The 127,977-nt window shown below is 47.5% G+C and overlaps 1 protein-coding gene across 3 annotated transcripts; it reads right to left on the bottom strand.

The window, feature by feature from the left end:
* Positions 1–8,587: 8,587 nt before the first annotated feature.
* LOC144161927 (uncharacterized) lies at positions 8,588–61,799 on the bottom strand. Of its 3 annotated transcripts, none has more exons than XM_077692485.1 (6): positions 61,643–61,799; positions 42,932–43,072; positions 36,848–37,021; positions 29,099–29,328; positions 21,112–21,253; positions 8,588–8,891 (listed from the first exon to the last, which is right to left on the bottom strand). In XM_077692485.1, the coding sequence occupies exons 2-6, from the start codon at positions 43,013–43,015 to the stop codon at positions 8,817–8,819; spliced, it is 705 nt and encodes a 234-aa protein (XP_077548611.1). In that variant the 5' UTR covers positions 43,016–43,072; positions 61,643–61,799; the 3' UTR covers positions 8,588–8,816. The 3 variants fall into 3 exon arrangements, with proteins under 3 accessions (XP_077548611.1, XP_077548612.1, XP_077548613.1); XM_077692486.1 differs by lacking the exon at positions 61,643–61,799 and adding an exon at positions 44,613–44,667; XM_077692487.1 differs by lacking the exon at positions 36,848–37,021.
* Positions 61,800–127,977: the final 66,178 nt, after the last annotated feature.

Raw genomic sequence — 127,977 nt, 5'->3', positions numbered from 1 at the left:
AGGCAGTTACAAAGATTCCTCCCTACGTGTATGGTCGTCCATTCCGTGTAGTCACAGATCATCATTCACTGTACTGGCTTGCCAACCTCAGAGACCCATCCAGACGACTCGCTCGTTGGTGACTAGGCCTTCAAGAATTTGAATTTTCCATCATTTACAAGTCGGGCCGCAAACACAGTGATGCAGACTGCCTGTCTCGTGCCCCCGTGGACAGCGCACTGCCGGACGTCGATGATGACGACGCCTTTCTGGGAATACTACACGGCTCTGATATGGCAGCACGGCAACGACAGGACCCTGTGCTTCAAAAACTTACGGCATACCTTCAAGGCCAAAAGTTGACGTTACCAAAGTTTTCTCCCGTAACGTTTCCTCGTTCTGTCTTCGACAGGGCGTCCTCTACAAAAAGAGCTTTGACTCAAACGGCAGGCCGTGGCTTCTCGTTGTGCCAGACAGCCTCAGCGACGAAGTCATCGAAGCTTCGCATGACCACCCCATCGCCGGACATCTTGGATATAGCCGCACACTAGCCCGGATACGAGAAAAATACTAGTGGCCTCGTCTTCCGAAATCCGTTCGTCACTACGCGCAAACATGCCGAGAATGCCAGAGGCGGAAGAAACCGCCAACAAAGCCGGCCGAATTTTTACGCCCTATCCAGCCCCCGCTAACTGCTTTCGAACAAATTGGCATGGATCTTCTCGGCCGATTCCCCGTGTCCAACTCAGGCAATCGGTGGATTGTGATAGCGACGAATGATTTAACCCACTACGCAGAGTCTAAGGCGCTGCCGCTCGGAACAAGCGCTGAAATAGCGAAATTTTTTATTGAGTCAATTGTTTTGCGGCATGGAGCTCCCAAAGTGTTACTCACTGACCGCGGCTCGGCGTTCGCGTCTAAACTGACGGAGGACATACTCCGCTTGAGTAACACCAACCACCGTCGAACAACGCCGTACCATGCCCGAACAAATGTACTTACAGAGCGCCTCAATAAGACTACGACAGATATGATAGCCATATACGCAAACGTCGAGCACCGAACTTGGGACGAAGTGCTCCCATTCGTGACATTTGCGTACAACGCCTCGATTCAAGAAACGACGGGATTTTCTCCATTCTATTTGGCGCACGGCCGGCACGTAAACACCATGCTCGACACAATGCTGCCCCACTTGCCCAGCGACCATACACGCGAAGACGCGGACGTAGTCGCAAAGCGCGCTGAGGAAGCACGACAACTCGCAAGGATGAGACTTCAAAATCAACAATCCGTCGACGCTAACCGCTCCAACCTTCGACTGTACAACCTAACCGCTACAACCTTCGTCGACGCTAACCGCTACAACCCTGGTGACCGAGTTTGGGTTTCAACACCCGTACAGCGCCGTGGTCGGAGCGAGAAGCTTATGAAGCGGTACTTCGGCCCCTATAAAATACTCCGCCGCATTGGTGACCTCAATTATGAAGTCAAACCTGACACAGCGCGCACAGCCTCCTGTCGAAGGCCAAGATCCGAAGCGGTACACGCCGTGCGACTCAAGCCTTACTACGAACGTTGAGGCATGGACTACGCACCCACGTATCGAACAGGAAGTGTTCCTTCTTGCAGATGGTGATCCGCGTTGAAAATGTCATTTCGCTGTCCGCAGCATCGAGTCGATGCCCTCTCAGAAGGGGGGGGGGGAAGTAATGCCGCCACTATCATCACTAACCAGTCAGGGAAGTCCGCGGCTATCACCATCAGCGAGGGAGAAAAGAAGACGAGAACGCTTGGGAAAGCGCTTGTCCTCACGGGCCCTGGGTTGCAGCTTTGAGTATGGACGCATTAAATATTCTTGATAGCCTGGATCATTACAAGTACCGAGTGTCATTCGTGACAATACTATCCCCAATCTCTTTCATCTAATGTGGTCTTTTTCAGCATTCTCAACTGGCTGACAGCAACTCCTAGAGTCCCAGGCGGCCCCCCAATCACTAACTGAGCAGTTGCAGCTTATTAGAGGCAAACCACGCACCCTTGAAAGGGTAGCAAACTTTGCTGTACATAGTGGTCTGCACAGAATTGTATAGTGGCTGACTTAGTCCCACGCTTTTTTCAAGTGTTCGTGCACGCGACTGTACTCGTGTAAACCTTCCTGACAGTGCTCCACATACCAACGACCAGTGCCTACGTGAACACTCAAACCGTGCCTGCAGCTAAGCGGAAGACGAACTCTAAACGATTACGTCATGTGATCTATACTTGTAATACGGGTCTTCCCTATTCCGTTGACCCAAACCGTTGACCCAAACCGAAGAGGCCTGAGGCCCCCCAGGGCCTCAGGCCTCTTCCTAAATGAAGGTCATTCATTAATTAATTAACTGTCTGCACGTGCGCTGCTTGGCGCGTGCTCTTGCCCTCACTATACTATGCCTTCTCGACATCGCTGTGTCCGCGCTACTACAGTTCGTTCCATAAAAGCTTAGACAAAGACTTGTATCAGCTTCTGAAGTTGGTCCAGTTTGTTCATTGCCAATCTCGTGTCGCCATGATCGCTTTTCCATTTAATGACCCGAAGAGGACCGCCCTCTTTATGAGTATTCGCCGAAAATAAGGCCCCCAAGTAGAGCTTATTTGCAGAGGACGGCCTTCGCCAGTCTGCCCATGCCCACATCTTCGTATAGGTTGATTGCATTCTTTGTTACCTTCTCCGGGTTTCCATCCTCATGCTTTCGGAAATTTGCGTACATAGGTTCGGTGTTTCTGCAGTTGTACTTTTGAAACGGCATGGCAGCAAGTCATCTTTTCTGTATGACCACAGTAGCCCCCATCCTCCTCGAGTTCCAAAGGAAGAAAAAACGTGTAATAATAACTATGCCACACGTTTAGTTACCCTAGTGCGATAAGGCAATTCTGTAGGACATTCCACATCGTTGGGGTCGCTTGTGTATTGCGCAAACCTGAAGATACGTGAACAACCGGCTGAGTGAGCACACGAACGTACTAAAAGCATTTGCGGGAAGAGACGTCGAGGTTCATTGCGCATCGTGCGGTTGCTTGCCTCGTCTAGAGATTTCCTTCATCATGAAGAAGTATAGGGATGCCGTGACACGCCAACTATTCGAAGCATTAAAAATGGATGTAAGGGATGACAAGTGCATCGTAAACAGTGAGAGGCTATTTGAAAGGGTTGAGGGATATAAGGGACATCCTCGGGGACATTGCCAGACAGAACTCTGGGGTAGGCCACCGCGCTAGCTCCCGGCGTGTTAACCACGTGGGCTCCCGAGCCAACGGCAGCCCAGCGAGGTTCGCCGTTACGAGAACACAGTGGACAGTAGTGCCGAAGCACAGCCGTTTATTTGGGGAATCCCGAAGCATGCGAGCACAAGGATCGATGGCGTTCACGAATCTCGCCGTCCGTGTCGTGACCGCGAACGGGAGGCAGGCACTCATGGCGCGCGACCAAGTTCCCACCTGATATACATGCATCCACAACGCCGCGATGTTGAGCCGCTCGTGCCCCGACCGGGACTCCGGCGAGACTCTTCGTCTCCACTCTCCCGCGCTCCTATCCCCGCACGGCAGGTGGCGCCGTGCATGGGACACCGACGAACCAGTGGAGCGCCGGCCCGGTTTCAGCAGAACACGTATGTCCCCGAAGCGTGTACCGGCTCGGGATCACGGGATGCGGTTCTCCACGATTCCCACAGGGTGAACATGTAAAAATTTAAATGGCTCGATGTCATTGCGTCTATCGTATGGTTGTGTAGCCCCTGTTTTTTCTTGTGTGTGTGTGTGTGTGTGTGTGTGTGTGTGTGTGTGTGTGTGTGTGTGTGTGTGTGTGCGTGCGTGCGTGTGTGTGTGTGCGTGCGTGTGCGTGCGCGTGTGCGTGTGCGTGCGCGTGCGCGTGCGTGCGCGTGTGCGTGTGCCTGTGCGTGTGCGTGTGCGTGTGCGTGTGCGTGTGTGTGTGTGTGCGTGTGTGTGCGTGTGCGTGTGCGTGTGCGTGTGTGTGTGCGTGTGCGTGTGCGTGCGTGCGTGCGTGCGTGCGCGTGTGTGTGCGCGCGTGTGTGCGCGCGCGCGTGCGTGTGCGCGTGTGCGTGCGTGCGTGCGTGCGCGCGCGCGCGCGCCAAGCGTATTTATTTGCAAGTCATAATAAATATGCTCAGCTGCTTGTTCAGCACACGCCTGTGCTTTTCTTCTCTCTCAGTAATTCGATGTTAATATTAAATATTCGCTGCTAGAATGAACTAGAATATAGAGGGTTAAGGCGGGCGAAGGGTGAGCTGCGCGCCCGGCGTCTTTTGTCGCTTTGCAACGATCACCCTCGTACTTTGCTCCATGTGCGCGGCGCCGTGCACTTGTCTGATAGGAAGCGGAAATGTGAAGCGTACCAATAATTTATCAAGAGTGTAGCGTATATTTTATAAGAATTACGAAGAGTGCCACGATTACCCCGCCGGGCCCATTACAGGAAAGAGCCGCAGTACGTACCTTGCCGAAGCGTGCGAGAATCTCCTCGTGCAGTTGTTTTATGTAGTTGCCCGTTTCTACCACCACCGCTACGTAGTTACTCCTCTTGTTCAAGCCCGGCATTATCGTTCGGAGACAGGCCGAGCCTTCCTTCTCGAGTTCCCTGCACGGCACCAGAGTGGGCGAATCAGTGATGATGACCTGAAGCAGGATAGAGCGCCATGTTAAACATGTCAACGTGGACAAGTGCGGGGCTGATTGAGGGTTCAAGGTGGAGAAGGTGTCAGTGTAACGCCGACGATTAACGCTGTACCAGAATTTTTTTAGAGAATATACTATCTGTTATCAACGATAACGCCACCCCCGTCTTATAATACACGCTTACAGCTAGCCCTGTTTTCATATTGCTTCTACACGCACCAGCTTGTGTTGGAATACCAAACCACCCACCGCCCCCTTCCGTTAGCGAGAGTTGACAGTACAGTATGGGCAGGCCGTCGCCTGAAGGTCTACAATCGACCCAATAGGCCCGAACATGCAGCGACAGGTCGCGTCATTCTGGTCTTCGACATTCAGTCTTTTACGTGCAAGGCACTTTAGGCGCTCGACTTGTCCTAGCTCGCGCGCTGGACCCAAGTATAAAATTAAAGCCGTTCTACCCAAAGTGGAATCTGTCGGAAGTGCAATGCAGTGATTCGCCATAATGGGCTGCACCGCCGTTATCTGCTTACTGCTACAACCCCATGCAATTCAATTTCCCACCTTTGCAGTGTTTGCACGCCCCCTGACTGAAACTGCGCCACTGGGAGTTCTGTTCTGTTTGTGCTTTTCTCCCCACACGGGCCAGGCGTTGCATTACCACAGTTTACTCAACGGGCATCCTTAACTAAAGGAGCGCGGGTGCTGCTGGTTAATTATGTATATTTTACCTCAAATGTATGTATAGTTTTCTTTGAAGCTAAACAACGGGAAGATGTATGACAAGCACAAGCATTTCCCTAGTTTCGAACACTTATGACTATCTAAACCACTTGGCTTTCGAAGCCTCTGGGGTACGCCGCGAACAACAGCGTTAGCCCGTGACGCCGCCTTGGTGCTCTATACTCTTGCGTCGAGCGAGCGAGCCAGAACGATAAGGCGAGCGCTTAAAGTGGTCTGCACCTAATAGAGCACCAAGGCGGCGTTCTGCAGTGGCCGTTGATTGATTTGATTGATTGTAGGGTTTAACGCGCCGACGCAACGAAGGCGATGAGGCGCGCCGTAGTGGAGGGCTCCGCATTATTTTGACCACCTGGGGATCTTTAACGTGCGCCGAAATCTCGTACACACGGGCGTTTTTGCTTTTCGCCTCCATCAGAAAAGTGGCGGCTGCGGCCGGGAATCGAACCCGCGACCTCGTGCTCCGCAGCGCACCGCCTTAGCCACTGAGCCACCGCGGTGGGTCGGCCGTGGCTGTTGGTGTTAACAGAAAACTCCTGCGAGCAAATAAAAGAAGTTACCACCACCTCCAGGAATCGAACCAGGAACGTACAGCGAAACAGAGCGAGAACCAGCTGTCTCACCGATATAGCTACAAAGCCTGGCAGAGGCGGCGGAAGCAGACGAAGCACTCACCGAACCTCTCGCGCCGCGGTGTGCTCCGCCATGTGCGCAGCATGTGCGCACCTTGCGCATGCGCTGCGATGTATCATATTTAAAGGAAGCTTACATCACCGCATGACATCTTACTTCTCCGTCTCAGCCACTGTACCCGTCGGTGAAGGAGAGACTGAGAAGTGCGATCGTCTAACACCGGCTTTGAGCTTTCTCTAATTTTATGAGGAGTTTCCTCTGATGTGCTTCACCAACACGACTCAACGATCCAATGTTCATGAATCATGCATTGAGTTTTCCTTAGCAAAGATTATCTCTTTGAGGTAATAGAGGTTTGGATAAGTATTTCACTCGTCTCTGATTTCACTCTTTGTAGGGCCACGTGTGCGAATTCAAGTGATGTAGCACGCGTGATCGTCGTACGTGTCCTTTACAGCTTCGCTTTCCAACAACCTTCACATGGTGGATGGGCGCGAGTTTTTTTTTGTCGTGCCGTCCACAGTGAGCGTGCCGCCTCGGTGCGTACCACAAGTGTCACCATCCTAAAGGCATGGAGCTCTAGTTGTGTGCTCGTAGTGTAGTTGTATTTGTAGGCCTAATGCCCTTTGTATGACCCAAATGGTGTGACCACTGCAAGGGTGGCCTCCCGCGTCTCCTCATGATACGACCACAGCCCGAGCCTTTAATGTGCTTCGCCCCTAAAACGTGGTAAAATATATTGTGCTTGGAACGTCGGGGTGACCACTCCTCTCTCGGTCGTTTCTGTTCGTAGGAAACTTTCCACCCACTAGTGATACGAGTGGCGCTGCGAGGGGTCACGATCTGTATTTGACATATAGTCAGCAGGTACTCCCTCCCGGCTTAGGCAGTGTATCTACCCTTGAGTAGGATTTGTGTGATACGATGATGAGATCTCAAATTCTCCGCGGTGTTGCGGTACACATCTGGTAGGACTAAGAAGGAATAGTCCTGGGAATCAGTCCATGCGCCCTGTTACCGTTACGAGTTGAGAAGGGTGGGCCATTTAGCAGTGTAAGGTGTGCATGTCTCCAGGACCTGAAGTACACATTTAAATTTGCTGCGGATGTGCGTGTATGCGCCGATTTGGTGGGCCATAGTAAGGTCATCCAGCACCACTAGGCGGAGATTCAATCTAGATGGAGAGCCACTGGTAGGTTTTCTTTGCCGAACAAACTAAATAACAACGAGAAGAACGAAGAAAAATGAACCCCGAGCAAGTCTAACAATTTGTACTTCTTTGAGCAAGGCAGTAAAAAGGGAAAACGTAAAACGTACGGCACTCGGCATCACGGCACGGAAAGCAAAAAAGTGTTTAAAGAAACAAGGATATACGCCCTCGAACCAATGAAACACCAGCCCTTCGGAAAAGCTACGTAGTCTATCGTCCGTCAGCATATTCGCAAAAAGGGTCACACGTCTTTTGGTCTCCGAACCTACTGTGTTCATTACAATAATTGGGAAACCAAGTGCATTGTTGCGAAACCAACCGATTACAGTGCTTTGTGTCACAACAGCTGCTTTCTATAGAAAATGAATCGGCATTCAGCCACGTTTTTTTATTGCGATGAAACCAAAACACGGCCAAAGTTGATCAGGAGTTCAGGCACTGCTAAGAATTCTCTTGCTTTATCCGTAATTTTGATTGGAGAAATTTATTTATTTATTTATTATAATAATTTATTTTTGTACATACTGCCAATCTAATGAGGAATATCGCAGAACGGCAACAGTGAAATACATACATCAGTTTGTCAAACAAAAGAAACTGCATTGAGCATTGTTAAAGAGCACACTTGAGTCGTTTAAACCAGGGTATGCAGAATACGAACAGTTGGCGAAGATTAACACATTTCCTATGAGGTAGCTTTGTTAAACAACAAAGTTTTCATAAACACGTGTATAAACGTGTCAAATACGTAAAAAGTATAAAAACTTCACTACAGTAACTCAGGAAGCAGTTCAAAACAGACGCATCTAACTTGTTTACGTTTGGTTGAAGCGTATTTCTACTAATTACAAAAATTGATGTAGTGGTGAACTGCTAGTGATCAATGCATCAAGGCTGTTCTACTCCCTTATGGCACGAGGAAACAATGAGTATTTCAAGCAGTCGGCGCAAAATAGGGTTTCAGGTAGAGTGATTAAGTGCTTCTGATGTGTATCTGATTTTTTAAAGGGAGAAATATTTGGAAGTGACGATATTTAGCTGGTTTTGGATAAACGGGTGCACAAGTTTTAGTATAGCGGATAGCACTTGGTTTTAAAGAGTGGGTATGCCTGCTTTCTCTTGTAGTTCCGAGGGAAAGTCGGTTCTCTTATATTTATCAAGATGAACCTAATTGCTTTTCTTTGAACACGTTCTTTTTAGTTTGAAGTTGGTTGGTCTACAGAAACCAGATGGCGCTCGTGTATTCAAGGACCGATCGGACAAATGTTTTATATGCTAACAACTTGATATGTGATGAGGCGGAACCTAGGCGTCTTTTGAGGGAGATGAGCCGCCCGTAGGCAGAGGACGTGACGTGCTTTATTTATTTGTACATACTGCCAATCCAATGAGGATTTCCGCAGAAGATTTAGAGGGCGAACGAGTACAAGTTGCGGGTGCATAAGTGAAGACGCCAATTCAAACACCAAACAATATTGTGCGAGAGCAGAAGAGAAGTAAGCGAAAGAAGTGCAAGACGGGAGAAGCCACAGCGTATGATTAGTTTCTCGCTGGTCCTCAGGCCGTCCACTGGGTTCAGTCAGATGTCCTCGCCCGATTCCCGAAGCTCCGATACCTTACGAGCAAAATCCTGTTGCATTTTTTCGTACTTCTCCTGTTGAGGAAAAAGAACAAAAACGTGGACACATCAAAAGGAGCCAAAACCAGCAACAACCCAAAATACACGCCCATTCGTGAATACAGTTACTGCACTCAAGGCCATTTAATCCTAGCATGAAAGGGAGGAGTCTCACGCGGAACACGTCGTGCACTGCCCTTCTGTGCTTCCTTTGAAATACACCTTTCGGTGCCATTAAAGCTGACAAGTGGAAACAGAGGCTGGAAGCAATGCGCATGAAAATTACGCCCAACTTCCCGCGAGGGAACCCTGATGTGATGCGCCGCATCGGGGGGTTCAATTCGTCGTAACGTTGCCTTAAGCGTTTGCGCTGACGCTGGTATTGGATTGTGTCAGCCCACTCGCTGAAGGGACCGCCGCTTCCCCACGGAATCATCGGAAGAATCAAGTCAAGCACGGAGTCGTCAAGCAAAGGCACGCGGCGTCGAACGAGAGCGAGCGCTGGCTGAACCGCCGCAGCGCGCTACCCGCTTTATATTCACAGCGCCTGAAGGAGAGGACACACCGGAGGAGAGTCGCGCATGCGCGCACTTGCGCGCCGGAGCAGGCACGAGCGGAGCGAAGCACGCAGCTGTTTATGATAGGGACAGATTGTGAGATGGAGAAGAGACTCCAGACCCGCACCACAAAAGTATCGCAGGTATAAAGAAAGAATATAGAGTAGATAAAGAGAAGAAAATTAAGGAATGATATAGTGGGTAAAAAGTTGGGATGAAATAAGAGAAACGAAATTAAGAAAAGTGATGTTCACCATCAGCGACCACAGCCAAATAACGGGCAAAATCAGCGGGCTTTTATTTATTATTTTCTCAAAACGAAAAATGTCAGAATAACAAACATACAAAGCATTACTTGATGCTCTAAAATAACAATGAAAGTTTTCATTAACTATAAAACTTGAATCGACTTCGATCTTCACTCTTGGATGTTGCTGCTTTTCTTGTTCTTGGTCATGTACAAATCTGGAGTTCTTGGTTGAATGTGTTTTGCTTATATTCTTCATTTCACTTTCATATGCTTCAGCTAATGCTAACACTTATTACCTAAATGACCCATATATGTGATGTATTTATATAAAAAGTTGTTATGGTGTAAGGAAGGAGATGGCATTAAATGCAGGCAGAGGAATCCTACCCTCCAAATTGGACTTTTGCCCCATCGCCTGCCATCCCTCCTTGTTTTGTTGTTCTTCTATCTAAGTCCTATTATTATTATAACTTAATTCTACTTATGGTCGTTGTACTATGAAGTCGTTTATTTTAATTACATGTCCGCAAAAAATACCTCGTTTCTTCATCTTAATTATTTCTGGCATCCTTTTAATGAGACGGAGCGAGAGTGTTGCGCAAAGCTGTCGGAGAGAAGAGCGGAGGAGAGGCGCGCGTGTTCAGGTGGCGTGGGAACGCCGCCGACGCAGGAGGAACATGTCTCAGAGCAAGAGATGCGTCGCATCTAAAAAGTTGCTGTGGAGTACATTAAGGCAGGGAGCGCGGATGCCGTGGAGGAACACCCTGCATCGGTGCGTTCTGGTTGCTGAGAGGCTGACTGTACTTGGCCGCACTCATCACTGAGAGCTGTCCCGTGTACTTTTTTTAAACGTTGAACGGTTTCATGATACGCTGGAAGTAACGAACGAAAGTGCATTAGAACAGCGATCTTGTAAAATGTCTCGCTCTTCCTTGCGTACGAAATAGTGAACGACGATAGAAGAAAATGCCACGGGGAAAACCACGACGTGCGGGCCTTCGGTGTCTCCTAGCTGACGTGAAGCCTCCGGTTTTCGAAAATTGTTCACGATGACGAAATTTTCACCCCGCTCCCGCAAATGCTCTGACGGTTCTCACAAATACGGCAAATGTCATGTTGACTCTCATAAGAAAGCAGTTTTCACTGTATCAACTGCCGAATAAAGATTTTCTATGGCGTGCGAGCTCTTTTCTAAGGCGTACAAAACCAATAATAACATCATACAATAACAGGCTCAAGTGCAATAAGGAAGTTAAGCTAGTATTGCTGTAGAAAGATTCACAATCTACGTCATTACTACAAAATGGAGCACATACTCATTTACAATTTCGTCTCCCATTATTCCTCAATTACCTTCTTCTTTTGAAGTGAATTTGTCGATGGCTTACGCGCACGCTCGCTTTAACCCTCCGACATCCGGTACTGCCACAGGGTGGACTCTCCGTACGCCAAAATAATTTTCTCCTAGACAATCACGGTAATTTCAAAGCCAGAATAAATTCTGCCGCGACGTCGGGTGGTGTGAAATGAAATCAAACAGTCGTAAGATTCTCCGCAGGAAAAAGGGCAGGGAGGAAGGTGCAGGGAAAGAGATCATTTTGTTCTTGGCTGCCCTGTTGAATCTACTGGCTCTATAGATGAAGGCTGAGCCCATCCTGCCGTTTCTGAAGAGAGGGCACGTCAAACAGGTGCGTAGACATTGTGCATCGGCTGCGCATGCTGTATGAATCGCCACTACTTCTGCGCAATTGTTTCATGTGCACCTTCTCTGGGTGCTGCACCCCGCTGCCCCGCTCACACTCATTTATCGATTGTGGGGTATAACGCGCGGACGCAACGCAGGCGATGAGGCGCGTCGTAGTGGAGGGGTCCGGGTTAATTTTGACCACCTGGGGATCGTTAGCGTGCGCAGAAATCTTGTAAACAAGGACGTTTCTGCTTTTCCTGCCCCGCCTACGTGTTGCAAGCACACTGGTGCTGCTACGACCTAAGTGAGTGCTTTTATGTGCTTGCAACGGCCAACAAATGCTTTGTCCCTTTTAAAATCCAACTGCACGAAACCTTTGCCATTGTCAAAATATTTTCAACGTCTTATGTACACACCTGGAATCCCCTGTCACCTAAAGTAAATTTCACACACGCGCTGTAGTTTTAAAACCGTTTGAAAGCATTCCGCTCCCGCCACCGCAACACCTGGTCGAGTGGCGTGAAGTGGAATGATTGAATCCAGTGCGCCGGAAGCCTCATGGCATGCATAGGAGATTCGTGTAAAGGAAACCTTTGGTCACATTAACGGTTCCTGCCTAGCCGTTCCTTTCATGGCAGCGGGAATGAGATGTCCCAAGTTTGAACCCACATTGTCTGGAATCTTCAGCAAGCCCTCTCATGTTCCTATGAAAACAGCACGCCATTGCCCGTAATACCCATTTCCATGTCTTTGCTTCGGCAAAACTGACCGACTGAGAGTTCATAGTGAATTCCAAGCCAGTCAGGCGTACGAGATTTACCCACTGAGGATTAACTTTACCGTAGTAGGTCCTGTTTAGCAACCACGCCCCTGTATACAGGAAAGAGTTCATTTCAACTCTCTTCGAAGGCTTCTACGAAAACTCCGCTGGCTCCGCAGGCACCATCCGATTGGAGAAGATTCCGTAGGAATAGGATTATTTATGCCAGTGTGAATAGAAAGCCACCAGACCAAATACTTTGCTCTAGCGCAGCACTTGGCGATTCCCGGTAGACATGTCTAGTGCGCACAGTAGTTGACTCCAGCACTTTGTGGGGTACGACCATTCAAAACCCGTGTAACACGACGTAGTAGACCGCATTGATGCTGTCCTTCACCAGGCAGCATTCATTGCGGTTTATTTGTCGGTCTTGACGAATTCCCCAATTAGTCGCTACCACCGAATTGGCAATCATGATGAATTGCTGTTAATACTCTTACTATCTGCTATTACATTTCCTGTGTCATTAATGTTGCTTGCCGGTGATGTAGAGCGTATGTGAAACGTATTAGCAAAATGCAAACAGCCCTGCACTGCTCGATGGATATCGTGATAGAGTCGCAAAAGCCATTAAAAAGTTTGCACTACAATTTTTTACACCCTCTTCGACCGAAAAAGGTGTAGAACTATTGTGCCGGGTCGCACCGTTGGGCGTTTTGGCTAAAAAGGGTGTGAGGATAAGAAAAGGGTGTGCTAATGAACTCCCTAAAATCAGGGTATAGATAGCCGAGACAGCCAAAAATTAGGGTGTGGGCAGCGCAGATACGCTTGGCAATGTGGGCCCGCTGAGAGCGCAGCATTACATAAAAGCAGATTCAGCACGCACATGCCACATTTCGACCACAAACGAATTGATCAGGAAAACCAATGGGATGTATGGGGAGAGCGAGTACGTACTTAGAAAAAGTTCTACTCTTTTTGATTTTATAGTCTGCAGAGGAATGTCCTCTGACGGAGTCGGGAGACTTGTCGTAAAAAAATATATTTTAGCGCAAAATTTGAAATTATGGTTTTTAATGGGATCATATACAAGCCATCATGCGAATCCTAGGGTAGTTATGCTCAATAAGTCAGAATTTCATTAAATTCCAAACGCCTATTCCACACCATTTCAACACCCGTCAAAGAGGGTGTTCACTATTTCAACAGCCTTTCTACCATAATGGTGTAGAGCTACAAATTAGGGTGTGAGAAACTAAGAAAAAAGGTGTGAAAGACCGCCAACTAAGAAAAAAGGTGTAGAAGATCTCCCGTTTTGGAGGTATTTTATACACTTTTACCTGGGTAGACTGAACGATATCTACCAGCGGAGGGATGCATTGTACCTCATGATGTTGAAAGCAACATGAATTTTGCATACTTTATAACCATCGGAGCCCTCTCCGCTTGGGCTAGGTTCTGTGGCGTAAGAAAAAAATACACAAAAAAACTGCGCCGCCTGTAAAAGGTGCACCACCTCAGGTAGGGTAATAAAAGAGTGAAGCCGGCTTTGCATCCTGTTCGAGTGTTAGCACGAGGGGCGCATGCGTATGTGCACCTGCTACTATGCCAATTTTAAAGGGAAGCTGAAGCGCTTTCCAAAAAAATTGAGTTAGATTAACAGTTATATAGTTTCTTGCGCGCTGATTCCGAATATCACATTGAAATTTATCGTACATGAGTCCAAGCGGCATTTATCTTGCAAAAAGCGCGGCTCCGTCTGAAAGACGCGCGCTTTTCGTCTTTTGACGTCCCTGATTGGTTGCGCCCGTCATGACGTCAAAGGAGGACACCCTTCGGCCGCGCGGGTTGTCGGAAGCATTGCGAGCGATCGCACGGTTGCCTTTGCGGCAATTTAGCTTGCAGTTTAATTTTCGCACATGACTGGAAGTTTGTTTTATAATTTCCCGTGCTGTTGGTTTAATTATCTTGGAGCTAAAATTTCTTTTACACGACAGAGAACCCCAAAGCAGTAACTGTGACGTCGACTAGTGGGTTCCATCAAAATATTTTTGAATTAGGCAACCAGCATAAGGGGATTTTATACCCTATGTTAATATTAGGTACTGCCTTAACTGTTTCTTATTATACACAAAACCATTTATGCCGAAGATTAATGGGCGTTTTATAAACAATCTACTGGTAGCGAAAAGCACGTGCACTGCGCGAAAAAATAGCGTTCATGCGCTGTAAACGTATATGCGAGACACATCTTGCCGGTACACGCATAAACCGACAAGCAGACTCTGCTTCCGCATTTCCTTTGTTCGTTGTCGTCCACCCCAGCCCCGTTACTCACCCCCGTACACAGACCTACACGCGCGCGCCATTTCGGCAGCGGCGCTACGGCGCATCCGCGATTGCTAGCTGCACTTCGATGAGTGGCGTCTTACTGCTTCACATGCATTTATTCTGAAAACACTGCAGCATACTAGTTCCTGCTCAGCATTATTGGCTGTAGTAGGGCTTGATTTTCGCTTGTGCGTTGCGCATTCTGCTACAATATTACGGCCACCTCGTTATGATTAACAGACCAGTCGGACAATGATTCTGATTGTGGGGTTTTACGCGCCGACGCAACGCAGGCGATGAGGCGCGCCGTAGTGGAGGGCTCCGGATTAATTTTGACCACCTGGGGATCTTTAACGTGCGCCGAAATCTCGTACACACGGGTGTTTTTGCTTTTCGCCTCCATCAGAAAAGCGGCCGCCGCGGCCGGGAATCGAACACCAGTCGGACAAGGCAGTTACGTTGTAGTTACGTTATTTTAGGTAACAATCACCAACATTTTGTGATAATGAATCGTTGGCCTGTTTCAGCATTTCTAGATTTAAGCATTTACCGCGCTAGTCGGACAGAGGCCGTATATTTACTCTTAACTCCTAATTTTTTTAGTATCATCATTATATATATACCGACTATCACAGGAGCACACTTGAGGTTCAGTGACAAGTGTCACTGAACCTCAAGTGTGCTTGCTAGTGCTTGCCAGGTTATAATATGCAGCCACACGGAATCTTGGGCAAAAAATTATGCCCCCGCAGTCAACACAAATTATGGCACGGTGGTGGTTCGGAGTGGTGTTTTTTTTTTTTAATTCCAGACAAACATCACCTTATCGTGACATGTATACTTGCAAAATAAGTAATCTTTTTGTCTTGGTTCTTTTACTTTGTAGGAATACTGTTTACCTCTTAGCCGGGAGAGAACTTCTATCAGGATTGGCCCCTTGTTTTAGTTTCGCCAAAAAACTTTTTTTGAACACTGTCCTGAGCCCATAGGGAAAGAAAACCGACGCGTTTAACGAAACAAGTATTTCCTGAAGAAATGTGACTTGGTTTCTGGAATGGAACTAAACATCCCCGGCCAAAGTACAGCAGTATTCCCCATCCTTCCTAAATCTAGAATCTAATGTGAACATTCACGTCCGTCGCATAAAAAAAAAAACGCATTGGAGCGGTTTACAAAGTATTTAACGTAGTGTGGTATATTCTCTGCCATCAAGCACAGCCACCTCGGCTCTCGCTTCCGCATGTTATCAAGCATCCCGGCGTGGCATTATTCTGCTTAGGAATACGGCATGATAACGTATGCCTCGTTTGGCGTTCGTGCACACTTTTTGAACACGAAAATTGTACAAATGAGTGCTATCAACCACAACAACAACAAGTATCATTCGCAAGGAAACACGGCTAAAAGAGCATGGCCGAGGCGGCCGATCCGGCCGGAAGTCCAGGTATGACGTTTTTCAGCCGGTTTTCGCCTGCGCTCTTCGGTCTTCCGGCATCGCGCGGCGAGATGGGGGCGGGGCATCGGGCCACTTTTGTTTGCTCATTGCGCCGCTTCTATTGCATGTATTGCGAAAATATTTCGTACACATGAACTATTCAATGTGTACTTGCTGCTAATCAACTTTTCTTTTAATTCTAAAACCGCTTCACCTTCCCTTTAAGGCATTAGTCTTTTCGTACATAATAAACTCAGAAATCTTCGTGCAGCTTGCACCTGTGGTGCAAGGCTGTTGAAACATCAGTGCTAGGGTTCTGCTTAGCTAGTTCCATGTTGTATCCGCTGTCAGTGTAGCGGACACACTGTAAAGGGCTTTTAAAGTCCTACTAAACTAGGCATCACCCCTCAGAACTTAGCCTAGCCAAGCAAGACGATCGCAAGGCTTACCAAAGTTTATCAAACTTGGCAAAGCCTAGCAAAACCTCGGAAAACTTTTGAACACCGCAAGAGGCTAGGTCGACCGCCCGGCTCCGCTGTTTTTTTTTTCTTCAACTGATTACGTTTTCCCCGCCCTTTCAACATCATTTCACAAAAACTAAGGCTCTTGAAGCCGGTCAACACCCCTTTTTCTGCACAAACGAGGTGAACTCATACCAATATGGGTGTTGAGATTCAAGAAAAAGGGTGTAACGGCCTCCCAAAATGCTTTTTTCACTTGAGCTACACGCCCCTTTTTTGGCAAAACGGGAGTGAAAAGTTTAGTGTGTACGGTGAATTATAAATTCCCCAAAATAAATGATACGTTAGAAACCATAGCTCTCCATACGGAGGAGATACCTGAATAGAAATCGAAGTATTATCCCTAAAGAAGGTAATCGCGGCACAGAAAAAAAACAAAAAAACTGGGCGACTTAGAAGACAGGAGCCGACGCCACGATATAGTTATTTTTATTTATATTTATATTTATATTTATAAGATATTTATCTCTATATCTATATTCATGTAGGTATTTATACATATAGGTCCAAGTGAGCCTGTTTCGAACCGTGTGTTCGGTGCCAAACTGGCCGTGGCAACAAAATCAGTTGAAAGGGTACACCGGAGCGGTAAAAACAGTACGGGCGAGTCGAGACCTGTTAAGTTGTATTTCTCTGACGACAACAAAAAACTGCTGATTATGTGCAAGAACAGTGCAAATATCACGTAGGTATTGATGTCGTGCCTGCAATATGCCTAATGTTTACTTTTTGCTCAATCATACTGACATGTATAACACTGCCACCAGATAAAATACTTGAGAAAAGCTTCGCCTATATGACCATCTGGATGAAACGTTATTTAAACTTTCTGCAAAAACGCAAGAACATTTTTTTTACTTCCCCTAGATTTGTTGAGCGTTCGCCATCAATGCTAAGAAACTCAGTTTTGTTTGGGGAAAGATTCAATTTGAAGTTCAAAAGGGCCGTTTCAAGGCTGAAGACTGCATCTAGTAGTTCGGTTTGCATAAGGTCTTTGTCGTCATAATCCGCCGCTTCAGTCCGTACGACCATATCGTCGGCAAAGAATACAAAGCGAGCGGCTGAGTCCTCTTCCACTTTGCGGGCGATACTACTCATAGCTAAGTTGAAGAGGAGTGCACCAAGAATAGACCCCGCCGGAACTCCTCTGTCAAGATAGTACATCGTGGGTGATTCATCTGGAGGAATTAGTCTGATTGCTCGATGCTCAAGAAAATTGGTGATCCATACTTGAGACTTCTTACTTGGGAAGCCATGGCGAAATTTACCAGACAAGTATCGACTCCAAGAATGACACCATTAGACTGCTGCGCCTACAAGTGAGCAGTTGTGATAGCCCTAATGCGTGGATACGACGTCTACGTACCTTATGGAGCTCCAGTATTCATCTAATATCAAGAATGTCTAACAAGTATGGCGGTTCTAAGCACAACTCTTGCCTCATGTGAGCCAAAGAACTCGGCATTCTGAAGCGGACACTAATCAGGACGGTCACTGGACTTCCAAGGCATACAAGAACGGAACTCCTTGAGCAAGCTATCTCTCTACCACCTGTTATTAAGTTGGTCGAAGAAACACAGCTACGATTTCAAAACCACTTTAAGCATACTCATCAAGAACGTGCCATACAAAGGTGTGATCTTCTAAAAACAGAATTTGACCCTAGAAATGTCCAGAAAACGCTTCCACTATTGCAAAGACCCTTTCTTGGCATCATTCATCGGCGCCCCATTTCTCGGCGACACCCGGAGGCCATGGAAGGATATGTGCAAAAACTGTCCAACGACAATGAAGAAGGGAATGTTGATCTTTTTACCGATGCTGCCGTTACTGACACTGCTGCAGCCATCGCATGGAAGTGCCCAGAACGTCCTCAGCTGGATGGGTCTCACACTATTACCAACACGTGTGGACTGACCGACGAAGCGGGAATCTTTGGAATATTAGGCGCTCTACAAAGAATTCAGAATCACTCAGGAAAACTACAAACAAGGAAATTCTGAGTTGTAACAGACTCTTTCGTGGCTCTCAGGGAGCTTAACAAAGCCTTCACGCAAAATGTTACAGCCAATTTCATACTAAAAACCGTACAAGAACTAAATTTTAAAGGAATCAAAGTCTGCGTGGCTTGGACACCCGTACATACACCAGGAGCGCGGGGTAACGAACTGGCACAAAATCCTCCCTTGGTCCCCCCCGTCATCACTGAGTGTTCTGCGTCCGCCTAAAGAGACGTACCCACTACCAACTGGCAAAAAGAGTACCGGTGATTCAAGCTACTCAGCAGACAACGATTGGCTGAAGCTTCCCCACCTGGTTTTTGACACCTTTAAAGACGCTATCGAGACGAGAAGTATCCGCCAAGAAGGTGTATGCGAATGCGGCTTACACACCGGACGTCATTTATAAATGGACAATAAATCAGGCTTCGGCATCTAAATGTACCTTCTGTGCTGCGCACACTATCCCCAATCTCTTTCATTTAATTTGGTGTTGTTCAGCATTGTCAAGTGGCTGAGAGAAACTCCTAGAGTCCCAGGCGGCCTTCCAATCACTAACTGAGCCCTTGCAGCTTATTACAGGCAATGCACACACACTTGAAAGGGTAGAAAACTTAGCTGTACAAAGTGGTCTGTACAGAATTGTATAGTGGCTGACTGACTCCCACGTTTTTTTCAAGTGTTCGTGCATGCGACTGTACTCGTGTGAACCTTCCTGACAGTGCTCCCCATACCAATGACCAGTCCCTATGTGAATACTCAAACCGTGCCTGCAGCTAACCGGAAGAGGAACTCTAAACGAGTACATCATGTGATCGATATTTCTAACACGGGTCTTCCCGTTTCCTTTCCACCTAACCCCCACCGGGGCCTCAGGCCTCTTCCTAAATAAAGGTAATTCATTCATTCATTAACTTTCTGCACGTGCGCTGCATGGCGCGTGCTCTCGTTCTCGCCTTCCCGACATCGCTGCGACTGCGCTACTACATTGCGTTCCATTAAAGCTTCGACAAAGACTTAATAATCTCCTGAAGTTGGGCCAGTTGGTTCATTGCCAATCTCGTGTCGCCATTATCTGTTTTCCTGTTAATGACCCGAAGAGGACCGCCCTCTTTATGAGTATTTGCCGAAAATAAGGCCCCCAAGTAGAGCTTATTTGCAGACGACGGACTTCGCCAGTCTGCCCAGACCCACTTCTTCGCATAGGCTGATCGAATCCTTTGTTACCTTCTCCTGGTTTCCATCCTCCTGCTTTCAGACATTTGCGTCCATAGCTTCGCTGTTTCTGCAGCTGTACTTTTGAAACGGCATGGCAGCAAGTCCTCTTTCCTTGTATGACCACAGTAGCCCCAATTCTCCTCGAGTTCCAAAGGGAGAAAAAACGTGTACCAATAACTATACCACACGTTTAGTTACCCTAGTGCAATAAGGCAATTCTGTAGGACATCACACATCGTTGCGGTCGCTTGTGTATTGCGCAAACCTGAAGATACGTGCACAACCGGCTGAGTGAGCACACGAACGTACTAAAAGCATTTGCGGGAAGAGGCTTCGCGGTTCATTGCGCATCGTGCGGTTGCTTGCCTCGTCTAGAGATTTCCTCCATCATGAAGAAGTACAGGGATGCCGTCACACGCCAAATATACGAAGCATTTAAAATGGATGTTAAGGATGACAAGTGCACCGTTAACAGTGAGATACCATTTGAAAGGGTTTTGGTTATATAAGGGGTTCCTCGGGGACATTGCCAGAACTCTGAGGTAGGCCACCGTGCTAGCTCCCGGCGTGTCAACCACGCGGGCTCCCGAGCCGATGGCAGGCCAGCGAGGTTCGCCGATACGAGAACACAGTGGACCGTAGGGTGGAAGCACAGCCGTTTATTTATGAAATCCCGAAGCATGCGAGCACAAGGCTCGACGGCGTTCACGAATCACGCCGTCCGTGTCGTGACCGCGAAAGGGAGGCAGACACTCATGGCGCGCGACAAAGTTCCCACCTGAGATACATGTACGCGCACCGCCGCGGTGTTCAGCCGCTCCTAAACCGACCGGGCCTCCGGCGAGACTCTCTTCGTCTCCCCTCTTCCGCGCGCACAAGTTCGCGTCGCCCGCGCGCCTATCAGCCGCACGGCCGGTGTGCCATCTCTCGGGGGACGCGGACGAACCAGCGGAGCGCGGCCCGGTTTCAGCAGAACACGTCTGCCCCCGAAGCGCGCGCCGGCTCGGGATCACGGGACGTGGTTGTCCACGATTCCTACAGGGTGAACAGGGTGATTCCTACAGGGTGTGTGCGCGCGTGCGTGCGTGCGTGCGTGCGTGCGTGCGAGTGCGTGTGCTTGTGTGCGCGCGCGCCAGACGTATTCATTTGCAAGCCGCAACAAATACGCTCAGCTGCTTGTTCAGCGCCCGCCTGTGCTTTTCTTCACTCTCAGTAATTCGATGTTAAAATTAAACAATCGCTGCTAAAATGAACTAGAATATACAGGGTACATGCGGACGAAGGGTAAGCTAACGTCCCCGCGTCTTTTGCCGCATTGGAACGATCACCCTCGTACTTTGCTCCATGTGCGTCGCACCATAAACTTGTCTGATAGGAAGCGGAAATGTGAAACGTACCAACGACTTATTAAGAGTGCAGCGTATATTTTATAACAATTACGAAGAGTGCCGCGACTACCACGACGAACCCATAACAGGAAAGAGCCGCAGTACGTACCTTGCCGAAGCGTGCGAGAATCTCCTCGTGCAGTTGTTTTATGTAATTGCCCGTTTCTTGCACCACCGCTACGCAGCTACTCCTCTTGTTCAAGCCCGGCACTATCGTCCGCAGACACGCAAAGCCTTCCTTCTCGAGTTCCCTGCACGGCACCAGAGTGAGCGAATCAGTGATGTCGACCTGAAGCGGGATAGAGTGCCATATTAAACATGTCAATGTGGACAAGTGCTGGGCTGATTGAGGGATCAAGGTGAAGAAGGTGTCAGTGTAACGCCGACGATTAACGCTCAACCAGAATTGTTTCAGAGAATATAATATCAACGATACCGCCACCCCCGTCTAATAATACACTCTTACAGCTACTCCTGTTTTCAGATTGCTTCTACACACATCAGCTCGTGTAGGAATACCAAACCACCCACTGCCCTCTTCCGTCCACGAGAGTTGACAGTGCAGTATGGCCGGGCCGTCGCGTGAAGGTATACAATCGATCCTATAGGCCCAAACATGTAGTGACAGGACGCGACTTTCTGGTCTTCAACATTCATCTTTTAAGTCCAGGGCACTTTAGCGCTCGCCATGTCGCCCTGGCTCGCTCGCTGGACCGAAGTATAAAATAAAGCCGTGCCACTCAATGTGGAATCAGTGGGAAGTGCAGTGCAGTAATTCGCCATAATGGGCTGCACTGCCGTTATCTGATTACTGCTCCACCCCATGCAATTCAATTTTCCACCTTCGCAGTGCTTGCGCGCCCCCTGCTTGAAACTGCGCCACTTGGAGATCTGTTCTGTTTGTGCTTTTCTCCCCGCACGTGCCGGCGTTGGACTGCCACATTTTACTCAACGGGCATAATTAAGTAAAGGAGCGCGGGTGCTGCCGGTAATTACGTATATTTTTCCTCAAATGCACGTATAGTTTTCTTTCGCTAAACAACGGGAAGATGTATGACAAGCGCCAGCGTTTGCATAGTTTTGAATGATTATTACCATATAAACCGCTTGGCTTTCGAAGCCTCTGGGGTACGCCGCGATCAACAGCGTTGGGGAAGGCGCTGCGGTCGCTGGAGCGAGCGGACGCACTTCGCATCGGCTCCGTCGATCATGTAAATTGTGCCGTTAAATCTGCGTTTCTGGCTAATGTGAGTTCATGAGGCATCTCAGTTCGGCGAGATGAACACGTTCATACCAAAATTTTGGTGAGCGGACCCCCTCTTTCGCCAATTCACGGACACTGCAAGTTCGCACAACGTGCATCACCCGTTAAGCCTAACAAGGCTTGCCTCGGGTACGGACCGGCCAGCCCCGGCCGCCGCCGCCGCCGCCGCCCGAAGCATGGCGCCCGACGAACCAGCTGCGGCCGCCGCCGTCGACATGGACACGTCGCCCGCCTCCGATGCGGCCCCCATTTTGGGCACGCAAGGAGGGGGAACATCGATCACCGTGCACGGCACCGAAGAAGAAACAGAACAAGACAACAACATACAACCGACCCGGCAATCTGGCTCCACGTCAGACGCAGCCGCGACCGTCGAACACGCACCACCGAGGAAGACACTAGGCCTAACCGAACGGACTCAACAGCCACCGGAGACACCGTCGCCAGAAGTAAGTCCACCAACTCTCTAACCAGAGCACAATTTGTTAAGAAGATAAACGCTACAATGAAAAAGGCAGCCCGCATGCCCAGAGACATGGCTAGGGAAGAAGCCAAAGTGATCGTCAGACCACGTGGTGGACTGGCAGTTGATAGCGTTAAGCCTACCACGCTCATGCGAGCCATCTCGAACGCCGCTGGCATCGACCCCCAAATAGCAGCGGAAGATACGCTATACCCAAACACAGCACAGAATATTGTCGTAATAAGCACTCCCGATGACGAAAGAGCCAGGAAATACGCCCGTATACAATGCATTGTCGTCGACACCAAAGCGTACGAGGTATTTGCATACGGATCCCTTCCGGACTACATGGTCAAAGGTGTAATACATAACATATCACAAGACGATACACAGGAAGACATCCTAAAGCATCTCAGCAACTCCTATAACACCACCTTTAGAGCGGCCCGCCGTATAGGGTCATCGGAAGCGGTGGTCATAGCTTTCGAAGCAGACAGAATACCGGCACACGTCAAGTACGCCGGCGTAATGCTCAAATGCACGGCATACAGACAACACAGGGAGGTATGCAAGACCTGCGGCCAAATAGGACACAGTAGGGACGTCTGCCCCACCCCCGAAGTCAACACGTGTTTCGCGTGTGGGCTGCGAAACCCAGACCCAGAACATGGCAGCAGCTGTAAGCCAAGCTGCAAGCTTTGCAACGGCGACCACCCCACCAGCGATCCGCGATGCAAGAACCGCTTCAAAACATCATACCAGGCAAGGAGACGAATATGGGAAGCAAGGAAGCCAGCTGAGACTACCACATCTGCAACTAAAGTCAGACTCTCACGCAAGGACGAATTCCCGAAACTCGAGGGAGCAGCTAAGCTACATCACTCGCCGTCAGCAAGGGGCGCAAATCGCCAAAGATCAAATAGTGCAGCACGGAGCGCTTTGAAAAGCGAGACTCAGAACGCAACAGCATGGGCCAAAGTAGCGGCCGCCGCAACGGCCAACGCAGGAAATGCAGCAGAGCAAACGAAACACATGCTGCGACAGCGATCAGTCAGTCGCAAACGTGACGATAGAGACGACAGGATTGCCATGCTCGAGAGAATGGTAAAGACTCAAAACGAAACCATCGCAACGCTTACCAAACAAATAGAAACACTCACACTCAGAGAAGCAAGCAAAACAACAACCCCACCTCAACCAGAAGGCAACCACGACACACACAACATGACCGCAGAAAGGATGGAGGAGGAAGCGGAAAACACTACAGCGCGACAAACACAACAACAGGCAGACGAAGAGAAAGCTGACGAAGAGGCTAATGAGAGGACTGAATCCCCCAGAATTACACCACAGGCAGAAAAGTCACACAAGACCACAATAGGAATAATTGTAAAGAAGACCACCAAGACCACTGAACACAACAGAGCAATGAAAGGCCTAGAAGGATCTAATCAAGCGTCAAGAGGAGATCGAAACAAGAATTGGAATACACATGGACAGTTTAGAAGCCCGCATGGACGCCCACATGAAAGGAGTGGAGCAAGCCCTGCTCGAAGTACAAAGAATGCTCAGTTTACTGAGCAAACAACCTGCCGGCACAACCGAACAACCGACACAGCAGCATGGGTAAAGAAGCACATGGCAGCATCAAAATATGGCACTGGAATGCGAATGGCCTACAGTGCCGGAAAGCAGCCCTGCAGCAATACATTCAAAGTCTTGATTCCCCTCCGGATATCGTGATGGTGCAGGAAACGCACAGTGAACGATCGCCAACAATCCCTGGTTATCGAACACAGGCTACCCCCCCCAAGCGCGGGCACTGGCTCCAGAGGTACGGCGCAAGGGGTGTGCACCTTCATCCGCAAGGGAATCATACACATACCACACGACGACCTCCTTGGAAGGGACACGGCCCTCGAACTGTGCGGACCGAGGTGGTCGTCGGAAAGAACAGAAAGGAAACCCTATATGTCATCAATACCTACAGCAACCCGAAGCACAGAAGCCAACGCTTGGGAACGTTATTTCAGAGAACACTTAGGAAAGTTGCCGGTGCACCCACCATCATCGCGGGCGATTTAAATGCACATCACAGGGTAACCGGTTACAACAACACCACAGCAAAGGGCAGGAACCTGTTAGATGAAGCAGCCACAGCACAATTCGAACTTCTCACCGATCCCACACAGCCCTCGCGCATCGGTACATCCGTCGCACGTGGCTCTAATCCAGACCTCGCCTTCGCCTACCTACCCGACGGCAGAACTCCCAAGTGGAAGAACACCGGGGTGAGTCTGGGCAGCGATCATTTCATTATTGAGGTGGAGATCCCACTGCGGGCCACGAAAACCCCCGGCATGAACGAAAAGAGTCACAAAGTTACAGACTGGAACATCTTCCGACAACAAGCAACCGCATCCACTGTAGGTGACATTGATCAGTGGACCAGTGACCTACTTAAAGCTGCCGATGAAGCCACCACGACAGTGGTCACCGACAATACCATCCGAAGCGTCGATTCAAAGCTCGTCCACATGATGGAAGCCCGCCAATCCCTCCAGCGAAGATGGAGGAAACACCGGCACCTCCGCTCCTTGCGGAAAAGGATTGCGCAGCTCGGTAAAGCGATTGAGTTGCACAGTCGACAACTCAGCGCACAACAATGGCATGCCCTATGTAACGAAATGAATAGACAATTACACACCAGTAAAGCCTGGAGGTGGCTTAGGCATTTAAAGGACGAAGCGCAAAGCAAAGGCCACCAGCAGCACAGGCTCAACCAAATTATACACACAGCAACCAAAACGCTTGGCGATCAAGAGCTACGAAGACGACTGAATAATCAATACCTGCCAGTCACCCCGATCGTCACCCACCCTGACTACCAAGGTCCGCGGAATTCTGAATTGGATGCAGAGATCCAAGAATGGGAAGTTCGCAATGCGGCACAAACGCTAAACTGCCAGTCAGCAGCAGGACCGGATCGAATACATAACAAGATGTTACGCAACCTCAACAACACGGCCATAACGGCACTAACGGCATACTACAATAAGTGCTGGCGTACCGGGGTACTACCCAAGCAATGGAAAACCGCCAAGACAGTCCTAATACCAAAACCAAACAAGCCTCCAAGCATCGACAACCTCAGACCTATCTCCCTTACATCGTGCGTCGGCAAAGTCCTGGAGCATATCCTTAACAACAGGTGGCAACGCTACCTAGAGGACCATGACATGTACCCGACGACCATGCTGGGCTTTAGAGCCAAACTCAGTACGCAGGACGCAATACTACAACTATGGCATGACGTCATCGAGACGCCGAGCAAGGTGGACTGCAGGGCCATCCTGGGCCTCGACCTTAAAAGCGCCTTCGATAATGTCCAACACTCCGCCATCCTCAAGCAAGTTAGCAAGCTGGGACTGGGTAAGAGAACATACAAATATATCCGGGCCTTTCTCACGGATAGAACCGCAAATATACAAATTGGCAATACAAAACTAGAAGAGCGCAAGAGAGGGAGCACTGGCACCCCACAGGGATCTGTCATCTCCCCGTTCCTCTTCAATCTAGTCCTCATCCCAGTGGCAGAACGCCTAATCCAAATTCCAGCAGTCAGACATTCAATATACGCGGACGATATCACCATATGGATGACCGGAGTTACCAATGGACACATCGAAGAATCGCTACAACGAGCGATAAATGAGGTCGAGGCCGGACTGGCCGACACTGGAGTCAAGTGCTCACCGCAAAAGTCCGAGCTCCTAATACTAACACCGCCGGGCTCGCGCAGAAGAGAAGCCGCTGAGAGCGCCTCTTGCATCGATCTCCACGCGCAGGACGGAACACAAATCCCACACGTCAAAAGTATAAGAGTGCTCGGATACCACATCGATGAGGGCCGGAATACCAACCGCACGGCCCTAAACAAGCTACTGACGAGCATCGACACCACCACGCGGTTGATAAGGAGAATATCCACAAGCAACGAAGGCATGCGCGAAGCCAACCTCCTTCGCTTGCTACAGTCCTTTGTAGTCAGCCAGATCTCCTATACCGGCTCCTACCACGCATGGCTGGCACAGGAACGCGACAAGATAAACGCCGCAATCCGGAAAGCATACAAGGTCGTCCTTGGACTGCTACAATACACCAGCAACAAAGCGCTTGACACTCTGGGAGTCCAAACACCCTGGACGAAATATGTGAAGCTCAGAGATCTGCCCAAATCGCACGACTCCAAGCAACACCGACTGGAAGAGAAATACTACGCAGGATTGGACACCGCACCCGGAACCACACTAGAACGCATGGGAACCAAAGGAAGGAACACGGGAACGAAGCCAAGCTATGCGAACGGGTGCCTAGATCAATGTGTGAACAACTAATCATCACTCCCCTGCCTAGAAACATGCACCCGGAGAGGGACAAAGAAAGAAGAAAGGCGAAAGCCAGGACGCTGGCCGAAACCTACAACACTGACAACACTGCCGTGTACGTCGACGTTGCCCGCTACCCGCACAGGACCCAAACTTACGTGGCGGTGGTGATTCGAGCTAGGGACGGTGCCACCCTTAATGCCGCAAGCCTCATGGCCCGGGACGCCACACAGGCGGAGGAGGCAGCGATCGCGTTAGCACTGAAGAGCGATCCGAAAATCACCACTATAATAAGTGACTCCAAATCAGCTATCATCAACTTCAGCAAGGGCGTCATAGGGCCGCCAGCCCACCACATCCTGCCAAGTCAGAAAACGAATACCACATACCTCAGATGGTTCCCGGCCCACGTCGGCCCCATACCCGGCGGAACGGCCAACCAAAACGAGAGGGCGGACGCCGTCGCGCGCGAGCTTACACACCACGCGGCGCTCCCCCGCCCCTCGAACTCTCAGGCCGCAAGGGACGACCAGGAAGCGCAAGGAAAAGAAGACGAACACGAGCCTCTCCTAGAGTATGGAGACATACTCAGACACTACAGAGAACAGCGAAAGACACAGCCTCCGCCGCATCCTGGACTCAACAGACACGAACAGGTACTGCTCCGATAGCTACAGACGAGATCGGTGATCACAGCTGCGCTGGCTTGTTATGCGTGCCCAGGACGCTTTCAAGACTACATGTGCAGTGTGTGTGCGCGAGCGCCCGCCACCCTCTCCCACATCTTGTGGGAACACGGGAAATCAGGTGGCGGGCAGGTGAACAGTGGTGCAGTGCGCGTGTTCAAGTGCAGTGACACCTTGAGTGACAATGTTACGCCGTGTGGGAACGCTACCCCGTCCGATCTACCGCCGGACATAGTGACAATGACTACAGCGTCGCACTGTGAATCCCAGAGACAAGCCATCCAGCGGCTCGAGGAAGCCCTGGCCCAGCAAGAGCGAACGGAGAACTCCGCTGCGGTCGCGCCTTCCCCCCGCACTCCGAGGGTGCCGGGGAGGGCGGCGCGGGTGGAGGAAGCTTAGTAGCTTGAGCTGGGCCACTGGCCAAACACCCCTCGAGGCCTAGACTAGGCAGAAGGGGGGAGAATACCCCGACGAGGGTTTTCCTCTCATCCCTCCCCACGCAAGATCACGTAATAAAGTCTTTCTCTCTCTCTCTCTCTCAACTGCGTTACCCCGGGACGCCGCCTTGGCGCTCTATATCCTTGGGTCGAGCGAGCGGACTAGAACGATAAGGCGAGCGCCTAAATTTTTTTGCACCTAATAGACCAAGGCGGCGTCCCGGGGTGACGCTGTTCGTGGCGCACCCCAGAAACTTGAAAAGTCAAGCGGTTTATATACTCATAAGCGTTCAAAACTCGTGAAGCGCTGGTACTTGTGATACATCTTCCCTTTGTTTAGCGCATGGAAACTGTAAGCACATTTGAGGGTCAATATACGTAATTAACCGGCAGCGCCCGCGTTTCTTTAGTTAAGGACGCCTGTTGGGATGGTTTTTACGATAGCAAACACAAAATGTGGCAGTGCAACGCCGGCACGTGCGGGGAGAAAAGCACAAAGAGAACAGAACTACCACTGACGCAGTTTCAGGCAGGGGGCGCGCGAGCACTACGATGGCGCAAGAATTTGAATTGCATGGGGTGGTAGCAGTAAGCGGAAAACCGCGGTAGAGCTCATTATGATGAATCACTGCTCTTCATTCCGACAGCTTACACATTGAGTTGGGCGGCCTTAAGTTTTTTTGCACTCTTTTTACGTCGGTCTCTCCCCACGTCTTACTCCCTCACTCTCTCATTCGCTAGCTCACTCCCTCACTCAGTCACTGGCTTTTTTGTTCGTTCCCTCATTTTCTGGCTTGCTCACTCACTCTCCCGCTCGCACGCTCGTTCTCTGACTCGCTCACTCACTCACTCACTCACTTGTCTTTGCACTCCTTCTGCCAGTTCAGTTCTCGCTCTTGCAGCTCGCGGTGGAACCGCATCGCGTCCTCGAAATTCTTCGTAGGAGAGCCTCCAGCAGCGGCGCCCACTCGTTCGGCTTCTTGCACCACCAACTCAAAGTAATCGTCAGATGTCAGCTCTGTGTGCAGTGGTGGGCCAGAAGCACTGCCCCCCCTAACGCCATCCACGACGTGCATGGTTTGGTGGGCCTGCACACAAGCACATGTCTAGGCTTCCAGACGGGCGTTTGTACCCTTTTTCGGCTGTGTTAAAGCATAGTACAAGTCACAGCGCGAAAAGGAACAAAGGCTAGAGGAAAAGAGACGGCACGAGCGCTCCCCTCCAACGGAATGTACTGCAAAGAAACTTGCACCTTTTACGCGTACACATTACCTTAACCACAGAACAAGCAAAAGAGGAAACCGAAATGAAACAACACAAAACCAAGAAGCCACAGCACCACATCAAAAAGCGTTCACTCACTTGGCAAAATATATAAACGTAACAGTTTGTGTCGTATCCGATGTACACCGCTTGTGTAAAATAAAATCACTCAGTGAAAACATCATTGACACCCTGCTAACGCATTTGCTACCTATCTTGCCAATGTCGTGTGTTTCTATTATCTCTCGCGTAGTTATCACGCTGTCTCTAATCAATTAGAGCCACCAACTAGCCCAACAGTACAGTAAAACCATATAGGGGTTCCCACTCAACGAACTTGTTTTTACAAAATTGACTAAGCTTGCACTAGTCGTAGAAAGATGGAGAGACTGCAGAGCTGGCGGCCCCTTTTACCTTCGTTGGAGACCTGGCTGTTGCACCTTACATGGATTTACAGTCATGCTGCTTTAAGTTCTGCATGACTTGGAGGCCCGGATCGTTTTGTGCGCACGCTTTCACATGTCTCCCAAAGTGGACCGGGTCAGCACGCGCTAGAACCGTCAGCAACAGGCTTGCCGAACTTGACTTCCGAGGCGCAAACTGGGGCTCTGAGCTTTCCACTTGAGAGGTGAGCGCAGGTGAACTGCCGACTAGAACAGAAGCCTTGAACGCTGGTCAGAATGTCCTCGAAAAGCACGCTCACTTGTGGTCGGTATTTTTTCGTGGTACTTTTTTGCTGGTAAAAAGATACGACGGTACTAAAAGCATGAACAGCCATGCTGTAAAAACGGCCACTTCATTTAAGGAATCACAGAAGAACACGCGAACGGGGGAAGAGAATGCTTGGCAAGTGTCGATGCAGTCGCGAGATAATTCTCTTAAAGCGAAGCTTTCTATTTCTCGCTGATGGTGGCGTTGCGCCAAGACGCACTGCAGGAAAGCCAAATTCCCCTGACGATGATGATAATCATGGGTGAAGTGAAAAGTGGCTAGAACGAGAAGCTTTTTCCAGTCAAAAGTCAATGCCTTCAAAACCCAAAATTGAAGTACAAAACACAATTGGTTAGGCCCAAAACGCTCTGCATGAAACCCCACTTACACAATGGGATTCCACAAAGGCACAAAAATCGCCTTAACAAAAAACGCTTGCCGTAGTCGCAATCGAACTCGAGCGTCCCGTGTTTTGCAGGCGACGTCTATCCGATCGCGTCATTCCTACACGAACAAAGCAGTTCACATTTTAAACTGAATTTCACCGAGGTTTCACACGAGAAAGCTCCCATTTTCACCATCTTCTTCTTAAGAAATATCCTCCATCTGTTTTTGCCTCAAACAACAGTTTCTTTTCCGGGTCTTGAAGATTTTGCTGTGCTAACAATTGCAGGGGGCATGTCGGCTCTTCGTCTTGTCGGTGCTAGAATAGTTTTGTTTTTAAAACATTCTCGCTCTTTACAATTGACCATGTGTCCATGTATATGGAAGTATATGTAGTAATGGTAACATCCAGGGCAAATCGTAAGAAAGCGCATATTTCTTCATTCCTCTCTTCCACCTTTACGGTCATAAGGCTGGTTGCACCCTTTAGGCTGAGTTACCATCAAAGCAGACTTCATCCTCGTTCTGCGAGCCAGCCACAATTTACATTAACTATATAGGTCAACCAAGACGTTTAACCAATGAGCCCTAAGGATCAGCCTTATGAGATTGCAGTGACAACACTGAATATTCACATTACACTGATACCATAACGTGATAATTTTTCTACGGCACTGGGGAGCATGGGTTTCATTTTAAGAGTCGTGATCAAATCTGCACTTGTCATAATAATGGGTTTGCGGGGAACAGTTAGGGGAAGAGTCTGTTCCAGCCCAACGGTGTTTTTTTATCGGCGACATAGGAGAATCCACAAGGCTACTGTAAACTAGTAGTAGTTGTTGATTAAATCTCCTCGATTTGTTCTGTTGACTTTCGGCTTTGAATTGGCAATGGCGTAGATTCTGCGTCTAACTCGTCTTCTGCGCATGCCCAATGGGTTTCGAAGAGTTAAAAAAGCTACGTAAGAAAGCTTGACATCCACCTAAATGTAGCAATACGATTACAAAGCTAACAGCTTTCTCAAAAACTTCGCAGCTGAAGAAAAATTTGTCCTACTTCAGAATATTTCTCAGCATTCCCCTTTTCTCTTTGTCGTGGTGTCGGGAACGCGACAGAGATGAGCCGAGACACGTCCGAACGCTGTGCCGTGCACCCAAAAAGTGGGGCACCGTTTAATTGCATACTCCTGGCATTCGTGGCTGCTTGCGCACATGCGCCGCATGGCCCGCACTCATTGCTTGTCACTCAGCCCCAGCGCCATCGCTCTTGTAGCGCCCGGCTGCGGCAGCAGACGACCCGAGCCGCTGTGGGGCCGTCACATAGCCAGCTCTCCTTGAGAAGGAGTCTGGAGGAGACGACCTTGAGGAAAACGGCACAGCAAAACGCAAAGTCTTTGCGTTGCGAGGTTTACGGACGATGCGGCGAACGGAAGAGAGACTGGTCGTGTTCAGGGTGGGATGGGGGATGGTAGAGTGGAACGCAGTCAGGGCAGCTTCGGTGAACGCGGGCTTGAGGCGATCGATGGAAACGACGGTGTCCCGGCCATTGACGAGAACTGTAAACGTCTTGTCAGAGCGTGAAATGACGAGATGCGGGCCGTTGTATGGTGGTTGAAGTGGCCGGTGTCCGCTGTCGACACGGATGAAAACCTACTGGCTGTCAGAAAGGTTTGTATGAAGTAAAGTGTGCTTAGTCGAACACGAAAGTGGCGGTTGGGGACGGATATAGCTGAAATACAGGGTTAAATCATTTACGTAGGACACGCCAGGGGAGGAAAGATTGTCTTGCGACTGCGGAGGGACCAGGAAGTCGGCCGGTAAGTGCACAAACGTGCCATATACTATTTGAGAGGCCGCAAAACCAAGATCTCATCTGGTGACAGTGGGTAATGCTAGCAGCACAAGAGGAAGGTGAACTGTCCACTGTTCAGGCAATTCGTGAGGCATCAGTAAGGCCTTTAGCTGCCGAGGAAACCTTTCGGTGATGCCGTGTGCTTGAGGATGGTGGGCCGTTGTTTTTAGGCGAGTAACACTTAGCAGAAATGTCAAATAGTGAAAGAGCGTGGACTAAAGTTGGCGGGCACATTGTGTGATAATCTCCGAAGGCCCGCCAAAACGAGCGATTCACGTACACATAAGCATAGAAGCAACAGCCTCAGCTGTAATATCGTCGATTGGAACCGCCTTCGGCCAGCGAGTAGAATGGTCGATCACTTTCAAGATGCAACGGTAGCCCTTAGATGGTGGTAGTTGGCCAACAAGGTCGACGTGACTTGTGGAGAACCTAGAGGGTGGCAAGGGAAAAGGGGCCAGAGGCGATGCGGTATGCCGAAAGACCTTGCATTGCGGGGCGCGAGGCAGGAACGCTCCCATGGGCGGACGTCAGTATTTATGCTAGGCGAGACTTACTTTTCGGCAACGAAACACCGTGAGGAACGAACTCCAGGATGAGAGATACGGTGAATAGACTTGAAAGCAATGCGCCTGAGAGAAGCAGGAAGGTACGGCCGTCTGTGGCCTGAAACCGTGTAAACGTGGCAAACAATGCCATTCTCCAATCATGGCAGATGATGTCGTGGAATTGCAGTGAGGAACTGTTTGACGAACGCGGGGTGCCAAGCTCCTCGTCATCTCGTTGGGCTGCAGCACACTCCTAAGTACTGAAACCGCAGTGTTGTATGGCGAAAATACGGCTAAGGGCGTCGGCTTGGATTTTGTTAACTCCCTTGGCATGCTGAATCTCCGTCGTGATTACCCCAAGTGTCGCGTCTCTCGGGGAGAATATGTAGTCTTGGATGACCTGAAGGCGTTCGTAAGCTGATTGTGATCGGTAAAGATCACGAAGCTACCGCCCTCAATTAAAAAACTGAAATGCTTAACAGCGAGGTACACCGCCAGGAGCTCCTGCTCGAAAGTGCTGTAGCGTTGCTCAGTTGCAGAAAGCGTCTTCGAAAAGACACCGCGTGGGTGCCAGGTGCCCCGGATGTGTTGGTGAACTACACCTCCCACCGCACAGTAGGAAGCGCCTACCATCAGGCTCGTGGGAGCGTTGGGGCTCGGCTACACAAGGAGACTAGCAGAGGCCAGGCGCTCTTTGATGGTAGTGAATCCGCGATCAGCATTTTGAGGCCATTCAAGCTTGCTCTCGGAAGACTTGGAAGATTGAAGGGAAATCTCGAGAGGGTCCATAATGGCCGCACAGTTTGGGATTAACCGTCGGTAATATTTTACCACTCCTAGTAATCGGCGCAGTTGACGTAAGGGCTCAGGCTGAAGGAAGTCGATTAGGTCCTTCACTTTGTCTGGTAGAGGGCGAGCTTCATTGCGGACAAGTTGGCCGAGAAACTCCCATGACGGCAACTTTAATGCGCCCTTTTCTACTGTTTAGGATGAGGCCATGCTCTGCTAGGCATTCGAAAACTATCCGCAGATGGTGCAGATGCTCAGATTACGATGAACTGGCGACGAGAACGTCATCTATGCAGGTGAAAAGAAAAGGTAAGCCACAAAAAATGACATCTATGAACCGTTGAAAACAGTTGTGTTCCGCAACACGAAAGGCATCCGGGTAAATTTGAAAAAGCCAAATGGCGTAATTAAGGCAGTTTTCTTGACGTCATCTGGGGCTACAGGGATTTGGTGGTATGCTTTTTGGAGGTCAAGCTTTGAAAAAATGGCACATCCGCTGAGGCTATTGGTCGGGTACAGTAGCCACGTTCAAGGAGCGGGAATCACCGCAGGGTATCCAGTCACCTGATTTTTTTGGGACCAAGTGTAACGACGAGGACCAGCTGCTCGAGGACGGACGACCAAAGCCGATCCCAATAATGTGATGAAATTTCTGCTCCGCGATTTTATGTTTTTCTGGAGCCAGGGGACGCACCCCGGCATGCGTAGGGGGATCAGTTGTAATTATCTGATGAACGACGTCATGCTAAACTGGCTTCGTACAGTCAGGAGTTGCAGTCAAGGAAGGAAACTCATTCAGCAACTTCCGGTACGGAGAACGTAGGTCGCAAAGAAACATAAACGCGAACGGTTAGACGGTAGACGATTGGCCAGTGACAGAAAGACCTGTTGCGGCGTCCAAGATTCATTCTCGAACCATGTCAACATAGAGGCCTAAAACGAAAGGAAATCGGTTTCTAGGATGGCGTGACTCGCGTTGGCCACGAGGGAAATCCAGCGGAACGCGGGGCGTGGCCCGATGTTTACCATCGGAGATTTTTGTGCTGTACACGGCGATGCTGGACTTCTTAATAGCTTGGAGATGGCACAATGGTGGTTGAGTGCCGTCACAGTAATTAGCGGGGAGCACACCCACTTCAGCACGAGTGTCGAATAGAAAACGTTGTTCCCCTTGTTGCATCCGTGATGTTGAAACGGTGACTGTCGCTGGATCGGGAATCGGTCGTCGCCGATAACGTCGCGTTTCCCGACCAGCCACAAGGACGGGTACAACGTTGCCCCGCTGCACCGAAGCGGCGATGGTACCAGCACAAGGAATCTGTGTGGTGAGTCTGCTGGCGCGTTGTATGGTCGTGACGGTAAAAGTTCGGCCACGAGGGACGGGGATAAGGACGAAACCGACGAATGGGCACCCTTGCGAGGAGCGGTAGCCAGCAGACACGAGCTCCTTGAGGTTTTGAATGCGCTCGTGTAGCGCGGTGACATCATCAGATAGCGGTGAAGGCAAGGTGGTAGGTGTCCTCACTGTACTATTTTCCGAAGATCGTGCGGATGCCACCATGGATGGAGACAAATGAAATGTGGCAACTTCCATTACCTCATTGGTGTGCGTTGCCAATTGTGACAAGGGGAGGTCAGAAGCCGTCGCGAGGATCATCTGCACAGACGAGGGAAGCCGTTGCAGGAAAAGTTCGTTAAACAAGCGGGAGTTCGTGGCAGACGGTGTGTCGCCGAGCAGAATATGCAGTTCGCGAAGGAGCTGCGGAGGTCGAACATCACCCAACTCTTCCGCAGAAAGCAGCCGCTGGAAATGCTGCCGTTCCGAAGGCCTCGTGCGGCTCAAGATGGCAGCCCTTAATGCGTCGTCAGGGTTCGTGGTAGGTGGGTTTGCGAGGATGTCGCAAACCTCGACCGCGATCTTAATAGGTAGTGACTGTTGGAGATGGTTGAAGCGACGTGATGTGGCTCACTCAGAACCTTGCCTCGGCTTGAAGGGACCACACGTCGGGGTGCTGAGCGCTGAATGGGGCAGACGGCAGGCGGGTGCGGAGATGCCACGAGAAGAGGCAGCGGAGGACGCAGGATTACCGCCGGTGTTGCAAATTGGGATCATTCTGGCTCCTTGACTCTGCTGCAGCGTCCGGGCGACCAATGTCGGGAACGCGACAGAGAGATGAGTCGAGACGCGTCCGAACGCTGTGCCGTGCGCCCAAAAACTGGGGCCCCGTGTAATTCAACGTTCGTGGCATTCATGGCTGCTTGAGCACCGGGGGCGCGTGGCCCCCACTCATTGCTTGTCACTGAGCCCCAGCGCCATCGCTCTTGCAGCGCCCGGCTGCGGCAGCAGATGATCCGGGCCGCTGGGTCGCTGCCACTATAGTATCACACTACCGGTTATTTTTTGCGTCCATCGTTACCCAAAGTGGGGTCTCGGCTTTCCGCTATCAACGATCGGGTATAAAGTGATTGCCTCTTTCGAAGTCAGCTGATTTCTATATGCTCTACACGGCCCTGGAGTTCCATTTTTGCCGATTGCTGGTCCATACGGGTTGATTGTCCGTAAATCGGCGCTCCTTGCTGTGTGACGACATCTTAGTTGAGCGCTCTGCCGACATTGTTCTGAGAGTTGTGCACTAATTTGGTTAGGCAGAGTTGTAACAGATGCGATAGACTTGGGCTAGGCTTCTTACTCTGTCAGGATCAGGCTGGAATTAGCGTTGGTCTCAAGAAGAGCTGGTTGTGCCTGTGTTTTGGTTTCTGGCGCTGTCGTCGTGCTTGAGCAAGCAATGGCCTCCGAAGCAAGAGAAGGTAAAGTGATCGTCGGGGCTTGGGGCGAAGTGTCAATGGCAGACTTCCATTCTGAAGGACGCTTTTCTGGCCATTTGTGCTCTTAGGGATTGGGTTGCTCACATTTCCAGCGGAGTACGGCCCACATCTCATTAACGTTATTCTCTAAGCGCACAGAGTTTTGGCTCGACGGCTACTTAATAGGTATGCGATGGGGTAGATTGCTGGAAGGAACGGCGCAAGCAGTGGGAGAAGCGATGTTAGCCCAGCTCACCTGTTTAATTGTGCTGCAACCCCTTGAAGAACGGGTGCGGGATCTTGACTCTGACTGGGACCGCAATGGAGAGTTCCTTCGCGAGAAGGAGGAGCTCCGGCGAACCGGGGTGTTCCAGGTTCTCCGACGACGGCGACCGCGTGGTGGTGAGGCCGGCTGTGGGCCCCGTGGAGCCTGGGATAAAAGACCTGTTTGCTGATACTGAGGCAATAATATTATTGGATGTTCGGGATAAACCCCGCGCGAAAAGGTCCCTGTAGCACGAAGAATACGCAATAAATTAGTCCGTACGTAAACGGAAATTTAACCTGTAATAGAGAAGCCTGTCATAGAGGCTGAAGGCTGTCAGAGAATACAGTGTCACCATGGTATTGCATTTTAGATAAACGCGTTTCCGAAAAATTGGCCGCGTATCTGCTCGTTTCGTTGAAGATGTCCACAAAAGACGATAGTCTTTATCGACATTTGCAAAGTAAATTCCCCCTTCGCTATCACGCTCACCTCTCATGTTGTTCCTCTTGCATCGCGCTCCTCCCAAGGCAAAGACGCAAATGGTGCGCTTAAACCAATTTACATTTACCGCATTCCACTGCTCCATGGTGCTTCGATGTCAGCGCTGCCGTACGTCGGAGACGTGCGTGAATCAAGGCTCCCGACTTCAACGTTTATAGAACCACGTTACCCTACTCCACGAGCGCCCCAAGCGGAACGTGGAACCTATCTAATGGAACCCTTTGTAACTGTTGCGGCTTGATTCCTTAAAATGCCGCCAGAAGCTGTAGCGGCGCGGGCGACAGCAGGCGACGGCGGAGTGATATTGTTTTCTGCAGTGGATGAACTATTTCTTTCGCAAAAATCAAGCATCTATGATTTTTTTATAAACAAACACTGCAGATATCGCTTATGTATTAATTTTGTAGCGCCACTATCATCATCTTCGTCAGCGCCACCATCATCATCGGTAGATGGGCCAAAGATGCACGAAGGACACGCAGCACTCAGCACCCGGTCTCGGAAGGGCCCCCTCGTTCTATGCGCCTCGTTCCGACCATGGCACAGCCAACTTAACCACAATAAACGTGGGCTCGGCCGCACCGCCTCATCGGCCGCCTACAATTTGGTGACCCGGACGAGCGGCTTCGCCATGGCTTCGCAACGCTGCTTCCCCAGCCAGAACGCGGACGACGGCACGCGAAGAACGTTCCCCGCCCTCCCAGACCTTCCTTTGCTGATTCCGTTTGGCGCCATCAGAAACCACGCTGCATAGTTCGTCATCCTGGAGAGCCATTTTTATGTTCACGACATCCAGTCCCAGGAAACCAGGTACCGCGTCACTTTAGAGAAGTTACCTGCTGATTTCACTGGGCGCATCCAGCTGCCGGCCCCAGGCCCACGTGCATACGACGATCTGAAGGCTGCGGTCCTAAACCACTATGGTATAGCACCGCCTTCGTCCACACCACCACGCCTTTCAACGGCATCAGTGGATTGCACGTCGCCGGTCTGCCACCCTCGCATGACCAACAAACGCGAGCCCCGACTTCGACTTGCGGCGCTTCCGAGTTGGCGTTGCACTTAGTCAACTCGACTCCACACCATGGCGCAGTCCCACACGTTGTTGCGTCTCCTGCCCAAACCCACCCGCGTGTGGACTGCTTTGCCGCTAACAACTGGGACACTTCACCGCCTTCTCCGCACGGCACGGGTGAGAATGAACTTTCAGACCCTTCTCCTCCCCGCTATGCGAGCCCTCTCCCCCGTCAGTGGTGGAACAGCTTCCAGCAGTCGACAACAGCTCGAGATCCTCACTCGAAACTGATCAGACTGCCTCCGACAGTCCTGAAACCCTGGCTACGACGGAGACACCGGAGAAGCAATTGGGGGACAAACGTCCCAACAAATGTCACCGAAAGAACAATCTCGTGTCCTCATGCAGTCAGACGCGCCGCAAACTGCTAACTCCACTTCAGCCGATTACCTGCTACAGGAGCGCATTCGGTTTACGGTGTGACAGGCGCTCTGCTCTGCAACCCCGGTTGAAATCAGCGCGAGTGCACTGCACGACAAGAACCCAACCCACCGCTAGTTAGAGAGACGCTTGTCGTTGGCGCCCTCCGCTGCTCCGTCTCGCACGGCGCATGCGCACGTTGCCCAGACAGCAACACATCCCCAGAGCTCACACGACAGCACAGTCAAGCCCGCACTCCGCTCGTCATTCTGCTGCACGACGCTTCACCTTGTCGCTGTCCTTCCAGTTACGCCTGCCGTTCGCGCCACCATCAATTGCAGCAGCCGCTTCGCATCCCGCAATGCGTCCGCGGCTGCACTCCCAGCCTCGTCCACCAGAGGTTCCCCACATCCCGGACGCTACCTCGCCGACGACCAGGACCATGCCGTTTAGTCAACCCCTGCCACTTGACCACTGACTGCCCACGGATTCTCCTTGACTACGGACAAATTGTACATACCTGCACATAGTGCATAGTGTATTTTCGCGCATTGTCATTTAAAATCGTCACTTTACCGCGCTTCACGCTAGGGGGGGAGCCCTGTAGCGCCACCATCATCATCTTCGTCAGCGCCACCATCATCATGTGTAGATGGGCCAAAGGGGCACGAAGGACACGCAGCACTCAGCACCCGGTCTCGGAAGGGTCCCCTCGTTCTATGCGCCTCGTTCCGACCATGGCACAGCCAACTCAACCACAATAAACGTGGGCTCGGCCGCACCACCTCATCGGCCGCCTACAATTTGTTTTCTTATATTTGCGTAATGTCTTGTTCTTCTTCAACAATGTTGCCAAGTATGAACATTACAACACATTTAGACGGGTAGGTTTGGCTGTGATATAAGAATATTGCGCAGGCGTTGTTTTACTTAGGTCGGGTGGCTGAATCGAGTCGCAGATAGACTGATAGGCAGACAAGGAGACATATCAACAGACACAAATCTGTGGGTTGAAGTAGCCCAAGAAAGTCTATCGTCATTAAAAAACGCGACGCCGCCGGGATTTGAATCCGGCACGTTGATTCAACCTGGCGCGACGCTCAAAACAGCTACTCCTGCCGCCCAGGCGTTTTTTCGACATGGTATCTATTGCCCTACATGTCAATGTATTAACCGATATTTCCAAAACATATGCACAAGTATGTACACATACAAATGAGTAGATTACGTACATATACAAAAGAGTTGATTACAAGATGAAAAAACAAAACTAAACACACTGAACCATTATGTTCACTTAGTTTCAAACATGGCAACACTGAAAAACTAATAAGGGGGGAATACAAATCCGGGCGAGAATCATTCCGGTCATAAACGTCTCTGGAAGTAACCATAGGCTCAGCGTGTATATACAGCATTCGCGTTTTCAATAAAATACGCAGTTTTTAGAAAAAACAATGGCCCATCACTGTCTGCGGGAGATACCATGCGGAGTCAATTTGAAGTCCTTCTTAGGAGTTTTTTTGGAGGACATCCCAAAGTAGTATCACATCCTTACAATTTATGAATCAGTGAGTTTCCGGTACATCACAAAGGCGGGAGTTCACAGAAGACAAACGTCTAACGGTTGAGCAGCCACGTCTTAACAGGCGAAGTTTCGCTGTGCAGTTGGAAGAGAATATTTTGGTTGACGGGGAAACTGGGATTTTACGCACACGCAAGAGCATATCTTGTCGTGCCAAGTTAGAATAAACAGTTCTATACAGTGGTGCTGGGAAAAGGTTGTAAATTAGGTCCTTGTAGGATTAACACGAGACAAAGTGAACATGTAATCTGTGGAAAACTAACCAACAAAAACCGTAATTAAGTGTACACTTCATGCCTAAACCCCTACAAACAAGGTCTGGCCGTGAATGATGACGAGGCAACAAGATTAGCAATAACCTATACAAGGTTAACTTGCAAAAAAGCCCGAAAAACAGGGTTGCTGGAGTCCTGCAAAAAAACTCGTTGATTCCTGTCATAGGAATCGGTAAAACGCGAAAGCGAAATGTGCAGCGAAATCTGCCGCTGAGCATGGTATGCGGGTCGGTGGCTGTCTTGTGGGTGTGCTTGGTGAGCGATGTCATGCTGGTGGGTCGCATCGGGAAAGGTGTACTGGCGTTATTTTCGTGAAGGATATGACGTCAGTGAAATCTTGGGGTATCCCTGCATAAAACACTTTCGTGTTAAAATATAAAATCTTAAAACGAACAACCGTAATTATAACGTGTGCACGTTAGTACTAAAGGTTGGTTTCACCGCAAGAAGACCCTATGCGCAGGGGTGCAACCTTTACAGGCCACTTGCTTCATTGTACTGGCGTCATTTCCGTGACGGATATGATGTCAGTGAAATATTTGTGTATCCCGGAATAAAACACTGTCGTAATAAAAGAATAACTGCGCAACTATGTGTCGCACAAAGACATGGGTAAAGCCCATCCCGATAGCGCGACCCGGTCTAAAACGTTTTCACGCCTCACTGGCTCCATTGTAGACGACCATACAAATGAAGCGAAAACTCGAAGGAAGCGCTGTATATTACACCGAGCGAAATGAAGAATTTGCATTACATAGGCTAAATTGGATGCCAAGAATATGTTACATGCCTGGGCCCTTCTAAAATTCCGCAGGTCATGCGGAACAACAGCCCGCAAAATACTAAGAAGGGCCTCAGTGATACCCCACCTATATCAGGCGCTTTCGGTGTGAATTCAGCGGAACGCCGAGGCATTTTGGTAGTACACGTTGTACAGTGTACCATTGGATGCCGGCATTATCGGTTGGCGTTGTTGCTCATAAGCTGAACCAAAGTCAACGGCTCTTCAAGAGGTTGACTTTAGCACCAGAAACTAACCCGAATTCGTTTGTGACAGAATTAACTTTATCAATACTTCATTTATCGCAACAGAAAAAGGCCAAATAATCAGCATACGCCAGTAGCTTGAGTTCGGTTCCGAGCATATGAAAACCAGGAATGGTACTGCAACGAGCACACTTCGACACAAAGGCTCTAAGTAGAGAACAACACCTCTTCGCTAAATAACCTGCATACTAGATGGAGGACCACGTTTCCTGTCATACATCGGTGTTTACTGGCTGGTTTACAAGCTTCCTGGCTGATAAACTGAAATTTCTGAAATATCGCTTGCGCACTAAGCTTCCCCGAAACCACCCTCTTCCGCCCCCCCCCCCCCCACCCCAACAGCTGCCTGCCATCAATTCCGATGCTTTTAGAACTGACGAGCGCGAAAAAATGTTTGTGCCACGCTGTGTCTGAGCTTTCGCCCTGCGTGAATAGTGCGTGCCGCGTTCTGGTTCTATGCTTTAAGCTAAAATCTTTGGCCGGTATTGATTCCTTATTACCTAAATTAACTTCAGCAACTCTTCTTCTACACGTAACTGACCTTATATTTTCTACAAGTGTGCCGGGCGCACACGCGTATGCAATATCCCGCTCCGTGGTAGCGACGTCGCCGAAAAGCCCGGCCGCAGCGTCGAAAGCCACAATACGGATCGCATTAGCGCTAGTTATGAGCCTAATGGGCTTCATGGAACTTACTGAGTTTATTACACCCCAAAAACTGTATAAATAGAGCCCAGTTCATTACAGCACGAATGTTGTCGGGGCGCAGTTTTTGCTTCTCGATCGATTCCCGACGACACGTTGGGCGACAGGTTGGCTGATCGGTTTTGTCTGCGTCTTCGGTCGGTGAGCCAGTTACACTACGCGGACTTTCCATCGGCCAAAGTGTTTCTGTGCAAATTTGTCTGACAATATTAGAATAGTAGTTGCTACCCGTACCCAGCAGCCTTTTTACAGAACCAAACAAACTTTGTCTCCATGGCCTTTCAAACCGAGCGGGAGGCAACTCCAGCGGGAGTTTCGCCCTGTCCCCCAAACGACACGTGCCGAAAGGTAGGGCGGCGCGTGCCGAGAAAGACCAGAAAGAGCAGCCCGAGGGCCCGCTCTTTCTCGCCTTCGGACAAGCAGCCCTAAAGCATGCACTGCACTGCTACGCCTGCAACAGCCGTCAAAGAAGTACCAGCCGTTGGCTGAAAAGGCAAATATGGTTGCACAACCTTTTTTCTCACCTTTCGTTGGATGTCGAGGACACCTTGTGTATCTACATTACCGGTCTCCCCGCAGCGCGATCCGTTGTCCGGCTGGTCATCCATGTTGCCAGTTCCTGAGCTCTGAGAAGGATCGCAAGGGTTGGATTCTTGACGTTATACCTGTGTGAAAACAAATTATTTATGATGATCGTCTGGTAAGTAGGGTGAGGTGCACGGTAATAACGCGCTCGAAAACCAGATAATGTTCGTGATGAATTTGGTAATAACAAAGAAAAATAGGCCGCGTATCTGCTCCTTTCTTTGCAAATCTCGAAAAGATACAATAATATTTGGCGTCATTGGACAAGAAAATGCCTCCCTCATCTTTCCCGCACACCTCTCATGCTGTTTCTCTTCCGTCGTGCTCCTTTCAAGGTAAACACGCTAAAGGTTTGTTCAAGTCCAATAAAATATACCGCGTTCCACTCCCCCACGCCACGTACCTCGATGCCCGCGCTTCCGTACGGCGGAGACGGGTGTGAATCGATGCGCCCTACATCAACGTTCATAGAACCGCGTTGCCCTACTCCACGTGCGTTCCAAGCAGACCGTGTAACCTATCTAGGGCAACCTTTCGTAACTGCTGCCGCTTAATTTCTTAAAATGCCGCCAGAGGCTATAGTGGCTCCGGCGACAGCAGGCGGCGGAGAGTGATTTTTTTAATGCAGAGCATTAAACTCACAGAGCATTCAGTAACTCACGATGTCCCCCGCGGTTACGTCCGTAGTCCGCACCGCACCCCTCCCTACTAATAAAAAAAATACTATCCGGCGCCCGGTTTCGATCCCTCAACCGTGCGGGCGGAACGCAATGTACGTGGTGCTCTACGCACTGCGCCACAAAGCCGACACAGAATGGGAGGCTACGGACGCGCCTTATGTCCTTGACTCATTCAAATTACTGCTGACGAGCGCTCTCTCGTCAGCAGTTGCTACAAGTGCAACAACATTAACGTAACTCAAACTACTTAACGTCGTGCGCCCCCGGAAATGCTCTGCATTTGATCGTGCCCCTCGCGAGGGGGATGTTTCACTGCATCTTCTCTCGGTCGCGGGACCCGTGGCGCCATCTGGCGGAGGCGCGGCTCGTAGCACTTTCTTTGAAAAAGCGCCTCTAAAGCGCGGCAAATATGAAATAGGGATGACGCGCTTTCGAGGCAATCCGCCGACACGGCTGCTTTGTGTACAGACTCGGCGGCGAGCGTCCCGGTATTCCGGTGCCGACTTTTTTCTGCAGTGGATATAGTATTTCATTTCGCATATGTCAAGCATCCCTGATTTTTTTTAAATAAATGAACACTACAAATATCACTAATGTATTGATTTCCTGCCTTATATTTGCGTAATGTCTTGTTTGTGTTAAACAATGTTGACAAGTACGAACGTTACACCGGACTTAGAACCTGTTGATTTAGCGGCGAGAATATAAGACTATTGCGCAGATCTTGTAGTACTTTGGCCAGGTGAATGAATCGACCCCCAGACAGACGGACAGACAGACAGACATACAGGCTAGGCAGGGTTCTCCCTGATTTTGCTATTACGACTGAATACCTTACGGGTTTTTTTTATATCTTGAGGAGGTTGTGGGCAGTGTAAAGTGTTTAAACGCAAGATTGTCAAAAGAGTATTTAAGTACGGTAACGCGTAAGAAATTGTACCATGATATTGTCGATGTGTTCCCAGTGCCCATGTACAGCGCCATGTACTGTGGAAGGCCCGGTAGCGATGTCCTTAATGGGGTTAAAAGAATGCAGATTCAACCAGGGCTCAAGACTTATGTGTTTAGGTCACATACAGGAACATTATTATTGCGAATGGTTACGAAAGAAAGGTGGGTATTTGTGCCGTGGGAAACGGATTGTTTTAGTTTTAAACCACCAGACATGATGGATCATGTATTTTTGCATTGTTTGGAGGGAGTGTCTTTTTGGGATGTGCTACAGAGAACATTGCACAGATTTTCCACGAGATCCTCACGGTATACGTTTCCTTGCCATAGACAATGAGAATGGAGTGTATTACGATTTAGTCATAGCATTGGGTCTCCATAGTATGTGGCACTCGCGTACAGCAAGCTTGTACAATGATGTTGACGCGCGCTGTGCAAGGGAGTATTTCCAGGAGCGTTGGTCGATTTGCTTATGTCATTAAGTTCCACCAAGAACTACCTGATTGGCTGCCACAAACTTAGCAACTAATTGATAAGAGGGCATTTTAAATTGCCAATGTCAGCCCTTTAGCGGGTGGCAACTTCACCTCTTGTATGTGTACGTATTCGCAATGTTTATATGTAATCTGTTGTAAATTGTCAAAGACAGGCAATAAATACAAAAAAACAGACAAAAATTGCTGGGTTTGAGTAGCCCAAGAAAGACTATCGTCCTTAAAATCCGCGTACCTTCCCGGTTGAGATGCGAAGAATGAGGAGTGAGCGGATGTGAGGGCCTTTCCTAGCTTTAACTGGGCTTTTTCTAGAAGTTTACCTTTGCTCTTTCGATACTTTGCGTTGGCCCTTCTTTCCGTTTCCTTCACTTACGGTCAGCTTCGGGAAAGCGCACTTTCTTGGCTTTTCACATCGCATCGGTACACCTTACACAGATGCTGCCGCGCGCACGACGTCTCCCTGAACTAAGAGGACACCTGCACGTAAGAGCCAGCGTCATCGCTATGCCCAGCCTATCCACGACGCGCGTCTACGCATCGCGACATCTGCGCCGCGACGCACACTCCCCACACCTGCTCGTCGGCTCCCTGCCTCATCCCCACTTTCGCTCACACTTATTGGGCTAACATTTCGTCATATTCACTTTGTTTCACCGAGATTTTACCAGACACGGGTGGAACTCTGGCTTGAGCAGCTCCGCAATTAAAAGCCAGATCTGGCCATCTAAGTCTGCCATTTCCTTTTCTCCGGGCATTAGCGCACAAGAAATTCCACCTATTTTTTCTATCTTTTGAAACTGCAAGGTAAAGTCTTCTAGCAGAGGCATGCGGAAAAAAATCGAGCGCCGCACCGGCGTGACTGCAGGGTCAACTGTACAAGACAAATACATTCATTGGGCGCTTGCAGCCGAACTGCAAAAAGTCATCTTTTTGGCAAAAAAGCTGCACAAGAGTACCACAGTAAAACATTGTTTAGGAAGGACGGCTGCGTCCACGAGAGGTCACAGTTCGTGCAATGACGAGTTCGCACATTAACGTATATATAAAAATTATGGCACTGTTTTAGGCACGTAATAAAATCTCCTAAATTGACCGGAAACATCAATATGACCACCTGCTACATCACCAGCTCTGTTTACTCCCCGCTCTTTAGTGGTTAGAGTGGGTTGATCAGCACCGCTTCTTGGAAACAAGGTGGCCATAATTCAGTGGTCATTGTCCTTACTCGCTACTCGGGAGCGAATCATCCCATCTTAGCGATGCGGGAAAGCAAAGCATGGAATGGACGTGTTCTGTGTTATCCAACGTTCTGTGTTCTACCTGTTCTTATAGCAGCAATTCCTTCCCAGCAGCAAAGTTACCTCAACATTGACGCCTCTCCTCTACACCTTCCCTGGCGCTTGAATGTCCGTCTTTCACTTCGAAGGCTTCCGACCTAATGCCTCCCATTTCACAGACCCAGAACCTACAGTAAAAGCGAAACAAATTCACCGATCCTTCCAAGAGAAAGTTTAGATAAGCTGGAAAATTTCTCACATCAAACCCTCCGCTAAACGTGCCTCCACTCTATCGCCAAACCTTCAAAGATTCAAAGCACAAGCGAAGAACAAGCGCGTGTGACGATTTCACGCTCACAAAGTGAACGCATCTACGAATGACCTAATTCTATTCCAATGCGTGGTTTCTCAGATGAAGATATACTATAGTTCCTCTACTTCGTGATGGATGCATGCAGCGTTTTGTGTGCAACCATTACTTCATCAGAATTTCGAACTAACCGTTTTGATGAACCAATGGCGATGCTGCCCGTTTCACGCACGCATCTTTATCCACAGATGTTACCACACATTTTCTGTAGACCAACCGGTCTATGGGAAAATGCACTAGTTTCTTGACAGAACAGCCTACGGTCTCACTAAGAAGGCGAAAAATTCCAACTACCGAACGTGTAAACATGGTTAGAAGCGAAGCCTAACGAGTGCACCACACAAAACACGATTAGCCGAAGCGCAGCTGAAAGAAATACTACACGATTGCTTCTAACTTTCCCTTTAGTGTACTTCTCAGTTCATTAATTAGGAACGCGCCCATGCCTTACCCTCGCACCGCGGCTTTGTGGTAAGCGACTGCAATAGCTTAGGTCAGCGAATTGATGTTATTCGTAATAAATCTGCGCGCACTTCCGTAGTTACCCAAGCATATTTTTTTTTGGAATAGCCGTGAGAAAACGCGAGTCGCTGTAGTTTACTGTTGCCTTTCTGGTTCAATAAAAGGCCATGTATTCACAGCAGACCATAATAGCAAAATGTTTACAGCTTCAGTGCGAAATAATATTTACAAGTGAATGCGACTAGCCGTAATAGCGAGTCTTTTATTAGCCAGCTGCACTATGTCTTTTCTTTACTACTTTACTTTTTTCAATACGTAGAAATTTGCCGCAGGGCATTACATTAGGGAGGGGGGGCGGATTATTACACAGCAAAAAGAATTGCGCCTATCAGTTTCGAATGCTGCAGTGAGGGGAGAAGATGAACAGAGAAAGAATTAGAAGTTAGAACGCAACAAGCAAAAAATGATATGATAACAAGCAAGCATACGAAACACAGTAAACGAATGGAACGTTATGTGGTAAACACTGCAAACAAGACCTAAAACAGAGCATACACAACACAAATCTTTTACAATGTTTTTAAAAGCGATAACACACAGCACTAATCATTGAGAAAATGATGGGCTAATGACTCAAAAAATCATTCGTCGGCTATCCTTCCCATGACGTAATTTGCTAGGGAATTACAATGCTTGATGGAACGAGAAATGAAATAATTAATAAAAATTGAGGTACGCGCAGCTATTATCTTGAATTCCCGGTGGCGACAAGTAGATCCGTAGGGTGGTGGCTGTAAATATATATATCTGCTAACAGTAGTGTGTTTTCACGTGTAAGTCACGAAGGAAACAAATGCGAAAACGCTTCTGTCGCATAGAAAGGTTAGGACAGCCAAGCGAGTTCTTTGAGTAATGCTCGTTGGAAATTGTCAGTTTGGGCAAGGTAAATATAACTGGTTACAAAGCTTCGGGCGAAAAGCGAATGAGAACCTATCGCCAGCGCCATCAACACGGGGAGTTATGGGAGTGGCGACTGAAACGTGACATGGTGAGGAGGGAACAAACACTAATAACAAAAAAACAGGCATTGTTCACCAATACAACAATATTTATATTTTACGAACGATACCTCTTTCTGAATCATATTTATTTGGGCACGGTGTGCAAAATTTTATAAAAATGTTAGTCATTCTTAAAAACCTTTTTCATGGCGACCTCTGGAGAATAATAGCACATGCCATTGCTCTGTGCTGCTGTCCTTGTAATGTCCGAAAAGGCACGCTTAAAGTTAGTCTGCTGGAAACGCCCCTTGTGTGTTTTGGTGTTGCGCACTTGCATTCGTTTTTTTTATTAATTAGGTGTGAACTTAAATTTTGATCTGCGTGGACTCGCGAGGTGCATTGTATCGCCGGTGAACACGTTTAGTACCGTGCCCGACGGGCAGGGTGTTTTACGGGGCGATGCTGCCAACGGTTGGCTCGGAGCGCTTTCCTCGGTACTCACGGAAACGATGTGCCGTACAAGGTTGCAAGAGCAACTCGCGTAGGCCTGGCGTTTCAATGCACCGTCTTCCTCTCGTTTCCACAAGGTAACGCAAAACTATAGTACTGTTAACACGTGCACGGGGGGGGGGGGGGGGGGGGGTTGTGTAAGGGGACGTCTTGGTGCTTTGAGAAAGAATGGGTTTAAAGCTTTATGTTATTTCACAGCTATCGCTTTATTTCACCTAAGCTTTGGCTCGGAGCAAGTAGTGTCAGATACTCTAGGACTTCTCAGCGTATTCCCATAGCACAAGTATTGTGCGCCACTCGGATTCAAACGATTCTCTTTATTATCTGTTTCCGTGCGTTCTCTATTGCATTACAGCTCGTGTAGTGATTGTTGCTTCCCGCGGTTGCATGCGCAAGCAATCTTTCCATCGCAGTACTGTATTGTGCTGCTCATTGCTGCGCCGCTGCCACATCTCTCTTGCTACGTGTTTTTACTTACTTCCGTCGCTGTTTTGCATTGATACCGTTTTTGTTTACTTATCTGTTGGGACACTTGCCTAAACAATGCATCCATAAAATTCCAGGAGTGAATCCTGGGTGCAGTTCTGCAGAAACCCGTGTCTACTTCATAAGACGCCGGGACAGCTGCGGTTGAGGGTGGTGTGCTCGCTGCACTTTCGTGAATATGTACGTGAGTCGGTAAAGTCTATTTTTTGACGCATAAAGAAAATCATAATGCATGTAGTCCCCACGAATATTTTGTACTTATTTCCATACGTGCTAATTTTGTACAGTGTAATGAAGTTCTTTTATGTTTTTCTTGAAAGAAAATTGAAATGTCATGATTATGGCATGATTATGCGTTATTTTTTTCTTATAACTGAAGCAGACGAACCGTGCAAGCATTATATACCCCCCATGCCCCCGCAGGCGCACCTTGTGTTTTCAAGGTGACGGTAGTGGCGCCAGAGCGGAGCCCGAGCACATGTGGGTTGGACCCACCCACGCCCCAGCTGTGCGTGGCTTAGCCGCGTCCAAGGAAAAGAGAATCCTGGTTGCTGTGTTGACGCTGAGGTTGTCTTTGGACCTTTACGGCCCCTCAACTGAAACAACACGCAACTTCGGCCCCTGCTTTGTGCAGACGGCACCCCAGGACTGACCCGCCCTGGGGAAATCAGCTAGTCGCCTTTTCCTATCCTTTATCTCTCTCCTTTCTCTTTTTTGTCACCTTTCCATCCCTGTCCTGTCACCTATTCTTTTCCTGAGCTTCTTCCTTTCCCCCTCAGGCGGCAAGGGTTAACCCTGTGATTATAATCAGACTTGATTAGACGTCATGGGGTTATACAGTCAAACCTCGGTATATCAAACACGGGTATATCGAATTATTGCTTGTATCGAACACTTTTTATATCACGCGGAAAATCACATGCATTTTTACTTTTTTATTTCGAACTGGGACGGACATGAAATGAGTATATCGAACCCCGCCACCCCACACTGCCCAGACCGCTCGCGCTCTGTTGACAGGCGGCGAGCTATCCCGCAGTACCCTCGAGGATAGCGGTGGCGCGATGGGCGTTCGCGACTGCTGCACATCGGTTGCACCGAAGCAGAATTGGATGGCGCAAAAGAATGCGAGCTTGAAGAAACCTGGAGCCAGCTGGAACGCTTTGTTGGTGCTGAGCCACGAAGCATGTGTATTGATGACTGTTGGCGGTGACGACAGCACCGGAACGACGGCGGAGTTGACGGATGTGGAGATCCTAGCGGAGGTTACTACTGAGCGCACAAACGAAGACGCTGCCGAGGTTGTACCCGCAAGCGCTGATACTGCCCCGCTCCCGACTTCGACCGAGGCTTCAGCGGTTTTGGCCCTACCGCACCGCTACGCCAGCGCTATAGAAGGCACCGGCCTGTCGCTTGTGGAACGTTTGGACTACGTTGAGTAAGTCGTGTATAACACGCCAGGCTAGCTTGCTGCAGTACTTTAAGCCAAAAGAATAAATACTTTGAAGCACCAAGTGAGTATTTACTGCACAATCCGTTCATTTATTCATTTGTACCAGTTTATGACGCGTTTTTTACGTTATTTTATATATCGAATTCTGGTTATATCGAAATATTTCGCGGGCACCGCGCTCTTCGATATATCGAGGTTTAACTGTAGTAGTGCTGTATGGTTAGCGTGACAAAGTCACGTTCCCTTGTTGGGCTCCGTGGTGGGCGACCAGCACCGCTGCCGAACATTTCACTTCTCATGGATAAGAAGAAAATCTTGACCCTGATCGCCCTCATAAACGGGGTCGCACCGAAGTTAATACCTCGCAGTGCTCGAGCATTAATCATTCACCCACTGAAGCGACCTTCCCGAAATTTCTGGTGATGCAATCAGACGACCCTCAGAAGCCCCTGAGGAAAGTGCCGCCGTTTGCCGTAGCCAGAGAGCTGAGCAATCTACTTGGACCAAGATACAGTGTTAAAAAGCTGCCGACCGGGGATCTCCTTGTAGAGGTCCAAGCGAAATTCCAATCAGATGCCCTGCTGACAGTGAAAGAGCTAGCAACACACAAGGTTTACGTAACTGCCCACCGCACCTTAAATACTTGGTTGGGGGTAGCGTCGGACGAAGACTTGATGGATGTGTCTGAAGACGAGATTCTGGAGGGGTTCAAAGAAGAGCACACAAATGTTATTGCTGTGCGAAGAATAAAGACCCGCAGGAAAGATGAGGAAATTGCTACGAAACATTTGGTTCTCACCTTCAACTCCACCGCTTTACCCGACAATGTACACCTAGGCTACCTGAATCTACGTGTGAGACCGTATGTACCAAACCCCAGGCGCTGCTTCCGATGCCAGAGGTACGGGCACACACAGCATTCATGCCGTAAAAACCAACCTGTGCACTCTGTGCTAGCACCGAACATGGAAATGACGCCTGTGATGTAGAAGATGTCAAATGTGTGAACTGCAGCGGTGAACACCCTGCATACTCCAGGAAGTGCCCGCGCTTCAGTCAGGAGAAACAGCTGCTAGCCATCAAGGCAGCCCCACCCGTCAGCGGGTGGGGCTGCCTCAATTTCCGGCACTGGCGCAGTCCACTCAGCCGAACTGCACAGAGCCACAGCCCCCTAAACTAGCCAATCCGGCAGCCAAGCTCCCTGCCACCAAAGACAGTGGTGAGACTTCCAAGCCGATAAAAGACGGTGCAGGCTCCGCCCCTGCGACACCATCGACCTCCTCTCCTCGAGTGACGGTCGACGTGCCACAGAGGAGGGCGCCCTCAGAAAGTGCAACTGCTGCAGGTGCTGCCCCTAGGCGGCAACGACCTGGGGACCCCCCCGACCCTCGACAGAAGCCAAAGGGCCGGGGAAAACCACCTGGTCCCCCTAATGGTATTCACGTAGCTGAAGGCAGTGCGAGAGAGGTTGGCGAGGAGATGTATGTGTGCCCTCGTGCCTCTGCGAGCATGTTTGTCCACACCTACTTGACCCAAAAAACGACAACTCTAGAAGACACCCGTATGGTGCAAATGGTCCAATGGAACTGCCGTGGGTTATTGCACAATATAGATGATATTCACGCAATTATACACAAATATGAACCCAAAATAATAGCTTTGCAGAAGACAAATTTAACGAAAACACATGACATCTTTCGCAATTTTCACCTCCTTAGGAAAGACAGAGAAGACTGCACTCGCGCCTCAGGCGGTGTGGCTTTAGCTAAGGCACCAGGCACAATTATCAAGTCTATACAACTTAACACTACGCTGGAGGCTTTAGCAGCACAAGTCTATATTAACAAGCTTGTCACTGTTGTTTCTCTGTACTTGCCACCATCAGATCATGTGTCCTTACAGGAAATGAATGACCTCGCTGAACAACTTCCTGCTCCAATAATTCTAATGGGAGACTTCAATGCTGATCACTTCCTGTGGAGAGGTGAAAGAATAGACAGCCGGGGAAAACTCATTGAACAGTGGGTTAATACCAACAGCTTAGTTGTTTTCAATAACGGAGACAAAACGCATTTTTCTTCACGCAATGGAAGTTTTTCTGCTCTAGACCTTTGTGTTGGGTCGCCGGACCTCGAGATGGATTATGAGTGGAGTGCTGTGAATGATCCGTATGGAAGTGACCACTTTCCTGCCTTGCTGCGCGAAGTGCAGACCCTTCCTTCCCTCAAGAGCTGTTCACCCCGATGGAAGCTCGAGAGGGCAGATTGGGAAAGATTTAAGGAGTTAGTTTCTTTTGATCGATTTGACAGCAGCATGTTCATTGATGAGGCAAATACCTACATCTGTGAGGAAATTCTTACAGCTGCAAAAGCTGCGATCCCCCAAACATATGGACGGATTCCCAAGCAACCAAAGCCGTGATGGAACTATGCGTGTCGCGAATCCCGGAAAAAGCAGAACAAGGCTTGGGGTGTATTTAGATGGTACCCCACCTTGGAGAACTGTCTTATTTTTAAAGCAGCCCGTGCTGCCGCCCGGAAAATCAGAAAACTAGCCAAAACGGATTCATAGCAAAGCTTGGTAAGTACAATAAATATTGCCACTCAAACAAAACAAAAAAGGTCTGGGACCATTTTCGTAAAATTAAAGGCAACTACAGATGGTTCAGCATACCACTTTTCTCTACAGACGGTGCGTGCAACTTACTGGAAACACAAGCAGATGTTTTAGGTGCCCACTTTGCGTAAGACTCTAGTGATAAAAATTATACAAAAGAATTCCTGGCACATAAAAATAATGCTGAAAAGTTCAAGATTAAAAGCTATAGCAATAACACAGAGGAATATAATAAAGAATTCACTTTGTATAAACCGAAACGAGCATTAGCTCAAGGCAAGGCTACCTCCGTCGGCTCCGACCTTGTTCACTATGCCTTTTTGCAGCAGTTAAGTGATGGGTGTTTAACAGTGATTTTGGAATTATTAACCAAAATCTGGAAAACAGGTAGGCTGCCTAAAGGATGGAAAAAGGCTATCGTAATACCATTACTGAAAGACGGCAAGCCCCGACAGTGTTCATCAAGCTACCGACCCATAACTTTGACCAGCAGTTTGTGGAAGACCCTTGAGAGGATGTTGAATTTTAGGTTCGTTTTTATTCTTGGAAGTTCTGGTTATTTAGATAGGTTTAAATGCGGGTTTCGGCCGTTACGGTCTACGACTGACCACCTGGTGATGCTTGAAACAACGATACCAGATGCCTTTGTTGAAAACCAGTTCTGCCTTGCCATATTTTTTGATATGGCAAAGGCTTATGATACAACCTGGCGTTATGGAATCCTCAAGGATTTAGCAGCATTGGGAATCAGAGGGCGAATGTTTTCATGTATTGAAAATTTTCTCCAGGAACGAAACTTCAATGTAAGACTTGGCAATACACTGTCCCGTTCATTCCCTCAGGAAAATGGAGTTCCTCAGGGCAGTATACTGAGTGTGACCCTTTTTGCCATCAACATAAATTCTTTGGCAAAGGTTATTCCCCGGCCATTGATGTACTCCTTTTATGTGGACGACTTGCAGATCGCTTTTCGCTCGTGTAACCTCTCGATCTGCAAAAGACAGGTCCAAACTGCGGTAAATCGGTTACAACCATGGGCGGATGAAAATGGCTTTCATTTTTCTCCGGAGAAGTGTGCATGTGTCTTCTTTACGCGAAAACGAGGTATGCATCCCAACACTGATATAAAAATTAAGGATGTACCCGTTCCAGTACACAGCGAGCACAAATTCTTAGGTGTCACATTTCACTCGAAATTGACATTTGGAGCTCATATAAAGAAGCTCAAAATGACGTGCATGAAAACGTTAAATATACTGAAAATTTTGTCGAACACGTCAAGGGGTGCAGACCGCACAAGTATGCTAAGAATTTATGGCTCGGTAGTTCGGTCTCGTCTTGGCTATGGCTGTATCGTGTATAGGCCAGCCCGCCAGTCTGTCATCACCTCACTCGACCCAGTACACAATCTCTGCCTCAGACTTGCCACAGGTGCATATCGCACCTCCCCTATCGACAGTCTCTACGCTGAGTGCAATGAATGGCCCCTTGAGTACCGTCGAGCATACATAAGTGGAGTTAATGTAGCCAAAACAGCATGTATAAAGGACCATCCCTGTGCATGTGAAGCGTTTGAGAATAGTGGTTCGCGAAGTCAACTTTTCGTCTCGTTTGCGATGCTTACACGCTAAAACGGCAGACGCGTCAAAAGCTGCGGCGCGCATGGCATAGCCGCTGCGCGTTAGAGCATCGCCTGCCTGCGCAAACGGGTACGATTGAACGCCAGTAGAAGTAATGAGTTTCTGTGACGTCACATTTAATTTTCAAAGCTACCTGAAGTGCCATTTCAGGGATAGCCACAGTATGGCATGTTGCGGTATATGAGTGCCGCGATGCGGGCGAGCCATATCGCTTTCTTGCGCAATGTTTCCCGTGAAATTCGAGTAATCAGGCAAACAGGTCTGCGTTAGGAATAAAAACGGGTTGACGGCGATAAAAATGTACCTTACTTTCATGGAATTTTTTAAATTGAATTATATTAGGGAAATTATTATTATTACCAATGCGTTAAAATTTGCATTACTCTCCTAGCATTTACAAGTTGAATTTTTAGGGAAATTATGCTGATCAATGCATACATCTGTGGTTTAGTGCACATTAGTTGTGCTGCGAGGAATATTGGTTGCCCTAAATGTCAAGAGTACTAAAAATAATTTGCATGCATTGAAGTTGTGGTGACGCAGAATATTATAGCAATCTTCAAAGTAGCTCGTTTGTATTCTTGTGGTATCTCAACGTTCGGCAATGAACACCTGCGCGTACGAGTACGAAGTTGCCGCTCCAGGCAAGTTTATAATTAGAGCATAAACAAAGTCAAAACTAACGTTTCAAATATACGTAATCAAAAAGAGTGCTTCACTTGTTGCCGTAGTCACAACACTTCAGAGGGAAGTTGTCAGGTGCAATACAGGCAGCCATGCAGCTAATATACTTTGCATAAAAAGCTATTTTTCTCAGTGTTTTCCGCGAACTGGACTACGTATTCATCACCGGGGAGCACAAAATGATGTTTTATGGAAAGAAAATGCTGCAAAAAGGCACTCCATTTTCAAGGCAAGGCATCCCCGAAGCCCGGTGTTCAAAAGAACACAAAAGGCGACAACCCCAGCGATTTTTTATGAATGATATCTATGTTGCAGCCTCGCAAGCCATTTTCTCAAGACGGTCTTTTTTTTTGCCACGCACGTCGTTCGTTCCAGTGATTGCTTCGTGACCGCTAGGTGTATTTTGATTCGTTCTTTGCGTTACATTCCTTGATGAACAGCTGCGGTCGTCGCACTCTTGATTTTTCAGGTTTGCCTTTTGTGAACTTTTTTACTCAAATAGTCGTTCACAAATGTGTCTATTCTACACATACCTCTAAAAAACTGAGAACAAAAATAATTGTTTTAATAAAACCGAAATGTGACTGTCACGACCTCGTCTATTCATTTGGGAATGCAAAGGACTTCGAACAAGTTTTCTATCATGCTTTATAGGCTGCTCAAGCTCGGTGCAAGGTTAACAGAAAGAAAATTTTATAAATAAAAATGTTTTGACAATATTAATTTCAAATTTTTGTGGTTTTATTACACAAGCATTTATAGTTGATGTGCCATTTGTCATCAAACATCAAAAAGAAATCAGAAGTTGATTGGGAAGAGACGTCCCCTTTTAAGTATTCAATTCGATATTTGAAGCTAGATATTCGCCTTCGAAAATTTGATATTCGCACACCCCTACTGTAAATATTCGCATTCGGTTGTTTGCGGGATGTGCATATTGATCAAAAACTATTCCGCGCCCGTGTTTCCTAGAAAATCGAATGTATTGGCACTCAGTGATGTTCAAGGTGTTAAACCATGGGGAGCACCAATAACAAATTTCGCCCGAGTGGGCCTGTAGCGCTCTTTTATCAGAATGGCCATTAATCTCTCTGTAAAAAACAGCCGTCTGCACAAAGCATTATGTTTGACAATGTCTTGGCCTATATCATTATTGAATATCAGAAATAACAATGGCCCCAGCACTGACCCCTGAGTAACGCCAAACGACACAGGCCTTGTCGTCGATTCGGTTCAACTGACCACTTTTTGGTAGCCCCCATTGAGGCAGCACCAGAGCTACTGTAGAAATATTTTCAGATAATCGAAGAAAAAAAAGCAGTTTGCGCATAAGAAGGTCATTACAAACCTTATCGAAGGCTTTTTGAGAATCTAGTATTATGCAGTCGGTTTATGGCCATTGTTTTACGGTTGGAACTCGTAATGAAAAACTTTGTCAGCTGAGCGGAGCAGGAACGCTCCATCCTAAACAACGTGCTTATAATCTATAGAAAAGGAATGTTCAAGGTGACAAAAAATTTCTCCTAAGTCAAATGTGCTCTAAAATTTTGCAGCAGACACTTTTCAACGAAATCGGTCTCTACTTTGATAAGGATCGAGTTACGTGGGCCGGTTTTGTGCATTGGGACAATGTTACATTGTCTAGTCTTGTGGAATAATGCAATACGTTACAGAAAATTGTATAACAACACAAGATAAATAGAGCCGATGAGCAACACTAGCGTACTGCGGGTCACAAAATAAATCCTACCAATGGAGGGGTGCGCGATAACTATCGGCGCTATGCTTTCCGGCCGTGTGCCTGCTGTCGTGATAGCTGAGGGCGCATGCGTGTTCCAGTCTATGCATGTGAGTTTTCTCGATCTCCGCCGCAGTGCTACATTTCTCTTTAATGTGGCACCCGGCGGCACCGTGCGTGGTGCTCCGAGCGAACGGCATGATTTTGGCAGCGGGCGATAGCGTGTGTCACCCGCTAACGCGCGCGGCTCATCTTTGCGATATGTTTTCGGCTGCTCCTTTTATCGCCATATTATTGGCTATACAGAAAACTGGCATTCAAGCAAGCCCGCGATAAAGATCCAACGCTCCCTTGTACTGCGACGCCATAACTACGAATCTTCTGCCCTACGTCGTGGATGGCCCATTCGTGGACGGGTGCTTCCTTCTTCAACAAGGCCGAAGCCCTGTCCACACATCACGAGCAGTGAGCGCTCTCCTGGAGGGCCATGCGTGGCTTTAGCTGCGGGGGCCTCTGTGCGAGGAAGACCGGAATCCCATCGAGAATATCTGGGGAATTATGAAAATGCACCTCGCCAAAAGAAATCAGTGTGGTAGCATGGCTGACGAGCTGTGGAACGCAATTGCAGTGGAATGGGAATGCCTTCGCTCCCGTCCAGAAATAGTATCTCTTTGAATCGCTTCCCAACGAATTCGCGAGGTAATACAAAATGACGGCAGGTTTGCACACACCTAGCGGTTTGTATTAAACCACATGCTGTATCGCCTATTTATGAAGCGAATATATCGTCCCAGTTGTTTCAGTGTGTGATATCAATTGCATACTCCTCACATAACCAGCACTGGTTCATTATCACAGGCTTCCTTGAAAGCCAGTTTTCTGAAGTAAATCAGATGACAATAAAAGGAGCGCTCGTCAACATATCGCAACGATGAACGACGCCATTGCGCATTAAGCGCATGCCACACCCGTTGGGCCACGCCAAAAATCGTGCCGCTCGCTCAGAGCCCGCGCATGGCTCCGCCGGGTGTCACATTCAAGAGAAACAAAGCGCTGCGGCCAGGAACGATAAAACTGTCATACATTGACTAGACTGGAACACGCATGCTCCCTCAGCTATCTCCACAATAGGCGCTCGGCCGGAAGGCGTCGCTCCGGTAGTTATCGAGCACCCGTCCCTTGGTAGGATTTATTTTGTGACCGGCAGTACAATGGCTGGGCCAGGAGCAGCGTTATTTTTCAGGTTCTTCAGAAGTTTGAGTGACCCGGTACGGTCCCCATAATATCGGCATACTGCCAAATGCAGTGCATGAGTAGTCAGGCATATCCCGCGGAACAGCCCTTCAAAAAGTTTAGATTCAGATAAAACTTCAGATGAAGTTCAGCCTGAGCGAAACTTACCCAGCGTTCGCGATAAATAATGTTTTTACGTAAGGAGGGCTGCTGGCACACACAAAACATAATACAGCCGTTAGGGGGTAGGGCTGTACAGCTGCGTCGTAAAACCGCCGGCTGACTACAACCTGTCAACATCTTTACTGATTCAATGGAAGCAGTCCGAGACCTCCGAAAGGAACTTCAATTTCCCATGTCCCAAACAATCCACGCGAAGGCTGTGACCCTTAGCTTCACAGTGAAGATTACTTGCGCCCAGAAGTCGTCGACCCCAGCACAGAAACAGGCGGATGCCGCGACTCGTATACCTCCCACGGCGCATCCACTGGCCTTATTTTCCGTCGACGCAATGTCAAAGTTGGTCACCGACAAAGAAGACCAATGTAAGACTAACAGCCTATCATTGTCGTTGAAGAAGAAAGTGTATGACAGCTGCATCTTTCCGGTGCTCACCTACGGGGAAGAAACTTGGAGGCTCACTAAGAGGGTTCAACTTAAATTGAGAACTACTCAGCGGCCAACGGAGCGGAAAATGATAGGGGTAACATTATTGGACAAGAAGAGGGCCGAATGGGTCAGGGAACAAACGCGTGTTAAGGACATATTCGTACAGATTAAGAAGAAGAAATGGACGTGGGCAGGCCATGTAATGCGAAGGCAAGATAACCGCTGGTCAATAAGGGCAACAGTGTATCCCTACAGAAGGCAAGCCTTGCATGGTGCGGCAGCAAGATAGATGGGCAGATGAGCTCAAAAAGTTTTCGGGGATAAATTGGTCACAGTTAGCACAGGACAGGGGCAATTGGAGATTAATGGGAGAGGCCTTTGCCCGGCAGTGGGCGTAGATAGGCTGGGGGTGATGATGATGAAGATGAAAGAAGACGTTCGGTGCTCCACACGCGCACTTATTACACCTTGTGGATCAAACCTCCCCGGTGGGCTCACCCGCCATGAGGAGGTGGGCTCACCCGCCATGAGGAGGTGGCGCTCTTACACCAGCTGTCACCCATACTGGCCTCCGGATCGACGGGCTTCATTTGGCTGGACATGTCCCTTTTGCTCCACTTCGGCATCGACCGCAGATATTCACCATCTTCTGTGAACTTCCCGTGGCCCCCAACGTTCCCGACAGCAAGTACTAAAAAGTGTGGGACTCAACCCAGGCCGACTGCCAAACTACAGACGCTGGCTCTTTGGGCAGTTTCACCGGAGCCTTTTAGACTTTCTGAGTGAAAACTTCCTGTTTACGTACATTTAGACACACTCGCACCCACCGTTTTATGCTGAAGAGCAAACTTTCGCTATTAAAAAAATACAGGGAACCATGGCACAAGGAACAAGTTAAACTTCGTCGCAAATGCGGGCCCCCTATGACTCAACCATTCAAAACTACGGGAAAGGGTCAGCGTTCGGTGGTCTCGCAATCGCAAGGGGATGACGACACAGCGAGTCTGGTTTCTCGCAGCTTGGAATTGTGCCTTTCTTATCTGCGACGTCCGGTGCTACAAGTGTAAACCTGAAAACTACGGAGCGTAGCTCGTGCCAGTAAACCAGCACGTGAAATCATCGAGAGAGTGCACGCGCTTGCGTGCCGAGGGCGCCTCACTTTCTAATTATAAAAAATTGGCCGCGTATCTGCTCCTTTCGTTGCAAATGTCGACAAAAGACGATAGTCTTTAGCGACTTTTGCAAAGTAAATGCCGCCCTTCGCTTTCCCGCTCACGTCTCATGTTCCTCTTGCCCCGCGCTCCTACCAAGGTAGAGACGCCAAATGTTTCCTTAAATCATTTTAAATTTACCGCGTTTCACTGCTCCAGGCCGGGTGTCTCGATGCCAAGGCTGACGTACGGCGGAGACGCGCCTGAATATAGGCGCCCTACATCAACGTTGATAGAACCAGGTTGCCCTACTCAACGTGCGTTCCAAGCAGAACGTGGAACCTGTCTAGTTGAACCTTTCATAGTTGTTTCCAGTTAATTTCTTAAAATGGCGCCAGAAGCTATAGTGGCGCGGGCGACAGCAGGCGACGGTGGAGTGAATTTTTTTTCTGCAGTTCATGAAGTATTTAATTTCGCAAAAATCAGGCATGTATGATTTTTCATAAAGGAACACTGCAAATATAACTTCTGCAATACTTTTTTGTCTTGTTTTGCGTAATTTCTTGTTCTTTTTTAACAATGTTGACAAGTATGAACATTACACCGGACTTAGACAGGTATATTTAGATGTAACTATACAAGACTACTGCGCAGGCCTTGTTTTACTTTGGCCGGGTGGCTGAATCGCGTCACACACAGAGAGACCAAAATTTCTGAGTATACGCAGCCCAAGAAAGACTATCGTCCTTAAAAAAATTCGGCTGCTCTACACCCATTCTGGAAGGCTGAAACACGAAGGAGAAAAATAAAAGCAACGTTGCTGACGCACCGCCGAAGCCAATCACCAGAAAGCGGATTTCGGCTATCAAGATACTGAGTGGCTGTAAGCCACACGGCAGAAAAAATAATCTGCAGTCGCCATGTAAAATATACCCACGTGAGACCATTGGCGTCTAAAATGGAAGACCAGGGAAAAGAATGGGGGACGAGTGGTGTAGAGCTTGCGGCAAGAGACAGGCGAAAAGTGGGTGAACTGTGAAGTTAGGATTTCCTGTCACGACAAAAGGCCCTGCCGACTGTGCAATCTTACCTTGCATCTCTTCAAAAATGTGTCTACTGGCCGCAAGAAGAGCAAAGCTAGTTAAACCTCGTGTTTGGAGCCGGTTGTCCAGATAACCTGGTTACACTGGCCGTGTTTGGAAGGAGCCTTGGCACGCCGTAGTAAAAAAAACTGTCCCCGTATTCCTGGGTTATTATATACTGAGCTCACACCCAAAAAAATAAGCTTGTCTTACCTTGACAACTGACTCCAGTAGACGAGGCACAAGCTAGTCTTCAGTGAGGCCGAGTTGCAGCGCAGGAGCACCACCACGAAGAAACGTTTAATGTGCACGCACCTGGGGAAAATTAGAAGTTCTCGAGACGACGCTGGGGGACGCAAGATGTTACTAGGTAAGGTTACAGAGTATCACCACTCTTTTCTCTCATTGTTCCATGCCGCCGCCGTGATCATTGGTCAGTTCGCGCCGCGTGACGTTTGTTTACACTGCGACGGGTCATCGGCGCCGCTATTTTGTTGTTTACGCGTTTTAGTCGGTCAACTGTGGTACACTTAGATTCTCCACCCTACTCTGCGGCTGCGCACGACTAACGTCGTTCTGAACGCGAATCAAAGATAACGCTTGCAGCAACATTTCAGCACCAGAAGTGTGTCCGAAGATGACGTTTTGCTGCATCTCTGGCCGTGTTGTTAAAAAACGACACTGTAGAATTTAGCGGCGAGGCCGTAGAAGCGGCAATCCTGCAATACTAGGGAGTTTTGGTATATCGTACGGAGCACTACGTTAAGAAATAACGTACGTTAGTTTCTTATGTCGCTGCACTGCGCATGCGCAGTACGCTACGTTATTTTTGCTTTTAGCGTGCGTTCGTCATACGTAGGCTATTTCCGCTAAATAGCGACCTTACGTTAAAACGCTTGCGTGCCACTCTCGCAAAATCACGGAAAGCGAGACGCGCTTCAGAAGGCAACATTGCGGCGGCCGGACCGGGAGAAAGCGTAGCGCCTTCGATTTTCTCCCGACGATGACGTTTGCCTTCTCACAGAAGTGCTAAGCGCCAACCTTTTTAAAACGCCATCCAAGTGGCCAATGATTTGCGCCCACATAGGAATAGCTTCAAGAAATCAGTTCAGTGTGCGCGGTCTGCGGACACTGTTGCTGCGTTGCTGTTGCACCGGCAGTTCGTGGACGAAGACACAGCGAACATAACTAAGGGCTTATTTCCACCACATCATTTCTTCACGTTTCTACGGCTAACAGATAGCACGATTCTTGAAATACACACCCCTTTGCCACGTTGAAAAAGCTTGAAATACGCGGGCTCAAATTTGCCATTTGCGTTTATGAATTGCACTTGTTTTATTCAAAGATCCGGCACAGAGGAGGATTACAGTGGCAAGGTCCGACTGGTGACGGAAGTATGGGCCATCGCCACAGAGTGTGGCTACACGCTGCGGCGCAAGAAGCGTCAGTCGGTGGCCTCTCAGCGCACCGAAGTTAATACGCCGCAAAATTAGGTCCGCGACCAAAATAACCCGGACAACGGCAGCTAGCCGCCATCACCGGCATTGTGCGACGACCCATGTAAGTAACATTGTCAATCATGAACCTGTTGGTTCTGAAGCTTTAAAAGGCCGTAAATGTGACGAGTTCTTTCTGAAACCGGCCGTGCACTGGGCAATTGTCGGTTATAACAATAATATTTCAGCAGTTTGCAAAGTGATAACTTTGGGAACAACGTGTGAAGCGCAATGTCGGAGAAAAAGAACGCCGTAAAAAAAGGAAAAAATGCGACTGAAGCGGACGTGTTGTCATTTTTTTTCTTCAAACGTTGGTTATCAACTCGCCGAAACATTAGCATTGAGAAACGTTTTTTTAACTGGTGTGCAGTTGACTGGTGTTAAAGAACCAGGCAGATTGACGAATTGCATTCAAATGAAGTACTGCATTCTAGACTAAATACCTACAATTCTAATTATCGCTTAGCAGTTTTATTAACTGGTAACTCTTGCAGATGGCAGCGTAAGTGCCAAAGTTACAATGGCTTTTTTTATTTGGTGCACTTCCCAGGGAACCCAGAGCCTGAGGATACAACGGCTGACATACTTGAAGGGATTGCAACGAACACTGAGCAGCCAGAGTTTTCAAGGGCACAAGGAAGCCAGGCTAGTAGCCTGAACAGGCACCTGCTGGCACTGAAAACGAGGCAGATTCCTTCTTCAGCCAGCACTGAACAGCCAGTGAATGGCAGTGGCTGAAACAATATTCCAGCCCAGGCTTCTTCTAACAGCAGCTCCAATGGGGCTGGCGACAGCACCTCCAGTATCACTGGAAATGCTGGGTAGGAGTCTTCCTGGAGTAAGTGAACACAACATGTGCATATGAAGCACAAAAACAGATCTCCCCGCTCCCCTCTTTTTCGATTAGTTAAATTATGTTCTTGGAGATACCGTGAGTTGTTCCTAATGCAAGTGCGCAGTTGCGAGAGCACGGATTCGGTGAAAAACAACAACGCCTCCACACGTTTCATCTTGTGGGATTTTACTGGAACACAGGCACCTTGTATGTATGACTTTGTACTGCCTCTAGCCGCAGCAGCTACGCAGTCTGGCTAAAACTGTGTACATATGCACTTTTCACACCAATCGTGGCATTCTGTAAACACTGTTTACGTTTTCATTTTCAGAAAATAAAAAGTCTATAGCCACGCAGACTGACCAGGAATTTCCCGAGAAAAGGTGGCACCACGAGCAGATGATGAAAGATAAAGGATGTGAAATGCAGGCCCAAAAATATCGTTGCAAAAAGAAAAGGAATGGGCCAGGCGGTTCGATCTTGGGGAGAAGCGAATGATTGAAGAGTACCGGCTTCGTGCCCAAGAAGTGGAGGTACAAACCAGAGACAGCGGACAAAGAGGTGAGCAAGCTCGCTTGCAGGCAGCAAGCCAACAAGCGCTCTTTAATGTTACTGCTCGTTACTGCGTTCTTAAAGCACTGTGTTCTGCCAGGCACTTGTCGAACCCATAAAAAAATAGACTCCTCACGTGCATTGTCCGCGTGACTATGTCTGTCTCTCGCTCTCTCTGTGTTCCCCAATGCAGCCACCAACACAAAAGTAAAATCTATGCTAGTTGGAGGCGTGCATACAGCTAAACGATTCTCGATCTAATAAATCTACAAAAATACTTCATATTTGCCAAGATTGTTCAACAAAAAGATAATATTAGGCTTCTTTGAAGCAAAACTTCGACACAGAACAGGTGTTCGCAGTGTTATTTAAATAAAAGTAGATTTGCACTCGATTCTTACGAGATAAATAAAATAAAACGGGTAGAAAAATTCTTTTAACCTCGAAATGCAAATAAGGTTGCAGCCAGGATTTCACGCTTGTGCCTCGAGCGCTGAGTTCAAACAGTCCCAATAGACAGCAGCGGGAACGCACAGCAGTGGAATTCAAAACTTCATTACGTGGACTGAAACAGGAAAGGCAGTGACGTGGCAGAAGCAGCAGAACACTCTTTTCACGATGTTTCCAGCGAAGTGAGAAGATGGCCGGCAAATTTCTTAAACCAGAGCTGTTTCAGTCGGAGTTAGGCCCATTAACGTTACCAAAAAAATACCCATAAAAATGGTAAAACATCCAAGAAAGCTTGCACTCCGGCGCAAGAACTGAATGGCGAGTCTGTTTTAGGTAATCATTCACGGACACAAAGTTGAGTTTTAGTGTCACTGTTTTATGGAGGTTGACGTTAGCGGCATGATATTTCAGTGACCTTATGTTGAGCAAGGCCAGAGTGAACTCTTCAATTTGGTTGACGCTTTCGTACGCCAGTCTTCCAGCGTGACCTACCGTTTCTACAGGATGCTTTGCTTGCACGCCGAGCCTCTCTGCCCGGCGAACTATTCGCGGCGAGGCCATGGGGCGTCAATGAGTCCCCACAGCATCTTGGACATTCACATTACGGCTCTTCTAAGGTACAGAGCGCATGCGGACGACGACACGAAGATGAACAGATGAGGGGCGTCCGCTATGAAGTGCCTTTCTCGTTCCGGGCAAGTGTTGCCACGGCACGGCGAACGCGGCAGTTGTTTTAAGTGCGAATGCACTTCTTAAGCGAGCCTGAAGCGTCCGCCGCCGTCCGCATAGCAAGAGCTGCGGGTGCGCGCGCTCCTCGTCTTCCTTGGCAACGGGGGGAGATGGGCGCGCGCTGCCTAGCCGCTGGCATGGCACATACCCACGTGGGGGATTGGCCAGGAATCTCCTCGTCTTCCTTGGCAACAGGGGGAGATGGGCGGGCGCTGCCTGGCCGCTGACATGGCACATACCCACGTGGGGGATTGGCCAGGAATCGGGCGTGAGAAGGGCTAATGCACCCGCTTAAAGGAGTACTGACACGAAATTTCAAAGCTGAGATCCACTCTAGCAATCAAGTACAACGACAACACAAATAGGTGTCTGTGAATAAACGCATCTTTCTTTCTTTGTAGTTGTGTGTGTGTGTGTGATCTCTCTTTCGCGAACATTACCGAACCGCGCAAATTCAACTCGTGCATTCGCACTTTCACATTCTTCCCCTCGGGGAAATGCGGGGAATTTGTTTTTGTGGTTTGGGGGGGGGGGGGGGTGGCGCAATATTGGACAATCTTCCTGAGTGGGTATGCTTAGCTTCGGGAATGTAGGCTGGACGCACGCGTGCACTAGCGCTTCGAATTTTGGGAGTATCTGTAACTGCGGAATACCTATTCTCACTATCACCATAAGCAAACGATTTGTATACAATTTCGTGGTGGAAAATAGACAGTAATTCTGAAACATTGTCTACTAATGCCTATCATTCTTATGCTGCTTGTCCAGCCTGTGAGTTCTTTATAAAAGTTTTTTTTGTTTTTTCAAGTTCTCTTCGAGCAATTCGATTTACACTACCATAACAACCCTATGTGTTACAACCTCCCAATCGCAGCTTTGCGTAAATGAAAGGGCGTTACACAGTTCGCTATTCTCGTTAGTTTTGGTATTTTCTATTTCTTGTGTTTTTAAATTCTATTAGATCAATTGTCTCCATTTACGCTATTATAACGATTAAAGGTGGAACTTCCGCAAAATCTGCTTTTTTGTGGACATTCAAGGTCGTGGAAATGCAAAAACTCAGTTTTCATTTAAAAACGAAAATGCTTCCCTTCGCTTTCCCGCTCACTTCTCATGTTGTTCCTTTTGCGGCGCGCTCCTCCCAAGGTAAACACGGCAAAGGTGGGCTTAAATTATTTTAAATATACTGCGTTTTACTGCTCCAGACCGGGTACCTCGATGCGAACGCTTCCGTGCGGCGGAGACGTGCGTGAATCGAGGCGCCCTACTTCAAAGTTTATAGAACCACGCTGCACTACTCTACATGCGTTTCAAGAAGAACGTGGAACCTCTCTTGTAGAACCTTTCGTAACTGTTGCCGCTTCATTTTTCAAAGTGCCGTCAGAAGTTATAGTGGCGCGGGCGACAGAAGACGACGGTGGAGTGAATTTTTTTCTGCAATATATGAAGTATTTAATTTTGCAAAAATCAAGCATCTATGATATTGCCGCGAACCATGCATGCGTTTGTTTGTTTATTTTCTGTTTTTACTGCCATGCCACTCCCGGCTGTGTTATTTGCCTTCCAATATAAGCGCGTCTTCCATTCTTTATTTTTATGCCGCACGGGCTATCACAGTCACTTAAGCAGACTGTTTCGCCCTAACGTCGCTAGCCCAGAATAACCTTTTGTGATCTACAATGTTCTGGATGTGAATCGACGGTTCCAGAAACGCTCGCGCCGAAAGATAAAAGCCTGCATAGCAGACGCCGCGGCATTCGATTCGACTACACTCGCCTGCGCAAGTCACTTTGTTGACCGCTGCTTCGTCGCCTCTGTATTCTTTTGCTTTGTTAGGTGAGCACAAGTTCGCTCCAATAAACTTGTTTCTCCTTCAAACAACTGCATCGTCCTTGGCTTCGTGACAACATTTTTATAAAACAACACTGCAAATATCATATATGCAATAATTTGGTGTCTTATATTTGCGTAATGTCTTCTTCTTCTTCAACAATGTTGACAAGTATGACCATTACACCGGACTTAGACGGGTAGATGTGGCTGTGACTATATAAGACCTTGGCGCAGGAAGTGTTCTACTTTGGCCAGGTGGCTGAATTGAGCCACAGACAGACACGCGGGCAGACTAACGGACATACAGACATACCAAAGTTTGTGGGTTTAAGTAGCCCACGAAAGACTATTGTCTTTAAAAAACCAGCATCGAAACCGTATTACGGATGACAAGGCACCAGTGAATAATTGACCCCCCCCCAATGTTTTCCTGGTAAAGATAATGTTTGCAAATTATGTTTGAAGGCTAGGCAGGACTAGTTTCACTGAATAGAGCAGTTCTTGCCCAAGCCACGGAGCGCATGCGCCACGCTAGGCAGGACCCAGCATTTGCCGCAAGATAAGCCGAACGCAAGCCAGAAGCCCGTCGAGACGAAGAAAACATTTTATACGTTCCGCCATAAACATTTGCAGTGGTCCACAACAGCTTGGCTGGACATCCACTTCCGCAGAACCGGATGCCAACCGCTTTTTAAACCTTTTTCTCATCTGTTTGGATTTTAAAAATTCTGTTCGACCAATTATATCCATCTATGCACTTATGAGGATTAAAGGCGGAACTTCCGCGAAAGGTTTATTTTTGTTGAAATGCAGGGCGTAATGGATGATCTTTTGTATACTCATTTGCTTGTATTACTTTTATGAATAAACTTTAACTTTGAAATAAAACACGGTTAGCCTCTTCCCCGTTTCTATCTTCTTCCTATTTTTGGGTTATGTTTAATGTGGTCGACTAGTTATCAGTTTTGAGGGTGGTATGAAAAACAGACAGCATTTCGGCGAAATATGCATTATCGTGCAAATGCAGGGCGTTACAGGTTCCAGGCTCTGAGGAAGTCGGCAAAAAATGCTACGCATAGAAAGCTCACCCGCCGCGAGGCGCTTGGCGCAGGGGCACAGCAAAAGTGTGTTTCATCTGTTTTTTGTACGAATCAGTAAAACACGAAATTGAACTGTGCCATCAGAACAGCTGCTGCATTATTGTTGAGCATCGATATTAACTCGCAAATCGCTATTTACATATTCTCGATATGGCACCGTAAGACGCATCAACATTAGACACTGGATTACACGCGCAGGAGCATTACGTAGATTAGATTCAAACCCCATGCGCTCTCAAACCGTGCGAACAAAACCGAACACGATTTCAGTTAATTGTGTGTTGAAACCACGGTCTCCTACAGTGGAACGAGCGTGATGCGCCAGTCGTCAGCGGCCTTTTGGGTGTGTTTGGTGAGGGACGTACTCATGGCGGGTCGCTTCGTCAAAGGTGCGACCGCTTCCGCCCTTCTCCGTGGCGGGAACGGCAGAGGCTTGCGTTAAACGAGCTGAGCTTGTGGAACGTGAGAGGTAGTGTTGGTAGCGTTGACCGTGAATGTGTCAATGCGTTCCGCTTCCCGCTGCCGTTTCTGTTGTCGCCCGAAAGCAGTCGGAGAGCGACATTCGCCAGTCGCCGTAGTCGCCCTTCGGCCCTAATGCAATAGTTTTCTTACGCAAGGCGATAGTTTTCTTACGCAAGGCGACGGTGGAGGAACAAGTTCCTCCCCTGGGACCGGGGCCATCACACCCGCATCATAGGCGGCGGATAAACACCAGATATCGAGGGGCCAAGTATCGCCACTTCTTAGTATTATAGCGCGCTACTTCGCTTGTCCTCTCCTGAACGGCACCACCATCTGAATGGAGAATGTTATCAGGAAATATATAAGGTGCGTTAGTAGAGCAATGCAGGCTTGAGATCATAGCCCAGTTGGCAGGGCATAACGTGTAAGTAGTTTTGGGACTAACGTCATCCTGTCCGGGTGCATGGGGATTGTGGAGAACACGGCCAATCTGGGTGCGCGCGCACGCCTCGAGACTGGCAGTGGTGCAAAAAGAAAATTAGCAATGGCTTAGCTCGGCTATGCCAGGATATACGTAGCGTGAGCCAAGGGCCAGCTCGTTATTGTTAGGTTTCCTGGTTGTGTAGGAATAGCTGATTATCATGTTTACTGTTGCTAAAACGTTTTCAATCCAATCCAATCCAATCCAATGTAATCTAATCCAGTGCAGTCCAGTCGAGTGACTGCTCCTCGCGCATGGCTCCTCCCGCAGTACGGCTCTCCAGGAGCCACGCGGAACGGCTATCAAGCGGCTCCAGCGCAGCGTCAGATTGGCTACTGCGCAACAGAGACGCACAGCTAGGCACGCGCCGGCCCCAGTGCGTCTGCCGCGGCTATGACGTGACTCCTCTGGAATGCGCAGACCGGCGAATGTGCAGACTCAATTCTCTACACCCCCGTATTGCAATTAGAGTGGATTTCAATCCAACACAATCCAATTTATTCCAATCCAATTCATTCCAATCCAACAAGCCAAGCCAATTCAATCCAATCTGATCCAAACCAATCCAATGCTCCTCACGCTTGCGCAGATTGGCCCTTCACGACCCACGCGTAACTGCTCAACCTCTGCCACTGTAGCTTACGCTACAAAAGAACGGCGACGTCACGAGAAAGTTCCTGTCAGGGTGGCCGCCTTGGGGTTCGCTGTCGAAACCGAAAGTCACACGAATAAGCGGGGCTGTAAATAATTACTGATGCTGAGACCGAAAGTGTGATCCGCCATTTTATGATTAGTGGGCTGGTAGGCGCCCGTAGCAGCCCAAAACGTAACATAAAAATTTTGTATCAGTGCTCCTTTAATACTTGGCCAGCACTATGGAACAACAGCAGAAGTTGCCCCTGCGCCTATCACTACACCTGGCTCTTAATCGGCATAGCCAAAAGAGTGCGTTACGGCAAGCATTTTAAACGTTACACGTGTAGTATTCGGCATATGTCAGAAATAATCAGCTCGTAAACTGCTATGGCCACAACGAAGAAAACTACGCAACAAAAAGCAGCCGATAGGCCTTTGCAAGGGCAATCTCTATTCGAAAAGAGCGGATGTTGATATCTGGGTCCATTACTTTGGCGGAATGGTACACTACATGAGCTATTGCCGCTATTAACTTGTACCCGAGTATCGAACCTCTCACAATGGAGCCATCAACACACTTCAGTATGGTCTTAATATTCAGCACTTTTAAACACGATATATGGCTCTAAAGTAAATTTCATTTCGACATTGCTAGCGAAAACACCTGCTGCAGCAGCAGGTAACATTCTAGACATATAAAACGTATGTGTGTGTGTGTGGGGGGGGGGGGGGGAGGGTAACGTGCCGAAGCTACATCTGTGCAATGAGGTACCCCGTAGTGGAGGGCTCCAAATTAATTTTGGTCACCTGCGGATCTGAACGTGTGGCAAAATCTCCACACAAATGTGTTTCCACTTTTTGACTCCATCTCGAAAGCAGCCACAGTATCCATTATTCAGGCTGCACCGTCGTCCTCTGTAGCACAAAACCCTAGCCACTGAGCCACGCGGCGGGATAAAGATATGAAATAAAGGAAATCTGGGTTACGGATGGTAAACGTTCACAAAAACGGCTCATTTTTACAATCTGTCCATACTTTTCAAAACTGCCATGCAATCCCTCATCTCTCCACCCCTGCACAAACACCTTCGTAGGTCCTTGCTTTCAATCCTCTCTGCTGAGCATCCGATATGCTGGAGTATTTCAGCAACAATCATACTGACCATTATGGGACATTTAGAGGTGATCCTCGAACGAGTCTATGTCACTGTAGGAACTGCCATCAATGGAAACCTGGGGAGGGGAAAAAGAAGCGATCGTCGTTACTGATTTTCATCAGGTAAAGTATTTTAAATCTTATTTGTACCATAAAGCACTGCAAACAGTGCTTGTGTTTGCTAGGAGATATTAACTGCAGAGCTGTTGAAGCTTGAGCTAAGTCTGGTGGCGTTTGAAACACAAAGAAAGATGAAGCGGTGCCTCCTGGCGAGAGAGAGTGCGAAAACAGCGCGCGTCCGCAAACAGTGGAGGGCACGCACTACTCTCCTATCGAGGCTCAACCTTAGTAAAGCGCAGTTCCAGCAGCGACGAGAGGTAGCCTCACAGACGCGCTCAACTCTACTTAGAAAATACACGTGCTAGAAGAACATCCATTGGCGCAAAAAACAATAGCGGTGCGTAGACGGTGCCAAGCCTCGTGTTCGTGACGCAGCGTTGGCGACACACAGCGCCTCGTGACTCCACGTCAAACACATCGTGTAGACTCCCGAATAACAAGTGTCGGCTGAAGAAGTATGCAGCTCTCGAGGAAAAACAAGCACAGCGTGAACGCCGTCGTGTCGCTGCTCGAGAACATATGAGGCGGTTACGACCCAACCCAGAATATTGCACGGGATGTGTGATGCCCAAATGGCAGCGACGTCTGGAAGATCACAAGTAGTGCGATCACCGGTCACCCCGCCGCCCCACTGACAGCGGATCCCATGGAGGGAACAACCTAGATCGAACCGACGCGCAGCTCTGTGAATTCTCCAGCCTTGCACCCATAGTGCAAGCTGCGGTATTTTTTAGTGCACTCAAGGTTTGCACTTTCGACAACAAGGTATGCAATTTCGGCAAACTCAACAAGGAGTTGGCAGAAATTAATCTTAGTCATTATTCAACCCTGCCGCTTAACTTCGCACGATAGAAGAACGTAGAAACCATGATAGTAACAGGCGTCGTAACTGCGGCGCGCATCCACCCTGCCTACTAAACCCTGACATGAACCCCTGTAGAATTGAATACGACAGATTCTCATTAAAGTCAAGCGACATGGGACAGAGAAAATGTTTTACATAAGAGATCGGTTTAAACTCTTTACTAAACCTGTGTGTGATCCCGAGTGAAGAGGCTGGTTTCTGTATACCTGCACATACTTGCCTAGTTAAGCACACGTTTGGAAACCATGGATGCCCAAAAAAGTCTTGGCCAATCTATTATTGCGACATCACAAAATGCAATCCTACTTTTAACATGCATTCATTCTGTGTTCGAGAGCGTCCACGTGTTTCTCGAGCCTGTCTACGCGTTCTGTGATACGTCGAATGCGGACTGCACAGCCGATGCTGCACGGTGTACTCGTAGTCTGTGTTGTTGCCCTTACAAAAATGAATGTTGCGATCCTATTAAACTTTTATAGAGTTCTTATAGAGTGTAAAGGAACTCATTAGAAACTCATGCCAGACTCATGACCTAACGCGTCATCTCTGTAAGATCTCTAAAGAATTTCAAAAAAGACCTCCCTATAAAAACTCACTCTCCTCATCTCTATAAGATCTCTATTGAATTTTAAAAAAGACCTCCCTACAAAAACTCGCTCTCCTTATTTCTATAAGATCTCTACAAAATTTCAAAAGAGACCTCGCCATAAAAACTCACTCTCCTGATCTCTATAAGATCTCTATAGAATTTCTTAAGAGACCTTGCTATAAAAACTCTGAATTTCAAAAGAGACCTCCCTATAAAAACTCAATCTACTCAGGCTCGATAAAGATCTATACACATTTTACTGAACTCGTTCAATAGCAGTTCTATGGAGTCTACTCTATTAATGCTGTTTTGAATTTTTGTAGGGTCTTCACTATAGCAACTAACTCAATATAAGCTCACTAGAAATTCTATTGAAGTTTTAATGTGATAACTTAAAGGGAAGCTGAAGCGCTTTCCAAAAAATTTGAGTTAGATTAACAGTTCAATAGTTTCTTGCGCGCTGATTCCGAATATCACATTGAAATTTATCGTACATGAATCCAAGTGGCATTTATCTTACAAAAAGCGCGGCCCCGTTTGAAAGACGCGCGCTTTTCGTCTTTTGACGCCCCTGATTGGTTGCGCCCGTCATCACGTCAAAGGAGGACACCCTTCGGCCGCGCGGGTTGTCGGAAGCATTGCGAACGATCGCACGGTTGCCTTTGCGGCAATTTAGCTTGCAGTTTAATTTTCGCACATGACTGGAAGTGTGTTTTATATATTTCCCGTGCTGTTGGTTCAATTATCTTGGAGCTTAAATTTGCTTTACACGACAGAGAACCCCAAAGCAGGGACTGAGACGTCGACTAGTGGGTTCCATCAAAATATTTTTGAATTAGGCAACCAGCATAGGGGGATTTTGTACCTTATATTAATATTAGGTACTGCCTTAACTGTTTCTTAGTATACACAAAACCATTTATGCGGAAGAAAAATGGGCGTTTTATAAACAATCTACCAGCGAAAAGCACGTACGTGCACTGCGCGAAAAAATAGCGTTCATGCGCTGTAAACGTATATGCGAGAAACATCTTGCCGGTACACGCATAAACCAACAAGCAGACTCTGCTTCCGCATTTTCTTTGTTCGTTGTCGCCCACCCCAGCCCCGTTACTCATCCCCGTACACAGACCCACACGCGCGCCATTTCGGCAGCGGCACTACGGCGCCTCCGCGATTGCTAGCTGCTCTTCGATGAGTGGCGTCTTACTGCTTCACATGCATTTATTCTGAAAACACTGCAGCATACTAGTGCCTGCTCAGCATTATTGGCTGTAGTAGGGATGGTCGGCTATAGAAAATCCTTTTTATGGTCGGCTTTAGCTATTTGGCCCAATATTCTTTAGACGTTTCTATGGGTGTCTTTAGCGAATCGTATCGCCATTCCTATGGGTGTCTTTAGCTTCTTTTATAGCCAGTTCTGTGGTTGTCTTTAGATATTTGTATCTACATTGCTATGGGTGTCTTTAGCTTCTTCTATAGCCGGATCTATGGTTGTCTTTAGCGATTCGTATCGCCATTGCTATGGGTGTCTTTAGCGTCTTCTATAGCCGATTCTATGGTTGTCGTTAGATATTCGTATCGAAATTCCTATGTGTGTTTTTAGCTTCTTCTATAGCCGGTTCTATGGTCGTCTTTAGCTATTCGTATCGGCATTTCTATGGGTGTCTTTAGTATCTTCTATAGCCGGTTCTATGGCTTTCTTTAGGTCTTTCGATATCGCTATGGCTATAGAAGAAGCTAAAGACACCCATAGGAATATCCATAGGAATGGCTAAAGACAGCCATAGAAACGTCTAATGATAAATGGGCCAAATAGCTAAAGACAACCATAAGAAGGATTTTCAGTAGCCGACCGTACGACATTTTTGCATGGGCTGCAGCCAGAAGAGAATCACCACTACTTGAAACACAGCGACAGCAGCAGCCTCTGAGAAATTATTAACACGCTGCCATGACGGCATATAGGCTTGCGGATCTCTAGAACTTCTCCTGTGGCACTTCTGTAATATATGCTCCATGAACACTACAGCGATATAGGGGGAGTGCAAGGTTGCGATTGCAAACACGTCGGCAGTTTTCATTCACAAAAGGCTTAAACACAGGCAAACAAGAAAAGCAAAATTCATCCCATTCATTACATAAAGGGCTACTATCTACGCTACTTCGCCGCCAGTACACTGTTCACATACGCCGATCAAAACACACAGCACACGCATTCCAACACTTTGGCTCACGCTTACGTCATTCCCTCGACAGCCACACTAGGCGGCACATTTTCCACGAACGCCCACCGAGACACATATACCTTTTTTTTTTGATGGAATACAGAAGCGCTCAAAAAACAAGGACGAAGGAAGAAATAGACAGCACGGCGCCATTTCGTGCGCCGTTCAATGCCCTTTGATGATCTTTTGAAGAGCGTCCGGCTATGTATCACGGAAGATAATGATGAAATCAGGTTTAGTAACAATTGCGGTGTGTCGGTTAATACATTCATGGAAATCCTGTCTTTCTATTTGGAGTCTACGTTTGTGGAATGGAAAGGAAAATTTTATGTTCAAAAAACAGGTGTATGTATAGGATCCAAAGTTGCCCCTGTGCTCAGCAACATTTTCCTAGGCAAAATGGATCGACAAATCAACCTCAACCTTGGTGGGGTGGCTACAAAAATTGTAAGGTATGTCGATGATTTCCTGGTGTTTGTAAAGTCTGATACCCTTCGCCGCAGGGTTAGTGATGTTCTGAGTCTTTTTGAGCAGTATGGTCGTGGACTGAGCTTTACAGTAGAGCTACCGAAAGAGAATAAACTACAGTTCTTAGACTTAAGGCTTTTTCGTGAAGAAAACCACGTTTGCTGGGCGTACGTCCCGCGCTCAAAAAAGCCCATATTAAACTACAACTCTGGGCACTCAAAGGTAGTAAAGATGGGAATTGCTGCTTCTTGTCTGCGTTCAGCCATTACAAAATCTTGTTCTGATAGAGTGTCCACAAGTTTTCAAAATCAATTAGATAGACTAAACAAAGCTGGTTTTCAAGAGTCGGTCGTGCGGAAGGTTGTTCTGAAGTTAATAAAGTGTGTGAAGTCTAATTGGGCGGCCAAAGAAAAGGACAGCGAAAAACAGCCCACAAAACAGGCAGCCATTCCTTACGTGCATAAGTTGGCGCATGGGTTAAAGAATGTTGCCAATAGGTTTGATGTTAGAGTGGTTTTCTCGGCTCCGAACAAACTGAACGGTGTGTGTAGCAAAGTAGATAGGTTATTATCAAATAGTAAAAAATGCCCAAGGAAACGAAATTGTGGAGTAGAGCACAACCACCCCTTTGTTCATTGTGCAACGTGTGTTGTTTATTGCATACCGTTGAATTGTGGCCATATCTACGTGGGCCAGACTGGGCTATGCTTGAATATACGCCTGCAAGAGCATCGAAGTTCTGTAAAGTCGAAGGATGGCTCTAACTTGGCGAAACACTGTTCTGCGTGTGGATGTACACCGATTTTTTGCGAGGCTTCAGTTTTATCAAAATTTCGGGACAGAACCACGAGAGAAGTTATAGAAGCATTCCACATTAAAAGGTGTGGGAAACGCTGTGTCAGCGCCCCCTCCCTCAATTTGACCGACAAGGAATACTCCTATCTGTGTCACACGTTGCGGAACTAATGCTTTGGTCTATCTAAGGTTGTGGCGCTGTTTTCAGGGTTTGCGTACTATAAGTTGGCGTGTGTTGTATCTTTTATATTTTTTCTTTTTTTCTTTTTTTTTCTGCCGCATGTGCCTCGACCGCTGGTAAGTCTTGTAATGGTGTGTATAATGGGGGAGGGAATCCGACCACGTGTACTCTGGATGGTATATATTTGTATGTTTTTCAATAAACGAGTAGTTGCGAGTAAGCGCCATGCTGTCTACTTCTCCCTTCGTCCTTGTTTTTTGAGCGCTTCTGTATTCCACCAAAATGAACACATACCAACCAACCCAACTTTCCGTTCTTCTGCACACATTTACCTACAGGTGCTGTGTAGTCCACAGAAAATAGAACACTCAGACGTCGTTCATTTCACTCAGTACTCAATGCACAAAGTTGTAAGTACGGTGGCTAAAATGGAAATGCACCCTTAATTAAACAATGAAGACGGTCGCACATAATGCAATAATAAAACAACGTTTTGCAAGTCTGTTCAAATAGTTCCTTGTAAGTTTTCTCAGTTCGCGAAAAAATAATTATCTTTGTCTCAACACCGCGGCGAAATCTTCACTTCTCTGTACATTGCAATGCCCATGTGGTGCTGGGTAGCTTGGAAACGTATTCTTGAACACCAAAAAAATGTCTTGCATTTCTCGCACAATACAGCCCCTTCAGTTCGTAAGATCACTCACCCTGGTGTTATGTGTACGATGAAATTCCTGTCGTGGTATCGCAGGTATCCATTTTCGCATGACTTCGAGTTGATGTTGAATTAATCATAACACTGTCACCGTAAACACCGAAATTTCCGACAGCGAAAAGCGGCACATTTGCTTAGTGTCACATCATCTACACGAACACATTGCGGTCGAACTGTAAATTTCCAGCACCAAGAAACACGTGCCAGCCCGCGCACATGAGCAAGGAAACGAAATGTGGCTGACTGAGTACATCCTGGTATAAGCAGGTCCATCGCGCTAGCAAATAGTGCGGAGATACATGCCCATCTTTCGACCTTTTCCTGACTTGTTTTGTGGTAATTATTTTATTTTCCAAATACAAGGTCGCTTAACGTTTTGTTTTCTTCATCCGAAAAAACTATATCTGTTATCACTACTCAGGGAAAATTGTCTGTCACTATCATTGCTGCGCGCACGAATACTAACACAGCACCGAACGCCTGACCCTCTTTTCAACGAAAACTTCCCTTCCCACGACTGGACTACAGCGTCGACGCGCGCGGCACTCACGCCACCCCTGCCCGGCCGGTCGTTGTCCCCTCTACCTTTTCAACGCTTCCCAGAATTTTCTTTCCCTGCCTCCTTCGGTCGGGCTTGGGTTGCTCTCCCCTTTTCTCAATGACTAATTTCAAGGTGGGCTCCGCGGGAGAAGGAATGTGGTTGTTCGCAGATGCCACCATATTTCTGACTGCGCCCGCACGTGCCGGGGGCCGCAAAAGTTCTTTCCAATTTGCTTCGACGCTGAGAGGGCCGTTTTCAAAGAAGCCAGCTTTTTTACTTGACCGCGGCAGCGACGGGCCACAGAGGAAGAATTCTCAGAACTTATACGTCTTGAGGTCGACATTCATTTGCAAGCTTTGCCGACGCACAGTATCCAAAGTTGCAATAACGAAGCCGGCAAGCTGGGCAGTCATTGTTTCTGGCCCTTTTATTGAAAGATCCCGTGTCCGACGCAGCATCCACTTCTGGTTTTGCTTGTGTAGCGTGACACCACACCAGGTATACTCGGTGACAACTTAAGAACGGCACCGGAAGTTGCCGCTGTGCCTTATCACCGTAGCCGGATGTTAATCTGTCTGTAGCTGCCTTTAATTGTACTTTTCCCGTATTGTTGGTATAATAAGTACCTAACGTTTTTGAACAAAAACTTTCATATAACCGGCCGATGAACCTCATCATCGTTATTCAGTCTGTGTTGTAGATGTAGCTAGGTAAATCATGAGTGTATAAATTACGCGTCATAAGTCGTATTGAAACCAGCGTAATAGGATTTAATGGTTGCTCGAATTATACCTTTATTGGCTAACACGTTTTTACTAGCAGCTGGAGACTTGGAGCCTTATGTCAATATGTAGTTAGCTAAGGAAGCTTTTATGGATGCAGGCCTGTAAATTCTGCGCCAAACACGCTTTCCTAATTCCGGCTAAATGTTGCTTAATTGTCACACGTCTGAAGGTTTACAGTTATTATTGTGCTGTAGCCAGCCGCAGAAGCTTTTATGGGTGCCTCTCTTTAGCTTTAGGGCAGATTCTCTCCAATAGCTGGCAGAACACAGCTGAATGGTTCTAAGTATGTAGACTTAGAGCTAGACAACGGCCTTTATCCAGCCTAATGAGCTTTTATGTCTTTCTCTCTTCAGCTTTAGGACGAATTCTTTTCAATAGCTGGCAAAAGACAGCTCAATGGTTCTGAGTCTGTAGAGTTAGAGCTAAAAAACAGCCTATAGCCAGCCAAATGAGCTTTTATGGCTTTCTCTCTTTTGCTTTAGGACGAATTCTTTTCAATAGCTGGCAAAAGACAGCTCAAGGGTTTTGAGTCTGTAGAGTTAGAGCTAAAAAACGGCCTATAGCCAGCCAAATGAGCTTTTATGGCTTTCTCTCTTTAGCTTTAGCACGAACTCTTTTCAATAGGAGGAAAAAGGCAGCTGAATGGTTTCAAGTCTGTAGACTTAAAGCTAAACAATGGTCGATGGCCAGCCAAAAGAGCTTTGTCGCGGCTGGTCTATAGAACTAAAGCCATAGATTTTTCTTTAGCTGGCTACAGTAGCCTGAATAGCTGTGACTCTATAGACTAAACACACTAGGATGTTCCATAGGCGTCTAAAGAGAATTGTATGGTTTACATTCTTTTGAGCAGGATGCATAAAAACTTCAATAGCTGGCTATAGCCTAATTTATGCACTTTTATGGGTGACCATAGGGACCCATAGGCGGCCATAGCTCACCATACATTTTTCTATAGACGCCCAAAAGCATTTTTGTATGGGTTGATTTCCGCTTGTGCGTTGCGCATTCTACTACAATATTACGGCCACCTCGTTATAATTACAGACCAGTCGGACAAGGCAGTTACATTGTAGTTACGTTACTCTAGGTAACGTAGCCAAACGTTTGTGATAATGAATCGTTGGCCTGTTTCAGCATTTCTAGATTTAAGCATTTACCGCGCTAGTCGGACAGAGGCCGTATATTTACTCTTCGCTCCTATTTTTTTTAGTATCGTCATTATATATATCACCGACTATCACTGGAGCACACTTGAGGTTCAGTGACAAGTGCTTGCCAGGTTATAATATGCAGCCACACGGAATCTTGGGCAAAAAATTAGGGCCCCGCAGTCAACACAAATTATGGCACGGTGGTGGTTCGGAGTGGTTTTTTTTTAATTCCAGACAAACATCACCTTATCGTGACATGTATACTTGCAAAATAAGTAATCTGGTTGTCTTGGTTCTTTTACTTTGTAGGAATACTGTTTACCTCTTAGCCGGGAGAGAACTTCTATCAGGATTGGCCCCTTATTTTAGTTTCGCCAAAAAATTGTTTTTTTAACACTGTCATGAGCCCATAGGGAAAGAAAACCGACGTGTTTAACGAAACAAGTATTTCCTGAACAAATGTGACTTGGTTTCTGGAATAGAACGAAACATCCCCGGCCAAAGTACAGCAGTATTCCCCATCCTTCCTAAATCTAGAATCTAATGTGAACATTCACGTCCGTCGCATCAAAAAAAAAAACCGCATTGGAGCGGTTTACAAAGTATTTAACGTAGTGTAGTATATTCTCTGTCATCAAGCACAGCCACCTCGGCTGTCGATTCCGTATGTTATCAAGCATCCCGGCGTGGCATTATTCTGCTTAGGAATACGGCATGATAACGTATGCCTCGTTTGGCCTTTGTGCATACTTTTTGAACACGAAAAGTGTACAAATGAGTGCTATCAACCACAACAACAACAAGTATCATTCACAAGGAAACACGGCGAAAAGAGCATGGCCGAGGCGGCCGATTCGGCCGGAAGTCCAGGTATGACGTTTTTCAGCCGGTTTTCACCCGCGCTCTTCGGTCTTCCGGCATCGCGCGGCGAGATGGGGGCGGGGCATCGGGCCACTTTTGTTTGCTCATTGCGCCGCTTCTATTGCATGTATTGCGAAAATATTTCGTACACGGTAACTATTCAACGTGCACTTGCTGCTAGTCAACTTTTCTTTTAATTCTAAAACCGCTTCACCTCCCCTTTAAGAAAGTTTCTGTTGGTTCACTTTGAAGTTTTTAATCCAAGTTTTTTCGATGGAGGCGGTGCACGGAGAATGAAAATGTCCGTTACATATGCAGGTTAAAGGATGCATATACCGCAATCACCAAATTTGGAATCTTAAAAAAATGATATAATTGGCTTCAATAGTTTGTGGAGGTCACTCCCAGCAATTTTGCAGCTATATAGAGCGGGGCCGGAGATGCATGTCAAAAATCAATTTTAATTGCCCCGCCGCGAGAGCCTGCGGATTGCCACGGCACTACCAAAAAAGGCGAAAGATATTAATTCCCTGCTGGTTTTGCACGTACGTACGGGTGATGTCAGATCTGAAATGCACTATAAAGTGACTATGCTTGTTGGTTTAACATGATAGGGAAGTGCGCAGTAGTCCCCCATCACATCAGATTTAGCTACCCTGTTCAGGCATGGGAAGCACTCTCCAGCCCTGTTGTTGTCAGTGGTCTCGTTTCGCCAGGCAGTTTTTGTCACATATATGGCCTCGTCAATTCTTGCAAAGTGAGAAAAAATGAACGCTGTATATACAGGCTTTCAAAACCAATTGAAGACAGACATCATGAACAAAAAGTGAACTCTAATGTGTTCCAATTAAAACTTAAAACCGGTAAATAACGCCTAATTACACGAATTTACATGCAGACCATGTGCCATCAAAGCGGACGATGCGAAAAACGCGTGATTTTTTGTAACGTAATACATTTCGGCGTAACTCAGAACGTCCATCTGCGCTGCTGGCGACCAAAACTGGTTGAAATCACTGAATTGTATTTATTTCTATGCATCCTGCTGGCCGCTTTTCATAATTATAGCGGCCGAAGAGGTATTGTTTGCAGCACGAGAATCAAAAAGCAAAAATTTAGTTTGAATACTTCTAAGAGTTTTCATCTTGTCTAAATTAATCTTGCCCTATATATACACTGCACGCAGCACGACGCTTCATGACCAAGGAGTAATTGGCACGTACATAAAACTCAAATTGTTGGTATTCCACACGATATTTGGCAAGGGACGGTAGACTATGTGATGTGAAACGCCATTGCAATGCGTGTATCGAGGGTGAACTCGATCTGTAGGGGCATGTACCTTGATCCAAAACCAAAACCAAATGTGATTTTCATAAAGTGGGCTCGCTTCACTTGTCAGAAGGATCTAATTTGCTAACATAAGCGTGTGCCCTAAAACAGAATGCAAAGAGTTTGGTAATTAGTAAATTAAACTATATTTACAAAAATTTTAAAAAATCACTTGGCATTCCTGCGGCACAGGCATGTATGAAACACGTGAACGTTTTTCAAATTTTTGATACGTGTACTAACAAAGAGTAAAAATCTAGTGATGACTGTTTCGTTCCACGTTTTAAGTATTGATTATAACCAATTTTAAACGATACTAGATTCACCTCGTAACAAAAAACAACCAAGACAACCTAGAGTGCCAGGCAGTGGAGGGCCCATAAGGATGATGCGGGCTGGGGTTGGGTTTAGGTAGTCACAAACAGGAAGAAAGGTGCAAACAAAACTGTCAATGAAAGTTGAAGTGTACGTATTACACATGCCGTTTTGTGGCTTTGATGGTCCCAATTCTTCTTTTTCTGAATAGTCTAAGTCTTGTTAAAAAAACCTCGACACAATGCAGTTTGTAACATACAAGCCTTGTTCCAATGCTGAGTTCCAATATATACCTCCAACTGATGGGAGTTATTTTGAACTTAGGCAGGCAAGTTGTCTTTGAAATGGTGTCAGAAAACCGTGCTTGAGATAAGTTGGCTGAAATACATACAAAACTGTCGCCTACACTTTTGCATTGGCTTAGTTTTAGCAGAGTCCGTCAATGCTTGACGGACTCTGGTTTTAGTTATTCAGGTTCGGCTGGAATGTGCTGCAGTGTGTGCAAGTGCACGTGTGCATGCATTTGAAAGGGCCCTGAAGATAACATGCAAGTTTGGTTCATTCAAAAGGCTTGTGTCCCAATAACAATGATAACAATTTTAACGCAAATATCAAACAACCTATAGATATTAAGCAAAACAGAGGAAGCAACAGCGACTCACCAGCCCCTCTAACGTTGATTCCTTATGACACAACCAGGATGTGTTAGTATGATTGGTGGTGGCCGACTGAAGCCACAGCCAAGAGACATTACTGTGCAACTGCAGTGCACGTGCGCCTAGTTCTGTCTGATTGTATTACTTGATTGCTAACATGGAGTTAACACACTGATAACTCTGTTTTTAGATATAATTTCCCTTTTACGTCATTGCTGATGTCCTGTATGACAACATTTTAAGGTTTTTTCAATATTTCGTATTTTTTGTGGTTAAAAAGTCTTCTTCACAGTGAAAGGAAGTTGAGTGAACTTCAAAAAATTCATTGTTTCAAATTAAGCAAGGTTGTACTCCTCTTCATGGCTCCATTAATAACAGGGAAGATGCACTTGGACAAAAAAAAGACTCTTTATTTTAAACTACCACAACACTAAAGGGAAGGCTAGAGGCATCAGCAAAACAAAGCACAAAGAATATGTTTCCTTTACCAGAAAAACAAGAAGAGAAACTGATCAATGAACATTGCTTATAGACCCTAAAAACAAAAATGCCCGTGTTTCGAGATTTTGGTATTTGTTAAAAGGGTCGTGAAGAGATTTTCAAAAATATTGTGTTGTGTGTGCGCTTATAACCGTGGAACCTTGATAAACAAATAATGCATACCCGTTTCGTTGCCCGATATCGGCAAATAGGAAAACAAATGCAGTTTCGGTTTCACAGAGGCTTTCCTCCTCAACTCGTGAAATGACGTTTCAGTAAGTCAGTAAGCAGCCAATCATAGTTCTTCCTTGTCTGCACATTATGTCGGCATGGAGCGCGCTCGCAAAGAGTCAGATAAAGCTGCAACACCGGCGCCATGATGAAACTCACCCTGCAACTAAACGGGGAGATGTCTGATCTCTGATGCGACTGATCAACATGGTCGACTTTCAGTCAACAACGCGGGCGAGTGGCGCAGGCAGAAGTAACCACGTTTAACCTAAACTGCATTCGTAAACTGTTTACGCTGTTTCGCACGAGTCTAAACTGTCGTTTTGCTAGCCGATATTCGTGCACAAGTCTGCCGACATCTGTCTCACGTAGCCCGTATACGTGAGTTGCGCGAACGTGAAACATCTGACCTGATGAGATAAATGACCGAACGCTTAAAGTGAGAATTTATTACATAAACACGTTCATCGAAGAAACTTCGAGTAGTCGGAACTTAAAACCCATCCATCATTTACTCAAGCGCAACAATAACTAGCGAGAAGCAGTGATGCAGCGCCGAGTCCCGCTATTACGCAGTTCGACGATTGCTTTCCTGTTTCTTGCAATAACCAATGCTGCTAACGCTCTTTCGTTCATTGCATACGCTCCCTTTTGGCTTACTGCAGAAGCGTTCAACAGTAAGTTGGCGATTAAAGCTCGGGGTTGATTAGAATTTATGAAAACCCAACAAACTTCTGGGTTAACAATGAGAAAAGGCTTTTATACAGCAGTTTTTCGCCGAACGCATTTCTCACGTCCGTAGTGTAGTGGACAAAGTATCCGACTAGGCTGTCCGCAATGTTGGGCTGGCCCGACGGCCGCAAGTTCGAATCGCATACGGGGCACTTTTTTTTTTTGCCTGAGCGGTTCTGTGCCATTTCAGACAAAGAAGGTAAGATTCCGAAGAGAACTACGCAAAATAACGTAAAATTCAGCGCTACAAACTGTACAAACAGCCAGTATGTCAGAGTTTTGCTGCAATGGTTGCCAGACAACTCACCGGTCACTACACCGCTCGCATGGATAGAAAACTGTTTTTTGGCAACGAATAAAGGATGCATTATTTTTAAAATATCGGGTTTGCAGCTTTGCAGAACAATATACACAGAGAATGTTGAACACGTTGAACTATCTAATGTACTTGACGTGACGTCACTCTAGTTGCGCTGCCGACCGACGATGCGCGCATGGTCGCTTGCGATGTGCTTCAAAACGAGAATTTCAAAGGCGCCTTCTAACTTCCAGAATCAATGAATTGCGAAAATATTTGGGATTTATGTTCTTCGAAGGTCGTTCAAGCAGACAAAATTAAGCAAAGACAAATGCATTTTCTTTTCACGACCCCTTTAAAGATCCCCTGATGGTCTAAATTGATGTGGAACCCTTCACTAGGGCATAACTCAAAGGCCAGGTGCTGCTTTGGCACACAAACCACACATCACCACACACTTAGTCACAGATGAGGCTGCCATAGTCACAAATTGACCTGTTGGTTCAGCCTGCACAAATACAGTGCCGCTACTGTTGTATTTGCCTGTTATAACGCTGTGCACTGACCTAAACACTTCAACATGAAGACTGACATGCGTCCCAAGACAACTGCACCTTCCCCTTGCTTGCCCACAGGTGCAGGTTACCATGATGTCTGAAATGCCTCCAATTATGGATCCTGATTGAATGAAAGAGTTCGACCTTCTAGACTTGTTCAATACGGCAGCGCAGTAGCAGAAATTTCCTATGCTCATCTTTTTGTAGTGCAGCAAGCCATTTCTTAGCGTGCCTTTTTCATTCAGCAGCACACCCCCAACACGTAAGCAATTCTTTTTTAGGCTATATCCCTTCAGAAGACGCTCGAAGTGTTTGTCGCAATCATATCCATGTAGCTTGAATTGGGATACATGCCTCCATAGCTTTGGAAGAGCATAAAGAATGTTGAACCATCAACAATCTGCACTTTTGCATACCGCGTGCCAGACACAAATTTCCCTAATCTGCCATTCATAGATTCAAATGGGTATAAAGAATATCCCCACAAAGGACCCCAGTCACTGACACAGTCGACGAGGTGAATGAGGAGATGCGCATTGTATGACATGCTTTCTTCGCCATACAAGCCTTCGTACTCCTCCAAAAATTTCATCATGTCAGTTTTCAGCAGTCCAAGAACCTCCACTGATATGGTTGCAGCCAGCATGCAATGCATCATTTCAACGAACTTCATCCAGTTGTTGTAGTTAGGTGCAGGAATGTAACCACGAAGGATCACAGCGGAATAAAACAATAACCAATTCCTCCATTCTGACGACTTCCAGCGAACACGCATCGCAAGTGGGCGACCAAGCCGGGACTGTTCCCAGGTCGGTGTCATTTGTACAAACAATTCATTCACCTCCTCAAGATTCTCACGAGTCCTGAAATCTTTGCACATTTCAGATTCCAGCCAAACCGACATTGTAGACTTGACAAAACCTGAACACAAAGCATGCATGTAGTCTACTACGAATCCGCAACTAAAGCTGAAGTAACTAAGCAAGGTTAGGACACTGAGACCTTTGATGCCACAGCTGGACTTTTTCTTTTTAGTCGGGGCTTTGTTGGCATTCTTTATGAAAGAGTCATCGGTCCGTCTCTTTTGGACAGGTACTTTGGCACTGTATGCACGACAGTGCCCTCTGCCCTTCGAAACAATCTCACCACGCTGCTCACACCATGCACAGCCATGCTCGCCATTAAACTGTGCCATGGCCATTACATCTCGCCTTGCAATAGTGTCGACAGTGCATGGGCCAGGAAAAACCGTAGATGTTCTTTCTGCCGCCGACCTGTCTTTCCAGCGGACCCCTTGGGTTGAAAGCAAGTTCATTTCTTGCACAAAAGGGAGGAGAAAGCAGTTCATTATTGATTTTTTCGGGCCAAACCAGAGGCCAGCCAGGAGGTGCCTTTGTGTATGTTCTTTGTAGGCCAGCTCATTTACCTGAAGAAGAAAATGCCATATTCCAAAACCTGAACTTTCGTACAGCGGCACACCATCTGTATTAAATGCGACCGTAAGGTCCCCTGGCTGTAGTGGCAAATTGTGGTAAGGTGCACTCTGTGTGATGTCACCGACATCATATGAAGGAGCAAATTTGTTTGGCACAGTGCCGCGTTCCTCCAGTACGGTACAGACCTGCTCCTCCAGGTCAAGCATATAAAAATACAATGAGTTTTTTTCCAAATATTTCACTTGGAGTAGCTTTTTGCAGTCGGAGCATGTAATCACATCAGTGGCGTCATCAAGTTCACCAATGTATGCCTTACACTGACAATAGAAATGGCGTGTCTTCTTACTGCACGCAAATAAATTCTTATAAAACGAATAGTTTGTTGAGGGAAAGTCTGTCCCATCAGGAAGGTGAGCCTCCACGAGCTTTAGGACACTCTCCGTTGCCTCCTTAGACATAGAATGCCTAAGGCTGTGTCCCATTGTCAGAAGCACACTCTCAGCTCTAGTAATCTTTGAGCCTGGAAACAGTGGCTGATCCTGCACAGAGAAACACAAAATGCTTATTAGTGAAGTAACTACAACGGATACTTCGCACTGTTAGCAACACAATGAACCTTGACATCACACATGAAACTTGCTAACTGAGGTATTCTTGCACTCGCACGCGGCCAGTTCTTAACAAGAAATAACATGCTTCCCCATGTGACCACTGACTTGTTTGTCTTACACAAAGAATAAATTCTACAACAATGCGCTCGTTGCAATCAACCTCAAAAGCTCTTGACAGGCTTTTTTTTCTGATACAAGCCCTAAAAGCCTTTCTGAATTGGAATTTTTGCAGAGAGGGAGGCAGGGGAAGAGAGAGAGAGAGAGAGAGAGAAAGAGAGAGAGAGAGAGAGAAATGAAGGTTCACTATTAAGGATCTAATACCCGTACCACACGAACACAAAAAATGAAATTAAGTGTTTTAGGTCTAAAGATTCCGAATGCAATAAATTTGGCGAGCCGTGCTACACGCGAAAACGCAAAGGCATTAAATGTGTTAGGCATGATGGTGATCATGACCAAAAGGAATTCACTCATATTTTAGAAGTCTTTAACGTAGAGAAAAATGTCGTACAAGGGTTAAAAATGTTTTTTGCAAAGAAAACAAAATGAGAAATAGTTGACTTGACTGTGGGTTTAACGCACCGACGCAACGCAGGTGACGAGGCGTGCCGTAGTGGAGGGCTCCGGATTAATTTTGACCACCTGGGGATCTTTCTCATGCGCCGAAATCTCGTACACACGGGCGTTTTTGCTTTTCGCCTCCATCAGAAAAGCGGCCGCCGCGGCCGACAATCGAACCCGCAGTCTCGTACTCAGCAGCACAAGGAATGAGAAATAGTGCTTTCTTGAAAATGGTGTGAGCCGTTTCTAAAAGTGGCTTCAGCAGCGGCCGTACCATGCCAGCGGTAGCCAAGTCCGAAAAATTTAACACGACGAGTAACATGATGTTTTGCCTTTTGCCACTGTTTTCGTTAACTTCGTGTTCTCCAGAAATTCGCTACCAAGAGTGCACAAAAAAAAATCGTCTTAATTCGAAGTTCAGCTACTTCAACCCTCTGGTGCTCAGAGTTCCATTGGTTTCATTTGGTGCTCATCGCGTACAGGAGTAGGCAGATTTAAGGCGTTCGTGAAGGTGAATGAGTTGTGCGGAACTCCTTAAACAAAAATGACATTGTAGCAAATGGCATTAGATTTTTGTGTGTAGCAGCGAAATAATGGCATTAAAGCTTAAGGCCTTAAGCACTTAATGTCATTTGTCGTGGACGTATGGCAGGGGTATAAGCCAAAGCTCAGTTTCATGGTGCCTACGATTTGGAATTCTGGAAGTTGGGGTGGATCACTTTGAGGATCCAGTTCATGGGATTGCAGAGGGCCTCCTGATAAGCCATGAAATTGATGGCAGCATGGGGAGCCAGCCAGAGCTCCAACAAAATGTAAGAAAAAAGAAAGGAGTTGGGGGAGTTGAGTTCCTAATAAGAGTGCAGGATCAAAGTGTTGGAAGCGCATGAGCTTCGATTGACGAGAAAAAAAGCCCGCAAATCACTCTGCAGGCTACAAGGAGATAACTCCTCTCTTGGGCAGGCCAAACAGGCCAATCCATCTTGACCTTTGTGGTGATGAACCAGTAACAACTGCCGTTCACTGCCATTCTTGAACAATATGTAAACCAGCTTTTAAACAGCATCAGTTTTCATAGCACATGATAACGTACGTACTGGTGACATTTTGGAGGTGTGCGTTGTTTTCAGAACAGGCAAGGCCTTCGTGAGCTCCCAGTCTGTTTCACTACAGAGTGCAACTGGTCTACCTCAATACCTACTGGCAGTTAATTAAAATGGACTTCTGCTGTTATGGTGCTCATCAACATGCAGCACGAAGGCCTCTCCCATAAAATTTCAACCACACCTATCTTCAGTCATCCAAATCAATTCCTTGCCACAAATTTTATTACCTTATCCCTCCACTAAGTTTGCTGTGTCACCCTCCATCTCACTTTGTTATAGTATTAAATGACTACAATTTTAGAAAGAGCACGGCAAAATGTGTACTCTACAATTTATTGTTAGAATTTCTAAAATGCCTGCACTGATTTCTTTTTACATTTCGTTTCTGGCCCTCATCTCTTGTACTGCATTCAGCATGCCAGTAGTCAGCCCAAGCATATGCAAGGGGCACTTTTATTGGGACATGTAGAAAAAAATTGCCAGCTGTTTGTTGCTTGCACTGAGTTCATCTGCATCCTTTATTCTCATGCTGTTTTTTTTCATCATTGCGGAACGAACAGCAAATAATCAGTGTATTTATCTGTAGATCACCAAATGTATTTCAAAACACTATTTCTTTCACATTTTGCATAGAAGTATTTGCCTCCACTGTCATGACTTCCAGCACTTGTTTCGGCAGGCAGGCATGCAGTACTACAATGCTTCAAGGCAGGAAAATTTAATTTAGGAATGTAACAGCCCATGGGCCAATTTCAGTTCAGCATGGCAGCAAACGCTCACATGGTACTGTTAAAGAATGGACCAACCGGACATGGCCTGGCGAAAAGGAACAATTAAAGTATAATAAAAATTTGGGTGTTTTAAGTGCCGAAGCTTCAGCTGGGCTATGAGGCACGCCATAGTGGAAGGCTCTGGATTAATTTCGACCACCTGGGGATCTTGAACATGCGCCAAAATGTTGACACACGGGCGTTTTTGCTTTTTGCCTCCATCTTGAAAGTGGCCTCCGCGGCGGGGATTGAACCCGCATTCTTGGGCTCAGCAGCACAACGCCTTAGTCACCGAACCACTATGGCGGGTTATTTAAAGTCTATGTGAGAGTGTGGGTGGGTGTGGAGGAGGGGGGGGGGGAGAGGGGGAGTGACGCTCAAGCCAAGTGCTGGTAAAGTGCCCATCACCGGTGCTTTTCCAATCAAATGGGGAGCCGTAGCTGCCCTGCTGCCCAGTTGATGTGCCAATTCTGCCCAGCCGTAGCTGCCCAGTTGATGTGCCAATTCCATGCATGAGGTTTGGAGGCCAAAGCTTGCTCCTAATCCTGAAGCCCCACATTGGCAAACACAGGTTGGGTTGACAAAGAACACCTAATTCGTGCAACGCTCGACCTCTCAAGTAATCTAATAAGTGTCACGATCGAGCTGTTCCCTGAAGCAACTGAAGCCAAAAAGGCACACCAACACTGCTTCATGTGCCTACGTCACGATCGGCAAAATTGGTGCCTGCTGCCTACAACATGGCATTCAAGTGGGGTCGTCTCCCAAGGGTACACAGGCGCCTCAAAATCTTTTGTAGACCCTGTGGCGGCGCCCCAGCAGCTTGCGTCGTCTGCTGCCGCAAATGGGCACGCTCCAGGAACGATGACGCTGGGCTGAGCCACGAGTGGCGAGTGCTGACCACGCGCTTGCGGTGCGCGCTGGGCACGAGGTGGAATAAAGCGGGGCCTCCAGTTTTGGGCCCACGGCGCTGTAGCGTGCAGACGTGTGTCTTCTCATCTCTCTGTCGCCGTCGCGACCTTGGTGACCCGGACGTTGCAGCGGAGCCACGTACTCAGAATGGACCCTCCCCGCGACGCCAGCGGTCCTTCTGTGTCCTCCGCTGCCTCTCCACCTGGCATCTCCGCCGTCGCTTGCCGTTTGCCCCCCTTCAGCGCTAAGCACCCCGACGTGTGGTTCCTTCAAGCCGAGGCAAGCTTCCGAGTGAGTCACATCACGTCGCAAGAGACCCGCTTCAACCATCTACAACAGTCACTGCCTATTGAGATCGCGGTTGAGGTTCGTGACATCCTTGCCAACCCGCCTACCACGAACCCTTACGACACGTTGAAGGCAGCCATCTTGAGCCGCACGAGCCCTTCGGAACGGCAGCGTTTCCAGGGGCTGCTTTCTGCAGAGGAGTTGGGTGACCGTCGACCTTCGCAGCGCCTTCACGAACTGCAAACCCTACTCGGCGACGCACCTTCTGCCACGGACTCCCGTTTGTTGAAGGAGCTTTTCCTGCGACGGCTCCCCTCTTCCGTGCAGATGATCCTCGCGACTGCTTCTGACCTTCCCTTATCCGCGTTGGCCGCGCATGCTGACAAGATAATGGAAGTCGCCACGTTGCATCCGCCCTTGTCCACGGTGGCATCCGCTCAATCTTCCGACCATACCACCGTGGCGGCGCCAGCTACTCCTTTGCCCTCACCGCTATCCGACGACCTCGCCGCTCTCCGAGAGCGCATGCAAAACTTGGAGGAGCTTGTCGCCTCGGCTGGTTACAGCTCGCCGCCGCCTCGCAACCCTCGAGCTCGCCGGTTTGGCCCTTCTCGCCGTACCCCGTCTCCGCAAGTATTTCGCCAGGAAGGCACAACGCGCCAGCCACCTCAACACCCTGATTCATTGTGCTGGTACCATCGCCGCTTCGGTGCAGCGGCGCAACGTTGCACCCGTCCTTGCGGCTGGCCGGGAAACGAAGCGAGGGATCGTTAGCGGCGGCGACCGATTCCCAAGCCAGCGACAGTCGCCTCTTCTACATCACAGATGCAACCAGTGGTCAACGTTTCCTAGTTGACACTGGTGCTGAAGTGAGTGTGCTCCCCGCTAATTCCTGTGACCGCACTCAAGCACCACTGTGCCATCTCCAAGCTATTAACAAGTCCAGCATTCCCGTGTACCGAAAAAAATCCCTGATGGTAAACATCGGCCTACGCCGTGCGTTCCGCTGGATTTTCCTCGTGGCCAACGTGAGTCACGCCATTCTAGGAGCTGATTTCCTTTCGCACTTCGGCCTCCTGGTTGACATGGCCCGAAAAAGAATCCTGGACGCCACAACCGGCCTTTCTGTCATCGGCAAATCGTCTCCAGTCCATCCGTTCGCATTCACGCTTCTTTGCGACCTACCTTCTCCGTACCGGGAATTGCTGAACGAGTTTCCTTCCCTGACTGCCCCTCCAGACTGGACAAAGCCAGTGAAGCATGACGTCGTTCATCAGATCATCACCACCGGTCCACCTACGCACGCCGTGGCGCGTCGACTGGCTCCAGAGAAACATAAAATCGCGGAACAGGAATTTCACCACATGGTTGAAATCGGCATTGCTCGTCCGTCATCGAGCAACTGGTCCTCGTCGTTACACATGGTCCCGAAGAAATCAGGAGACTGGCGACCCTGTGGTGATTACCGCTCCCTGAACGTGGCCACTGTACCCGACAGGTACCCCCTACCTAATATACAGGACTTCACCAATAACCTCAGTGGATGTACCATCTTTTCAAAGCTTGACCTCCAAAAAGCCTACCACCAAATCCCCGTAGCCCCGGATGACGTCAAGAAAACTGCCATCATTACACCGTTTGGCCTCTTCGAATTCACTCGAATGCCTTTCGGGTTACGCAACGCAGCTCAGACTTTTCAGCGCTTCATAGACGTCGTCCTCCGTGGTCTACCTTTTGTTTTCGCCTACATAGATGACGTTCTTGTCGCCAGTTCATCGCTATCTGAGCACCTGCACCATCTGCGGATAGTTTTCGAACGCCTAGCAGAGCATGGCCTCATCCTTAATAGCGACAAGTGTGCGTTCGGGTTGCCGTCGTTGGAGTTTCTCGGTCATTTCGTTGACTGCAATGGAATTCGCCCTCTGCCAGACAAAGTGAAGGCCATAATCGACTTTCCCCGACCTGAGTCCTTGCGCCAACTGCGCCGTTTCCTAGGGCTGGTGAATTATTACCGACGGTTCATCCCGGAATGTGCGGCCATTGTTCAACCTCTCGAAACTTTCCTTCAAACTCCCAAGTCTCCTGAGTGCAGTCTTGAATGGTCTGAAGCCGCTGATCGCGCATCCACTACCATCAAGGAGCGCCTGGCCTCTTCTACCCTCCTCGTGCACCCGCGCCACAACGCTCCCACAAGCCTGATGGTAGATGCTTCCCACTGTGCGATTGGAGGTGTACTTCAGCAGCACATCCGCGGCAGCTGGCACCCGCTCGGTTTCTTTTAGAAGAAGCTTTCTCCCACTGAGCAACGGTACAGCACTTTCGGACGGGAACTCCTGGCGGCATACCTCGCTGTGAAGCATTTCCGCTTTTTCCTCGAAGGCCGCAGCTTCGTGATCTTCACCGATCACAAGCCTCTTACGAACGCCTTCAAGTCATCGAAGACTACATATTCTCCCCGAGAGACGCGACATTTGGCTTATCTTGCAGAGTTTACGACGGACATTCGGCATGTCAAGGGAGTTAACAACATTCCAGCCGACGCCCTTAGCCGTATTTCCGCCATACAGAGCCCCGGTTTCAGTTCTCAGGAGTTGGCCCAAGCCCAAAGCGATGACGAGGAGCTCCGAACTCTACGTTCTTCAAACAGCTCCTCTCTGCAACTCGAGGACATTCTATGCCCTGATTCGGGAATCAGCATCGTTTGCGACATTGACCCGGTCTCAGGCCGCAGACGGCCGTACCTTCCTGCGTCTCTCAGGCGCATTGCCTTCAACTCTATTCACCGTCTCTCTCATCCTGGAGTTCGTGCCTCACGGCGTTTGATTGCCGAGAGATACGTCTGGCCGGGCATGAATACTGACGTACGCGCCTGGGCCCTTTCCTGCCTCGCCTGCCAACAATGCAAGGTCTCTCGGCATACCACATCGCCTCTGGCTACTTTCCCACTACCGGACTCAAGGTTCTCCACAATTCACGTGGACCTTGTTGGCCCACTACCACCATCTAAGGGCTGCCGCTACATCTTGACAGTGATCGACCGTTTTACCCGCTGGCCGGAGGCTTCTCCAATCGACGATATTACGGCTGAGACTGTTGCTTCCACGCTTATGTCGACGTGGATCGCCCGTTTTGGCGTGCCGTCGGAGATTATCACAGACCGTGGCCGCCAATTTGAGTCCACACTCTTTCGCCACTTGACATGCCTACTCGGTGTTACTCACCTAAAAACAACGGCCTATCATCCTCAAGCCAACGGCATGGTCGAGAGGTTTCATCGTCAGCTCAAGGCCTCGCTGATGGCTCACGAATCACCTGAGCAGTGGGCAGTTCACCTTCCTCTTGTGCTGCTAGGATTGCGCACTGTCATCAAAGATGATCTTGGTTGTGCCGCATCCCAAATGGTCTACGGCACGTCTTTGCGATTACCGGCAGACTTCCTGGTCCCTCCACAGCCTCAAGATAACCCTTCCTCTCCTGGCCCATCCTACGTAAAGGATTTAACCCGGTTTTTCAGCTATATCCGTCCCCAACCGCCACGGCCGTGTTCCACAAAACCCACTTTTATTCACCCAAATCTTTCTGTCAGCCAATACGTTTTCATCCGTGTCGACAGTGCCCGCCGGCCACTTCAACCGCCCTACACCGGCCCTCATCTCGTCATTTCACGCGGCGAAAAGACGTTTACAGTTCGCGTTAACGGCCGCGACACTGTCGTTTCCATCGATCGCCTCAAGCCCGCTTTCACCGAGGCTGAACCGCCTGCCTTCGACACCACCATCCACCACTCCACCCTGAACACCACCACTCTCCCCTCCGTTCGCAGCCCCACCCGCGAACATCCCAGCGCAAAGACTGTCCGTTTTGCCGACACTCCGTCTGAAGAGGGGGGGGGCTATGTGGCGGCGCCCCAGCAGCTTGCGTCGTCTGCTGCCGCAAACGGGCACGCTCCAGGAACGATGACGCTGGGCTGAGCCACGAGTGGCGAGTGCTGACCACGCGCTTGCGGTGCGCGCTGGGCACGAGGTGGAATAAAGCGGGGCCTCCAGTTTTGGGCCCACGGCTCTGTAGCGTGCAGACGTGTGTCTTCTCATCTCTCTGTCGCCGTCGCGACAACCCAAACATCCAAGTAATTCCCTTATTTCAACTCACAGTCGAGCCATTTCAACGATGGTGGTGGCATGGGCCAAAAGAGGACAATCTATGGAGTGGACGGCCTGTCCAGTGGGCAGCCAAGTGAACCTGGCTATGCCCAGTGCTCAGACGAAAGGACTTGCCGACGCATGAATGACACCTTCTTAGCATTGTAATCCAATGGGGAGGTACGGGGACATCTTCTAGTGCGGGGGATACCCAAAGTGTTTGGAAGTATAGGCCCTAATTTTTCAAACCAAAATCCCCAGAAGTAGCCTGGGAACTTTGTAGTGAGAATTTGGTATCCACACCTGGCCCTGCAGTCAACACGTAAATACCTGTGTAAAGTTCATTCGTATTCAACCAGCTTTGAGCGCCTTACCAGCTTTTCTAAGTCGGTAGCTACACTCCCAATAATCAACATCGAATAAAATGTGTTTCCACAAGTCGCACAATGCCTCAGTCTTTCACCACCACGGCATATGACAATGGTAGGTCAAGGCACGTCGACATTTTGCATTGCAACTGACTTTGCAAGTCTCGTCCTCCTTATTTCCTGCACGTTTAGTCACATCCTTGCAAAATACCTATACAGTATTTTCTAAACATGGGACAAGCTAACGTAAGAATGTAGTCTAAATAACAGACCCAGTTCTTTTTCTCCTCCTATAAGCATTCAGCAACAGCACACAAGGCTCTTTGTTTACACGAAATCTGCACAGAAGATTTACATGCGACAGTTCATGAAAAGGTAAGAGCAGATTAAAAACACACTGGTGGCATTTGGCTCTGTAGTGTATGTACTGAAGTATGCTCCCAGTCGTAATGCAACCCAAATGTTTAGCTTGTCTATTATAGCAGGCTGTGCAGGTGCATGTGTGATGTAAGCTTAGTATAAGCAATAATCTGTCTATAGACTCTGCAAGTTCTTTCTGCCACAACTAAATCCCCCTCCTGGAACAGGGGGTATAAAAGAAATGCGAACGGAACGCACAGCCACGGATGCATGCTGCACCATCTGGCTGCAAAGTCAATAAGCTGAGCACATGTGCACTTCTTTGAGAACGTCTGAGAGTGTGGCCTGCATTTATGGGAAATGCTTGATCAAGAAGCAACGCCGGTCGTTTCTTTTGAGGTACATTTCACACTGCGTCGCCACTGAGCAGGATGATTGTTGAAGGACGTCATGCTGGCTGCAATCAGTCTGCTTTACGCTTCGCTTCTGAATGTAGTAAATAACAGGCTGCTCAGTGGTGGCAGAACATAAAAAGACGCCACAAAATAAATGACCAACTGTCGCTTCTTTATCAAGCATTTCCCGTAGCAGTAGACGACTCTGACACGCTCTGAAAGAACTACGCATGCGTGCAGTTTACTGACAGTGCAGCAAGACAGTGCGGCATGCATCAGAGGCTGTGTCCTTCACTCTTGGTATTTCTTTTAATCCCCCCTGTACTTGCCACGGTGTAATAACGGCCAAGGCACTGTGGTGCTGTGCACAAAATTGCAAGCTTAATTCCAGCCTCTGGCGGCTGTACCTGTGTTGCACGCAAAATATAAAAAAATGCTTTGTGGGTGTCCATTCTGATGTCCTGATGTCCAATTTTGATGTCCATTCAACCACCCCAGGCAGTAGAAAATATTTTGTAGCCCTTTATTACATAACACATAGCTGAGCAGAATTCCACTGTCTCACACCACAAAATTTTTGCTAGCAACCCTTAAATTGGTAGATTCATTTAGCTTCGCTCTCTTTTTAACCCCCAGAAGGATTCAACCATCCTCATCAAAACTATTTCAAGGAGAGAGATTATGGGTGTTGTGAGGAGGCCTCACTGAAGAATGCGGTCCCACTACAGTGCGATGAAGTCTGTGTGAATGTGTGCTCGGGCAGGCGAGTGCATGCATAAGTGGCTGAGTATACATATGCCAAACCAGCATTTGTGTTAGGACACGTTTTTTCTTTAAAAGAAGAAAAGAAGTTATTTTTATGCCTATCTCTCATTAGCAAAACGTATTATTGAATGTTTAAAAACGCACTTTTCGAGAAATGCGTCGATTTCTGCTTAGTTTTAAAGTGAAAATTTTCGATTTTTGCTCATTTCAAGGAAATAATCGGCTTCTACTTCGTCGGGCGAAACAAGAATGCATTGCGGAGAGCGTGCGCATGACATCGGCCACCGTGCACGCAGACCGATAATCAAACATCCGTACCAATTGTTTCGGCTTCAGGAAATTAAATTGGGGCTCACCGTGTCCGACGGGACTGGTTGACAGACGTCCTCATTCCGGAGATCTTCATCGCTGAAGGAATCATCGTCTTCGGAAGAAGAGTCTCCGTCAAAGTCGCTGGAATCCTCTGTTTCTTCTTCGCTTTGGCTTGCTTCGTTGCCTGTTTCTTCAAGCTCTGCAAATGACTCTTGCTCACTGCAGCTGCGTCCGTCAGCCCTTTGATATGAACCAGCAGTGCTAGAGGACGCTGACGCTTCGCTGCCTTGAGGCAGACCGACACCTCCCACGCTTTCTTCGAGTTCATGGATCACTAGAGAATCATTTGCAGATGCTACTGCTAGTGTTGTTGCTGCATTTTTGAAGCGGTACTTCGACCGCAGCGGAACATCGCACGCTGGGTCAACCAAATACCGACCGTACTTCCGCTTGTACGGCATCTTAAGGCGATCGCCGCCTAATCAGCGAAATATATATCACGTATTCGCGTTTTTGGTTTTCTGGACGCAGATGACAAGTTCACTGTTTTGTTCTGCCCTTATTAAAGCCGCCCTCAACAACACTTACGCCAACAAACCAAGAAAGGCCCTTTCCGCGCTTGTAGCTTTCAGGATATGTTATACGCATGGAGAGAATACACCAGCTAAAACATCATAAATAGCTAGACAAATTTTAAAAGCCCCCCCCCCCAAGTATCAAATGGGTTGATGTTTTTATGGTATGTAGCGACAGCTACAGCTCTTGTTTTTCGAACGTAAGGAAACAACACTAAAAATGGGACGGGGTAAGGTAGCGAGAAACTCTATGGGTTGAAGTGACAACACACAGCTGTGTGTGTGTACACTGTTGTCTCGCGTTTAAATGCTGCACCAACCAGTCGATTCGTCCCCCACCATGTGTCTTATTTTTGTTTTTTTACGCTTTACGAACAATTTTCCCTTCGCGTGCGTCGGTGTTTTGTCTCAGCACAAAGATTGTGCTCACGGTGTTTTCGTTATGCACTGCACACAAACCAATTCTCACCGCAAATAGTTAACTTTGTGTTATTAGAGGCTTTTGTCTCAACAAAACTGTGGTCATACACGTAACGTAGAGCAACGCACCCGCCGACCGCTTTTGTGGTACTTCTGGGATAACGGGCCATTCCCGTAACATCATTATTTGTTCCTGTAATAATTTGGGCAAAACGTTTTGGGAATAAAATAAAAGAGCCCCGCCAACGCCGAAAATATTTGTCGATTAACATCAAGTATTTGGATGTGTACGGCTGTGCCTACGCAGAGCACTAAACGCTTTAAAGAAACAAAACCAACAAAACTACGCATTTCCAGTTAGATTATTGTTCTTTACTGCCAGGTAATCAACCCAGCGGTGTTGCCGAGGCGTAAAGCCAAGATTTTCTTTTCCATGGGGGGGGGGGGGGGGCTAAGGTGTCATACGCTCTCACTAATAGATTTATTGCCGTCTAGGCGGTTTTATTGTTGTTGTTGTTGTTGATCCTGATAATTATTGGCGCATACCCAATCAGGGGATCGGCCAATCAACAGAGGATGGTAAAAATGAATTATCTTTCCTAGGCGGTTTTATGCGCTCCAACTTTTCGCCTTTTTCTTTTTCACAGTGCGTTATTTCTTTCGGGGTCGGAGTTTTTTTTTGCACAAAGGTTGGCCCTGGCTTTTCAAACTTTTTTTTTAAGTAACAACTTTCTAGCATTCTACATAATGTAGTAATTAAGGCTATTATTAGTTCGGTTTGGCAAGAGAATCGTGCGCTCTGCGTAGCACTCGAGATGCAAGCGCCTTCAGGCGTGATACAATCTACATCGTGCGACTCCCCCTCACCGGAACAGCAAAACTTTAATGAAAGTAATGTGTCAGTCACAAGTTATAAAAAGAACAGAAACAAGGTAAATTGCGAATTGCATAATGATTACCATCGGCAGACGGTACGCGTACTGGCAAATGGTTAAGTGAGCTTGGCAATTTGGACCACTCAAGCCAGTTTTTTGAGGACGCACATCTTTAATGGTCTCTCTCTCTCTCTTTTTTGTACGTGTAATACACCATGGTTGCACCATGTTTCACGGTGTTTTCGCATTTTATATTCACCTACTCTGGTTTAGCTACTCGCTTATTGGTAGCGTTTGTGTCCCATTGTGCATGCGAGTTTGGTTTTAAAGCACTCCCTAATTTCCAGCGCCAATTTTTCTATGGTATTTCATGTGTACCCTCATCTACCCTTTCATTTACAGGTGGACAAACACGTACAATGCAGCGGCAAACACTACTTGTAAGAAATACACTTCAGGTTGCTCGTCGCAACCTGTGAAGTGTGTACAATCAACGCCCAATACGTATTTACTAAGTAAGCAGGGAATAAGCAGCAGCACCAGTAACAGCAAGTTATGCCGACGGCAGTAACTGAACGTGTTGGCTTCCTCCCATTCAGACGTAATACATATAACATAATACAAAGGTTCATACAGCGCGGGGCTTTCGCTACGGGCACCCCGTCTATTCTGCATGAAAAGATATGCGACCTTTAGTGAATTTGGTGAGTGTTTTGTCAGTTATTTTCCCACGAAATCAATTTAGTGCATTCTCTCGAACCTGTTTCTCTAACGCAGCAGCGTCAGCAGGGTTAGAGTGAACTAGAAGGTTGTTCCAAAAAGGAACAAGGCCGACATTTTTAACACTAGACCCCTTTGTGCTCCTAGATTGAAGATTGAGCCATTCAGCAGAAAAACAGACACTTTGCATCTTTTTTTGTCAATTCTGTTGCAGCACTAAATGTAATGTCACACAAAGAATAAAAAAACAACATAAAAAACCTGCAAATTTTTAAATTTTAGAAATGGACAGCATGCTGTCCATTTAGCAACGTTGTAAGCAACGTTGTAAACCCTAGCCGCAGTCAATCCAATCGTGCAAGAACGGCGCCATATTCATTACGCCTTGAGGTTGCCGCTGTGGTTGCCGCGCGTTACTCTAAGAGATCAGGGCTATGGCGCCTACCAAGAATGCCATGCACGTGTTAGTGAAGTGGACCCTGGAGGAGAAATGGGATGCATATCCCATTAGGTATATGGTCGATACCAAGGTGGGGTACCGATTACTCACCAAGCCGTCCGCAATTCACGACCTGCGTGGGTCGGTGTTTTTTTTTAAGTGGAGTGACGCTCACCAACCAGCACCGGCCGAGCTGCTCGATGCAGGTAAGAATCTATACAAGTACAGTGACCTTTCAGACTTTTGTCACTTTTTTTTGCTTAATCTCGCGTTTTTTTCTTTTTAACAGGGCAGCCTCGCAAGCTCGAAGAGCAGTGCACTAAGTTGGTGGCCGCAGCCGCCGCAGCCAAGGCCACGTGCGCTACACCACTGTCCGACGACTCCGAGTCGATGGAGGAACCACCGAGCCCAGTCGCCTCGGCCCCAAGTCCCAGCAAGGTTTGTATAGCGAATTGAGACCCGTGCTTGGCATGACCACCTGGTGATACCGGCTGGCGCCTCGTAGTAGGCGTTGTGAAATCTCTCTCCCTACCTAAGACTTAATTCCGCAGCTGTTGTTCTCGCGAGACCGGCTGCCGCCGCCACGACCGTCCGCCTCGCGGCCCGAAGACAAGCGTCGTGAAATGCGTGCAATACTTCTGAAGCTCGCCAACAAAGTTACGCGTCGTGAAATAGCCGTACTCGCTCGCCAACGCGCCCCAACAGCGTACGCATCGACCGGGTGCTACCGGGTGGTCAAGAGATCAGGACGCAGGAGGTGTAGTTAAACAGATGAGAATTTACGAAGTGGAGGGGGGAGAAAATGAACAAAAAATAGTGCCCTTCCACTCTGTGAACAAGTATGACCTGCAAAGCTGGACGAACGGAACAAAACACGTTTTTCTTAAGTTGCGATGTAGCATATTTCCTAGCCAATTAGCTAAATGGACCTCTGGCAGATCCAAGCTTTGCTCTTGCAGATAAACATGGAACTGCCTGTGTCTCTCCCGCGTCGTAAGCATATGACTGTTTGTGTTAGGCCGGGTTTAGACTGCTGTCGCAACTGTCGTAATAACTTTAAAGAATGACGTCATTTCATGTCTCAGCCAACCGAACTGCATGACATGTCATTTCTTTACGTCCATCGATCACGATATGGGTTTTGCGTCGGTAATCTCTCACACTACCTTTTCCTCACACGTTTCATGTGTCGCCACCAAGAAGCGCCCTCCCCTTGACACTTTCCCCAGACGCTGTTCCATTCTCAGCTAATCTAAACGACGTGACGTTTGCGCGGGAGGTTCAAACAGCATGCTCGCTGCTCCCTTGTGCGGGGGGCTAAGACGAACCACGGGAGGTTGAAACACGATTTGCAACATGCTGGCCGGCTGAGGTGCCGCACTGTGAGGTAGCAGCAGAGTAGCGCACGCCACCGTACGTTCGGTAATCACGCGAACACTTCCTGAGACGCAGCAGAAATGCACCGTGACAGAGAAGTCCGCAGCTCGTGCTGCGCACAAATTTCATATTAGGGATTAGCAATCGTCAGTGCATTTTTTACGTCCATCCGTGCTTCTGCCTATTTTTCGCTATCATCTGATAACCGCATACCGCCGTTGGCTGCCGACTGCCCAACTTGCCAAAGCGGCATCGGTGGAGGAGAGGGGGAGAATAGTTGGGAAAGAGGTGCCAGCGGTGGTGAGGAGGAGCCCAAAGCAGCGCCGAGTCAATCGATGACACCAGAATGAAAACTGGGGGGGTTAGACATATACTTCGTTGCAGTAATATGCAAGGGCAGGAAACGCTCAGAGAGTATACCGGCTACCTACTTTTGCAAGCCTACGGGTACTTGGGTGTATGTCAAAGATTTGCCATTCCACCCACAAAGCAAACAAAATTGTCATTGTTTCCATTCTTCAACTTGTTTTATGGCAGTCAACTTTTGGTGAGCTGGTGTGCAGACTGTGCCATGCATTATTTTGCAGACTGTGCCAGACTGTGTGCAGACTCTGCCATACATTGTTCGGGGCGGCAGCTGGCGGGATACAGTTATCAGGGGTAATTTTATATACAGAGGTAGTAAATGTGTGGTATATTTTGGCGTGATGTGAACAACTTGACCTTTTCATGTGGGCAGCTTTTCAGCCACCAATTTCTGAAAAACACTTTTACAGTGCGCATGCTGTTCGCTAATTATGCTAACTGTTATATCTTTGGCTACAGTCAGTAGTTTAAGTGAAAGCAATTAGCTGTAGAAATGGTGTTGTATAACCTTCACTTTATGTAATTGCATTGGTTTACATTGTGTGAAGTGCATCATAGCACTATTTTTTGTATGTTTACATGTTACTTTCATATGTAAACATTGAGATTTTGCTGTGGTTGTTTCTAATTCATGTCTTCGGTGATAAAACATTGCAAATGCAGTTGTGCTCGAACTGTGCATCGCTACAAGAAGAGGTGGAAAAGCTGAAGCAGCGCAATGAAGAACTCGAAAACCTCCATGGTATGTCTTTGTTGCATTTTAGTTGCGTTGCATGTTAGTGTACTTGTGCAATGGCCTTGTTGTCCATGTCATGTAAAATTTGGCTTACAATGTCGCGCCCCTGATTACCCCTTCTGGGCGTGGGCAGTTGAGTTACCTTGGGATGCAGTATATTTGGCAATCCACATCTACTTCAAGCAGTCCCACTTATTCTATTGCCCTCCCAATGTCCTGTAAGAAGTCTTGTGTAGGTCCACAACCTGAATAGTTGTAATGCCATACCAGCAAAATGAGGTTCATCAGTGTTGCAAGGTGCCTGAAATATACACAGGTTCTTTACATATGCCTCCACACAAATTTATCGAAGTCTTATTTGTGGCTGCATTGTGCAGTTTAACCTATTTGTTGTTTGACTATTTAGTGGTTGTGTAGAGCCTTATTTATCTAACATATGGCACAAGGCGACACTCCACGTGCTATTCACGGCCACTCCACTGACTACTGCAATTGCGTCATGTTGGTTTGCAGTTCATTTTTATGCCATCTTAGCTGTCTGTATTTAGATTCTGCCTAATTTTGTTGTTAATAGAGAGTTTTAGCTGACCGTCCTCGACGGTCCGCTCCGGTACCGGCGGCGCGCTTAGCTAAACGGCAGCCAATGCCGTTCACGGCCAGGCGCGCCACGCATGCGCAATGGCGCTCCCGCTTGCTATCGGAGCGGAGCGGACCGTGAAAAACGGTCAGCTAAAACTCTCTATTATCAAGATATTATTTTTTCCACAGAAGTTTTACAGGTAAGACGTTCTAGCAATCTGTTAAGTTCAGCTCTGCTTGCTTGTCAATGTGATGTCATAGCTGACGTCAGCAAGTTGCCAGGGAAGATGATGCGGGGAAAGTGGCACTGTGCACTTGTCTCGTTAACTGCAGGATAGACAGAACTCAACATTCCGTCTCTTTGAAGAACTCGTGGCAGGGTAGACCGAAGACATTATTGCCCACGGACTGTGTTCTTTAATCTGGTAATTAGGAAATGTTCAGAACTTGCTGGAAAGTTTAACCCCCATATTCAGAAAGCAAACTTAACTTACACCATACGGCAGCCTTTTCGAAAGGTTGGAAAGGACCAGAATAAAAAAAGACCAAATTGGTCTCAGAAACCTTCCTTTAAAGGGACACTGAAGTGATATGCAAACATTGCGGGATTACTTGCGCTAATTGTAGTCCGGAGTCCCCAGACCATGTTTCGACCACCCTGGGAGCGTTTACGCGATTTTATTTATTAGAAAAATTAATTCGAAAATGCTATCCTCCTCTCTTTACGCTCGCCCATTTTCTGCGGCGTTTTCGTGTGACGTCGAGAGGAGCCGAGCTCGCAATTGGCTGCGCTACTGCACGGCTCCCCTGCCTTCAGACAGTAAGTCGGCCCAGCGTTTCGTCCACCGGCCGCCGACGGGTCGTCGCAATTCGTTCGCTCAGTTGAAACGAAGCCAGGACACGTTTGTGAATGGTAGAATCTGCCTTTCTTTACTTGGTTAGTTTGTACACTGTATCTAGCTCCAAGTCAAGGTCGCTTCACACAAGCGCTGCACAAGCGCACATGCGACGCTTCGCTGACTGGTACGCCAGTAGGAAAATATAAGGCCTCTTGAAGGCGGGAGAAGAGTCAGCGAAGTCAATATAGGTACTAAGGAAATAAAATCAACTGATATTTTTACCGTACAGCGTAAAACTAGGGTGCGGGAAGCACTTTTTTGCGCTGGGCGAACAAGCACAGTGGTCAGCAGCACGACTACGCATCTGCGAACGTTTTTCCGTCTACGAAATGCAATTGCTAGACGTGAGCTATTGTGGAAACTCGGGCGACGCTTACTGCACGAGCGCAATACAACAAATAGTCACCTAAGCTGCTTGAAATGCCAAAACTAAATAAAAGTGTAAACTGGTTGTACAATATATACCCTATATTACCAAGGCCAGCGGAGCCCGCTCCGTGGCCGAGTGGTTTGGGGGGCTAGATATGCCACCGCAAGTATTTTGCCAGTCACAAGTTCGAATCGCCGCGGGTACGTGGTTTTTTTTTATGAGTTAACTTTTTCGTTTTTCGCGGATGTTTTCCATACTGCGTTCATCTGTTTTTGGACCGCAACGTTCATTGCTCCATGAAATAGTCCACAGAACTCGCGCAGGCTGGCACTGGCGCGCTAGCGAGTTCTCGTTGGCGTGCTGTTGCCATAAGCACCGACTGCTTGCGGGCAGGGGGCAGAGAGCAGAATCAACAGACCCTTGTCCTAGTGCGAACACGCTTTTTACGGTACAGGCATGAGTGAGGCAAGCTCAAAATATGGGGGAAAAGCGCATGACATTTGGGCGTCTGCGGGTACGCGGAGGGCGTTCATGCACTCCGTAGGTTTCGGCTAGTGAATGCTACGATTCCAAGCCGTCCTAGGAGGCTTATCTTTATGCATTTTTACAGCTGACAACATGGCAGAAGCGCGGTACGATGATTACTGAGTTATTGACAATGCCCATCCAACAACGCTAACGGTTGTGTTTTACAGTACCGAAACCGAAACCGAAACTTGTTTGGTTGCTCACCTTGGGCATCGTCCAATCACGGTGCCCGCTCCTCCTAACGTCACAGCTTTAGTTGGTGCCGCCGCCGCAAACCGCGCATGGTAGTTTTTCTTCTTTCGCGCTTTGTAAAATAATTACCGATTTGTCAATCGTAAAAACGATGAAAAGTGTGCTAATTTGAGCTAGTCTACGCAGTGCAAGCAAAAACGGGAGCTTGACAACTTCATTTCAGTGTCCCCTTCTCGCAGCAAGTTAGGCACCTGGAAACAAGGCTAATGTGCGACATGCCAGTCCACATGCGGCATGTGGGTGAGAGTTGACTTTTGCACCAGTAGGGAAGGCCGTCTCAGTGGCAGCGGTTTTGAAGCACCCAAATCAGCCGGCTCCATCAGTATGCCCTGTCCGTACCCCGGTAGAGAAATTGAAGGGTAACATCGTGGCAGATACTTGATCAGCACTTGCACTGGTAGCGCGGTTCATTGCGCTGTTTTTCTCTACACTATCACTCGCTTTCTCGTATGTGTAACTGTTTTCAGCCATATGTTGTCTTCTGGCGAGCGACGGCAAACTGTAGCTATGCCTGCCTGTGTCGTTTTGTGTGCGGAGGCAGTGCGGTGGTGCTGGCGCTCACGTGCTGTCCTGGACAGCCACTGTGCATGTGGGTCGTTTTTGCGTGCAGAGAACGCTTCATTCTTTTCAGCTTTATCAGTGTCTCGCACACAATGCATGCAATCTACAAACTCAGATAAGCTATCGTAGTCTGCATTGTTCGTTGGGAAAAGGGCATGTTTAAGGTGAATCAGGAGCTACCTCAGGTAGAGCTTACTTTTCGGACTGAAATCCCAGGAAGAGCTTGGATTCTGGCATGTTGGTATTGCATGATTGTAATTCCAGCGCATAAAAAAAACACTGAATGACAATACAGGGAAACATTGGGCCCGAATGTGTAATCTCATGTATACCTCTTCACTTGTCTTTTAGTCTTGTATATGCATGCCTGATCAACAAAAATTTAGTTGGAAGTTAGCGCTTATCCCCGTGTTGTTTTTTTTAACTCTGTAAGGTGCCAAACAGTGTCGGAAGGAAAAGGTTGTTCTTCGGTTAGGTTTGTGTATGCATGGGTTAGACACAGAATTATGAAAAGGTGGTTTTATTGTTTGTCTGGGTTATTGAATACTAAGTGACAACCATATTTTACCGCCTACATCATTCGTAGATAAAAATGAGCCTGTTATGTCACTACAGGCCTTGTTTTAAATAGTAATAGACAGGCTGCTGCTGCACATTTTTTCGGGCTGTAAGAAGCATTCAAAAGTTTCAGCGGTAGTAAGCACGTTGCATTGGAAACCTGTTGATTTCATGCTGGAGAACTAGTACAGTGGAACCCCGATGTGTTGTATCACGGGGGTTGTCGTGCGACCGGGGGGCGGGTAAATGCCGGCCTAGTAGACTGTCTCACGCGACAGGTGGGCTCGGGACTTATTTAAACTAGTACATTCAGCACATTCTCGCACGATTTGCGTTCCTTTCGCTGAAATCTCGTTTAAACAAAACATTGGCTTCAATGCACGCTGTGACGGTGGTTAAAAAGCAAAGCTTTAAAGGACACCCACAATTTCCCGTGCGACGCCACTTGAATTGACACGTGGCTCTACAAAGAGTGAAACCAAAGATTCTGCCAGCAGTTACATGGAATTCGCGGCACGGCATCGGGAACGCAGCAGCAGCGTCAGCGAAAAATGTCGGTTTATCTGTGCCGCGGTCCGTCGTATGAAGCGGGTAGTCGCAAGTCCAGGGGATGTATCAGCGGAGTTTCACTGTATCCATGCTTTATTCTTTGTGTATGAATGTAGTTCTTACTATGGTAATTTTATAAATGGAGCATAATCCTATCAGCCTCCAATATTTGTGTTCAAAGGCTGGGGAAATAATAAAAAAGCATAACCGTAAAGCAGTTAGTTCCTTGGGATTTATCACCACTGAAACCTAATCGAAGTTTCTCAGTTAATATACAATTGGGTAAACGACAGCAAGTGTCAGCATTTTCCATCAGTGGTTTTATTCTCGGAGGTTTGTGTTGTTAGAAAATTTTGTTTTAACCTTGGAAAGAATTTGATAAAGTAAGCTTAATCCCTGAAATGCACGAGTGTAGTCATGCCTCTAGCTTTCAAGTTGTGGAAAGTTTGCGGCATTACAAGTGAGTAAGATAAGTGGCGCTAAATGAATTGTGGTGTTGGTTGTGTACACTGTATGGAGAGGTTTCAAGGGGGAAAGATCCCTTTATCCTGCTCTAGGCAAACCATCATCTGTCTCTCGATAAGGCATGTAGCTGAATCATGTCGATGACATTTACGTTTCCTTTGTGTATTTATAAATAGTCATGAATTTGCAGAGGCCTCCAAGCTGCTGAAGCAAGCCAGAAAGATTCTGTTTGGAGCAGAAGAAGGTGTGCCAACGTGCGAGCTTGCCCCAAGATAATTTCCTCTTGTGTACCTGCATATGTTTGAGCTTTGCTAGTGGTGACAATTTTGTGACCATGACGATGCCAACCTGATGTGGAATTTGGTATTTATAATACCGTATTTACTCGCGTAATGAACCCACTTTTTTTCAAAAAATTCGGCATGAATTTGGGGGGAGGGTTCATTATGCAGGAAAAAATTGTAACAGATTTTTTAAAAGTTGAAATTCCACACAATAAAGTTGCCAAGAGAAGCGCGGCAGAGCCTTACCATTTCCGTAAAAACACCTGGGTGAATATGTAATGAAATTTTTTTTATTCTGAACATGCCAGTGTCCCCCTACTCGCCATGGAGCTGTCCTCCTCACTGAAGTCGCTTGCGGCTTCACAGTCATAGTTGGCCCACAGCGTGCAGTCTTCCGTGCCGTCAAGGCACTCCGAAACTTCTTTTCTCACACCTGAAACTTTCCTTTTTTGGGCCCACGAAGCACACGACGATCCTTGTTCACTGACCAAAAACTTTGTTTTCGCCCATAGCATACACGCAGTGGGTCAACACTCAAATGCTGCCCAGCCGCGCGGTTTCCATGTGCATCAACGCATGCTCAACCAACTTCAGTTTAAAACCGTCTGTGCAGCTTATGTACTGGCCCATCGTACGGCGCGCACCAGGAGCACAAAAAAGGGTCGGAACACAGCTGAACAACAACGCCATGGATCGTCATGGCGAAGTCGCGGAACAGCAAGAGCAGGGGGTGCGGAGTACGTTTAGTGTTTTGTTCGCACGCCGCCAGAACCAGCCGGTACAACAAAGAGCAGGGAAGGAGTGTGGAGTGCGTTTTGCGCTTTGCTCACAAGCCGCAATGTTTTTATGGCAGAAGGTTTTTTGTGTTCAGCAGGGGGTGCACCTCAAGCGTGCCATTTTTAAATTGTGAGCCACAGCATTCCCACTCACGTCTCCGACTAGTGTTGAGATTTGTTTTTGTTGGAATGCGTTTTTAGCATTTATGCGTGTACTGTGGCGCGATATCAAGCTACTGTGATCCTCTACAGCATAAGCAACCATGCTGAGATAAAAACATCTCCACTGCATTTTTTATTCAAAGTGCCAAAAAAGTAAATTCTCAAAAATAAAAGTGGGGGGAGGGTTCATTACGCGAGTGGGTTCATTATGCGAGTAAATGCGGTACTTTTATTATGGCTTCATAATGTTTGGACCTCCAAATTTCTACCGGGAATGGGAACATCCAATATTGTGCTTCGAGAGCTAATAGCTTCATTGGCGTGGCCATGCATATGGGCCACTCGAACAAGGAACCAATAATCGACAGCAGCATGCACATCATCCTTTTTAGTGACATTACCAGTGTCATTCAACCTCATTGTGGTTAAAACCACGTGCGCCATGAAGCTGTGCACTGACGCTCTCTGCTGCCTTCCTAGCACTGTGATAAATCTAGATAATATCAGGGTTTGCACAGGTCCTTTAAAACTTTGAAAACCCTTTAATTTAGAAGTGTCAGTTTCAAGGCCTTGAAAGTCCTGGAATTTTTTAACGGTCCTGGAAACCCCTTGATTTTCATGGTCCTAATCAGTAACTTTGTGTTTTACAAAAATTTAGAACTTTTTGCACGACTCTTTGCATAGAGCAAAGAGCCGTACAAAGACAGGGTTTCGCCACATCCAACGAATGCAAATTGTTTAAAATGCAGGTTTTGTGGGAATATGTTTGACATTTCATCAGTAGGAGAGTCAGCGATAAAAAGCCATGACACATGAAGACAGGAGGTAGTAGATCCTTAAAAGTACCTGGTGCTGTGCATCAGCAACCGATCCGTCCATGCCATCCCAGTACAGTCATTACGTGGAAGTGCATGAATTGGTGACAGATTTTGTGGGTGTTAAAGGTGACCTCTTCTATGAAATTGCACACAAATGACCTCTTCAATGAAATGTTACCAGACAGCAAAGTGGCGAAGGCCTTCTGTCATGGAGAGGCAGCGCACTAACACAGCATAGTGTTCTTTGGCCCCTTTTCATTTAATTTCTTTCATTTGCGCTACGAGAGATAGAGAGAAATGTGGCATTGTTTGATTGGTCTTCAAATGATTACTTACATCGAAGCAAGTAGATATTCCAAAATCTGAAACCTCAGTTGAAAAGATCGTCGAGAAGGGACTGGCAACATGAGAAAGATAAAGGCAGAGCTTGCAGCAACAGTTACCGATTAATATTTTCAGCTGATACCTTTGCTGACAAAGTAAGATGAGAGCAACATTACGTACGTTCGAACACAGTACAATTGAATTAAATAGCCTGAAAAAAACAGCAAGAAAAAAAACCCTCTAAACAGCACCCAAGAAAAATAAATCTGGGGGAGCTTTCATGAACTCGTTAGCATCTACCTAAATTTCGTGCGCTAATGTTCTTAGGTATTGCACAATAAGAAACTTTTGCATTGTGTTGAAAATATAATCTCAGATTATTTCAAGGACACATTACATGTGGTCATTGGAAGTCCTTGAAAGCCCTTGAATATTTTATTTTGGAGCCTGTACGACCCCTTAATATGATGGGTGGCGAACACAGCAGCTAAGTGTCTTGGCCTGCAATCAGTGTTGAGCTTTTTGTTTCTCATTAGAGCATGCATTGCACTGGCTCTCACTGTGTGAGTGCAGCAAACAGTGCCTGGTAGCAGTTTTGTTTTGAAGTGGCAGCTGTTGCTGTTCACCATATGTGGGATGTGCACCTCTACCTCGTAATTTTTAGTACTGTTTGTGAAGAGAACTGGGCTTGACGACACAACAGGGCTATTGACAAAACTGCTGAATGCTTCTTTTTTTTGTCAGATTGACATTGGATTGGGCGTGTTAGTAGAGGAACCAGGACTGGTGGCCTTGAAGGAGTGCTGTCCCGGGGCTCCTGCAAAGTTCGCGAGGGGCCTGCTGAGGCAGCTCTTCACGAAAGAGGAACTCCGGCGCAAGTCCCCATATGAACGCAAGTCCAATGCGCACCCTGGCTGTGCGCAGAGAGAGGGCCTTGGCCCGGTCAAGGTGAAAGCCATCATTGGTATGTAGCTTTTCCACTTTTGGTAGTACATGTACCCTATTATCTTTGATATCCTATATATGGATATATGGGTAATCACAATGAGTTGATTCAGTCTTCAGTTGATGTGTGGGGGAAATCAACCATTTAGAGCCCACATTGTGGTCGACATATGTGATGCCGTGAATGAGTTTTGGTGTTTTATAAGCAGACTAGGTGTGACTTTCAGTCTATTCTTCAAACCAAATGGTACCAAGACTGAACATCTTTGCGTATGAGATCTGAGTACAGGGTTGCTAACCCTGCCACACAGCACACAACTGGCACAGCACATCACAAAGTTCCCCGCTATCTGTGCTGTTCTGATATTTTGGTAGTTCTGTGCTGTTCTGATATTGGTCCTAGACATCGCTGCAAAGTGGCTGGGAAGTCGCCACTAATTAATGTTTTCCTTAGTATCTCCATTATTCGTTTGAATTTTGAGGTATAGTTGGTATCGTTATCGGGGCGAAGCTGCAGTTTTTTTATGGATCAAATTTGTATTATGGCAAAAGCCTGTCATTCTGCGAAAAACTGTTGTCGCCGTAGTTGTCCGGTCAAAAAAATGGTTGCTGCTGTAAAGAGTAGATAAATAAATGTGGGTGATTCGGTGGAATTTGAACCTGGGTCACCACGGCACCAGTTCCGTGCGCTACTACTGCGCCATCTCTGCACGTTGCCAGCGGTGGAACAAAAGTTGATGGTCATTTCTGGAGCAACGATGACAAGTTTTGTTGTTGTTGTTGCTCCACGGTGCGCCAACATACAGAGATAGCGCTGTGGTCTTGCCAGGAGTCGAGAGCTTGAAGGATCCAATGTGCTTGCTTCACATAAATCGCAAAACTATGAAACGTAAAAGTTGTAAAGTTCGTGTTGCGTAACACCTGAGCCTGATGTCATGTGAGTTGTACACCAACCACAAAAAGCCCCAATTGTAGGGAAGCCGTTGCGTGTGCCAGTCTGCTCTCTGGTGTAATCGAAAGCGACAAAACGAAATGGACAAGACGCAAGCATGGTGTCGCAGAAAAGAAGCTGGTCAAAGTAATATGCGCCAAGGGACAAAGAAACCAAAGCGAAGATGTGCAAATACAATTTAGCGGTAATGAATCTAATAACTATGCCCAGGTTTTCACCTTGAAAGCGCACGAGTTCCTTGAGGAATTTTATTGTCTTTATGACCGCTTTAAAGCAGCCATGAAGACAAAATACATGTTTGGGTTATTCGAAAGATCTCGTGTTTTATAGTGCCTCCAGTGCTTGTCCGAATGCAAATGATGCTTTATTCACTAAGAAATGAATTAATTGAAGGTAAAATTTTGATTTTCCCGCTAAATCGTGTGTTTTCGTGGTCTGCATTGACATCACTGGAACCGACCGCTCTAGAGACGATTGGGAAGTTTACCGTTAGTGAACCTAGATGGCACCACCATACCGTGGCAAGCCGTTTGCTGCCTTTGGTTTGTTTTTGACCCTATTTAAACCTGGGTTGTTTTTGTTTAGGGAGAAAATCGTTTCGTGAAACACTGTGCTCGCTCAACAAATATGGTCACGTAAAAAAACGTTGCTTACGTCAATCGGCCAGTGTCGCCTGAGACAACCCCAAAGCCCCGCAGTCCTGTGCAGCTAAACCAAGCATAGTGCGTGCAGTACCAACAGCAGTATGCATCGGTCCTTCTATGTTTACGTATGCTTTCGTAACTTCCACTGTTCGTCTCACCATTCTTAAGGCTTGAAAAAGAATGTGCCCTGAAGTTAAGCGCAAATCCCTCGTTCGGCAAGCTTATAAGCTCTGCCTATTTTGCTTTTGCCGGCCTCCGCCAATCGCAGAACTGGCTGGTATGACATCATAGGTTCTGTTGCGGGAAATGAGCTAGTGGATCGCATGGTCATTCCCTTTTTTCCTAATTATGTAGCTTATTTGAACGAAGTTTGTTAAAAGTGGTGTCAGTATGATTCTAATGAGGCAATCTTTTGAATGAACCAAACTTGTGTTTTCTCTTCATGGCTCCTTTAAGGTGCTTTCACATAGCATTTTAATAGCAGTTGAGGTACAATAAGCTGTTGTAATAATTTAATTCCACTGCTTTTTCATTATTGCTATAAGGGGACTGCAGTCTAGCTCATTACAAAAAAGATTCATTCATACCTCGTGTAGCATGGAGAATAGATTTACTCTACCATAAGGTGAACGTTGCTGAGCCTTTGCACTTTTTGTGCATTGTTTTTTATTTTGCGAGCAATTTTGTTTAAGCCACATTTGTTGTCATCAAGTTGTTTGCAATGTGGAATACCAATAAATACTACATACTTTCTTGCTCCTCTATTGCAAATGCTTTGCCTGGCCCATTTTTTTCTTAAAACCTTGAAGTGCTTCAACTTGTGGTTTTACATAGAAAATGCTCTTGGCGAAGCATTGTGCTTTGTTCAGCAGCAAATTCGTGTTGTAGTTTCACAGATGCTCCTTAATGTGGGTACACCGTTCATTGCCAGTGAAATGATACAACACCGGGAGAGGTGGTAGGCCGTTTTTGCAATGGTGTTTGCAGAGCAAAAATCCGCATTACGCTGAGGCTCGTGCTGTGGTGCCATTTGCTTGTAACCAATATCTTGGTGAGAATGGTACAGTTTGCCTGTAATGGCTCTCACTAAACCTGTTCCCCTGAATCAAGGCAGCTGACAGGGAGAAGTGTTGTCACCCACCCATTTAACCTTCTTTGGCCAATTCTGCTTTTGTTAGTCAGGTGTGGGCAAAACCTGTAAACTTTTAAATTCCTCTTGGAGGAATACTTCTAGAGAGTGACGAATTTTGAGTTACCCAGTTCAAAAGAAAAGTGCTAGCCGGATTTTGCGTACTTTAGTCTCAATAAGCTCCATTATTATTTTCTCTGTGTAACATCGGAGCGAGCTAACCTTCCCTTCTCTGGAGGAGGGAGCACTTGTGGGAGCAGCCGCCAGCTGCGGGAAAGGGGGAGGAGGCAGGGGGATTTTGGCGAATGATGACGACGCACAAGTCGGCCATAGAAAGCTTCACTTTAAAAACTGCTGTTGCATATTGCTAGGCTCAGAAATGCAGCACTAGATAACCACTAATTTACTGCCGCAATTCTATGTTCAAGTGCATGCCATGTTTCACTGAACTCATTCTCTGAATTCGTTTGTTTTGCAGCATACACAAGCACGGAGTTCAAAGTGGACCCGATCAGGCTTAAGGCAAGCCTTTCGTCCCCCCTTTCGCGGGAATTGAAGTGAGGCGGCTAAAAGTACCGCTAACAAACATAAAGCCTATGTAACTGAAAAATAGCAGCCATGTGACGTTTGTTTGCATGTTTTACCACAGATGAAATGCACACATTGATTTTTACGTTTCTTCCCACACACACGAATGAAACAGTCGCCTGTACAGATTTATTAGCTTCAAAGTTTGGTTTAGTTACTTTATTGAGTGTCAATAAGTACTTGATAAAAATTCTTTTAAAACTCAAAAAAATGTGCAGAGTATATATTCAATTTAAACTGTATAGGGAACTTTTATAGAAACTTAATAGAGTTAGTCTATCAAGTTTCAATAAGTACTCGATAGAAAAAGTCTTTTGAAACTCAATAAAAAATTTTATGCATATTCATTTTAAACTCTATAGGGACCTTTTATAGAAACTTAATAGAGTTAATCTATCGAGTTTCAATAAGTACTCGATAGAAAACGTCTTCTGAAACTCAATAAAAAGTTTTATACTTATTCGTTTTAAACTCTATAGGGAACTTTATTAGAAATTTAATAGATCTAGTCTATCAAGTTTCAATAAGTACTCGATAGAAAAAGTCTATTGAGCCTCTTCGTCCCATTTCAATAGGAACACGGTGGCCAAATAATTTTTGATACTCTATAGGCAGAGTCAATAGAAACTTAAAAAGAAATGGTTAAGTTCTTTCGACAAAACTCAATAAACTTTCAAAACCACCACGATAAAAAGTTTTGTAAGGGTGGGGACGATACCGAAGATATCCTGTCTGCTTCGTCTTTCATGTTCAGAGACTCTTCGCTCGCTTCCTCTGGGGTGGCGGGCTTGTTCTCTGGTTGGTGCTGTTGGAGGTGTTCCGGCGTGAGGGATGGAGGTTGGGTACCTTCCCTTGGACCCATGGTGTTGTTGCTGTAGGCTTGTTTCCTGTAAGCAGGATTTCTTCTAGTTGCTTGGTCAGCTTGCCGATCATGTCCTGCTGTTCTCGCACCATTTTCTTCAATTGTTGGATCTCGTTCTGAGGTCCTCTTGTACTCCTTGAGCAGGAGCGTGCCTTCTTCTTGGCGCCGCCGCCCGCGGCCGCCACCGCGACCCATGACGTGTTGGCTCGCGTCACACCATCGCGCGATCGGCTTCTCGTCCTATATTGCGGGTAGCAACAGCAGCGGCTGGCGTTCTGCTGCGGCTCCGCTGCTGACGTTGGTGGTTTCCGAGAGGAGCGAGTTCGGGGAATTCGTCCTTTCTAGAAAGCCTGACTTTCATGGCGGGCTGAGGCTTAGCTTTCACCTCTTCTGCCTCTTTGCGGTTCCATTGCCGTTTCTTGACTAGATACGGCGTCTTGAATTTGTTCTTGCAATTTTTTGTGCTCCCCTTGCCGCGGAACGTCCACCCGGACAGGAACGCGGAGAGGAGAGTGGCGCGAGCCCGAGCGCCCGCCGAGGCACACAACAGTGACGAGGGGGCAGTTTACGTGGATGCAGCCAAGCACCGCGACCGCCCCAACACATATGTGGTGGTGGTCGTACGAGCCACCACCGGAGAACTACTGAACGCCTGCAGCATCAAGGCCAAGACGGCCGCGCAGGCAGAGGAGGCTGCCATAGCCCTAGCGCTAGCGAGCAGCCCCACAATCACCACGGTGCTCAGCGACTCGAGGACCGCAGTAGCAAGCTACGCCAAGAACGCCGTGTGCGGGACTGCAGCGAGCCTGCTCCCCGAGCGCAAGGAGACTACAACGCACATCCGCTAGTTCCCCGCACACGTGGGGGGCATTACAGGTGGCACCGTCAACCGCAAGGAGGAGGCGACGCCATCGCACGCGAGCTCGAGCACCGTGCGGTGCCCCCCTGCCCATCGTCTGCGGCGGAGATCATGGAGCCCCTGACCAACTACGGGGACATTCTTCACTGGCATCGTGCGGGAAGACGCGCCCTGCCCCCACCTCACCCGAGGCTCAAGAGGGGCGAAGCCGTCCTCCTCCGTCAACTACAGACTGGATCCGTGCTGACTCCAGCGCTCGCGCGCCACGTGTACCCTGGAACTTACGAAAGTGCAGTGTGCAGTGTGTGCGCGTTGGTGACTGCAGACCTGGCCCACATCATGTGGGGATGTGAAAGACACAGTGCAGTGGGGAGCCCAAAAGAGCTACCACCGGACATTATAGGACTCGTGAGCTCGCCCGAATACGAGCGGCAACTGCTGGCCATCCAGCGGCTCGAGGCTGCTCTGGCCCGGCAAAGGCGAAAAGAAGACCCACCTTCGGGAGGGGACTCACCGAGTAGCCTGAACCGGTGCCCAGGCATAGCTTCGGGGTCTGCTTAGTACATAGACAGGGGGTGGCGAAGCCCTGCGTGGCCTGACCCGCCTCCCCGCCGGACATTTTCAATAAATGTCATTTTCTCTCTCCCTTTAACATGCACGCCATTGCCCCCCATTGTACGCATCTGATTAAGAGCCAAACAGGATGAATTTTAATGTCGTACTTTGCAGTAGTCCAGGCCATTCCAGCTTGGTCACTGTAGCAGATGGAAATGACAGGCACAGAAGTGTGAAAGTACACAAATGTGAACTGCATCAGCCTTACAACAAACATACACCAAGTCAGTTCCGTAAGCGCCTACTAACAATTATTCTCTGCGTGGCCTGAGGTTTTCGGCCGATGGGACCTTGAAAACTCGCCTAAATTTTTTTTTAGTTGACAACGTTACAACCTCTGATAATGAGCCCCACAACTCCTGCGAGCTACTCGAGACAGAGTTAAGAGTACGGGTTTATGCTTGCATTTCCAGAGCACCTCCTGTGCAAGTTATTTCTTGGTGTACCGCGGATATCCACGAGGGTGTAGTGGTGACAGCGTTTTGCCGAACGCGCGAAATTTCGCTTTCTACCCACAGAGGCAAAGGCAGGTTTTGACAGACGCGAAACGTAGGAACTCCACCTTGTTAATGAACCTCGTGTGATGAAAAAATAATGAGTAGCCCTACGCTACGGCGGGAGCATCGTAACCGAAATCTAGCTTCCGCATCATTTGACGCTGACTGCCCCGGAAACTATTATCTGGTTAACTGGTGGACGCACAGCACGTGTACAAGTGAGTAGGTATGTAGAGAATTAGTAGCCCATAGCCACTGGATATTGCTGCAAACAAGTAGGTATTTATAAAAGACGCGTACTCAACCAATTAGAAAATACGATATGGTATAAGTGACGTCGGGCATCCGTGTGAGAATAGCCCGAAAGAGAATTGTGCGCGTTCAGGTCACCTGTGAGGATGTGTGGTTCGGGAACTGGTCAACCCGCGCCTCGAAATCAGGGCACGAAAGCGCAAAGTCTGGAGCGATGTAAATGCAGTATACCGTTGTCAACATATAAAAAATTGTTCCAATTACTACATCCGCAAAGACAATGCTCAGAGTGATAGGGTGGCACGCTAAGGATTTCTGGGCGATTACGGCCACACCGCCAGAAAAGTGTTCGCAGCCATCTCTGTCCTTTCTGTATACCATATAAAATTCAGAAAAGTTGTATGTGGAATACAAATGTGTTTTTTGAACACACATTACACTCCGCTGATTGGATAGTAGTATCTTCTACACATCGTCAACATTATTAATAAGGCCTCTACAATTCCACTGTACAATATTTTGATTTCCCATTGCTAGGTGTTCAAAGCGAGTTGAGTGTGATTATTTATGTAAGGGCTTTCGGAGCTTGGACTCATGGAGGGTTTTTTTTACCATCTCTATTGTGTTGAACGTCGCAGCTAGTTCCCTTCGCTGCGGGGCAGGCAGGAACGTTCCGACGGTTATCTTATTTTTAAATGTCCGGGGTCTAGTGGAGGGGACCCCTGAACCAGGCACCATTTCCGGTGCCCTTCGAACCGCCACCGCTGAGGTCCTCAGCGGCGCCACGGTGGCACAGCTGGTGCGGCGGAAGTGGGAGCTGCCACGGCTTTCTCGCGTCTTCATCTCCTCGGTGTCCTCGGGTGTACGTACTTTGGACGGGTAGAGCGGCAACGGTGGATGCAACATCGCTCCCGATGGGCAGTTGTTAGCACAACCACTGGTGACTCACCAGTTGGTGTGGTGACGGGTTGGCATGTTGGAGACGACCCAGCGGGGGGGGGGGGGGGGGACCAGGTCTGACTCGCTGAACTGGGTCCCTGTGAAAACCAGACGCAGCTCCGCCCTCCGGCGAGCTGCGTTGGCGCACCGCCCAGGGGGGAAAGAGGCGAACCACTTTTGTGCCTATGGGAAGGTGATATTCTCCATAACTTTCCCACTGATTATTTTCTTCTCCTTCTGGAATTTCTCGCATCTCCAGGAGTACGCCGCATGTGGTCCCCCGCATTTAATGCAAGTGAAGGTGCTGGTGTTGCAGTTGTCTGTCGGATGGTCCTTCGTGGCGAATGGGGCACAGGTAGTTTTTCCGCAGGAAAAGTTTGTATTGTGCCCGAACCGCTCGCATTTGAAGCAGCGGCTCTCGCTGGTTATGTAAGGTCGGTTTGGACATTTTATGAAGCCTGCAGTGACCGACGCGGGGAGCGTCGAGTGGTCAAATGTCAAGATCAAGTGTTTAGTACGTATTTCACTGTCATTTCGACGCATGGTTATTCTTCGCACTGCCGTCACGCCCTGGTCTCGAAGGCCCTCGATCAGATTGGTCTCTATTTCATTCATTAGATCGGGATCGGAGATCCCGTCCTGGGAGTTTTGCAGCGGTCGGTGTGGCGGGATATTTATGACACTATAGACCATGCGGGTTTACGGGACGAGGTTGGTGGATTGCTGCCTGTTGTTACTTCGATCAGGATTTCTCCCTTTTTGAGTTTCCTGGCTTTGCACGACTTTTCGACAACGCTCCCAGGGATGTTGAAGAAGAGAAACACGGACTGTGCAGTGACGGGCTTTGATTATTGAAGAGATAATAATATTAGAAAGGAGAGAACTTGCCAGCTTTTTAAAATGTCAATTTAGCCAACGAAGGAAAGGAAACTTTGGTGCGGCCCCTTTTCAGGTGTTCAATCTCTCGCCCCGCTTCCTTCTCCGACCACAAAAACGACGAGGCAGTAGTGGAAGAAACGGGAGCTCGTGCATCAAATCTGGCAGGGAACGGTTGGGAAGCTAGCCGCATTGCCAATAAACAGTGTTCTTACGCCTTGAGTTTCGCTTTTCGGTACTCGTGGCTCAACAGTTTTTGGTGCCGAAACCCGGGAGTATGGCCAGGACCTGCTGAGGGCTTCGAGAAGACCGAGTATCATGGAGAAACTGAAGTGCAACGAGCATCGAGGCGGGCGCAGAATACCAAGCTCATAAACGAGGCAAGTGCCATTCTGATGGACAGTTTCGTTTCGGTAGACCAACTGATGTCGTTATACGAAAGTCTTAAAATGGATAATAACGAAGTTAACAAGATCAACAATGAGCTCGAAAGCTATATCGAGGAAGACGCGTTCCAGGCTGAGTACAACAGCGTGATTGAGTATCAAGACCACGCAACACGTATCCTTACGGAACTGAAAAGCAGGAGCGGTCATTTGTCACAGTCTGCGACAATCATTTGAACGACCGCTGAGAACCCGAATCCTCAAGTCGTCTCCCCACAGAGAATAGGAGCAAGCCTTCCGAAACTGACCATCGCTCCCTTCTACAGGGAGTTGTGCAAGTGGAAGGAATTCTGGGAGCAGTTTGATCAGACGATCAACCAAAACAGCGGTCTTACCGTCTCCGAGAAATTCAATTATCTTCGACTCTTTTTGAAGGGAGAGGCTGCCTCAGCTGTCAGCGGTTCACCAACGACAGAAGCTTGCTACAAGGATGCTATCGGAATACTAAAAAAACGTTTTGGTGACAAGAGGCGTCTTGACCAAGAGTACTTCGCAAGACTTCGCCAGACTGCGACGGTCGCCAGACCGTCAAGACATCCAGCTACACAGTGGGGCTTCGCAAGCTCTACGATTATGTGCTGGTCAATATACGAGGCATTGAGACTCTGGGTGTAAAGAAGTCATCGTTCTCATCGATGCTCTGCGACATTCTTTTGCAGGCTCTGCCCCATGACATTGTCTTCCAGGACCACCACACCAGCCGAAGAATCCCGGTCGGTGTGGCTGCTGCTGGGCGGGCGCTCACCGCAGGCTTGCCGCTGGACGTCGTGTTTTCCGCAGTGACGACAACGCGTCGGTTGAATCGGGCTCCTCAGGTGGCGCACGCAGCGCCTTCACGTGACAGGATAAACACGTGTTTAGTTTTTTAACATGCTCCCGAAGGTCTTGAGAATGGATTCAGAAGGCGACAACATGTAAAACTCGGATTCTGGAACGAATCTAGTGGCGAGGAAGACGACGGACTGTCCATTGGGTTGGAACCAGAACCGACGCCAGCAAAGGAGAAGATGGAAATCGAAGACTTTCCTATCGAAGTGCCGAAAAGCGAAACTAAAGGCTTAAGAAAGCTGTTCATTGGCGATGCGGCTAGCTTCCGAACCGTTCCCTGGCAGATTCGATGCACGAGCTCCCATTTGTTTCTCTACTGCCTCGGCGTTTTCGTGGTCGGAAAAGGCAGCAGTGCGAGAGATTGAACACAGGAACCGATCACGTTTTTGGGGAAGGGGTTAGGTTGAACGATCCATATGAAATAGCAAAACGCACGGAGGGGGGATCTCCCAACCTTAAGCTGATAGTCAGAGAGGTTCCAGAGCTCCCTGACAGGTAAACAGCCACGACGACCATCTGCCAGAGCCAGACCACCGTTTGTGGTTTCTTACCCTCCATCTATAAACACATCTTCACGGTAGGTTACAACTTACGTTTGGGGGCTCGGGGTCTGTGGTTTCGTCGCTTCCATCACCAAGATTACTCAACGTGCCCCGTGCGGAGGATACGCTACAAATGAGACCCTCCGAACAGCCATCTCAGTTGCACAACAATACCCGGTATCCTGGTTCTTCGAATATGCTTCAAAAAGACCCGCCTTACACGAAGAAAACGAACGGTAAAAAAAACCGACAACTCTATTCAATATCTGCAATAAGGCAGTAATATCAAATGCGTTTCTACCCCAGGAACAGGTTAAATACTGTGGATGTCACCACTCGGGCGCTCATCATCGTACTCTGGGGCTATCCAAACCGAAAGACGCATTGGAGCCCCACACAAGTCTCGAGCACAGGCCTTTTATCCAGCCAAAAAAAAGGCTCTTTCTCATGTTTCCTGGACCTACCATCGCTGTTTGAAAATGAGCTGTCTTTGCCTGCCAATCCTCATTCTCCTATGTATTCTCTCAGAAATTCAGCACCTCATTTATTCAGCCTCTTACGGAAGATTTGCGCCTACGAATCAGACATTCTTCGCATAATTTGAGCCAGCCTCCCTAGCCGGATTGCATGCAGTATTCCGTACTTAGCCATAAACCCTCCGAACAAAACAAAATGAACCATAGTCCAAGCCAACAAACCCCCGTTAGGCTTGCCTCTCAAAACGGAAACAAAATTATTTATAACTGGGCGTCCACAATACCTGGGAATAAATCTAAGAAGTGCATAGAATTTCGCAACGTACAGGGTCACCTCAAAGCAGTGTACGTTTTTTTTTCCTTTGCCCGTCTCTGTGACCACAACAAGCGGAAGATGAAGCGGAAGAAACTTAGATGAAAAAAAAAATCTCCTGGACCTGATGATATACCCAATGCTTTTCTAAGAAGATACGCGGAGTGGTGCGCCAAATTCCTTGTTATTATTTTTAATTTGTCTCTTTCAACTGGAGTCCTGCCGGAAGATTGGAAAGTGTCCAAAATTAAGCGCCTATTTAAACAAGGGGATAAACAGTCAGTTACGAATTACCGTCCTATAGCTTTAACCAGCACTTGTTGTAAATTATTAGAACATGTCATTCACAAACACATATCTAATTTCTTAACAACGCATTCGATTCTCTCTTCAGCACAACATGGTTTTAGGCGCGGCTTTTCCACTGTGACCCAACTTGTCGAAACCGTACATGACTTCGCCGTGACTATTAATGACCGTAAACAAACAGATGTAATATTTATAGATTTCGCGAAAGCGTTCGACAAGATGTCTCATGTAAAACTAATGATCAAACTACGTGCCATTCTTAAAAATGATAAATTTTGCAGTTGGATTCAATCATATCTTACTTCACGTTACCAATATGTCATCTTCAGCGACACTCCTTCTAAAATAGCACCTGTCACTTCGGGTGTACCCCAGGGTTCGGTTGTGGGTCCGTTGTTATTTCTTCTTTATGTTAACGATATTGTTGGCGAGCATGACATGAAAATCAGGTTGTACGCTGATGATTGTCTGATTTATTCTACTGTACACTCTTTGGATGACCAGATTAACCTTAATTTGAAGCTGAACGATGTTATTCAGTGGTGCAACACATGGCAGATGTATGTTAATTATAAAAAAAGTGCTGTTATGTCAATCAAAAACAAGAAGCAACCCCTTCTTTTTAATTACACAGGCGATAATAACGTGCTAGCACGGGTAACTGAGTTTAAATATCTTGGTTTACATATATGTAACAACTTGCACTGGGATAAACACATTACAAACGTTGCTAATCAATCAATGTATAAACTTCACTACTTGAAAAGGTCTCTCAGAAATGCTCCAACAAGCATAAAATTACTAGCCTCTAAAAGCATCGTGTTACCCATTCTCGATTACGGAAATGTAATTTGGGACCCTTTCACGGCGGCTAACTTATCTAAATTAAATCGTGTACAAAATAAAGCAGTCCGTTTTATTTTTAATTCTTATGGCCGCGCTTAAGTTTCGGAACTGACAGCCAAGGCTGGTTTATTGAACATTGCAGAAAGAAATAAATTATGCCGCCTACGCTTTCTTTTTAAAATTGTGAAGAACCTTCTGAAAAGCGATACTCATCAATACTTAACGTATTGTTCTTCAGGTCATTCATCCCGCCACCGTCACTCGCTGAACTTAACTCCATTCCAGCCGAAAAAAAAAATGTCTTTAAGTATTCTTTTTTTCCAAGAACTTTTAATGAATGGAATAACCTTGAAAGTCATGTTGTCGAACAAACTGATATTAATAAATTTGAAACCATACTTGACTTTTAAACTTTGCTTTCTTGTTTTTCACTTGATAAGTGCATAACGTGTTCTGGTTCTCGGTGTATATTGCGTTCGCGGTGCATTGATGTGTGCTCTTCTTTTTTCAGCGTGTGTCGTTTCAATGCGTGTGTCGGTTTCTTCTTTCCTTTTTTGTGCCCTTTGCCAAATATTATTCACCCGCCACTGTGAATTGGCATTCAGTTCAATCCTGTTTTTTTGCTGATGTTATGCGTTCTTTTTGTCTGTTTTATTGTGAAATGTATCACACTCTTCTTTCCACCCTGCTACGACCCCTTAACTGGGGTCAGCAGTATTGTAAATAAATAAATAAAATAAATAAGCTACCCTAAAAACTACCTTATATCACGTAAGCACCACCCTTTACCGCCAACGCGGTTCGATCTCGCAACACCAACACCAGAAGACCCGCTCCTCCGTAACAATTGTACATTTCTTCAGTGATAGGTAACATGCACCCGACCGATAGGAAGGTGCCACAAGCAGCAAGAGCACGAGCAATTCATGCACAGGATGGTCACCTCTTCTTAACTTGTTTTGCAGAAATACAACCATACTCCACAGACCTGCCCACGTTGACCGTGTGACCGACACCAACGGAAAAGAATTAGCCGCTGTCACGAACCTTACAGCACGTATAGAAACAGCTGAAGAAGTTGCTATCACCGCAGGCGCTACAGTGTGTGAATTACATTCAGTTAAGCTTACTGACTTCCTATCCGCAAGCGACCATTTCCTCAACGGGCAACACCGCTACCAACACCGGTTATTCTACAAGTTCAGCAGGTTCCAAAACTACTCATTGTTTGCATAGCTGGGCGCGCATCGCTCAAAGGTAATGAGTGGGCAAAAGTCGCTTCCTGCATCTATGCGCACAGCATTTCTGAGATAACTTAAAAATGGAGCTCAAAATATCCTTAAGCCTACGCACATACTAAATACGCTGACATACTCGCCAACTACTGGTAAGTGTGCCATCACTACCAAGCACCCCGCCAACACCTATTTCGAACCGAAGCTCCCATATTCCGATCAGTGCAAATGAACTACTGAACCCACAATATCCTACACCGTTTGCTGCAAATACTGACCTCACCCTTGCCCACTATACAATCTGTTGTGGGGGTGCCAACAAACCCAATCTCTTGCTCTTAACCCCAACCCACATATGAGAACAGGATGGCACAGCTGCCCAACGTCGACTTTGGCTCCGAGCACAGCCTCATGGAGATGACCCGGGTGTTTTGCACGTCCTTTGTACCCAAACGAGAAGAAACTCCCCATCAGTCGTGTGCATAACACCAGCCATTAGGGCACGGTTTAATAAAGTTTAGTCCTCTTCGTCACCTTTTTTTTTTGTCCGTTCACTGTTTTTTTGCTTCTTAACCTTAAAATTAGAGTTCTACATGCACCATAGTATGTACTGTTTCAGTGTGAGCTTTTACCTTGACTACACGATGTATTAAATATAATGAATATTTTAGTGAATCAATCAAAGTAGTAGTGACGTCCTGCATCGCGTGATGATTCCCTATACGGGCTTTATTTGTAAGAGTACATACCCACCTGCGGTTGTGAAGTGCACAGACAGTACATCCATCAGGCTGCAACTCGGACTTGTTGCCGTGGATTTCAGCCCTGCGGTGCGAAGCAGCAATAAAGTTATAAAAACCGCGTGGAAAACAACGCGGACGTCTCGTTACAAAGCATCATTCTGACAGAGCAACCACACTTTAAAAGTAAAATAGAAAGATTAAAGAACAAAATACAGTACACATTGCAAATGTGATTCTTGCGGAATGAGCACCCGTTGCGGCCGCTCATAATTACTGGATGCAAAAATTTTGCTTCAACTAAATGCCAACCTCCCCCTATCCCGCCTCGCTAGCTTATCGTCTGCCCGATGTCATTGCTTCCACTCATCTGCCCCCAGGCTGCGCCACCAGATTCCTTGCAAATCATCTGTGAGCGCCACTACTAACAGCAAGTGCGAACGAATTCCTTTATTATGACAAGCTGTTGTAAATGTACACGCTGCCCGTATAAATTGTGATTGCGGACGTTGCATACATCGAAGATAATATGCGCTAAATTAAAGCACAAGGAAATAAAAAGTAGCCGTCTAGTCAGCGCAGGTAATATAAACAAGATTAAGTTTAACTCAACCGATGCTGCTATCGTCAAGCGTAAAACGAAGGTACAAGAAGCACTTTTCCGGAGTGTGAACGGGAGGAGACTGGTTTACAGTGATACGCCACATTTGCTGTCGCTTTCTTCACTTGGGAACGCAGTCGTTGATGATCAGGTATTTGTGAGGGCTAGGGTAGATCTCACGGCACATGCGTTATTTAAGAAAATCTCAAATTTCATGGTCGGAGTGCTGCAATCTAACAAATAAAAAGCAATGTGCATGCCGGGGTCGGGGTCAGAGAACTGTACCCGCTCTTCGTGTACGATCTTCTGTGTTTTCCTAGCCCAGTCACATCACATACAAGCGTTTAAACTAAAACCAAGTATTATACAGTTTCCCTTGCAATGGCTGATAGGTACCCTCACGTTCACTTCTCCGACTTGGCGAAATCAGCCGAGTTTTTTACGCCAGTAATGTCCACTCTCCTTGCAGAACCAAAGTTAGGAGTAATAAGGTACGTTACTGGGGTTTTGCCGGGCTTAGTATAGTAGAAGTATCGGGGCTTCACTGCATTCAATATTCCAGAACCCTGGACTACAGCTAACGCTAGTATGTCTGCCGGAGCTACTAAATACATTTTTATGTAACGTCACTAACACTTTCCCCCGCACGGTTTCACAACTCAGGCGGCGCACGGTTCGAATGCCGAAAGGGGAACCGTTTGTCCCCTTTAATCGACAACTGTCAGACTTCTGTGCATTCCCCTGAGCCATGCGTGCTCCCAGGGTGCCGGAGAAGCGCCTCTCAATTCACCACCTGAGATGGTCTGGAGTTTGTTCACCCACTACATGCGCCTCAGACCGCGCTCTGAAGCTTGGACGCCGTTAGGGATATTGCTATCTTAAGCGGCCAATTTTTAGGGCGGACAACAAGTAAACATGAGATCACCGTGATTCCTAAGGTTTCGCGAAAGCGCAGTCACACGTAACGTCGGAAACCATGGACGCCTCTTACAGAACACAAATTTAAACTGAACAACTTTGCAAAAGCAAAACAGAAAAATAAATACATACAGGCTTGGTGCCAATCGCTCAAAGTGAGTGTTTGTTTTAATAAAATAGGATTGAGGTACAAGCAAGTGCGTGTACACGAAGTTTAAAATCTTATCACCAGGTCACATCACAAGGAGCGTTGGCAATATTTGCAATTAATTCGACGTTGTTGCTGCCGCAAGGCTTTATAATTAGGCCGTGTCTAGAGTGCCGCCCGACGGTATTATTAGCACTCCACTATATTAACGTCCACCGGCGTTTTATAACAAAATTGCTGCGTCTGGTACTACATCGCTCTAGATAACGTAAAGCTAGACAACCTACCTAAACATAACATACCATGACCTAACGCGCACAAAGAAATCATTTAAAACACCAAAACTAACCTAAGCCATAAAAATTACAGTTCAATTTTAAGAAAAAAAAACCGAGGCCGAGCCGGTACCGATCCTCCGTCCTTCGGATTACGAAGCTAAGATGGATCCTCTACACTAAAACGACAGACACTTCGGTCGGAGCTTGCCTAGTCTTCTCTGTTCTGATGTCGACGGACGGCACTCTAGCCATGCCTGCAGCGCTCAGCTAGAGTGCCGTCGGACGGCACTCTAGACACTGCGTTATAAATAAAATGCTGCTTTAATAACCACATAAACATTGAAGTGTGTGCATTTGAGCCGGTCTGTTCAATGCAAAATCAAACAGAAATTTGACATTTTTTCTTCACTGTACCTGTAATGTCATGCACTCTGTTTTGAGCCGGTGACTTTTTTATTTCGAAGGAACAGTATTCTGTTCCTGTAGGCCAATTTCCCCCTGGAGCGCGCGGAATTTCTGGAGGCCACTGACGAGACGCACAACCACACTGCTGAGGGGAAGAAGAAGTCGGCTCCCAACAAAATCAACATCGTCTTGCTGCTCCGAACGTGGGTCCCTAACACGACGTAGTAGCGATACCCAAACACCCATTATGTCCAACATTCGTCGCAAAAGGTACGTCACCTATCATGTTGCCTGGTTTGTGGGAATTAAGAGGTAACGGTTTTTCGTACGTTTTCCTGTCGCTTGCACGGAGATGCTGTAGAAGATGGGTTTTGCTTTGCCGCGAGAGTTCTGATGATTTTCATTAGGAACAAATAAGGAACATTCGGGGGCTAGAAAGAATAAACTCAGGGTGTTCAAGACAGGCGATGTTGGAGGTATAGTGGAAAGCCCTTCATCCGGCAGCGCACCTAAATAGGCTGTTGTTGTGGGCGATTATAATGATAATTTTTTGACGTACAGAAAACCAGTCATTGTCTCGAACACCCTGTATTTGCAATACCAGTCAACTTCGCTTCTTCAGCGAATGACACATTGCACAATGGTTAGTTCTTTGCAGAAACTACTTATGTGCGCAAATACTACGACCGCTAAAAAGAGATTGGTAAGGTTGGTAAGGCATGCCCTGCAAGTAGGAAGAGCAATTTTGATGCGGTAGCCGGTTTGGCCCCACTATCTCAAAAATCTATTCCAACAGTAGAACGTCTTTTAAAGTACTCTACGGCGCTAAAAGAATACCGGTAATGTAGCTGAGTGGAACAGAAAATTGTGTAAAGAGTGGAACACCATTTAAGCGTTCCCGGGTTTTACGACAACCCGTGTTTTACTACAGAGTAGTGGAGTGCAGGCGAGGTCACCGTACAGACAATGCGTTAACTCCGGTTATGCGACGCGATGTTATGCCTGACCCACGGAGCAAGAAT

Source organism: Haemaphysalis longicornis, unplaced genomic scaffold (genome assembly GCF_048455015.1).
Source record: "Haemaphysalis longicornis isolate Haplotype H1 unplaced genomic scaffold, Haemaphysalis longicornis Haplotype H1 scaffold_12, whole genome shotgun sequence".
In the NCBI taxonomy this organism is placed as follows: Eukaryota; Metazoa; Arthropoda; class Arachnida; order Ixodida; family Ixodidae; genus Haemaphysalis; species Haemaphysalis longicornis.
This window is presented reverse-complemented; position numbering and strand designations above follow the sequence as displayed.

Coding starts and splice junctions, on each gene's coding strand:
- LOC144161927 (XM_077692485.1), bottom strand. CDS start 43,015: ATGGATGACCAGCCGGACAACGGATCGCGCTGCGGGGAGACCGGTAAT. Junction 29,329..36,847: donor GTTGCAGCACAATTAAACAG/GTGAGCTGGGCT, acceptor GCTTGTGTGCAG/GCCCACCAAACCATGCACGT. Junction 8,892..21,111: donor TTCTCGCACGCTTCGGCAAG/GTACGTACTGCG, acceptor TTTCCTCAACAG/GAGAAGTACGAAAAAATGCA.